General features: G+C 43.0%; 2 protein-coding genes and 1 pseudogene across 4 annotated transcripts; 2 read left to right on the top strand and 1 right to left on the bottom strand.

The window, feature by feature from the left end:
- The first annotated feature begins 28,298 nt into the window (after nucleotides 1-28,298).
- Nucleotides 28,299-81,239, top strand: LOC149436928 (CD209 antigen-like protein C). 3 transcript variants are annotated; one of them, XM_089661247.1, is made up of 9 exons: nucleotides 28,299-28,389; nucleotides 36,762-36,842; nucleotides 39,167-39,277; nucleotides 42,397-42,438; nucleotides 43,816-43,860; nucleotides 48,396-48,449; nucleotides 54,974-55,116; nucleotides 77,630-77,736; nucleotides 79,975-81,239. In XM_089661247.1, the coding sequence occupies exons 1-9, from the start codon at nucleotides 28,356-28,358 to the stop codon at nucleotides 80,102-80,104; spliced, it is 747 nt and encodes a 248-aa protein (XP_089517373.1). In that variant the 5' UTR covers nucleotides 28,299-28,355; the 3' UTR covers nucleotides 80,105-81,239. The 3 variants fall into 3 exon arrangements, with proteins under 3 accessions (XP_089517373.1, XP_089517374.1, XP_089517375.1); XM_089661248.1 differs by lacking the exon at nucleotides 43,816-43,860; XM_089661249.1 differs by lacking the exon at nucleotides 36,762-36,842 and having other exon boundaries at nucleotides 28,337-28,389.
- Nucleotides 81,240-90,016: 8,777 nt separating this feature from the next.
- Nucleotides 90,017-114,063, top strand: LOC149436927 (CD209 antigen-like protein C). Its single transcript, XM_089661246.1, has 9 exons — nucleotides 90,017-90,112; nucleotides 94,888-94,968; nucleotides 96,815-96,916; nucleotides 98,157-98,198; nucleotides 98,944-98,988; nucleotides 104,664-104,720; nucleotides 105,579-105,721; nucleotides 106,538-106,653; nucleotides 112,574-114,063. Exons 1-9 carry the CDS (start codon nucleotides 90,079-90,081, stop codon nucleotides 112,704-112,706), a joined length of 753 nt encoding a protein of 250 aa, XP_089517372.1. The 5' UTR covers nucleotides 90,017-90,078; the 3' UTR covers nucleotides 112,707-114,063.
- Nucleotides 114,064-136,134: 22,071 nt separating this feature from the next.
- On the bottom strand, nucleotides 136,135-140,300 carry LOC149436926 (carbohydrate sulfotransferase 9 pseudogene; annotated as a pseudogene).
- Between the last annotated feature and the right edge of the window lie 3,879 nt (nucleotides 140,301-144,179).

The raw sequence follows: 144,179 nt of genomic DNA, 5'->3' as shown, positions 1-144,179 counted from the left end.
TATATTTCATCTGTCCACCGCCATTGATCACAAAGGATGCCATATTGGACACCTCCCCTTATATATGCTCCAGTCTGGGCACTTCCAGTAGGTGGTGGATGACGTCACTGGACCCGGTCCCATAGTGCTAAACAATGACCCCATTTGGGTAGAATGGTTAACCCATCCAGCCAGAAGGTAGAAAGGAGCCCTCTACAGCGCTAAACCGACATTACAGGTGTCCCCATATAATTAGACAGCATACCCGCTATACAGACACCAACCAGATGCCGTGACTGGGGTCCCAGGATCAAAACAGCCCAAAGCTCTACTGGGAAAACGGGGGTCTCACAAATCCCCCAAAAGTAAAACAATAACAATAATAATAAACAAAGAATACAACATATATCTCATATTACATACATGTATATGCACAAAAGGGATTGGCTAATGCATGACGGCATGCATAAATGAAATTTATCATAAAACAAAACCTCTACATTCTGGAAATGGAGAAGATGAAAAGATTTTTGGCACTACTATGTCATGAAATACACCAGACAAAACTATTTACAAGTATATACAAGAAATGCTCTGTATTTATATGCAAGCAGGTAATCATAGAAAGGACTTATAAGAATTAATCTCGTTGATTCCTGGGGGGCTCATGGCATTCAGTCACTCGATCCACAGTGTTTCACATTGTAAGATCCGCTTATCCCAATCCTCACCCAGTGGGTCTGGTGGAATAACCTGGAGGACAAAGAAAGAGACCGCTGTATTATCATACTTAAGGTAAAAGCCTATATAAGGACTGTTAAATATGTAGCACTACCCCCTTAGGAGCTGCTTTGGGTCCCCCTATAGTCCTGCACAGGCAGACATCACACATCTTCGCCAAGACTTGCATCCAGAGTCAGAAATCAGTCCTCGAGTCTTGGTTTTGTTGTTTTCTTTAGGAGATTTGAACTGGGATAGGGTTAGGGGTGAACTGGATGCTCAAGGATACTGGTGAACTGAGGACAACTATTAACAATCCTTCACTGCAGCACATTCTTTGTTGGAGATCTAGTCAGTGTCTCCTTAATGTACCACCCCAGACCCTAGATGAACTGCTCTTCTTCACCCAGCAATCTGGAGGTATCCCTGATCTGGTGTCTGCTACTTTAAGTGTGGACAGTCACAAACAGGCAGCAAATATCCCACATTGAAGAAAAATATATTTTAAATACATTTTAAAAATATTCTTCCCAAATATATTGACATATATTTGAAATACTACAATGTTGGCCATGTATATACTGTATGGTTTTTAAAACTTTTTTTTATATCTTTTATTAATTTTTTCCAATACAAAAAGAGCATCTAATACACACAACAATAAAAGAACTTCACCAATACATAAATTCCATTTGCATCGTCTTATCCCCTACCCCCCCTCCCCCCTCCAATTTCCCAGTCCATACCAAAATCCTAGTTTTTATCCTTTCTCGTGATTATCTATCTATATCAGTATCCCTTCCCTCCCATCTCCTTCTCTCTGTCGGGTATTCCATTAAAACTCCCTCTGATACTCTTCCACCTATAAAATAAACATGTTCACGGGTCTCTCTGTACAGTAATCCCACATATTTCCTGAATATATTGTAATATTCCCTTCCAGTAATCCTGTATTTTCGGGCAATCCCACCATATGTGTACCATTGTTCCCTTTTCCCCACATCCTCTCCAACATAAAGGTGAAACATCTACTTGTTGTTTATGTGCCTTACTTGGTGTAATATACCATCTAGCCTGACATTTGTAATTAATTTCAACTGTGCTCATATTTATCACTAGAGATGAGCGAAGTATTCAAAAATTCGATTCGACTGATTCGGCGAATTCGTGGAAAAATTTCGATTCGAGTCGAATATATTCGCTGTGAATTTAACTTAAAAAAGGGTGTTTCTAGGCTTCAGAGAGACTTAATATTAGTGCTGAACACTGTACCTTTAATTTAAATGCCCTTGGAGTCTGCTGGGGAAGAGAAATAATACTGTCAGGCAGTATGACATGCAGATGAGTGCCGTCGATCTTAGAATCACCGCACACTTCACTCATTTGGCCAGTCACGGGGCCAAAACCAGAGTGTGGAGCCACAGTGTGGCGGTGGAGGCAGCAGCAATGGGAGGCCATACAGCACCCTATGACAAAAATGGAAACCACCAGCAGTGTGAGGAGACCTGAAAGTGGCACATGGCAGAGTGTGGCGATAGAGACAGCAGCAATGGGAGGCCGTACAGGGACCCATGACACACTCTGGACCTGGCAGCAGCATGAGGAGGCGGTACAGGGGCCCATGGCAGATTACGGGCCTGGCAGCAGCATGAGGAGTCGGTACGGGGGCCCATGGCAGATTACAGGCCTGGCAGCAGCAATGGGAGGCCGTACAGGGACCCATGACACAATCTGGACCTGGCAGCAGCATGGGGAGGCGGTACAGGGGCCCATGACAGATTACGGGCCTGGCAGCAGCATTTGGAGTCGGTACGGGGGCCCATGACACACTCTGGACCTGGCAGCAGCATGAGGAGGCGGTACAGGGGCGCATGACAGATTACGAGCCTGGCAGCAGCAACTTGGACAGGAGGACGTTCAGTTTCTGCACCGTCTGGTGCGTGCTCGCAAACTGTTGTCTCTTGGAAACGGATTCCAAGAAAGACTGCTGACGGAATCCGTGAAGAGGAGTAGCAGGAGAAGGAGCATCTGAACGAGCGGAATATGCCAACAAGCGACAACAGGGGCCCATGACAGATTACGGGCCTGGCAGCAGCATGAGGAGTCGGTACGGGGGCCCATGGCAGATTAGGGGCCTGGCAGCAGCTATGGGAGGCCCGTAATCTGCCAGCACCCTATGACAAAAAATGGAACCCACCAGCAGTGTGAGGAGACCTGAAAGTGGCACATGGCAGAGTGTGGCGATGGAGACAGCAGCAATGGGAGGCCGTACAGGGACCCATGACAGACTCTGGACCTGGCAGCAGCATGAGGAGGCGGTATAGGGGCCCATGGCAGATTAGGGGCCTGGCAGCAGCTATGGGAGGCCCGTAATCTGCCAGCACCCTATGACAAAAAATGGAATACACCAGCAGTGTGAGGAGACCTGAAAGTGGCACATGGCAGAGTGTGGCGATGGAGACAGCAGCAATGGGAGGCCGTACAGGGACCCATGAGAGACTCTGGACTTGGCAGCAGCATGAGGAGGCGGTATAGGGGCCCATGGCAGATTAGGGGCCTGGCAGCAGCTATGGGAGGCCCGTAATCTGCCAGCACCCTATGACAAAAAATGGAACACACCAGCAGTGTGAGGAGACCTGAAAGTGGCACATGTTTGGGGCATGATTCATGGCGGATTTAGTCAGTTGTGTCAGGAACTGGTGGTTTGAAATCCAGACTAATCCACGCCTGATTCATTTTCACAAACGTCAGTCTCTCCACACTTTGGGTGGACAGTCGTGTCCTCCGCGGAGTTGCAATACCTCCTGCCGCACTAAACACGCGCTCCGATGCCACGCTACTGGCCGGGCATGACAGCCTTTCAAGGGCAAATTCAGCTAGTTGGGGCCAAAGGTCAAGTTTCGTTGCCCAGTAGTCAAGGGGATTGTCTACCTCGGTTGGCAGGGTGCTGTCCAAGTAGGCCTAAGCCTGTTGTTTGAGGTCCTGCTCCAGGTCCACCTGATGCTGCTGCTGCTGCTGCTGCTGCGGCTGGTTAGTAGTTTCCTCACTGCGCTGGTGAAGAAAGCTACTCATCATCGACTGCAGACTGAGGCAGCCGCTGCTGGTGGAGCTGCCACTGCTCCTACCACCCCACCCCTCCCCTGCTGCCATGGCAGCGGAACGCGAGCGCACAGGGCCCACAGTGTCTGAGGATGGACGTTGGCGCAGACAGGCAGAGACCAGCTGACTACATAGGTGGTTTTTATAGTACGTTATTTTGGCCTCCCTCTCAGCAGGTGTGAAAAAGGCCACCATTTTTGAACGGTAGCGAGGGTCCAACAAGGTGGACAGCCAAAAGTCATCCCTCTGTCTGATGGTTATTATTCGGCTGTCGCTACGCAAGCAACCGAGCATGCTATGGGCCATTTGTGCCAAGGAATGCGAGGGACTCCCTGCCTCCATCTCCACAGCATACTGCCACGGTGCGTCTGGGTCCTCTGTCTCCTCCTCCTCCTCCTCTACCAGATGCTCCTGCTCCTCCACTCCTGTCCGCTGAGTGGAAAAACCACCCATTTCACTCAATAATTCCTGAGCACCAATGTCCTCCTCTACCTCCTCCTCTTCTTCCTGTCCTGCCCCCACAGGGGTCATGTGGCGTTGAGATCTGTGCGCCACGTCTACCGCATCCTGACCAGCCATTGTTAACAGCATTTGTTCCAGGACGTGCAACAGAGGAATGACGTCGTTCATCCCATAGTCCTGGCGACTCACGAATAGCGTGGCCTCCTCAAAGGGCCTGAGCAAGCGCAGGTGTCACGCATGAGCTGCCAATGGCTGACATCTAAGTTACACAGGGAGTACCTTTATCCGCTTTTAACATCAGGAAATCGGTGATGGCCTTTCGCTGTTCGTAAAGGCGGTCTAACATATGTAGGGTTGAATTCCACCTTGTTGCAACGTCACAGCATGAGGAGTCGGTACGGGGGCCCATGGCAGATTACGTGCCTGGCAGCAGCAATGGGAGGCCCGTAATCTGCCAGCACCCTATGTCAAAAAATTCAACACACCAGCAGTGTGAGGAGACCTGAAAGTGGCACATGGCAGAGTGTGGCTATGGAGACAGCAGCAATGGGAGGCCGTACAGGGACCCATGACACACTCTGGACTTGGCAGCAGCATGAGGAGGCGGTATAGGGGCCCATGGCAGATTAGGGGCCTGGCAGCAGCAATGGGAGGCCCGTAATCTGCCAGCACCCTATGTCAAAAAATTCTACACACCAGCAGTGTGAGGAGACCTGAAAGTGGCACATGGCAGAGTGTGGCGATGGAGACAGCAGCAATGGGAGGCCGTACAGGGACCCATGAGAGACTCTGGACCTGGCAGCAGCATGAGGAGGCGGTATATAGGGGCCTATGGCAGATTAGGGGCCTGGCAGCAGCTATAGGAGGCCCGTAATCTGCCAGCACCCTATGTCAAAAAATTCTACACACCAGCAGTGTGAGGAGACCTGAAAGTGGCACATGGCAGAGTGTGGCGATGGAGACAGCAGCAATGGGAGGCCGTACAGGGACCCATGAGAGACTCTGGACCTGGCAGCAGCATGAGGAGGCGGTATATAGGGGCCTATGGCAGATTAGGGGCCTGGCAGCAGCTATAGGAGGCCCGTAATCTGCCAGCACCCTATGTCAAAAAATTCTACACACCAGCAGTGTGAGGAGACCTGAAAGTGGCACATGGCAGAGTGTGGCGATGGAGACAGCAGCAATGGGAGGCCGTACAGGGACCCATGACAGACTCTGGACCTGGCAGCAGCATGAGGAGGCGGTATATAGGGGCCTATGGCAGATTAGGGGCCTGGCAGCAGCTATGGGAGGCCCGTAATCTGCCAGCACCCTATGTCAAAAAATTCTACACACCAGCAGTGTGAGGAGACCTGAAAGTGGCACATGGCAGAGTGTGGCGATGGAGACAGCAGCAATGGGAGGCCGTACAGGGACCCATGAGAGACTCTGGACCTGGCAGCAGCATGAGGAGGCGGTATATAGGGGCCTATGGCAGATTAGGGGCCTGGCAGCAGCTATAGGAGGCCCGTAATCTGCCAGCACCCTATGTCAAAAAATTCTACACACCAGCAGTGTGAGGAGACCTGAAAGTGGCACATGGCAGAGTGTGGCGATGGAGACAGCAGCAATGGGAGGCCGTACAGGGACCCATGAGAGACTCTGGACCTGGCAGCAGCATGAGGAGGCGGTATATAGGGGCCTATGGCAGATTAGGGGCCTGGCAGCAGCAATGGGAGGCCCGTAATCTGCCAGCACCCTATGTCAAAAAATTCTACACACCAGCAGTGTGTGAGGAGACCTGAAAGTGGCACATGGCAGAGTGTGGCGATGGAGACAGCAGCAATGGGAGGCCGTACAGGGAACCATGAGAGACTCTGGACCTGGCAGCAGCATGAGGAGGCGGTATATAGGGGCCTATGGCAGATTAGGGGCCTGGCAGCAGCTATGGGAGGCCCGTAATCTGCCAGCACCCTATGTCAAAAAATTCTACACACCAGCAGTGTGTGAGGAGACCTGAAAGTGGCACATGGCAGAGTGTGGCGATGGAGACAGCAGCAATGGGAGGCCGTACAGGGACCCATGAGAGACTCTGGACCTGGCAGCAGCATGAGGAGGCGGTATATAGGGGCCTATGGCAGATTAGGGGCCTGGCAGCAGCTATGGGAGGCCCGTAATCTGCCAGCACCCTATGTCAAAAAATTCTACACACCAGCAGTGTGTGAGGAGACCTGAAAGTGGCACATGGCAGAGTGTGGCGATGGAGACAGCAGCAATGGGAGGCCGTACAGGGACCCATGACAGACTCTGGACCTGGCAGCAGCATGAGGAGGCGGTATATAGGGGCCTATGGCAGATTAGGGGCCTGGCAGCAGCAATGGGAGGCCCGTAATCTGCCAGCACCCTATGTCAAAAAATTCAACACACCAGCAGTGTGTGAGGAGACCTGAAAGTGGCACATGGCAGAGTGTGGCGATGGAGACAGCAGCAATGGGAGGCCGTACAGGGACCCATGAGAGACTCTGGACCTGGCAGCAGCATGAGGAGGCGGTATATAGGGGCCTATGGCAGATTAGGGGCCTGGCAGCAGCTATGGGAGGCCCGTAATCTGCCAGCACCCTATGTCAAAAAATTCTACACACCAGCAGTGTGTGAGGAGACCTGAAAGTGGCACATGGCAGAGTGTGGCGATGGAGACAGCAGCAATGGGAGGCCGTACAGGGACCCATGAGAGACTCTGGACCTGGCAGCAGCATGAGGAGGCGGTATATAGGGGCCTATGGCAGATTAGGGGCCTGGCAGCAGCAATGGGAGGCCCGTAATCTGCCAGCACCCTATGTCAAAAAATTCTACACACCAGCAGTGTGTGAGGAGACCTAAAAGTGGCACATGGCAGAGTGTGGCGATGGAGACAGCAGCAATGGGAGGCCGTACAGGGACCCATGAGAGACTCTGGACCTGGCAGCAGCATGAGGAGGCGGTATATAGGGGCCCATGGCAGATTAGGGGCCTGGCAGCAGCAATGGGAGGCCCGTAATCTGCCAACACCCTATGTCAAAAAATTCTACACACCAGCAGTGTGTGAGGAGACCTGAAAGTGGCACATGGCAGAGTGTGGCGATGGAGACAGCAGCAATGGGAGGCCGTACAGGGACCCATGAGAGACTCTGGACCTGGCAGCAGCATGAGGAGGCGGTATATAGGGGCCTATGGCAGATTAGGGGCCTGGCAGCAGCTATGGGAGGCCCGTAATCTGCCAGCACCCTATGTCAAAAAATTCTACACACCAGCAGTGTGTGAGGAGACCTCAAAGTGGCACATGTTTGAGGCATGATTCATGGCGGATTTAGTCAGTTGTGTCAGGAACTGGTGGTTTGAAATCCAGACTAATCCACGCCTGATTCATTTTCACAAACGTGAGTCTCTCCACACTTTGGGTGGACAGTCGTGTCCTCCGCGGAGTTACAATACCTCCTGCCGCACTAAACACGCGCTCCGATGCCACGCTACTGGCCGGGCATGACAGCCTTTCAAGGGCAAATTCAGCTAGTTGGGGCCAAAGGTCAAGTTTCGTTGACCAGTAGTCAAGGGGATTGTCTACCTCGGTTGGCAGGGTGCTGTCCAAGTAGGCCCAAGCCTGTTGTTTGAGGTCCTGCTCCAGGTCCACCTGATGCTGCTGCTGCTGCTGCGGCTGGTTAGTAGTTTCCTCACTGCGCTGGTGAAGAAAGCTACTCATCATCGACTGCAGACTGAGGCAGCCGCTGCTGGTGGAGCTGCCACTGCTCCTACCACCCCACCCCTCCCCTGCTGCCATGGCAGCGGAACGCGAGCGCACAGGGCCCACAGTGTCTGAGGATGGACGTTGGCGCACAAAGGCAGAGACCAACTGACTACATAGGTGGTTTTTATAGTACGTTATTTTGGCCTCCCTCTCAGCAGGTGTGAAAAAGGCCACCATTTTTGAACGGTAGCGAGGGTCCAACAAGGTGGACAGCCAAAAGTCATCCCTCTGTCTGATGGTTATTATTCGGCTGTCGCTACGCAAGCAACCGAGCATGCTATGGGCCATTTGTGCCAAGGAATGCGAGGGACTCCCTGCCTCCATCTCCACAGCATACTGCCACGGTGCGTCTGGGTCCTCTGTCTCCTCCTCCTCCTCCTCTACCAGATGCTCCTGCTCCTCCACTCCTGTCCGCTGAGTGGAAAAACCACCCATTTCACTCAATAATTCCTGAGCACCAATGTCCTCCTCTACCTCCTCCTCTTCTTCCTGTCCTGCCCCCACAGGGGTCATGTGGCGTTGAGATCTGTGCGCCACGTCTACCGCACCCTGACCAGCCATTGTTAACAGCATTTGTTCAAGGACGTGCAACAGAGGAATGACGTCGTTCATCCCATAGTCCTGCCGACTCACGAATAGCGTGGCCTCCTCAAAGGGCCTGAGCAAGCGGCAGGTGTCACGCATGAGCTGCCAATGGCTGACATCGAAGTTACACAGGGGAGTACCTTTATCCGCTTGTAACATCAGGAAATCGGTGATGGCCTTTCGCTGTTCGTAAAGGCGGTCTAACATGTGTAGGGTTGAATTCCACCTTGTTGCAACGTCGCAGATCAGGCGATGCTGTGGAATTCCGTTCTGCCGCTGCAGCTCAAGGAGGGTGTGCTTTGCGGTGTAGGAATGGCTGAAATGCATGCAAAGTTTACGTGACATTTTAAGGATGTCTTGCAGTGGGATGGTGGATTTTAGGAACCGCTTGACAACCAGATTGAACACGTGAGCCATGCATGGCGCATGGCACAACCTTCCTTGACGCAGAGCAGACACCATGTTCTTTCCGTTGTCGGTCAACATGGTTCCGATTTTCAGTTTGCGCGGAGACAGCCATCTGTCGATTTCCCTGTTCATTACACTCAGAAGTTCCTCCCCTGTGTGACTACGTTCGCCAAGGCATACCAGGTGCAGAACAGCGTGACACCGTTGCGCCCTGCACATGTGATATGCCGGTCGGGTAATGGGACTTGGCACGGGGGTGGCGGCTGAGGACACGGCGGAAGAAGAGGTGGTAGAGGCGGACATCTTTGCCGGACCAAGGACGTGCAAACGTGGAGGCAAAAGCGGCGTGACCTGTCCAAGTTGCTGGTGCGGCTGTGACGGCACCACGTTCACCCAGTGGGCCGTAAATGACATGTACTGTCCCTGACCATAGTTACAGCTCCACACGTCGGCGCTGCCGTGCACTTTGGCAGAGACCGACATGCTCAAAGACTGGCCCACCATGTCTTCTACATGTGAATGCAGGGCTGGCACTGCCTTTTTGGCGAAGAAATGACGGCTTGGCACTCTCCACCGCGGCGCGGCAAAAGCCATCATTTCTCTGAAAGGTGCTGAGTCCACCACTTGGAAAGGGAGGGACTGCAGCACCAGCAACTTGGACAGGAGGACGTTCAGCTTTTGCACCGTCGGGTGCGTGCTCGCAAACTGTTGTCTCTTGGAAACGGATTCCAAGAAAGACTGCTGACGGAATCCGTGAAGAGGAGTAGCAGGAGAAGGAGCATCTGAACGAGCGGAAGATGCCAACGAGCGACAACTCCCCTCAGCAGAGGTGTTGGAGCCTTGACTGGCTGATGGAGGGCGATTGACATCGGGTGACAGAGCAAGTAACGGAGCGGGTGATGGAGCGGGGGCTGGGGCGGGCAGAACCGCCGTATCTTTATCACGGTTTTCCCAGGCCACCAAATGGCGACGCTGCATATGCTGCCGCAACGCTGTAGTCCCAACATGGGCCCCCTGGCCACGCTTGACTTTCTGGCCACATAGTCGACATACGGCTACGTTTACTTCCTCGGGCGGCTTGACGAAAAATTGCCACACCGCCGAGTAGGAAACTTTGCCCCCGATACTCCTCACTGGCTGACTGCTGCTTCCTCCGTGCACACCGGCACCACTACTGGCCGTGGTGGTAGGCTGCAGTGGAGCTGGTGCTCTACTCCGTGGCCGTTTGGCTCCACTGACACTGCTTCCACTGACACTGCTGCGACCCTGCTGCTGTCTCCTGGGCAACCCACCGACTGTTTCGCTCACTGCCAAGCTGCCACCCTCTTCTCCTGATGATGCGGAAGAAATTGCCTGATGACGACGAGGCTGCCAAGTGCGATCAACCTCCTCATCATCAAGTAGGGTCTCCGCCTCACTACTAGCCCCCTCGGCTGCGTCTGGGTCAGGAGACAGACCTGTCTCTAGACCGGCTACCGGGCCACTCTCCTCGCCACTACTTCTTCGCCTAGCTGCTGAAAAGGCGGATGTCTCCCCCCGTTCCTGACCGCCCTCTGTTAGCTCTTCCTCACTGTACAGTGGGGCTGAGCCCACAGCATGCGATACTTCGCTTGGTGAGGGAACACCAAAGGACAGGGGCAGGTAGAGGACACGTGATTTCAGTGGGCTTGGTCCCGGGCCATGCCAACTAACGGTTGTGTCTGACGTACCCACCGACCGTTGGCTGTAGGTGTCAGAGGTGACCTGGGAAGAGGAAGACGACCGAGCCAACCAATCGATGACGGCAGGGTTGTCGGTGGAGACACGACCGCTGGATGACACCGGGAGCACTGGCCTCTGGCTGCGAATAGTGCTGCCTCGACCCCTTCCTCTGCTGCCACGTCTGCTCGCTCCTAAAACATTGCCTCCTCTGCCACTCCTCTGCATGTTGTCTGACATACTCTTTAATTAAACGATTATGTGTCCCTGAGTAACAATTCTGTGTCCCTGAGTAACAATTCTGTGTCTGTGCGAGTAACAATTCTGTGGCCCTAAGTAACAGTTCTGTGGCCCTCAGTAACAATTCTGTGTCCCTGATTAACGTTTCTGTGGCCCCAAGTAACAGTTCTGTGGCCCTCAGTAACAATTCTGTGTCTGTGCGAGTAACAATTCTGTGTCTGTGCGAGAAACAATTCTGTGGCCCTAAGTAACAGTTCTGTGGCCCTCAGTAACAGTTCTGTTTCCCTGAGTAACAATTCTGTGTCTGTGCGAGTAAGAATTCTGTGTCTGTGCGAGTAACAATTCTGTGGCCCTAAGTAACAGTTCTGTGGCCCTCAGTAACAGTTCTGTGTCCCTGAGTAACAATTCTGTGTCTGTGCGAGTAACAATTCTGTGTCTGTGCGAGTAACAATTCTGTCTGTGCGAGTAACAATTCTGTGGCCCTAAGTAACGGTTCTGTGGCCCTCAGTAACAGTTCTGTGTCCCTGTGTAACAATTCTGTGTCTGTGCGAGTAACAATTCTGTGGCCCTAAGTAACAGTTCTGTGGCCCTCAGTAACAATTCTGTGTCCCTGATTAACGTTTCTGTGGCCCCAAGTAACAGTTCTGTGGCCCTCAGTAACAATTCTGTGTCTGTGCGAGTAACAATTCTGTGTCTGTGCGAGTAACAATTCTGTGTCTGTGCGAGTAACAATTCTGTGGCCCTAAGTAACGGTTCTGTGGCCCTCAGTAACAGTTCTGTGTCCCTGTGTAACAATTCTGTGTCTGTGCGAGTAACAATTCTGTGGCCCTAAGTAACAGTTCTGTGGTCCTCAGTAACAATTCTGTGTCTGTGCGAGTAACAATTCTGTGGCCCTAAGTAACAGTTCTGTGGCCCTCAGTAACAATTCTGTGTCTGTCCCTGAGTAACAATTCTGTGGCCCTAACTAAAGTTTCTGTGGCCCTAAGTAACAATTCTCTGGCACTCAGTAACAATTCTGTCTGTCCCTGAGTAACAATTCTCTGGCACTCAGTAACAATTCTGTCTGTCCCTGAGTAAAAATTCTGTGGCCCTAAGTAAAGTTTCTGTGGCCGTGAGTAACAATTCTCTGGCACTCCGTAACAATTCTGTCTGTCCCTGAGTAACAATTCTCTGGCACTCAGTAACAATTCTGTCTGTCCCTGAGTAAAAATTCTGTGGCCCTAAGTAAAGTTTCTGTGGCCCTGAGTAACAATTCTCTGGCACTCCGTAACAATTCTGTCTGTCCCTGAGTAACAATTCTCTGGCACTCAGTAACAATTCTGTCTGTCCCTGAGTAAAAATTCTGTGGCCCTAATTAAAGTTTCTGTGGCCCTAAGTAACAATTCTCTGGCACTCAGTAACAATTCTGTCTGTCCCTGAGTAACAATTCTCTGGCACTCCGTAACAATTCTGTCTGTCCCTGAGTAACAATTCTCTGGCACTCAGTAACAATTCTGTCTGTCCCTGAGTAAAAATTCTGTGGCCCTAAGTAAAGTTTCTGTGGCCCTGAGTAACAATTCTCTGGCACTCCGTAACAATTCTGTCTGTCCCTGAGTATGAATTCTGTGGCCCTAACTAGCGTTTCTTTGTCCCTAAGTAACAGTTCTGTGGCCCTGAGTAACAATTCTGTGTCTGTGCGAGTAACAATTCTGTGGCCCTAAGTAACAGTTCTGTGGCCCTCAGTAACAGTTCTGTGTCTGTGCGAGTAACAATTCTGTGTCTGTGCGAGTAACAATTCTGTGGCCCTAAGTAAAGTTTCTGTGGCCCTCAGTAACAGTTCTGTGTCTGTGCGAGTAACAATTCTGTGTCTGTGCGAGCAACAATTCTGTGGCCCTAAGTAAAGTTTCTGTGGCCCTAAGTAACAATTCTCTGGCACTTAGTAACAATTCTGTCTGTCCCTGAGTAACAATTCTCTGGCACTCAGTAACAATTCTGTCTGTCCCTGAGTAAAAATTCTGTGGCCCTAAGTAAAGTTTCTGTGGCCCTGAGTAACAATTCTCTGGCACTCCGTAACAATTCTGTCTGTCCCTGAGTAACAATTCTCTGGCACTCAGTAACAATTCTGTCTGTCCCTGAGCAAAAAATTCTGTGGCCCTAAGTAAAGTTTCTGTGGCCCTGAGTAACAATTCTCTGGCACTCCGTAACAATTCTGTCTGTCCCTGAGTATGAATTCTGTGGCCCTAACTAGCGTTTCTTTGTCCCTAAGTAACAGTTCTGTGGCCCTGAGTAACAATTCTGTGTCTGTGCGAGTAACAATTCTGTGGCCCTAAGTAACAGTTCTGTGGCCCTCAGTAACAGTTCTGTGTCTGTGCGAGTAACAATTCTGTGTCTGTGCGAGTAACAATTCTGTGGCCCTAAGTAACAGTTCTGTGGCCTTCAGTAACAATTCTGTGTCTGTGCGAGTAACAATTCTGTGTCTGTGCGAGTAACAATTCTGTGGCCCTAAGTAAAGTTTCTGTGGCCCTAAGTAACAATTCTCTGGCACTCAGTAACAATTCTGTCTGTCCGAGTAACAATTCTCTGGCACTCCGTAACAATTCTGTCTGTCCCTGAGTAACAATTCTCTGGCACTCAGTAACAATTCTGTCTGTCCCTGAGTAAAAATTCTGTGGCCCTAAGTAAAGTTTCTGTGGCCCTGAGTAACAATTCTCTGGCACTCCGTAACAATTCTGTCTGTCCCTGAGTATGAATTCTGTGGCCCTAACTAGCGTTTCTTTGTCCCTAAGTAACAGTTCTGTGGCCCTGAGTAACAATTCTGTGTCTGTGCGAGTAACAATTCTGTGGCCCTAAGTAACAGTTCTGTGGCCCTCAGTAACAGTTCTGTGTCTGTGCGAGTAACAATTCTGTGTCTGTGCGAGTAACAATTCTGTGGCCCTAAGTAAAGTTTCTGTGGCCCTCAGTAACAGTTCTGTGTCTGTGCGAGTAACAATTCTGTGTCTGTGCGAGTAACAATTCTGTGGCCCTAAGTAAAGTTTCTGTGGCCCTAAGTAACAATTCTCTGGCACTCAGTAACAATTCTGTCTGTCCCTGAGTAACAATTCTCTGGCACTCAGTAACAATTCTGTCTGTCCCTGAGTAAAAATTCTGTGGCCCTAAGTAAAGTTTCTGTGGCCCTGAGTAACAATTCTCTGGCACTCCGTAACAATTCTGTCTGTCCCTGAGTAACAATTCTCTGGCACTCAGTAACAATTCTGTCTGTCCCTGAGCAAAAAATTCTGTGGCCCTAAGTAAAGTTTCTGTGGCCCTGAGTAACAATTCTCTGGCACTCCGTAACAATTCTGTCTGTCCCTGAGTATGAATTCTGTGGCCCTAACTAGCGTTTCTTTGTCCCTAAGTAACAGTTCTGTGGCCCTGAGTAACAATTCTGTGTCTGTGCGAGTAACAATTCTGTGGCCCTAAGTAACAGTTCTGTGGCCCTCAGTAACAGTTCTGTGTCTGTGCGAGTAACAATTCTGTGTCTGTGCGAGTAACAATTCTGTGGCCCTAAGTAACAGTTCTGTGGCCTTCAGTAACAATTCTGTGTCTGTGCGAGTAACAATTCTGTGTCTGTGCGAGTAACAATTCTGTGGCCCTAAGTAAAGTTTCTGTGGCCCTAAGTAACAATTCTCTGGCACTCAGTAACAATTCTGTCTGTCCGAGTAACAATTCTCTGGCACTCAGTAACAATTCTGTCTGTCCCTGAGTAAAAATTCTGTGGCCCTAAGTAAAGTTTCTGGGGCCCTGAGTAACAATTATCTGGCACTCAGTAACAATTCTGTCTGTCCCTGAGTAACAATTCTCTGGCACTCAGTAACAATTCTGTCTGTCCCTGAGTAAAAATTCTGTGGCCCTAAGTAAAGTTTCTGTGGCCTTGAGTAACAATTCTCTGGCACTCCGTAACAATTCTGTCTGTCCCTGAGTAACAATTCTCTGGCACTCAGTAACAATTCTGTCTGTCCCTGAGTAAAAATTCTGTGGCCCTAAGTAAAGTTTCTGTGGCCCTGAGTAACAATTCTCTGGCACTCCGTAACAATTCTGTCTGTCCCTGAGTAACAATTCTCTGGCACTCAGTAACAATTCTGTCTGTCCCTGAGTAAAAATTCTGTGGCCCTAATTAAAGTTTCTGTGGCCCTAAGTAACAATTCTCTGGCACTCAGTAACAATTCTGTCTGTCCCTGAGTAACAATTCTCTGGCACTCCGTAACAATTCTGTCTGTCCCTGAGTAACAATTCTCTGGCACTCAGTAACAATTCTGTCTGTCCCTGAGTAAAAATTCTGTGGCCCTAAGTAAAGTTTCTGTGGCCCTGAGTAACAATTCTCTGGCACTCCGTAACAATTCTGTCTGTCCCTGAGTATGAATTCTGTGGCCCTAACTAGCGTTTCTTTGTCCCTAAGTAACAGTTCTGTGGCCCTGAGTAACAATTCTGTGTCTGTGCGAGTAACAATTCTGTGGCCCTAAGTAACAGTTCTGTGGCCCTCAGTAACAGTTCTGTGTCTGTGCGAGTAACAATTCTGTGTCTGTGCGAGTAACAATTCTGTGGCCCTAAGTAAAGTTTCTGTGGCCCTCAGTAACAGTTCTGTGTCTGTGCGAGTAACAATTCTGTGTCTGTGCGAGTAACAATTCTGTGGCCCTAAGTAAAGTTTCTGTGGCCCTAAGTAACAATTCTCTGGCACTCAGTAACAATTCTGTCTGTCCCTGAGTAACAATTCTCTTGCACTCAGTAACAATTCTGTCTGTCCCTGAGTAAAAATTCTGTGGCCCTAAGTAAAGTTTCTGTGGCCCTGAGTAACAATTCTCTGGCACTCCGTAACAATTCTGTCTGTCCCTGAGTAACAATTCTCTGGCACTCAGTAACAATTCTGTCTGTCCCTGAGTAAAAATTCTGTGGCCCTAAGTAAAGTTTCTGTGGCCCAGAGTAACAATTCTCTGGCACTCCGTAACAATTCTGTCTGTCCCTGAGTATGAATTCTGTGGCCCTAACTAGCGTTTCTTTGTCCCTAAGTAACAGTTCTGTGGCCCTGAGTAACAATTCTGTGTCTGTGCGAGTAACAATTCTGTGGCCCTAAGTAACAGTTCTGTGGCCCTCAGTAACAGGTCTGTGTCTGTGCGAGTAACAATTCTGTGTCTGTGCGAGTAACAATTCTGTGGCCCTAAGTAACAGTTCTGTGGCCTTCAGTAACAATTCTGTGTCTGTGCGAGTAACAATTCTGTGTCTGTGCGAGTAACAATTCTGTGGCCCTAAGTAAAGTTTCTGTGGCCCTAAGTAACAATTCTCTGGCACTCAGTAACAATTCTGTCTGTCCCTGAGTAACAATTCTCTGGCACTCAGTAACAATTCTGTCTGTCCCTGAGTAAAAATTCTGTGGCCCTAAGTAAAGTTTCTGGGGCCCTGAGTAACAATTCTCTGGCACTCAGTAACAATTCTGTCTGTCCCTGAGTAACAATTCTCTGGCACTCAGTAACAATTCTGTCTGTCCTTGAGTAAAAATTCTGTGGCCCTAAGTAAAGTTTCTGTGGCCCTAAGTAACAATTCTCTGGCACTCAGTAACAATTCTGTCTGTCCCTGAGTAACAATTCTCTGGCACTCAGTAACAATTCTGTCTGTCCCTGAGTAAAAATTCTGTGGCCCTAATAACGTTTCTGTGGCCCTAAGTAACAATTCTCTGGCACTGAGTAACAATTCTGTCTGTCCCTGATTATGAATTCTGTGGCCCTAACTAGCGTTTCTTTGTCCCTAAATAACGATTCTGTGGCCCTCATTAACAAGTCTGTGTCCCTGAGTAATGGTTCTCTGTCCCTAAGTAACTTTTCTCTGTCCCCAATTATCGTTTCTGTGGCCCTAACTCTGTCCCTGTCCCTAGTACAGAGCGGTCTGCCTCTGTTCAATAACTGCAGGCAAATGAAGAATTCCAAAATGGCCGCTATTTATAGCTCGACCATTACACAGTGCTGGCTGGCTGGCTGCTGATTGGCTGATGCGATCACATGTAGTTGAGGAATGCATTATGGGTCAGCGCGCCTTGTCTGCGCGCCTTCCCAGACATCCCCGCTCCGTCGCCGCACATGTCAGCCGCCATTTTCTGAAAAATTTCGATTTGCGCGTCCGAATTAGGCTATTTTTCGGATTCGGCACGAATCAAAATTTTTCCGATATTCGACTCGAATTCCACTTCGGATACTTCGATTCGCTCATCTCTATTTATCACCTCATGTGTTAATTTGAATATTTAATTATTTTGTTGCCCATTCAATTTTGTTCCAATCTCCTGTTCCCATTTTTCCAAAAACTCAGGAAGATCAGCAGCCTCAATATCCGAAAGAATCTTATAAATCCTTGAGGTGTCTTGTTTAGAGACTATAGTTACATTCAACAGTTTTTCAAATGGGTACAGATCCTCCGATGTCCGCAGTGGTTGTGGGAGCATTGAAACAGAATGACCTAATTGGCCATACCATAACTTGTCTAATGTGAAAATTAAATATTTTTTTTCTTTAAGTCAGAAAAAGTGTGCAATTTCCCCTTATTCAGTATATCTTTCAAATGTGCATTCTGATCTTTAATCCATTTCCCAGAAATATTATCCTTCCCTGGGGGGGAAATACTCTGTTCCCGCCAAGGGAATCAAAACTGAATTATATTTCCATCCCTTTTGCTTATGCATTCTATCCCAAACACTTGAAACTTTCTTTGTCAGTGGACTAATATTCACATCTGTTGCGTGGAATTTATTTGGTACCCAAACCATGTTCCCTAACTGTGCCTTACTCAGGATCCCTTCCATATTCACCCAACCTTTCCCTTGTGAATTAAAGTCTATTATTCGTGATAATATCACTGCTTGATAATATTTCTTAACATTTGGCATATACTACAATATTACAATCCGCCCGGAGTGCCAAAGCCAGTGGCTCAAGTGCCAGGACAAAGAGCGCCGGAGACAAGGGGCATCCCTGTCTTGTCCCTCACCAAATGGGAAAGGGATCTGAGAAATACCCTGCATACTTATCCAAAGCCGAGGGGGAAGAATACAAGGCCTGGATCCAAGAAAGCATAGAATCCCCAAAGCCCCAATGGGACAGTACAAACCGCAGATATTCCTAGGATAGGGAATCAAAAGCTTTGATTATACATAAAGGCAATAGAAATCCCGGAATTGTGCGCTGTTTTAGAAGGTGTATAAGATGAACAACTTTACAAACATTATCAACCGCCTGCCTCCGAGGAACAAATCCCACTTGGTCCCTGTGGACCAGACTCTGCAAATATTTATTGATACGACGACTGAAAATCTTGCCCAGTATCTTCAGATCCTCATTAAGAAGAGAAATGGGCTGAAAGGCTTGTGGTTCCTAAACGTCTTTCATTCTCTTAGGAATCATTGAGATATGAACTCTAAGCGCATCTGGAGAAGGCAAAGAACCCTGTTGCAATTCATTAAAATGACAAGCCAAAATTGCAAATTTCCTGTAATAGAGACCTGAAAAGCCATCAGGACCCAGAGCCGCGGTGGACCATAAAGATTTGATAGCTTGAAGCAACTCTGATACAGTTACACCTGCATTAAGGGCCACCTGCGCCACTTCGGACAATTCAGGGAGTTGTAGATCTTGAAAGAACGCTTCCACCTGATGTACCGGAAAGGGATCCGGTTTGGTGTATAAACATGAAAGGAAGTCTGTGAAACACGAGATGACCTGCTGGGGATTGGAGGTCTAGCCTCCCGCAGGGAGCAGCAACCGAACCAGTTTATGGGGTTTTCCCACAGAATTGAGTTTCCTAGCCAGCATCGGACCCGGTTTATTAGCACAGGTATATAATGTATGTTTGGTCCAATGCAGGGCCCGTTCAGCCTCTGAAGAAGCAAGTAAGTCCAGGGCGTCCCGTGTTCATTTATGGGCTGTGGACGGGTGCGACTTCCAATGAGCATCCGCAGAGGCTATCAGAGAGTGAAGGTCTGAAAGGCAACGCTCCCGCTCCTGCTTCCACGTCACAGCCAGCTGTATAATGTGACCCCGCTCCGATCCCGAGTTCTCCGTAAAATTCGTTCCTATGGAAGATTCCATTTGCTGGCAAGTGGCCTGGATGATCAATAAGGACTCGTTAATGTGCCAGTGAAAAGGGCGCCGTGTCAACCCCGAAAGTGTAAGAAGTAGAACCGGGGGATCATGGTCTGACCAGGGCGAGGAAGGGATAGCTGTCATGTACCTGATAGAAGACAGAATTTACGAGGTCAACCTATCTTGTATCTCCAACCCAGGCCCCACTGAAGGTGGAACAGATGGTGCCGAGGGACAGGAGAAACACGAGTGCCTGTGGATATTGATTGCAGAACTTGCGGCTGGTGGTGTAACCTCGGTAAATCAAGTAGGGCATCCAATCAGGAACAGAGGAGATGCCGGAACAGCCAGCTGAGGTTTAAGGAAGCACTCCACTGGAACCGCAAGATCTGGGTATGTGGCTTGCCGAAACTTCTGATAAGCATGAGGCAGGAACACACTGAGACAACAGGAGCTGATATAATGGATAGCCAGGACAAGCACTCGGCAAGACTGTAGAGCCAAACTGGAGCCAGAAGAGTAGTTAGAGTAATAGCCAGGGTCAGCAACGAGCAGGGGATGAGGTACCCGAACATCAGCCAGGGACAAGGTCAGGAGGAAGCCAGGATCAGAAACCGATGAGCAAAAGCATAAACAGAATCCAAGAGCAGGTCAATGGCAAGCTGGGTCGGTAACGAATAAACACAGGATACAGCAGGACCAGGGGCGGACTGACCATTTGGAAACTTGGGCACTGCCCGAGAGCCCGGGGTCAGTAGGGGGCCCCATGAGATGCCCCTGGTACCTTTTTCATAGGCTTTTTTGAGTTTGGGCAAGGACACAGGGGCCCAGTGATCCCCTATTGCCCGGGGGCCCCATGAGTTGTCAATCTGCCCCTGAGCAGGACACAGGGAATTAGCTGAAGACCAGTCAGCACTGACAGAGAGTAAGAGCCTCCTTTAAATAGTCCGTCTGGCGCCAGAAACTGCATACGTGCACATGTGTGTGCGAGCCAATGCTCATTTTTATTAGCAATGCGCCCTTGCTCATTTATATGTGCGATGTTGCATGCATACGCATTTCTATGCGCCAGGAATGTACAGGAATTCCCTTACAATAGCTATCCACCTGACTAAAGGGAGCTGTTGAACATGCATAAATACGTGGTTGATTCTGCAAAAACTATTATGAGAATTCAAGTAGAACATGAAGTCGCACTCAGTCGGGTGACGTTCCCTCCAAACATCTGCCAACCCCGCAGACTGCAGGAGAGACTGCATGCGTTCCTCCTACACTAAGTCGTGAGAAGGGGCCGCCCCCAGAGCATAGTGCCTATCTAGAGCAGAATCTAACGTAACATTCGAGTCCCCCAAAAGAAGACGAAGGCCCTTGGAGTGTCGGGAAATCATGGTACAGAGATGTGAGAAGAATTTGTGCTCAAAGCGATTGGACGTGTAATAAGAAACAAAAGTGACCTCCTGATCCCAGAGAGTGCCCTGCAGGAGCAAGTACCTGCCCCTGCGGTCCGCTGCATTCAGAGCACAGGTAAAAGGGAGATTGCTTTTGAAGGCTATCAGAACACCCTGTCATTTCTCAGGAGCCAAGGCCATATAGAAAGTGGGATAATGAGGTGATAGATACCGTGGGGCGGAGGACTAGAAAAACCTGGTTTCCTGCAAGCATATGTCAATTTGGTGCGATTTGAGGTGATGAACTTTAGACCACTTCTGAGGCAAATTAAAGCGCTGGATATTTTGAGAATACACTTTCAAAGAGGGCAAAGCCATGGTGAGATCGCCGTAATCCGCTCAGCAGAAGAGGCATAGGTCAGCCAACAATTTCCACTCCCAAGGATGGTCGGTCCATGGCGTCCTGAAACCCTGCAGAAACCAAGAACAGAAAAGCCAGAAAAAACCGAGAAGACAGGAAAAAAAAAGAGAAAGGAAACACAGAGAGTATGTACAATGGCATAGCTATATCACATCTGTGCTGAAAAGCATCCTACACTCAAAGGATTCCAGTTGGGGGTGGCTCTACGAATACATCAAAAACATAGGCCCCCATGGGGCAAGGAGGTAACAAACATAACATAACATAACAAGGTACCCACATTAGTAAATCTATGAGTCCTCGGGAAATGGGTCCTACCAATGGAGACCCCCTCCTGGAAGCCCAGCTAAGCTAGGGGCTCAGCCCCCTCCAGGGAGATGACTACAGGCTGCTACGGAACCCAACACCACAGCCCAGACAGTCTCCCACCCTAGCTCCCCTGCACGGCCATCACCCTAGCACCGAACAAGGGCCCATTCAAGCTAACCGCCCCCCCCCCCAGAGCCCGTGGGAGTCATCAGCCCGTTCCACCAACATGAACCCAGCAACTCGCCAAGACCCATGGCATTTGACAGTGTCAAAAAGTCACAGACTGCAAATCCAGATGGGATCCCCCACCCACAGACTGAACCCCAAGGGGCCGGTTGGGCAGGGCTCAATCACATAATATCATCAGTATTGCAGAGGCCTAGAAGGCCAAACTCACGGTCCTGGCAAGGATGCAATGGTGAAGCACAACGAAAGAAGTCCCGGATACACCTTCATCCCAGTGAAGAACAGGTTGGACTCGATTGAAGAGGGTTCCGAGGAAGGGCCCTCTTCCAGTTGGATGCCTTCTCTAGAGGCGGCCCAGATGAGAGCACCAGACTCTGTGCAGAGCCTCCCGGTGGGATAAGATGCAAGGATTATAGCAGAGAATGGGCTTCCTCTGGCGTGGCAATGGCGTGGCAACAGAGTGGCGACGGCCTTAGTAGTCGAAGGCAAGGCGGAATGGAAAGCTGCATGCGTACTTGATTCTGCAGTTTACCAGGACCGAGGTGAAGGGCTCGGGGAAAAAGAGGCCCTCGAAATATTCCTTACATATCTTAATAATAATGAAAAAAATATTAGATTATCATGGGTTGTCAGTGAAGTGAATGTCAATTTCTTAAATTTAGAATTGACTTATAATAATGGTGCCATTTCTACTAAAACCTATTTCAAATCAGTAGATAGAAATGATTATATTCCATGGGATATCTGTCACCATACACCATGGTTGATGAATATACTTAAAGGCCAGTTTATTTGTTTACACAGGAATTGTACCAACAAAGAGGATTTTTTTGATCAAGCAGGGATACTTGAAAATAGATTTACCCAAAAAGGTTATGACCCCCATGTGATTAGGAATAGTATTCAGGAAATATTTAATATTGACAGACAACTAATAAGTGATAAAATTCAAGTAGCAGCTAAAAATGAATTATTACCCATAATTATGGACTTTAATATACACCATAGACAAATTGAAACAGTATTCAAAAAACATTGGCTGATTCTTAAATCAGATAAATTGTTGGCAGGTATTTTATCTAATCAGCCCCTATTTGTATACCGAAGAACGCCAAATTTGAGAGTACAAATAGCTAAAAATATAGTAGATCCACCGAGGAGGGATAAAAAGGTTACTTTGTTTGATAATAAAGGCTTTTATCCATGTAGACACTGTTATGCATTGTCAAGCAACAAAAGGTCAGGTCAAAAGGAGGACTGAATTTAGGTCAAATACTGATAATACAGAATTTTCTATTAAAGATGTCATCACCTGCAGGTCTGAGGGGGTTGTTTATCCCTTTGAGGACCATAAGATTACGGAACGCCAAAAGAATCAATTTTTTGTTTTTAAAGTTCGTACGCTTCATTTGCTGTAACTAAGCCATTTCATGAAATAATTGGCAAAAAGCTAGATCCATTTGTTGTTTGTTGATAAGAACTAATATTTTGACTCAAACCAAAAAAAAAAAGAGTTTTAAGTTCTTAATCAGATGATACAGGCAATTAAAAACATGGGACAAATACGTCCCTTGGTCCTCAAAGGGTTAGGGACTTCAATGCCCACGTGGGCTTTAGTATATAGGTAGAACCAAACGCCCCTTGTGGAAAAGATTACATGAGTATGTACAAAATGTATATAAAAGCTTCCCCAAACACAGTGCATCCAAACACTTTGTTACCCATCATAATAGAGATCCATCTTTATTTATGTTTTAAAGGTATAGAAAAATATCACCCCCATTGGAGGGGGAGTAATAAAATTAAATCTTTGAGTCAGGCTGAGTCTCGTTGGATTTACAATATGGATACCTTAGCACCTTTAGGATTAAATATAGAATTTGATATCAATTGTTTCATCAGTGATTAAGTAAGTGTGTGGCCCTTTAAATTCCTCTATATAATCTCTCATTTGAATTATCTCTCTTTAAGCTTACATTATTATTATAGTATAAGTTAAATATGCATCCATGAGGTAATTGTTATATATAGTATGGGGGGGGGGGTGGTACCTGGGGTAAGGGTAATGTTTGGTTGGGATGGCTGTTGTCTCTAGGTACTTGGATGTCACCTATGTGCTGCTGGGTGAGTTTCCTTCGATGTATGTGTATAATCTATGGGAAAATGGCCGCTATAATCTACATATTAATGTGGTTCTTTTCAATCATATGTATTCATATTCATCCATATATATATGTAAATTAAGGGTTATATATGCAGTATGACCATATGGTCAGAGTCTGTCCAAATATTGCAATAATTTGAGATTGATATCATGCAGTTTTAAAAGCTCCTTGTGTATCATGAAAATCCATGGGAAAATGGCCGCTGTGCTCCACCTAATGATCCGACTTCCTATAAAAGGTGTCCGTGGTCAATATATTTATTTATATTGTAAAGCGCTGAGCAAACTGTTGGCGCTATATAAATCCTGTATAATAATAATAATATATATATATTGAAATACATTTTGAAATATATTGAATACGGCCAAATTTGTAGTATTTCAAATATATGCCAATATATTTGGGAAAAATATTTTAAAAATATATTTAAAATATATTTTTCTTCCATGTGGGATGTTTTCCCACCAGACTGCTCCTTCTCCTATCCGCCAAGGGGGTGCAGGTGTACTCACTCAGATCCTCTCCTGTACTGCTGGTGGGTTGGTGGCTGCTACCAGGTCTATCAGCTGGGACGCTCCTTCCCTGCCATACAGGTGGTCCTCGCTCTGGGAGCCAGTGAGCTCTGAGCTTTCCTCCTTTCCAGCTCCAGGCTTGTAGGTAGGCACCATCTCACTGAGTCTTCTCGCAGCCTCCTGCCTTCAGCCTCACATCTTCCTCACTGTCTTCCACCCGAATTCTCTTGCCACTGAGCAGGCTCCAACACTCTTAAAGGTGTCCCAGCCCCTTACCAAGCCTTCTGTTGGAGATTAGCTAGGATCCCTTAAGAGTGCAAGCCAGCCACTCCTCCGATTCACCCTTTGTCTCTAGGCCTTCCTACAAAGCCCTAGAGAAGGGGGAAATTCCAGAGGGGGCTGGCCTTTAGAGCCTTTCAGCTACTGACCACAATTTACCTTCCGGCTATTACACCCAGGCTGCTACTCAGCCCTCCTCGCTATCAATTGAACACTAGCTCCCCCTAGCTAACTAGGAGGGTGCTACAAATGTATGAAGTGTATATAATAACTTAGGTACAGATTCTGTTTACCAATCCCTCATTAATCCCCTTCTGAAGTTAGGCAATGTCTGGCCATGTACACACACCGCAGAACTTATTTTTCTCTTTTATCCCAGGGTGCCCCAGGTCTTTCATAATCCTAGTCATGCTGAGGTTTTATTTGTAAACTCAGGCAGATTACTTGCTATGAGTATTGTTAATGTTTACATATTGTTTATACTGTTTAAACATCAGTTGTCATAGTTTATAGTAGGAGTTTCTGTCAAATCATGGGGGGGGGTTGCCAACCCTGAGAGGCAGCAATACCTCTCTTCTGCCAGTAAAGTAGCGGGCTACAGAGGTTTCACAATTGGCTCTGGCAGTATGCCTGATGTGTGGTTAACATTAAATATAGTCAGTCAGGATCGAAGAGAAAAGAAATAGGAAGTGACAGCTCAACATGTACAGTAGACAAGAGGGCAGAGGGGAGGGAATAACATAGAGGAATGTGAGTACAGTGATATTCACAGAATAATCCAAATTAAAAGGTATGCGCTAATAACAAACTTATACAAAAGTGTATGTCATCATCCAAAAAACATTAGTGTTTTAAATAAATTAGAGTGTCCAAACATAAATTAGTGTCCAAAAAAATATATATATCTTCAGTGACTTGAACCAATTGTGAGAAATCCACCACCAAAGGAGATTAAATGAACTCACCAGAGCTAATGGCTGGTCAGATTATAAACCAGCAACAGCACTTGTGCTCTGGGAGCAATGAACCCGATGTCCAAATAGATATGGTGATGTTTCAGATACTTCCAGATAATAATCACAGCCAAACAACTTTGCAGCCCAAGCTCTTATGATGAACTTCTCCACTCTGTCTCATACCTCCATGAGAGCATGCAGTACACTCAGGGACAAAAAAGAGAACATAATGGTGCAATACGTTTTTTTCATTTATCTCTTTAATAAAAAAGATATAAGGAAACTCACAAACAAGGTGTCCAACAGACACCAGCTTCAATCGCAAAAAAGGGTTGAGATACAGTTAACGCTCACCGCAGATCTCTCCCATACAGCACAGACCAGCAAGGCTCTCTAACATCCACATCAAATAGGCTACGCCCAACCGGTTTCGTCACACCGACGTCACCCGCCCCTTAATGACGTCGGTGTGATGAAACCGGTTGGGCGTAGCCTATTTGATGTGGATGTTAGAGAGCCTTGCTGGTCTGTGCTGTATGGGAGAGATCTGCGGTGAGCGTTAACTGTATCTCAACCCTTTTTTGCGATTGAAGCTGGTGTCTGTTGGACACCTTGTTTGTGAGTTTCCTTATATCTTTTTTATTAAAGAGATAAATGAAAAAAACGTATTGCACCATTATGTTCTCTTTTTTGTCCCTGAGTGTACTGCATGCTCTCATGGAGGTATGAGACAGAGTGGAGAAGTTCATCATAAGAGCTTGGGCTGCAAAGTTGTTTGGCTGTGATTATTATCTGGAAGTATCTGAAACATCACCATATCTATTTGGACATCGGGTTCATTGCTCCCAGAGCACAAGTGCTGTTGCTGGTTTATAATCTGACCAGCCATTAGCTCTGGTGAGTTCATTTAATCTCCTTTGGTGGTGGATTTCTCACAATTGGTTCAAGTCACTGAAGATATATTTTTTTTTTGGACACTAATTTATATTTGGACACTCTAATTTATTTAAAACACTAATGTTTTTTGGATGATGACATACACTTTTGTATAAGTTTGTTATTAGCGCATACCTTTTAATTTGGATTATTGTTGCCAAAATTTATTTTGGGTGGGATATGCTGCTGACACTTTGGTGTTTTTTGTAAGTGGCGCTTTTTTCTTCTTTTTTAATTTGGTATATTCACAGAATAGGCATAAATGCTTTAGAAAAATATGTTGTTGTTGTCACGAACACGGAGTCAGACCCCAGCCCTTCTCACCAAACTCGTGACCGAAGGACTAGCCAATCTAAAACTGCGCTGTCACGTGCGTAACAATGCCACACTCAGCTGCACCCTGCACAACGATTTTCCAGCTAATTGGACCACAATTGATGTACCAGCAGCCTGAGCGATTGTTACTGGGTTCGGTTAATTATGCAATTAACCCTTCACACTGCCACCACCTCCTTTTTGTACAGAGAAAGAGAAAACTCGGCGATATCAGTTATAACACTATAATGGTTGAGGTAATCATCTGTATAACACGGTTATCCAGAGGGTTAAACAAACACAGTAGCGTTCTCTTTAGAGGCAAGAATTCGTAAATTGCAATTAATCGGTATAGAAACAGTTCAACACTTTCAGAAGGAAAGATTTATTACTAAAAGATCAAACGGGTGCAATAAAAATATTTACAGAAAAAGATGTAACTAAGATATATATATAAATATACAGAGATCAACAGCACAGCAAAGAGATATCAGAGAGAGATGAAAGGGTTAAGGTACTTGCCAAAGTCCTGGGTTAGCAGATCCAAGTTTCAGACCGAAAGGGCACGGGTCTCCCCAGGTGGTACTAATGTTAAAATGGAAGACGTCTTCAACTTCTTCTCTTAGGCCTGACAGCCCAATTTGTAGTTCCCCAGCAGGGGGTGCCTTTGAAGTCAAGGACCAATACCCCGTTTTGGGTGTGGAGGTCTGGGCGGATACCTCAACTAAAGCCAAAATCTCCCTTAACTCATATTTTGGCCCATAACTTTCCATCTGCACAAGTGACATTCCACCCGCGGGTAGATTATTATGCAGACACGTCTGAGGATTGATTAGATATGAATTATGAAATTATACACTGAACGGTTCACGAGATCTAATTTTTGGCTTTCCTATGTATTCGAGACAAGGCGAGTGACACATCAAATTGTTCGTCTCCTCTTAGCCAATCTGACGATATGTCTGGTTTTTATGTAAGTCTCTTATATTCTAAGATATGAGACATAGGGGAAAAATGGATTTTGAAAAGTGGTTATCCTGGGAATGTTCTTTGAACTCCTGGGAAAGCTTGCTTTATCTTATACGAGGTGTTACATGGTACACCTCGCCCAGACAGCCAGGCACCTAGCTCAAAAATATTTTATTGCTCTGGGACACACAACCAGCACACACACACTGGCCAAATGTCTCTGTGCCTCTCAGAGAGGGAGGGGGAGAAGTATTAGGGGAGAAAATGGATATTCTCAACAAAATGGAGGCCTGCGTTAGTCTCTGGGTATACGCTGTTACAGTTGTTTATTTTTAAACTTTATAATTTGCAAATCATGCAGAAAACTAGGCACACTTTTCTACTCTGATGTCATGAACTATTTTGTGCAGATCATACAACCCCAGTAAAATATTTTTCAGTTCCAGATTGTAAAATTAAAAAATGCAAAAAAAAAAAAAAAAAAAAAAAAAAAAAATATATATATATATATATATATATATATATATAAAAGTCATACTTATGTAAAGCTTTGTACATATGATCCAGCTAGATTTCTCTTCTGCTTGTTCTTTTTTCAAATGATTTGATAAATGAGGCCCAGACAACTAAAACAAATCACTGAGTAGTCATTGTTAAGGGTATTTCTCTATGTACTGTATTGATTTATTTACTTTACTTGCCTTTCTTAATATGATATTTAAAATAAAAAAAATTAAGCTAAAAAACTGAATATACTTCCCTTTTTTGTTCCTAGTTAAGTTTCCTAATGACTTGCTTAAGTTCCGTAAAATTAAAATCTAGTGCTGTGCAATTTCTTGTTTAGACACAGATTGCTCAGAGTACGGAGTCCTATTTTTCAGCTTGGTGCCATGAGGAAAACTGAAGATCTGAGGATGAACTCAGGTAATCCATACATATATATATATATGATAATTTATTTATACTGAGGGAGGCAGACATCCTGCCAATCAACCTTATTAAAAACCTTAATGTGACAAGTAACCGCATTACTGGTTTATCAATAGTATTCAGGGACATGGATAAGGGGGTACCACCAGTCCTTCTGTACAGGGCCCAGGCCAGAATGGGGGCCCCAGGCAGCTGGCTGATTTGGAATTGGGCAGGGAGGGTGATCAGCACAGCAGGGGTGCAATTATTGGAACCGATCCCCTGTATGGATCTCTCTGCAGCAGCTGAAAGCTGGCTTCTTCCTCTCCAGCCAACTGGATTTCAGCTGCTGCAGAAAGAGCCATGCAGGGGATCTGTTCCAGTAATTGCCCCCCCCACCACACCCATCACCCTTCTTGTGCACCATATGTTTCTCCATGCTGCCCAGGCCCCCCCCCGTGCGCCCCACCCCCGCAGTGCTGCCAGCTTTCCTCCTCTCTTTCCCACAATAGGATCCTTCAGGATGGAAAGTAGGGGAAGGGTCCGGTAAATAGGTTTTCCTTTCCTAAATGAACACAATGAGTGATTGGTACCAATCACTCACTATGTTTATTCATAACTGAAGCATAGTAAACTGGGGTTTTTTTTAGGGGGGCCCTGTCAGGTTGGCTGTATGGGGCCCCATGGTTTCTAACAGCAGTCCTGCTTGTGTTAGGTGGAATTATTTGGGTGAAACTGATATCACTGTGAAGTTACTAATTTCACTATTGGCAACGTTTCCTTGAAAAAGAAACTCATTCATTGAGCTGCTTATGCAATAGTTGCCTGGAAATACAAATCAATCTACTCCCCTTTTTTCCTAATGTTTGGGGTGGTGTGTTAAAGGTAGCTTATTTGATTTCCTTTAGTGTTTCTTGTATCCACTTGAAGACCAGGCTTTTTCTGGCACTTTTTGTTTATATGTAACAATCAATATTTTTTGCTAGAAAATTCCTTAGAAACATTAATTTTTTTTTAAAACAGAAGCCCTAGAGAATAAACTGGTGGTTTTTGCAATTTTTTTATGTGTTTCGGTATTTGCTTAGCAGTTTTTCAAACGCAATTTTGGGGAAAGATATTATTTTTTTAATTTTATTGCAAAAAAACCCACAATTCATAACCCACTTTTTTGTAAAATGTAAAAGATGACGTTATTCCGAATAAGTAGATACCAAACATCTCGCATTTTTAAATTGCGCCTGCAACAAACAACGTAAATGTTACTATCCATAGGCACCGCTTTAAAAGCCTTATTACTTTAGATTTGCAGAGGAGGTCTGGTGCTAAAATTACTTGTGGCAATACTTCACATGTGTGGGACAATCGCTGTTAGCGTGTGTGCGCAACGGCGCACGTGCATCCGCTTTTCACGTAAGCATGTGGGGGTAGGGGGGTGGAAGCAGTTTAATTTTTTTTATCATTTCTTTTATTTTTATTTTTCCACTGTTACTTAAATTTTTTTAAATCACATGTATTGTTGTCACACGCTGTTTAAACATTCCTTGTGACAGTGATAGGCATGTGATAGATACTCTTTATGGAGAGATCTGGGGTCAATAAGACCCCAAATCCCTCCTCTGCCCTTAAAAACATTTAATTACACCAAGAGCGGTGTGATTAAATGCTTTTCTTTTTTAAAAAGGGCGTTGTTTGTTTACGAGTAAACTGTAAACGATGTAAGGGCAACAATTTTGGGTTACTATATCATAGAGCCGAGCAAAGACTGGATCAGCTTTGCAGAAGCGCAGAAGTGCTGGCTGGTCGATTGGGACTCCCAGAGGGACAGGAGAATTTGATAAAGCCGAGGAAGACAGTGAGGAGGGATTCCCCTCCCGCTGCTCCAATTGCTATTACAACAGAGCTAACCGTTGGCTCTAAAATACGATATCGGGATGCAGGTATCATCCCAGTATAGTGGCTCAAACTCCAGTGATGTACGGGTATGATGCTGAAGCTGAAAATAGTATTGGTGTTTTTTCTTTTTTAGTATGCTTGACTATTATCTGTGTAATGTTTTTATATACTGTATACTTTATTCACTGCTTGTTTTTTTCTCCCTACCAAAAACACAAAATAAGGAGGCTTTTGATGGCCTTTTTGGCAAAAGAACAGATTTAGGACAGTTTAAAGAAGGGTTCTATAACCCTCAGCGACAATTTAAAGCCCATGGAATCCCTAAAGAATTACTCCCACTTGTAATTAGTACATCATATAGCACTTTGTCATGTTCTGATCAGTGTCCCTGCTTTGGATTGAAAGCACCTCTTTATTTCTATTAATGCTGGCTGTGGCTCCACCCCATTGTGGTTCCAATTTATGGAAAATACTGTGGGGGCACCTACAGCCAGCACTGAGCCCTCTCTAAGCTGTCTGTTTTTATATTTTTTTGAATGAACACTCATTCATAGGAGTAAAAGATCAGTCCATGCTGGCGGAGCTGTGTGATCTCCGTACAGTTACTTGTAAACATACGCAGTCCCGGCAGATAAATCACATAGCCCTGCAGCCCTGAACAATCTTTTACTATTATGAATGAACAAACAGTGCAGCAGAGCTGTGTGATAGAGCTGCCAGCTGCTAGTAAATATACTGTACAGGGCACTGACAGCTCTATCTCACAGCCCCAACAAATTTTGGTCAGAAAGCGGCATGCAAACTGTCCAACAATTCTGCTTAGCAATGGCAGGATGGATAATAATGGGACCAAGTACTACATGCACTAAGTCTCCTGGGGGTTAAATAAAAGCTTAAAAACTTTGGTGAGATATCTTCCTTAAAAAACACATTCATTTCACCTTCAGAATCAATGGTTTTTGTTTAAGGAAGTTTACAAAAACCATAAAAATGAGTAGAAGAGCGACAATTCCAAAGTAGAAACTCTGATGACATAGCTAGACAAAGCCACATACAAATCGAAAGCATATATAGCACAAAAGTTGTCTGTCAAGTATAAAAAAATTATCACTGTAGTACTGGCTGTAAATTGCTGTCACTCAACTGGGAACTATTAAACAAATAATACAGATAAAGAAAAACCAATAGAGCTAAAGGTGGGTGTGCGCCAATCCCCAAGTAAAATGTTGAGAGGTGTAGGCCCACATCCAATTCATCCAGTAAATGCCAACAAAGACATTATGAAATACGGTTCTGTGACGGGAGTGACTTTGGGTGGGGGGCCCATGGAACACAGCTCACTTTGGAGGGGTGGGTAGGCCCCTGTCTCAGCTCCCCATATCCTTCTTATGTGTAAGTCACCCTGTGCCTGTTAGGGGTGCAGGGTGATATGTCCTAATATTGTGTAGACATGTATAGGAGATAGGTGGGGGTTGTTGATTGTTTGGTGTTATGTGATTGCATCCCATTGTTCTATTGTGTGTCTTGTTTGGGAGCAAACTATTATGGGATGTATGTGTTTGTGTATTGGCTTGGTGGGGGGTGTCTGCTGATGTGTTTCTTGTTGCTAGATTTGGTTTGCCCCGCCTTGTGTCCTTATCTTGTGTCTGTGTTAAAATAAAGCAGTCTATTTCCTGGTTTCCTTCAAGACTGGTGGTCTCTAGTCTTGTTTGAACAGTGGTGGGGTCTGTGGTCGGTGTTCGGACAGGAAAGCGGGAGTCTAACGGAAATACCCTAGTGCAGTCAGGGTCCGGTTCTGTTACAGGTTCCATTTACCAAAAACAGATATATCAATTTTATAACAGCTATATAAACAATCTAAAGAAATGCGATTAAAGTGCCTAGTCCACTCACAGCAGAGGATGACGTAACTGAAAGGAAAAAAGGGAAAAAAAACAGAAGAAGAAAGTAAGTGAGGAGAAAGAAGTAAATACTGGACCCACTTGACTTGACCACCGCCACCCCCCAAGGAAGCCCACCTAAGGATGACAATTGGAGGAAATTAATCCAAGGTGTCCAGACCCAGTAAAACCTGGCCTTATGTATTGCATAGGATGCTTGCTAATTTTTCATGAACCATAATCCAAGACATTTTTTGTTTATTGTGCGCATAGATAATTGTCAACATTTTCCACGCTCTGGCATTAATTTCACCTTCTATATTTTTTTATTAGTAAATTTTATAAACATGGTGACATTTTTTAAAAATCCCCAAATTTTAGCTAAAATTTCAGAGAAATAAAAACTCTCAATTTTACTCATTCTTAACACACTAATATGGATTACTGATCGATAAGACAATATATGTGTCATATCACCAGAACTAATAAGAGCTGCAGAAATAGGAAGAGAAACAACTGGGCTTGGGAAAACATGCCAAAAAGTTTGTCAGAACACAGCTAAAAAGCACTGTAAGTACTTTAAGTGTCTTTCTGGTGAGGCTCCATGCACACTAGTGTTTCATAAGCTTGAAATGCTAGAATACAAATCTGGATGAAAAATGCTGATAATAGTGTTTTTGTGCAAACTTGTAGTACCACTTAAGTAGTGTTTAGGAGTGTTAGCGTTTTATGAGTGTTTTTAAAGTATATGAAGAGAACAAAATGCTTGAAAAAAGCTAATTAGGAGCATTTTAGTAGCATTTAGATTCGTTCAGCGTTTTTTTCTGCTAGGAAAATGCTCCCAAAATCTCTACAAAAACAATTTTTTTTCTGCTCCTAGAGGCTGAAGTTTGAAAAATGCTTCTAGCATAAAATAGTGTGCTTAGACACATAGGATAACACTATTAGCTTCTAGGAGCAGAAAGATAAATGCTCAGAATAGCTTCTAGGAGCTTAAAAAACGTTAGTGTGCATGGAGCTTAAATATTGGCAGATCCTATTTATAAATGTCCCGATTCATCATGATCCCTGAAAATATTGGATCACCAGTTTACACAAGAGGAAAACATTCACGTCTATCTTGAATCCCAATGTACCCAATCTAGTTTGCTCATTCTTCAAATATTTAAGTGACTATGTGGCTTTCCTAAAGTGTGAAAAAAAATTACCCTTAATATTTGCCTTCTGTTGACATCTATGCCTTTTCTTTTGCGTTTGGCACCTTCAGCCATCTTGATTGGCCCAACCCATAATGATCCAATTGCTGTATCTGTACATGGGAATTAATTCATCCCACAATGTGACAGGATTGTACACTGACCTGATAGACGTGTAAATTGGTATCTTAGCGTTAGGTATATGCAAGGTGGTTTTATTTTCTATCTACTCTTTATAAGATTCTGTGGCCCATAAGGTTGAATAACAACATTGCTGGGGAAGTATTCTTTAATAATTAGGAATTTAATCATTGGTGAAAACGGGAAAAGGGGACAAGAAGATTATGTTATCACTCCTAGTTTATAAATTGCCTACAAAAATCAGCCTCCTGCAAAATGGTGGCAAGAAACCTCATTTAACCTCACTGGGGTCCAAAAGCAGAGGCGTCCCTAGGGTAGGTGTCACCTGGTGCTGTAACATGTGGTGTCACCCCTCCAGAGAGGAAGGAGCGGTACCAGTGTAGCGGTAAAATGAGTATCCCGTGAAGATATGTATCCCCTGAAGCAACTGCACATGTGCTGGTTTCAGGTCGAAGAAGCCGATCTCCAACTTTAGCACAGAGCTGCCCAGTTAACCCCTTACAGGCTGCAAACCGCTGAAGCTGATCCTGTGGATTACTATGGGTTGCAAGATCAGTTAACCCTGCATAGGTTGAACCTATACAGGGTTAACTGATCTTGCAACCCATAGTGATCTGCAGGATCAGCTTCAGCGGGTTGCAGCCTGTAAGGGGTTAACTGTGGCAGCTCTGTGCTAAAGTTGGAGATCGACTTCTTCGACCTGAAACCAGCACATGCGCAGTTGCTTCAGGGGATACATATCTTCATGGGTCCGAGATACCCATTTTGCCGCTACACCGGGGGCAGCTGTCACTGTGCTGGGAATCTGGGATCACCCCAATAACTGTCCAGGACTTTCACAGAGCCCAGAAGCTCTGCTGGCATCCGGCTCCTGCACCCCCTGTGATGGTGTCACCCAGTGCGGCCCGCACCCCCCTAGGGACGCCACTGGCCCAAAGCCTTGCTATTTAGATAGTAATGCAGAAAGTGCCCCTAAAAATTGTAAGTGGGCACTGCATTAATTATATATACATATACAGAAAACAAAGTACCGTATTTATTCGAGTATAACGCGCAAAATTTTCTACCAAAAAAAGAAATCAAAGTTTGGGTGCGCGTTATAAACGAGGGCTGGGGTGACGCAGTGGCGGCCGATCCATTGAGGGCGCAGGCGCTCACTGTACGCGAAGAAAAAAAAAACGTCCCCTGTGCCGGCCCCGCCCCTTTAAGGGGCGGCGAAAACAGGGGATCGTTTTTTTTTTCTACGTCCCCTTGTCGCGTACAGTGGGTGGCCCGAACTGGCGAGATGCACTGGTGAGGTGACGCAGTGGCGGCCGGTCCATTGAGGGCGCATGCGCTCACTGTAGAAAGAAAGAAGAAAAAAAAACGTCCCCTGTGCCTCTTCATTTCGTATGGTCGCCTCTTCATTTCCTTTCCTCGCCCACACGTTACGGTAAGCATTGCTGTTTTGCTGTGTTCTTCATATTATATTCATATTCAGTGTTCTTCATATTATTTATTGATATACTGGTACCCGTTAGATGGCAACTCAGGGTATCAAGAGAAAACGTTCTGCATATGACGCTTCATTCAAGCTCAAAGTTGTTGGTCATGCTGAAATTCACGGAAATCAAGCAGCTAGCCGAGAATTCACTGTACCAGAGACGAATGTTAGAGAATGGAGAAAACAGAAAGTCGTCCTGAAAGATATGAATAAAACCAAAAAAGCACAACGAGGGAGACAAGCCATGTACCCAGACATGGAGAAGGAAGTTTATGAATGGATCATTGACCAAAGAAGTAGTGGGTACATCGTCACATCACTCCACATTAGACTTCAAGCCCAAAAGTTTTGCAAAGATTCAACCTTCAAAGCCTCTAATGGATGGACACAAAAGTTTATGAAAAGGCATGGACTTGTAATATGCCAGAAAACAAAGATAGCGCAGAAGCTGCCAAATGATTTAGCAGAGAAGATCACTTCATTCCATACCTTTATAATCAACCAACGCAAGCAGATTAATTTTGAACTTGCACAGATAGGCAATATGGATGAGACCCCCATGTGTTTTGACCTACCAGGCAACAGGACAATTGACAGCAAAGGGAAGCACACAGTCCAGATTAAAACCACAGGCCATGAGAAAACTCATTTTACGGTTGCGTTATCCTGTATGGCAGACGGTTTTAAACTTAAACCAATGGTGATTTTTAAAAGAAAGACTATTCCAAAAGGAGTTAAATTTCCACCAGGTGTCGTGATCCATTGTCATCCTAAAGGATGGATGGATGAGAAGGGCATCATTTTATGGTTAAATAAAGTTTGGAATACTAGACCAGGCGCACTACTGAAGAAATCCATGCTTGTATGGGACCAGTTCCGCTCACACCTGACAGACACTGTGAAAGACAAACTGAAAAGTCTAAAGACATTTCAAGCTGTGATTCCAGGTGGACTAACCTCTATTCTTCAGCCACTCGATGTTGTTTTAAACAAACCCTTCAAAGACAGAGTCAGGGAAAAGTGGATTACCTGGATGAAATCCGACGACAAAGAATTGACTGCAAAAGGAAACCTCAAGAAACCTGGCCTATCTCTCGTGACATCTTGGATTAAAACATCATGGGAAGAAATGCCAAAAGAAATGATCATCAAGAGTTTTTTAAAGACAGGCATCAGCAATAAAATGGACGGCACAGAAGACGACCTGCTGTGGAATTCAGACTCAGAAGAAAGCGAAGAAGCTGGAGAAACAGATGTTCCTGCCAACTGGGACACTGATGATAAATTAACTCTAGAAGAATGAGAACAACTCTTTAGTGTATCTGATGATGATGAATCTGACTTTGAAGCATTTTAAATAAATATTGTTACCGGTAATTTTATTTCGGTATTGTGTTTACCTTGTCAATAAATGATTTTTATCATGGCCGCACGTGTTCAACAACGTTTGTCACTTACAATGCTTGGTCTGAGCCGAGAAAAAGTGAAACAAAATTTTATACCGATTTTTAAACAAAAATTAGGGGTGCGCATTATACACGTGTGCGCGTTATACTCGAATAAATACGGTAGCTGTATCTTATGTACATTCTGTACTAGTGTAGGCTACTGCTTAAGAGTAAGAGGGAGAAAGGCAGCATGAGTGGGCACCAGGCATTTCTGCCAGTCCTTGTAGGACCCCCTTGAGGGCAGACCCAGCGGTGTCTTCTTCCACTGCTACCAGGAGATTTATATTATCTTACTTTCATATGTTCACCCTTGCAAAATCATTTTATGTTCTGTGCTTGTCTCTAGGGAACTCATCTGGTGACAGTACGTATGTTAATCTGCAAGATTTTAAAGCACAGAAAACAGAGAATCATCCAAAAAGTGAAGGTAATTTATTACTACTAAGATGTAACTAATTTTTATCCCTGAGTACTAAAGAAACATGCACTAAATAAGACATTTATCTTCTGCTAACATGTATGGAAGTGCAATATTGGCCCTAAAAATCATATCCAACAACTTAGGGGCCATTTGTATTTGAGAGGAGTAGGTGGCTTGCAAAAAGCAGACACATGAAACACCCGCTTTAATGGCTATAATCAGGATTATGTTCCATGGTGTAAAGCATAAATTCTTCTCATTGTAGAGCCATTCAACAAAATACAGTGTTTTATCTAGTGCGTAGCAGCCATTTAGCAGATAATGTTTTTGGGAGGGAAGGCAGCACATGGGATGACCTGGCAATTGTTTCCTTTCTAAATTCTCACTGTACAGTGTAAGGGCCTTGGGAGTGCAAGTAAGAGTCCCTTTCACGAACACATTTTCCCAAGGCTGATACTTACTTGTATTTTTCTAAAATGTAGGTCCAGTCCTAAGATGCTATAAACAACTGTATTACAACCTGACGCAGAGAGAAGGTGGAATACCCAAGAATGTGACATCTAGGATCCTAAAATTTCTCAGGGCAGGCAGTTGTTGGTTGGGGGTTCAGATCCAAGAGCACAGAGCTACCACTGGAGTAACTCTCCAAAAAACGTAAGGTTCTTGTGTTGCTCAGTTCCAGTTATACTAGCTACTGTAACTGCAGCTTCAGGATACTTCCAGGCACACAGCCTAAAGGCTCATGGCATTTGGAAAACTCTTCTGAACGATGGAAACTCACTGCTGAAAACATAGGTTAAAAAACATCAGTTTAGCTGCGTTTTCATACCATGTTTATGTGCGTTTGCGTTTAGAAGCGTTTTTAAAAGATAACCTCAGGAGACCCTCCCAAATGCCCAGACTGCACTGAAAAATAGTAAAAAATTAACTATTTCAGACATTTTGAGAGTAATAGAGCGAGCAGAAGCAGAGAGAGCAGTATGTGTTGAGATTACCGGTCTTTTCTGGTTGTATTCACTATGGATCCCATCATGAGCATAATACGGCACATTCTACCATTTTTTCCTTCACGCGAAACCTGGAACTGACTGTGCTGGTGTACCGGGTCCATTTGAATACATGGAAAAGGCTTTGCATGCATTTCTGAGGATGAAAAAAGGCTCTGGACAGCATCTGGACATGGAACACTTAAAAAACGCTTCTAAATGCAAATGCTTATAAACGCAGTTAACTGCATTTACACACATTTACAAGCATTTGGCGTTTGAAATGTCGGTAAAATCTACACCCAAACGCAAGTTTGGTGCGTTCAAAAAAATGACTGTAAACTCAATTGCCTGTAAACGACTATGTATACATGGACACATAGGAAAACATTAGGCAGAGTTCAGGGGCTGCTGAAAAAAACGCTGAACAGCTCCTGAACGTCAGTTTAGGAGCTGCAGTGTACATGAGCCCTAATTCTGTACTCCACTAAGCATACAGCTTCTGGGTACCCAACCAACAGGAGACCCTCTAGGCATGAGCTACAGGCCAGGCCAAACCTTCTAAGCTGGGGCTCTAGCCCTGGGGTCTCCGAACAGGCACACAGTCTGCCTACCTAGGATCTTTCCCCCAGTCAAGGACCCTTCCAGAATAGAGCTCAGCTATTTTGTAGAAGAATGGTTCAATCCTCTGATGAGGTCACCAGGGCTAACAGGACAGGCAGAACTCTCTGTATCACACCCCTGTAACAGGACTCTGGAGCCCACTAAAAAAGTCTGTCGGAGAACCCCTCAGCACAGCATTCTAAAAAAGCTCTAGCAAAATATAAAAAAACTAGGGATGAGCCTAGCTTTGGTATGAAACCCTGGTCACCGGAAAGATTTTGGCAGCGACAACCTAATTAGCTGTGGCCTGCACATTCCCTGCCCCACAACTGCACATACACAAAGGGGTGGAAATGATAGTGACACCATTGACTTTCTATAGCCATATGGCCATGTTATGTCAATGACATTGACCTCATATGGTCATGTGGCTATGTTAAGTCAATGACTTTACAAGAATTCTAGTCACTTTGGGTATGTGCATCTGCAAGGCAGAGAATGCCCCTGGGGTGGCACTGAAAGCATCCTTCCGGGTTCAGCTGAACATGGGTTTGGACCAAACTCAAGTTCATTCCTATTCTAAGCAAATAACTAAAGCTGGCCAGTCAGAGAAAAATCCCTGCATAAGTAATGTGTACCCCCTTGAAGCCAATGTGTATGAGTCTTAACTCTCTCAGATACTCCTTGATCCTACACCAGCTGCAGATACATTCACTAACCCTGTGTCTATATTTATTTCAGGGGCTCCAGCTGCCAACAATACCCAATATAAGATTATACTGATACTGGTGGTTTTCTTAATCTTGATGTTCCTTACTTTGGTCATCTTAACAAGTCTTCTGTTTATTAACTGTGAGTATCAGTCATAAAGTCATAATCTCTGTTATAAGAATCAATAAAAGAAAAAATATATTTTCCTAATTTTGGGTTGCATCTTTTGACTTTAGCTCTTTTGTCAGTTTATCATAGTATGGGCTTGGCAGAAATTTTCCACGAATAGTAACTATAGTAAGTCATACTGCTGTATTGTGGTAACTTCCTTCTACTCTGATTAGCCAGTATTAGAATAGTATACACATGAAATGGTTCTATTTCCAAAACTGAGTTCTTTTAATTTATGGACAGAATAGAGATGGGTAAGATCTTCTGCCAAGTTTTTACTGCTGTCTGTGCCTCTACTGGGTGAGATTTGCACTCTCAATTTGTCCTGGTGGCCATTGTCACCAAGACAGAAAGTGATGAGGTATAGACATTTGCAAACTTTTACAAAGTGCTGACATGTTGCAAGAGCCTGTCTGGCATTACAAAACTTTACCCAATGCTGAGTCACATATAAATATCTGTATGTAGCACCCTCCTAGGTACAGTAGCTAGGAAGATCTCTAGCTCTAATTGCTAGTCAGGAGGGCTGAGTTGCACCCTATGTGTGATAGCTATCAGGGTTAAATTTGGGTCAGAGCTGAGAGGTTCTGCAGACCAGCTCTCTGAGACTTCCCCCCTGCACTAGAACATTGCAGAAAGTTCTAGAAGCAGTGGACAGAGGTGAGAAGTGACTAGTCAGTACTCTTAGAGGAACCTGGCCAATCCCCACAGCAGGCTTGGCAAGGGGCCAGGGCAGCCTTTAAGAGTAACTGAGCCTTCCCAGCAGGGAGAGAGTTTGAGTGGAAGATGAAGTGAGGCTAGAAGACAGGAGTCTGGGAGGGGGCCCAGATGGGAGAGGGGCTCACCTCCAGGTAGAAAGCTTGGAAGGAGGAAAGGTTGGAACTTCACTGACCCCCTGAGAGAGGACCACCTGTGTGGCAGGGAAAGAGCAGCCCAGCTAGAAGACCTGGTAGCAGCCACTGACCCACCAGCAACACAGTAGTAGGACTGAGTGAGTAGACCTGCACCCCCTGGGCCAGTTAGGGGAAGGAGCACTCAGATTAGTGACTACCCGGGACTGTCTTACCTTGAAGCGACAGGCACTGGATCCCTTGCTCAGGGATTCACCCAGATTGGCTGGACTAGGAGAATTCAGGGTCTGGGGTGGTACAACCAGAGACGCTGGCAAGCTCTTCAACAATAGGATTTTTTGCTGTATAAACTTGTATATAGTTCCAGTTGTCCTTGGTTTCACAGTTCCATTAGGCATCCCGTTCACCCCTAACCCTTTCCCAGTTCAAGCCCCCTAATAAAACTTCAAAACAAAGCTCAAGGACTGGTTATTGTCTCCTGGATGCAAATTAATGTGACAATTCATGTTGCCTGACTGTGCAGGACTATAGGGACCCAAAACTTCAGCAACTCCTAAGGGGGTATTGCTACATATATATACAATAGCTGTGACGTGTTTAGGTACGCAAATCAGTAATTAACTGCTGCCTAACATTACAAAAACAAATATGTTGTCCATTCCCCTTGCATCTACTGAGGAACTACAATGCAATGCATTGACTGGGTCCACAGGCTGTCATATGCTAAGAGCACTGGGACTTGTAGTTCCACTCAAACATCTACAGGTTGCCTGTGCCTGTGTTGTGTTCTATGAATCATCGTTAGAGCATAAGCTGCATCAGGGAATCTTTTAGCTCATGATTAGATTCCTTTGTGTTAGCAGGTTTGATACTTCTCACAGTCCCAATTCACCTTCTCTAAACTACCCATGTTGTCTGACCATGCTCCAAACAAAACAGCAAGTTCCTTGAGGAATCTGGCATAATGCATATGGTCCTGGCAGGGGCGGACTGACCATTTGGAAACTTGGGCACTGCCTGAGGGCCCAGGGTCAGTAGGGGGTCCCATGAGATGCCCCTGGTACCTTTTTCATAGGCTTTTTTGAGTTTTGGCAAGGACACAGGGGCCCCATGATCCCCTATTGCCCAGGGGCCCCATGAGTTGTCAGTCCACCCCTGGGTCCTGGTTGTAATGGTGATGGTGGTGCTCTAGGATATACTGTGGAGCAGGTAATGTTGCTGAGGGTCCCGGGGAGTTGGATGACTCGGAATAAGGTCAAATCCAAGGCCTTTCTACAGAAATCAGAACGACTAAGGGAATCACACTATTTGTTTTTGTTCTAGCTTTCATATGTAGCACCCCTCCTGCTTAGCGGAGAGAATAGCAGACTTACCTCCAGGTAGGAGAAGGCTAGCATTTATTTTTTTATTACAGGTACTCATATAGCATCGACAATTCACATATACAGTATGTTGTACATTCATATAAGTCACTGCGCTCAAGGAGCTTATAATCTAAGGTCCGTAACTCACATTCATACAACGCATACTAGGGCCAATTCAGACAGGAGCCAATTAACCTACCAGTATGTCTTTGGAGTGTGAGAGGAAACCGGGGCACCCGGAGGAAACCCATGCAGGCACAGGAAGAACATGCAAACTCCAGGCAGGATGTGCCATGGTTGGGATTCCAGTCGAAAGCCCCAGTGCTGCCAGGCAGAAGTGCTAACCACTTAACCACTGTGCCGCATTTCCCTCATGGCGGATCCATGACCACAGTGGAGAGTGTCACACAACAAGTAAGAGCACCAGTCACTTTAGAATTTTGTAGTTTCAGGTGCCAAGATTCTCCAAAAGCAGATATGCCAGTTTCCCTCCAACAGACATCCATCAGGCTAAAGGAGGGCCAGTACTCTCTGAGAGCAGCAACCAATCCCCAACCAGCAGACATCCACCGGGCTCTTGTGTCTCAGGAGCATACCCCCAAGTACTAGTGGGAGCCAGAAGGGACAGAAGAGCTCAATAGCAAAAGATTTGCTTTGTCCCATTCTTATAGTCTTAAGTGTCAGTATCACCTAGTGGTGATAGTAGGATACTATAGCAATTCTGAGACACGGGAGAAGGCAAATAAGAAATCGCCCATTATCCCAGGCAAACTACTATCCAGGAAAGATAAAATTTAGACACCCACTATAATACAGGGTGGCTACACATATATATATGTTCTATCACTTATATTGTTCTGTACTTTCTTCCCAGATAAAACCATCTCAAAGAAATTGTCACAACAGAAAAATAATGGTAAGGGGTTAAGAAACAAACTGATTCTGCAATTTTATTAACATTTTGTCACAGAATATTAATTCAACTGTTTATCAAATCAATATTTTCAGTATAAAGTGCACTCAAATTAATTTTAATGCACACAATCACAACATAATACTAGAGTCAGTAAAAGAGATGAGGTTGTGTTGAGTAAATACTAGATACTAAAGATGTGAGCCTCAAAATTGCGTGCACCTGCGAAATGCTGAAAAATGACAGTACCCAACATTTTCCATAGGCAACTCTTTAAAAGATTTTATGGCTTTTTTTTAATCAGTGGAAAACAGCTCTTTAATTTAGAAATAACAGTGAATGATGGCCACCATGTTAATAAGCCCCCTATGTAATAGTCCAGGGGTCAGGTTTTCTTTAAGGAGACATTGTGGGGTTTATTTACTAAAGCTGGAGAGTCCAAAATCAGACTCCCTTCTGCATAGAAACCAATCAGCTTCTAACCTCAGCTTGTTCAATGAAGCTTTGGCAATGAAACCTGGAAGCTGATTGGTTTCTATGCAGAAGTGAGTCTGATTTTGCACTCTCCAGCTTTAGTAAATAAACCCCTATGGGTCCCCAATGTCATTCTTGCATCCTGTTGAAGCTGATCAAGCACATTACCCTTTTCTGGAGTTTATGTTAGATGTCAAAGAAGGGGGTGACTTGCACAGTGGAGTCTACAGGAAACCCACATGGACCGGTATCTGCTTTTTGACTACCACTGGATCACTATTCAAGCTAGGGTCTAAAAACAGGGTTTTGTGGTTGCCCAGACTGGGCTTTTAATAAAACATCCACAAGGTCAGGCATGAAATAAAAAAAAAACATGATACCATCAAACAGAGAGAAATGGCAGAATACATGTAGTAATAGAGTCATGTCATATGTGGCTGAAGTGTCGGGAAAACTCAGAAACATTTTTTCACATGTCCTGTGTTTATCATGTTCAGCAACACACTGGCAAAGAAACTTGTACTTCCAAAAGATCCAACAACCAAAAAAATAGAGTAACCAGGGATATGCAGTCTTGTATAATGAGGAATGCAAAGACCTGAGTGATGGGTGACAAAACAACTGTCTAACAAATATTTGGTTCAGCGCTGAAAGGCAAATTTTGTGGGCCAAAATTCAGCAGTCTTCATACACCTTCAGGAAAACAGTCAGTCTTTCAAGGTCAGAAAAGTGCACATCTTAGATAGACAAGACAATTGGTTTGCAAAAGTCGAGAAACTGGCTATAAATATGCATGCTAATAGTACATCTCTTTCAGCTACTTGTACTGTGTTTTTTTTCCGTGGTGTATTGTACTGTATGTGTCTCTGAATGCACCTCATGTACTCTTATTGCCTGTCTTTGAAGAAACTGAAATAATGAAGAATCAACTGAATGAACTGGAGAACATAGGTCAGTGACCAAACAACTGATATTTTCATGTATGGCGTTCATAGGATACAAATTTGAAAACATACACTGCTCCAAAAAATTATAGTATAGCGTCAAGGCAATTAAACTACTGGGATATTTATCTCTTCAGTTAAGTAGCAGAGGGGGTTGTTAATCAGTTTCAGCTGCTTTGGTGTTAATGAAATTAACAACAGGTGCACTAGATGGGCAACAACGAGATGACCCCCAAAACAGGAATGGTTATACAGATGGAGGCATTGACATTTTTTTCCCTACTCATCTTTTCTGATGTTTGTTTTTTACTAGTTTCGCATTTGGCTAGGGTCAGTGGCACTACTGGTAGCATGAGGCGATACTTGGACCCTACAGAGATTGCACAGGCAGTCCAACTCCTCCAGGATGGCACATCAATATGTGTTATTGCCAGGTTTGCTGTGTCTCCCACCACAGTCTTAAAAGCGTGGAGGAGATTCCAGGAGACAGGCAGCTACACTAGGATAGCTGCTCAGGGCCGTATAAGGTCCTTAACCCATCAGCAGGACCGGTATCTGCTCATTTTTGCAAGGAGGAACAGGGTGAGCACTGCCAGAGCCCTACAAAATGACCTCCAGCAGGCCACTGGTGTAAATGTCTCTGACCAAACAATCAGAAACAGACTTCATGAGGGTGGCCTGAGGGCCCGACATCCTCTAGTGGGCCCCATGTTCACTGCCCGGCACCATAGAGCTCGATTGGCATTTGCCAATGAACACCAGAATTGGCAGGTCCGCCACTGGCACCCTGTGCTTTTCACAGATGAGAGCAGGTTCACCCTGAGCACATGTGACAGACGTGAAAGGGTCTGGAGAAGCCATGAAGAATGTTATGCTGCCTGTAACATCGTTCAGCATGACCGTTTTGGTGGTGGGTCAGTGATGGTCTGGGGAGGCATGTCCATGGAGGGACGCACAGACCTCTACAGGCTAGACAATGGCACCTTGACTGCCATTAGGTTTTGGGATGAAATCCTTGGACCCATTGTCAGACCCTACGCTGGTTCAGTGGGTCCTGGGTTCCTTCTGGTGCATGACAATGCCCGGCCTCATGTGGTGAGAGTATGCAGGAAGTTCCTAAAGGATGAAGGAATTGATGCCATTGAATGGCCCCCACGCTCACCTGACCTAAATCCAATAGAACACCTCTGGGATATCATATTTCGGTCCAACCGACGACACCAGATTGCACCTCAGACTGTCCAGGAGCTCGTTGATGCCCTGGTCCAGATCTGGGAGGAAATACCCCAGGACACCATCCATTGTCTCATTAGGAGCATGCTCCAATGTTGTCAGGCATGCATACAAGCAAGTGGGGGCCATACAAACTACTGAGTACCATTTTGAGTTGCTGCAATGAAATTTCAGCAAAATAGACTAGCCTGCTGCATCATTTTTTTCACTTTGATTTTCAGGGTGTCTTTGAATTCAGTCCTCTGTAGCTTGATAATTTTCATTTCTATCAAATGATGGGGCATCCCAGTCCATGTATAGATATCCAGCATGTTATTTTTCCCCATTGAGATCTGATGTGTTTTCAAAGTGTTCCTTTAATTATTTTGAGCAGTGTATATTGCAGACTCTCTGAGCTTTCCAGACACATCAAGTACTCTGCCACCCGGTGAATGTTGACTTGCTCAGCAATCTTGGGCTAACCATACACTGATCTGAATTCGATGGGTCAAGCATGGACCAGCTGAATTTTGATCAGTGTGTAGGCTCCTCTCCTTGACAGAACTTGATTGTTTAATTGATGTCTGTGTGTCATGCTACCCCTGGAGGACCCTCTGGGTTTAATGTCTCTGTATACTCAGGGATGACATGCATGTAGCACCCGCTAGTGTGCTACTAGAATAGTGTAGTGTATTGCAGGTAAAATCATTGTGTATGACTCATGGTAACTGTGTGAGTCTATGATTGAGATTGGGTTATTGCAGATCAGCTGGATGGCTTAACATGAAATATAAAAGATGCGGCGCTATATCACAAATATTTATGTGAAAAAACATCCAAGATATCAATATAGTGGTTAAGTGACTAATGTGATCCTGAACAATATGTAACAAGCAGAGTAACATGCAGTGCAAAAACAGTCTTTGTGATAATTTCTCTCCTTCAAAGTGCTGCTTACATGCAGTGAACGTGAGAAGGATAAGGCTGTGCACTCACCAGATCCACAGTGTAACTGCGCATTTAGAGATAAGTTATCTCTACAAGATCCACTGGTAGCTCCTAAAGGTCAGGTCAAGCCAGATATTCCTCCACCCGCTGGATGTTGCTGATAATCCACGGTCTCTCTCTTAGGTGGCTCTATAGGTGATATGTGACTCACCAAGGGCCACAAAGAAAGGAGACCAATAGCGTGATACCGTTTAAAAGATTTTATTTTCTATACAGTATAACATAGGTGAGGAAAACAAACAAACACTGACCATGAGGTGAATTAAAAGATGGCCGCCGGGACCTCCATGGTGCCGGCGGCAGAGAGATAATGACGCTGTAGCTCCAAAACTGACGCGTTTCGTGCTAACCGCACATCATCAAAGGGGATAAGCTTCTCCCCTTTGATGATGTGCGGTTAGCACGAAACGTGGCCATCGCGGCCATCTTTTAATTCACCTCATGGTCAGTGTTTGTTTGTTTTCCTCACCTATGTTATACTGTATAGAAAATAAAATCTTTTAAACAGTATCACGCTATTGGTCTCCTTTCTTTGTGGCCCTTGGTTCATGTATTCAGCAAACACATAAATGATAAAGGTGTTTGTCGGGCTATTCGCCCGCCGCACCCCATAATGCACTGCACCCTGACAGTGCACTGTGGTTGGCCAAAGCAATGCACCTGACCACAATGCACTTGACCAATCACAGCGCATGATGACGTCACAAGGGGACTTGGGTGACCCCCCCTTCAGAGGACATTTGTTTTAATATTTGTTTTTAATGAAGGACTTGTCAAAGACTGTCTTCTTTCATTTTTTACACTACACTTTTTTTTGTGAATGAGTAGCGGTATCATGTACTCCGTACTCATTCACATAGGATGGGGGTCGGGATCTGGGGGCCCTTGTTGGAGGGGGCTTTCAGATTCCAATAAACCCCCCTGCCTGAAGACTTCCACAACCACTGGCCACAGTTGTGGGGAAGAGCCCCTTGTCCCCTTGTCCCCATCAACATGGGGACAAGGTGCTTTGGGGGGCCCCCCTGCCCCAAGGCTCCCCCCCAATGTTGAGGGAATGAAGCCTGGTATACTTCGGGAGGGAGGGCTTGTCCCCTCCCTCTCCTGACCTGCTGGGCTGCATGCTTGGATAAGGGTCTGGTATGGATGGTATTTTTTTAATATTCCATACAAGACCTGAAGGGTCATGCGGTATTTTAGTAGCTGTGCGGTATCTTACCACATACTCCGATGCAGTAAAATACTGCCTAGTGTATTGTCTCCTCTGTTCAAAGTTCGTGGTCAAACTTTCGTTAGGTTCGAATGTTCGATCATGAACTGACAGGGGGTGTTCTGCCCATCACTAGTGTTTACATGCATATGTACAAGTAAGTGGAGGAGGCTTTTAAAATTTGTTTGGGTGTTCTTTTTTTATTTTTTGTGAGTTACTTTTATTTTTTAAGCTTTTTTTTATTATCTCTATGGCTGATAGCACCCTATATAATAGTATATTGCTGGTACAAGATCCTCTTTAGGGAGACAGCAGGGATCTTTTAGACCTCAGATGTCACCTCTGGATTTCACTGAAGCTGATGAAGTACAGATCAGAAGGTAGATCAACTTCATCCCCCACCAGTGCTGCCAGGGAAGGACAGCTTTGAAACGGAAGTGACAAAATGTTCAGCACTTCTGGGTTCATTTACGAAAGGGGAGATCAGTTAATAAATGTTTGTTGATCTCCCTCTGCTCGACCCGCTGATGCCCACCATGCCCGTTCTGCGCTCTCAGAAGAGTATTTTCAGGAGTGCGTGAAAGTGATCGGATGGGTTTGCGGTCATCCAAATCACTTCCAAAAGACAACTGGCAGTCAACTTAACAGATGTAAACACACTCATATCGCAGCCAGGATGTGCAAGTAAGCGAAGGAGGCTGTTAAAATTTGTTTGGGTGTTCTTTTTTTTACTTTTGTGTGTTACTTTTAAACTTTAAAAAAAAATTATTGCTGAAAGCACCCTATATAATAATAGCATAATGCTGGTAACAGGTCCTGTTTAGGGAGACAGCAGGTGTCTATTAGACCCCTGATGTCACCGCAGAACCCCACTGAAGCTGATTAAGCACAAATCAGAAGCTAGATCAACTTCCCCCCAGTGCTGACAGGGAATGACAACTTTAAACTTGTAAGTAACAAATTGCTCAGCGCTTCCGGCTTCATGTTGTACCAGAGAGAAGATACGCATTTGATTACAAATTTGATTTGATTACAAATGCAGTAAACCAACTAAAGAATCTTTATTGAATAAAGTCTTAAACATATCATTTTGTCTTTGTTTTTATCCACTGCAGTCAACAGTCGTACTTTAGAACTTCAGAAAGATGTACAGATCCTAAAAACAAAAAGTAAGTAAACGATTCTGGATCTTGACGTCACTAGATTTCTCACCTTACCTTCTCTTCCAGAAATCACCTTTGCCAGTTTTATATGAATAATGGTAATTTTTTTTCCAAAGGAAGCCTATTGTGGGTGAAACATGAAAGCTGCCCATTGTTGGGACCTTCTTCTGAAATTACTCACACCTCAATACTTTGGGGTGGATGTACTACAGGCAAATAGACTGTGCAGTTTGCAAGTGCAGTTGCACTCTGCAAGTGCGGTTACACTAATTTCCCCAATAGCTTAGTAAATATATCGTAAAGCTCTGTTGATTTCATCATTCAATCATTTGCAAACAAAAATTCAGTTTCTTTCCATTGCACCTAATTGGATATTCTGTATAACGTGAAGCTTTACCACATTTAGATTTACTAAGGGAAATGAGTTCAACTGCACTGTATTTCCCACTGTAGGTGGTGCTCAACCAAAGTGGCAATGCAGAAGGGGAAGGAAGTTGTGAGGAGCTTGGTTCCTTCATGACCTCCTGCAGTCACCAGGAAGACATCTGTCCGTTTGGACGCTGGCACCCCATGTGACCTTGGTGACCATCTTGGGTCTGGGTAGAGTCTATTTAAGACTCTAACTTCCAGGTTTGGTGTGCTTGATGAGAGTGGCTAGTGTAGAGACAGATTTCCCATCTGTGAGGGACAGCATACAGCGACAGGGAAAGGTTCCCGAGGAGTAGGATAAGTGCAGGGACTACACCATCTCCCTGTAGGAAGCCTCCCGTTTGGGTATGGACCAACCAGGCCACATTTTCGCTCCTCGCTGCAGAAACTGTCAGCTTCATTCAAGATTATAATCCTCTTCTACTGTTTGTAAGTGTCTCCAGTCGGCTGTACCTACCTGCTGGGCCTGATTGTATGTTGTTGGGACTGTATCAATATACTGTTCACTCCAACCTCATCTTCTGAGTGTGTTTTTCATACACCGGCGCACCAAGCTGCACCTTCCTCACACACTTGCAGTTTGCACAGTCTATTTGCCTTTAGTAAACCCACCCCTTTATGTCACTAACCTGGAACATGCATGTCGATAAGGACCCCTGACCATCCCATTCTGCATGCTTGTTCTAGATACAGTAAGTAATTTAAGGTATTGAAGTCAGAGGGTCAGCATAAGAGAAAGACAACTGCCATTTTCAAATAGCACAGCAATGGCAGCCCCCATGTTTGTCTTGTGACAGGTTTACTTTTATATTAGTGAAAAAAAGACTCTTAGGACCATGGAGCTAAACTCTTCAGAAGACCAATGTGTAAAAAAAGTAAAAAGTAACCTACTTCACCACTGGGTAGTTCAACACTCCCATATCTATAAAGAAACCACTTTGAGACCACCTGATATGCTAAAATACTTGTTTTATGTTATATTAAAGCTTCCCTACCGCCCTATAGCAGAACTACTGCTACAGGGCGGCAAGGCTGACCCGCCCCTTGAGGAATTTTGTGCTGAGGGACTCCTTGTTGTGGATGACAATATGTGACAAGATGATTGGTCTACTACAATGCCATCAAAGGCTGGGACCTACATGGCCTTCAGGTCAGATTTTCATTTTGCCAGCTTCAGGATGGAGATCACTGATCTGGCTGTGTGTTCTGTTGTTGTACTGCATATAGGACACTGCTGTCCATCAAGAGAAGGAAGACTCAGGGAAAAGGGGTCCCAGAATATTGTCGACTATGACGGCTGCATTGTAGTGCCACCTTACTTGTGCCATGAGGTCTTCCAAATGGGCATCCCACCCTCAGCTGCTGGTATTTGTGATATGAATTGTCCAGTGTATACATAAAAGATGACAATGACAGAGTCAGGGAGTTCAGACACCACCAGAGACTCTTCCACATAGCAGGGGACACCTTGATGAGCTGATAAAGAGAGACAAGGTCCCACTGCACTAGGAACCCTCTCTGGTAAGACCTCAGATGCCAGCAGGTCCACTTCAATATCAGGATGCAGAACAAGAAAGTGTCTAAAAGGAATGAGGATGCTGAGAGGAGACTGAGAAGGCTATCTGAAATGCTGCTGGATGTCAACAGGCCAAAAGAAAGTCAGGTGAATTGCAATTTGAGACTGCCCACCATGAACGAAAGGAAACTGAAAATTTGGAAGGATGAGAATATGATATACATCCTGAAGGTCTATGGATAGCATTAAATTCCCTGGCTGCATAGCAATAATGATGGAGTATAAAGATTTAATTTTGAATTTCTCAAACTTGACTTGTTTTTTAAAAATCCTCAGGACTGTGGGCAACCTCCACCCTCTGAATTTGTTTCTTATGAAATGTAGCGGAGAAGTAACCCACAAACTACAGGTAGAAGGACAGGACAGACTGCATGTTGTAGAAAACGTGCATTGTTGTATAACTGGAGGAAGTTCACTTTTTCCTGGAAGCTGGTTGGTGAAGTAGGGATGAACTGCTATAAATGACATTACCCACCAAAGTAAGGGACATTGAAGGTCTACAGACATTGCCTACTAGATGATTCTAGCTTTTTCTCAGATCTGTAGGTGGATCTCTAACAGGTAGAGGCAGAGCCTAAAGAGGAAGGGGTAGAGTTTACAGATGAAGGAGTGGGTCCTAAACAGGAAGGGGTGGGACAAATTTAGATGGGTGGTGCCCGATTTTAGTCTTGCCTAGAGCAGCACAAAATCAAAATACACCACTGGAAGAGAATATGAGGGTACTCTGTCTGAAGGAAACATTTAGGGCACATTTACACTTTTGTAAACCGGAGGCAACATGGGTTAAAACGCATGCATTATTGCAAATTGTCAAAGCACACGGCAACACACCTCCTGTAAATGCCAACAATTGTAAATTGCACCCCAATGCGCTGTCCAGTAAAGTGTAATGTACCACGCACATCAGTACACCGCAACACACATACTGTAGATTTTGATGTTGTCGCGTCTTCTAAAAAAGGGGCATGTAAATGTCTTCATCCATCTGTGTTAACATACATGCCCCAGGAAAATGGCTTTATGGCTTAATGACTTGATTGGGAGGGTGTGGTGGGAAATGTGATCTCCAGTTGGTATTCAGGGTGATCTTTACAGTGAATAATTATACTTAAAAACGGCTCCAAGGGTGCATGAAATTAGATCACAGATGGCAAGATATTCTCCTTTTAGAGTGTTATGGAAATTTGGTTGTATCAATAAAAATGCAAAGCTGAAGTTATAAAAAAAATGGCATAGGTTCAAAGAAAGATATTCTACACATCTGATTTTTTTATTAGATATTGAGGATACTGTATTTATCAACATATTTAAAATCTTCTTTATTATATAAAAATGGTTAGCCTTTATGCACATGGCTATAATACAATGTCTGATCATAAATGCATGATCTTGCTGACAGACAGATCCTGCATAACAAAACGCAAGTATGGTCTTTAAATTTAAAATGAATAAAACATCCGACAGAGTCTCAGTCCAACACTAAGGTAAATGCCCAAGAGGGCATCAATGAACCATGCAAACTATATACACAACCCTAATAAGAAGATGAAACACTAAACACAAGTGTAAAGCAACGCAAAAGACAAATACAGAAATAAGTACACACCTGGCTGACCAGGCTCTGTTGGGTGTTTATTGATTTTACTATATTGAATCCTGTTTTGCACTTTTATAAACTTATTTTATTTTGATTGATATATGCTTTCTTCCGCAGTAATTTAGAGGATAGTTTCTAGCGCAGCACTACTTACTACTATATATTTATTTATTTGAAGTGGTGGAACATTGTTTTGTGCTTGCTGTAATATTTATTTACCTTTTTGGTAGTGCATATGATCCTTTCCATTGTCACATGCGTATATGTAGTTTTAGGTATGTACATTTGTTAATTGACTTTAGTTCTTTAGTCAGTTTATATCCATTCTGTGTTAGAGAAAAATTAGGATTTTTGTCTTACCTTTAAAATCAATTTCTTGAAAGCTGGACATGCTGAATGTGCGGGGATGAGTCACTGGTTGTTAGGACTCTTACGGGTGTTAGCTCCCTAACAACCAGGAGCCCTGAGCAGAAAGCTGTCACATTTAGCAGCATTAGTAATAATGCTGCTAAATGTTTCACTTCCCACTACAGCTGGAGGATTGTTCGACCAAACAACTATTAGTTTGGCCTTTTGGTCGAACCTCCTCAACAAGAATAAATCTACATATGCTTTGTACACAATGCAGAGGGTTTCCTTGTTATATTTTCCTCTTCTGGTCGAATGTTCTTATCCTAAAATGTTAGGCTATTTTCTCTATTGGCTGAATATTCTCTAAGACTTTAACGCTACTGGTTGAATTATCTTAAGGCTGTTAGGGAATGTTATGTTTGCTCTGCTAAAGGCAATAAATAGAATCAGACATTTCATACATTACAGGTATTATTAAAGACCTTAGTGCGAATGTCCAGACATTCACAAAGCAATTTTTTTATAGAAAAAGAATGGCTTAGGGATAACAAAGGAATATCCCTAGGGGGACAAATGAATATCCCTAATAGGTTCAAAAGACGGTTTGTGAAGAGCCGAGAGAATCAGATTCCAAAGGAACATAGGAGAGCAAATGGGAAGAGATGTGAACTACTCCCTGAGCAAAGGCCTATAAGCGGAACTTCGCCTAAAAGGGGAAGTTCCACGCTTTCCTACTCCTTTCTCTCTCCTCTGCCACAAATTAAAATTTTTTTTTTAGGGGGTGGGGGAGCGGATACCTGTTTTTGACAGATACCCGCTCCCACTTCCAGTTGGATCGCCATATGGCTCCACCGAAAGTTCTCCTCCCTAGCTAATGAGATTGATGTGCAGGGTGGAGGGGCTAATCAGGATTATCAGGTAGGAAGATGGGTTACTGTAACAAGAGGGAGTGATAGGGGCTCACAGAAAAGGAAGGCCGGCCCTGGGTTTGTGCACCCAAGCAGATTTGCCAAGTTGGGTGAAGATGTGGGGGTGGCAAGCTCAGATGTGGCAACCCTGGATGTCACTGCTATCCCTAACAGCTGGAAAGTTCTCCTCCTCCCCACCCGCAACCTCCTGGGACAAGTCCCAGAAGGCTGTGGGACCATTCACAAAGTGCTGCATAGCTCACACACATGCAGGTGTCAGCTGGCTGTAAGGAGTCACAACCAGCTGCCCAAAGGTAACATGCCAATGCCAGGGATCCAAAGACTGATGAAGAACTGGCTTGGGTGAGGATGGCACGGGATCCTTGGACAAGTGAGTGTATGTTTATTAAAAGTCAGCAGCTACAGTTCCAGCTGCCCATTTTGTACAGCACCCCAGCTGCCCATATGAAAGAAACAAAAGATCCCTGTGCTCAAATCCCAACAGCTAGTGCATGCATTTATCCATCAGGTATCCACAGCTAGCTAAAGGGATCTAACCACATATTAATACTAGAAATTCTGAAGGACCCTCTGCACACTGATATATACCCTTTCAAGCAGACTATGCAATAAATAGGACGCCAACTGCGTCAAAGTAATCCCTCTATGGCCAGTCCTACTCTGCTCTGCCTACGCAAATGCTACTGTGGGCACAATGCTAGGGGAAAAGACACAATGGGGAGAGCTACAAGGTTCAGGTCTGGGTACTGACCCAACATTACAACAAACAAAAGATCCCTGTGCTCAAATCCCAACATCTAGTGCATGCATTTATCCATCAGGTGCTAAAGGGGTGTAACCACAGGGTCAGTAGCCAGACCTGAACCTTGTAGCTCTCCCCATTGTGTCTTTTCCCCTATGCTAGCATTGTGTCCACAGTAGCATTTGCGTAGGCAGAGCAGAGTAGGACTGGCCACAGAGGGATTACTTTGACGCAGTTGGCCAGCTTAAGCATGTATTGCAATATGTGTGAACTAAATATCCCTATTTATTGCATAGTCTGCTTGAAAGGGTATATACCAGTGTGCAGAGGGCCCTTCAGAATTGCCCATATGAAAGAGCACTAAGTTGATAAGGATCAAGGCTTCTTCCCCACAACCTTGATTCAGGGGCTGTGTGGGTCTGACTAACCGAAAGAAAAAAACCCACCCACCAATCGACAGACACATTCACTCTTGTTGCTGCACTCATCACAAATGACAACTCAGGTCCCGGCTGCTAAATCTAAACAAAGGGGCAGAGCGTACACAGAGATGTCATGTCATGTGGCCATATTATGGAAATGATGTCAAGCCACTATCCCTGCCCCTTTATTTACATGGCATGTGATTTCCTGCAAGCAAATGGTGAAGCCACTGACTTCTAAAGAATTGGTGGGTGCTGGCATCTGCTGTTTTCTAAATACTTATTGACAGCAGAAGAAGGAAGCTGTCATATATTGTAGCAATAGAATAAAATGCTACTATAGGTGATGTTCTGGCTAGAAGATTCGGCGTACAGACAAATACCTAAAAAAGAAGAGTTTAATCTGAATCTGTGTTTGGACTGGATCTTTAGCTCATTCTTAGTGGTTACATGCCTAACGCTCAAATTTTTATTATTTTGTCAGGGCCCTCCTGTGAGAGCGGTTGGCTGGAATTTGAAGACCATTGTTATTTCTTTTCTGATTTTAAACTAAATTGGACAAATGCTGAGAAGATGTGTCTGAACAGAGAAGCTCATCTTGTTATAGTTAATAATGAAGCAGAGCAGGTAAACAACACTTTATCATTGTTCTTTATCACCTTTCATTCTTGCATGTTACAACAATGGTCTTTAGCCTCAAAAAGTACAAGATCAAGTCTATTGTTTATTTCATGCGAAAAACAAGTGACCAGCTTGCCTCCATTGCACCTGCATTAAAGGCAATGAATGAAAATGTCTTAAATAATGGCTGGTCTTATGACAGCTGCACAAGTTACTGCAATTCTAGGTCCTCCAGTACAGAAAGCATTACAGTCTGCTAATTGCCAATTGCCTACCGAGCACTTATACCCCCTTTCTGCCCAGGACAATTTTCAGCTTTCGCACTTTGAATGACAATTGCACAGTCATGCAACACTGTACCCAAGTCAAGTGGTTAAGGGGAGGGGTTAATTGGTCACAGGTGCTTCAGGTACTATATAATTTGCTGTAGAGCACACATTTGTGTCTGGCACTTTTTGCTGGCTGATCGCTAAAACTTTGAGTGGGAAATTGAAGGGAAAGTGAAAAACAGTTTTACTTTTGACTGCTGATGATTGCTGGTGCTTGTAGTTGTTTTATTTTCTTCTTTGGGTCTTGCCAAAAGGTTTTACTTTGTTAAATCACTTTTTCTGTCACTTTTTAAATAGCATTTTTTTCTTCGTTTCCTTGCCTTCCTTCAGTCTGCTAATTAAGGGGAGGGGTTAATTGGTCACAGGTGCTCCAGGTACTATATAACTTGCTGTAGAGCTCATTCTGAGCTTGCTCATTCTTGATTTTGCCTGTATTTTGCTTGCTGAACCTTTGACTAAGTGGACATTTGATAAGTGGAGTTAAAAAAACAGAGTGGAAAATAGGAGATTATAACAGGAGTCTACTAACCTGTAAGTGACAACTGATATTTCCTATTATTAATATTGTAACTAGGATAAGGAGTACTAGCAGGGTTGAAGGTTTTGTGCAGTGCACAGTGTGCCGTGTGTATGCAACAATGGAGCAACAGCTCCAAGATGGATACCGCTGTGACAGATGTGAGCGGGTTGCCTTTCTGAAGATCTGGAGGAGCAAGTTGCAACACTGGGCAGAACCGACAACCTTGAAAGGGGTCTTCTGCTCCCTGAGCAGGTAGCTAATGAGATTGATGTGGAGGGTGGAGGGGCTAATCAGGATTATCAGGTAGGAAGATGGGTTACTGTAACAAGAGGGAGTGGTAGGGGCTCACAGAAAGGGAATGCCAGCCCTGGGCTTGTTCACCCAAACAGATTTGCCAAGTTGGGTGAAGATGTCGGGGTGGCACACTCAGGGGTGGCAGCCCTGGATGCCTCTGCTATCCCTAACAGCCGAGAGGGCAGACCATCTGGGAGGGGTGGTGAGGGTAGTGCAGGAAGGCCTAGACAACTGGTGGTAGTAGGGGATTCTATAATCAAAAGGACTGATAGAATAATTTGTTGCCAGGATCACCTCAACCGAATGGTTTGCTGTCTCCCTGGTGCCCGGGTTCGGCATGTGGTGGACCGGGTTGATAAATTACTGGGAGGGGCTGGACATGACCCAGCTGTCTTGGTCCATGTTGGATCCAATGACAGAATACATGGAAGGTGGAGGTTCCTTACGAATTAATTTAAAGAACTAGGCTGCAAGTTGAAGGGAAGGACCTCCAAGTGATATTCTCTGAAATATTACTTGTGCCATGCGCAACTCAGGAAAGACAGGGGGGAGATTAGAGAACTCAAAGCATGGCTAAAGACCTGGTGTAAGAGGCAAAGATTTGGGTTTCTAGAGCACTGGGCTGACCTTTCATTGGGTTGCAACCTATAAGCTAGAGATGGTTAGCACCTAAATGGAAGGGGGTCTGCTGTGCTGGGGGAGAGGTTTATGGGTAGGCTGGAGGAGTATTTAAACTAGGATCGAGGTGGGAGAATTAGATTAAAATAGTGTAGACAGATCAGACAGGGGTCAGTTTTTATTGGTAGGTGGAATGGGGAACGATGGGGGGAGGGCTATGGCAGATAAGAAGGTTCCCATGTTACAAACAACCATTGGAATTGGTACCATTTGTATGAAAATAAAAAATATGCAAAATACATGTGCACAAGGTGTCAATGAATTAAAGTGTTTGTTCACCAATGCCAGAAGTCTGCCAAGCAAAAAGTGAGTAGCAAGCTTTGGCGCATGAAGAGAACTATGATTTAATTGGTATTGCTGAACCTTGGCTTCATTCGTCACATGACTAGGCCATTAATATTCCTGGCTATGTTCTCTTTCGGAGAGACAGGGTAAATAGGAAAGGTGGTGGTGTCTGTCTCTATGTGAGAAGTGATCTCAAAGTGAATGTGAAAGAGGACCTAGCTGATGGAGAGTGTGATGAGGCTGAAGCATTATGGGTGGAACTGCACATGGGGGTGCGTACTACACAGGTAATCATTGGAGTTTGTTATAGGCCACCCAGTGTTAATGAGGAAGTGGAGACTCAGCTCCTTGCACAGATCGAAAGGGCCTCAAAGGCTGAGACAGTGATAATAATGGTTGATTTTAACTACTCGGAAATTGACTGGAGTAATGGTACTGCAGGGACAGTTAAAGGGCAAAAAATTTACAAACCTACTACAGGACAATTTTATGGTACTGTTCATAGAGGCCCCAACTAGGAATGATGCTCTGCTGGTCCTGGTAATCTCAAACCATGCAGAGCTTATTACGAATGTCCATATAAAAGAACATCTGGGTAGCAGTGACCATAACATGATTTAATTTATTGTTAGCTCTAAACAGCAAGCACATAAAGGAAAAATAAAAACCCTCAACTTTAAGAGAGCTAATTTTTCCAAGGCTGAGAATGCTCTCCAAGACTTAGCCTGGGAGGGAATATTGGCATCAATGAACACAACACAGAAATGGAAGTTCTTCAAAAAGACTGTATGTGAACACACTGCAAAATATATTCCCAAGGCAACAAGTTTAAAAGGCTAAAAATCAATCCTATGTTGCTTACGGCCAAAGTTAAAAAAGCTATAGATAATAAAAAAAGAGCTTTTATTAAATATAAAAATGAAGGAATGCTATCATCGTTGAAACATTACAAAGAATATAACAGAATATGCAAAAAGGAAATAAAGGCCATAAAAATTGAAAACGAACGACAGATTGCAAAAGATAGCAGGACCAACCCCAAAAAATTCTTCAAATATATTAATAGTAAAAAGGTTCTGTCCAAGCAAGTAGGCCCTTTACAAAATAATCTAGAGTGGGTGACTGGAGACAAAGAGAAGGCAAATGTATTAAATCCCTTCTTCAACTCTGTGTATACAAAGGAGCATGGGGGAGCTATTGTCCATAATGAGCATGGTATTGACACAGCTCCAGATGATCCACATTGTAACAATTGATATGATCCAGAAATATTTAGACCGAATAAAGGTGAATAAAGCACCTAGACCGGATGGCATACACCCACGGGTTATAAAGAATTCAGCTCTGTCATTTCAAAGCCATTGTGTCTAATTTTTAGGGGCTCTTTAATAACTGGCACAGTACCACTGGGTCAAAATCTTTACAAAGGGGTCAAAATCTTTACGAAGTAAGTATAGAACTGTTAGTTTAACTTCTATAGTTGGGAAGATATTGGAGAGTTTAATAAAAGACCACATAGATGAGTTCTTGCTGGAAAAAAATATTATACGCAACAGACAGCATGGATTAATGAAAGTTGTCAAACAAATCTGCTTTCTTTTATGAGGAGGTGAGCAAAACCTTGGACAGAGGGGTGGAGGTGGACGTGGTATACTTGAACTTTCCAAAAGCATTTGACACAGTTCCCCACACACGGCTAATGTGTAAGGTAAAGTCTACGGGCTTGGAAATACTTATATGTAAATGGATAGAAAACTGGCTAAAAGATTGTATTCAGAGAGTAGTGGTTAATGATCCATACTCTGAATGGTCTAGGGTTGTCAGTGGTGTACCCCAGGGTTCAGTGTCGGGACCCTTACGTTTTATATATTTATAAACGATATAGGGTCTGAGATTAAAAATCCCATTTCAGTCTTTGCAGATGACACCAAGCTGTGCAGTGGAATAACATCTTTACAGGATGTCTCAAATTTACAAGCCGACCTCAATGCTCTGTTTAATTGGGCAACTATGTGGCAAATGAGGTTTAATGTTGATAAATGTAAGGTTCTGCACTTGGGGGCTAAGAATATGCATGCATCATACATACTAGGGGGGTACAACTGGGGGAATCAATGGTGGAGAAGGATCTGGAAGTTCTGGTAGTACACAAGCTTAATAATGGCATGCAATGCCAAGCTGCTCTTTCTGTCCAGCAGCTGGTGGTGGAGGGTCGGTGGAGAAGTGTTACACTATGGAGTCTCTGTTTTGTATGGTTCCACATGATGTGCATATATGGGCATATACACTGACACCTGTGGATGGAGGAGTAAGTGAGAGTGAAGGAGAGACCAGTAGGGGCTGTGGAACCTATCCTACCCGGAGATTGCGTGCAGGATCCAGGGTGATCCGAAAGGCGTTTTGGCCCCTGTGGGTCGCAGCGGGAAGGTGAGCGTGCATGCCTGCCATGTAGGGTTCTCATTTCACCACTTGCACCAACACAGGAGCACACATGGAAAGGCATGGCCAATTAATTTGGCCATGTAGCACTTTCTCAGTTTGTTATGGAGATTGTTATCTTATTGTGGTTTAACTAATACGGGTCATTGAACTTATCACCCTTATGTGGTAGTATTTATCCCTGCATAGGGATTCACTGAGTCTGAATTATCACATATACTCTGCTTGAGTCAATCCCTAGATGGGGGAGAATCAATACCACCTGTTTAGGTTCAATTGAACCTCTTACTTGCACCATCAACCACTTGTATATCACTCTATAGATCCGGCCATATTTAACACCATAATATGATTTATTACATTGTACTGATATATATGCTGTTCTTATTCACTGTTGTTTTATTCTTATGCATAGGGTGGTCATATCCACTTAGTAGATTTTCATATAGCGCTGCATCATTATATTGTAAAGTTGTATATATCCATCTTAAGGGGAGGTTTGGATGCTAGCTGCTCTGACATAGACTTTTTATAGCAGCGCAGGAGGACTTTTACTTACAATGCCAAGCTGCGGTTTTTAAAGCGAGCAAAATCCTCTCTTGTATTAAAAGAGGTATAGACTCCAGAGAGAGATATATCATATTACCCCGGTACAAATCATTAGTAACACCTCATCTAGAATTTGCAGTTCAGTTTTTGGCACCAATTCACAAAAAGAACATTGGGGAACTGGAAAGTGCAGAGAAGGGCAACCAAACTGATAAGAGGCATGGAGGAGCTCAGCTATGAGGAAAGATTAGAGGAACTGAATGTATTCTCTCTTGAGAAGAGGAGATTAAGGAGGGATATGATCACCATGTATAAATACATCAGTGGTTCATATAGTGAACTCGGTGTAGAGTTATTCACCCTGAGGTCATCACAGAGGACAAGGGGGCACTCTTTACATCTGGAGGAAAAGAAATTTAATATCCAAACATGGAAAGGTTTCTTCACAGTGAGAGCTGTGAAAATGTGGAATAGACTCCCTCAAGAGTTGGTTCTGGCCAGCTCAGTGGATTGCTTCAAAAAAGTCCTGGATTCTCTCCTAGATACACAGAATATAACTGGATACTAACATTTATAGGTCAAGTTGATCCAGGGAATATCCGATTGCCTCTCGGGGGATCAGGAAAGAATTTGTTCCCCTGCAGGAACAAATTGGATCATGCTTTGCTGGGTTTTTTGCCTTCCTCTGGATCAACTGTGAGTATAGGATTATAACTTTTTTTTTTAATGGTTGAACTTGGTGGACTTTTGTTTTTTTTCAGCCAGGCTAACTATGTAACTATGTAATACATGGTTTTTGCAAGCAAGGTAGGGTTGCGGCTGAACTTGGTGACCCAGAAGCAGAAAGTCCAATATGGCTTCTTTGTAGTGGATAGGGAACACTGTCTTTCCTGACAATAAGGGTTCTTGTCACATGGAACCCCAAAAAGGTTGTAAGGAGAAGAGCAGCTTTACAGTATCTCTGCTGATGACTAGTTTTATAATTAATGTGCATCTAAACACAGTAACAAAATCTTATGTATTGCAGCTTACCTTTTTTATTTTCATGTGTTGATCCTGCCAGTAACATACTTCTGTTCTAGGGTGACAACGCTCACTCGTACTGTATCTATGGAGGAGCAATGTTATCACTAGAGATGAGCGAATTATTCAAAAATTCGGTTCGGCTGATTCGCTGAATTCGCGGAATAAATTCGCTTCGAGCCGAATATATTCGCTGCGAATTTAACTTATAAAAAGGGTGTTTCTAGGCTTCAGAGAGCCTTTATATTAGTGCAGAACACTGTACCTTTAATTTAAATGCCCTTGGAGTCTGCTGGGGAAGAGAAATAATACTGTCAGTCAGTATGACATGCAGATGAGTGCCGTCGATCTTAGAATCACCGCACACTTCACTCATTTGGGCAGTCACGAGGCCAAAACCAGAGTGTGGAGCCACAGTGTGGCGGTGGAGGCAGCAGCAATGGGAGGCCGTACAGGGACCCATGACACACTCTGGACCTGGCAGCAGCATTAGGAGGCGGTACAGGGGCCCATGACAGATTACGGGCCTGGCAGCAGCATGAGGAGTCGGTACGGGGGCCCATGGCAGATTACGGGCCTGGCAGCAGCATGAGGAGGCGGTACAGGGGCCCATGGCAGAGTGGCGGAGCGTAAACAGCTAAAATTGAAGGCCATACAGAGGCCTATGTTAAAAAGTCCCCCCAGCAGCAGCGTGGGGAGACGACTATCAAGAGTCCAATGGCAGAGTGGCGGAGCAGAAGCAGCTTCAATTGAAGGCCATACACAGGCCTAGGTTTAAAAGTCCATCACAGTTAATTCCAATAACGAACTCTACTCCTCCGTGCAATCTACTTACGAGACCCTGGGCAGGTCTGGGTCCAATTTGTGGTAGAGACTGGTTTTGTTCAGCCATGCTTGAGCGAGTAATAACAGGTCTGTGCTGCCCTTTGGTGTCTGGCTTAATGCGCACAACACTGAACGTCCCAGCGTTTGTCAACGATTTGCCGTTAAGTGATGCAAACCCGCTGAACCACGTTCATGAGGAGCCGGTACAGGGGGCCATGAATCAGTATGGACCTGGCAGCAGCGTGAGCAGACGACAGAGGCACATGGCGCAGGGTGGCGGTGTAGGCAGCATTATTCTGAAGCCATACACAGGCCTAGGTTAAAAAGCGGAAGCCGTCAGCAGCGTGAGCAGACGACAGAGACACATGGCGCAGGGTGGCGGTGGATGCAGCAGTATTCGGAAGCCAAACACAGGCCTCGGTTAAAAAGCGGAAGCCGTCAGCAGCGTGAGCAGACGACAGAGGCACATGGCGCAGGGTGGCGGTGGAGGCAGCAGCAATGGAAGGCCATACAGCACCCTATCACAAAATGGAACCCACCAACAGTGTAAGGAGACCTGAAAGTGGCACATGGCGGAGTCTGGCGATGAAGTCAGCAGCAATGGGAGGCCGTACAGGAACCCATGACACACTCTGGACCTGGCAGCAGCAAGAGGAGGCGGTACAGGGGCCCATGGCAGAGTGACGAAGCGTAAGCAGCTTAAATTGAAGGCCATACAGAGGCCTATGTTAAAAAGTCCCCCCAGCAGCAGTGTGGGGAGACGACTATCAAGAGTCCAATGGCAGAGTGGCGGAGCAGAAGCAGCTTCAATTGAAGGCCATACACAGGCCTAGGTTAAAAAGTCCCCCCAGCAGCAGTGTGGGGAGACGACTATCAAGAGTCCAATGGCTGAGTGGCGATCCGGGAAGTCAGCGTTGTGATTGCAGATGCAATGCAGAGATTCTATGAGGTGATGCCGTGGGTGCGAAGAAGATCATATACCGTCGTACTTCCATCCATAAGACGGAACAACCTGCGAACCGGGAGCTTTATTGCCCTGACCCGCTGAGCAGCTTCTGGGATACCCAAGAGGCCCATGGCAGAGTGGCGGAGCGTAAGCAGCTTCAATTAAAGGCCATACAGAGGCCTATGTTAAAAAGTCCCCCCAGCAGCAGCGTGCGGAGACGACTATCAAGAGTCCAATGGCAGAGTGGCGGAGCGGAAGCAGCTTCAATTGAAGGCCATACACAGGCCTAGGTTAAAAAGTCCCCCCAGCAGCAGTGTGGGGAGACGACTATCAAGAGTCCAATGGCTGAGTGGCGATCCGGGAAGTCAGCGTTGTGATTGCAGATGCAATGCAGAAATTTTATGAGGTAATGCCGTGGGTGCGAAGAAGATCATATAGCGTCGTACTTCCATCCATAAGACGGAACAACCTGCGAACCGGGAGCTTTATTGCCCTGATCCGCTGAGCAGCTTCTGGGATACCCAAGAGTTTGGCTTCTGTGGGGAATATGGTTGAAAACTGAAACTTAAAGGCATGTTGACGGAAGGGCACCAGTGTCAGTGCTCCGGAGGGAATATAGCTTCAAAGCTGACACTTAAAGGTATATCGACGGTCAGAGACCACAGGAAGTGGAGCTTGCGTCTTAAATCGACTGAATGTGGCAGACGTGAAACGTCTACGGGCCGTATATGAAACGGGTTGTTCCTCTTTCTGCAATAAGTGTTGGAAATGGCCACTCTTTTTGGTGTGGCGTTTTGTCTATTTAATTCCGATAACGGACTCTACTCCTCCGTGCAATCTAGTTACGAGACCCTGGGCAGGTCTGGGTCCAATTTGTGGTAGAGACTGGTTTTGTTCAGCCATGCTTGAGCGAGTAATAACAGGTCTGTGCTGCCCTTTGGTGTCTGGCTTAATGCGCACAACACTGAACACTGTGTCCCTGAGTAACGATTCTGTGTCCCTGAGTAACGATTCTGTGTCCCTGAGTAACGATTCTGTGGCCCTAAAGTCTCTGTGGCCCTAACTCTGTCCCTTAATACACACAGGTCTGTCTCTCTTGAATGACCGGAGGCTAATGGAGAATTCTAAGATGGCCGCGATTTATAGCTCCACCATTACACAGTGCTGGCTGGCTGCTGATTGGCTAATGCGATCACATGTCATGAATGCATTATGGGTCAGCGCGCCTTGTCTGCGCGCCTTCCCAGAGATCCCCGCCCCATCTTCTCTGTCCATTTTCTCCGTCGCCACACATGTCGCCGCCATTTTTGGGAAAATTCGATTCGTGCATCCGAAGTTTGCTAATGTTCGGATTCGTCGCAAATAGAATTTTTCCAAATCTTCGGAACGAATTCCACTTCGTCATGTTCGATTCGCTCATCTCTAGTTATCACCTTATGACAGAAAATGTGTTAAGACTACAGTCCACCCAGCCCCCCCCTTATTCATTTCCAATATATACGGGGAAAGCATGCTATACTCCACAAAAAAATAGGCTCTGAGGAAGAAGGGACCCCCTTCGAAACGCGTCAGCTGTACTGAACACCCACTCCCCTGATGGGACTCATGTTATCTTCAAGTCCCTGTGAGGACTTACATGCCTGATTTTATTCGCTGTTTGTGAGTATATTTTTTACAATTAATAAATTTTGGTTACTGAGGTAATGCGCAAGGTTGGTGCGCTTCTTGTTTTCATTTCATTCTGCAGTGTTGATTGGGCTTCCCCAGCCTTGTTTTGGAGCCGCACAGCCCTTTATGCATTGGTGGACGATCCCTCCAGGCCTGGTTCCATCTGTTCGCCACCTGTCTGAGCCCTAGAGCGCAGGAGAATTCGTCTTTGATTTACCACAAAAAAATAAACCAGAGAGGGCTGATAACAATGTTTAAAAGCTCATTGCAGCATCATGGCTCATTACAAGCAGAAGATAAACAGATATTTTTTGCACTCATGTAATAGACACATAAATTTCAAATGCATACTTACCACATCAAGCAGGAATAAATAGTAAGAAGTTCATTGTTAGGGTTTACTTACACTTTAAAGCGGAACTTCCAAAAGGGGAAGTTCTGAATGTTTGCCTCATCCGGCGATGTCCTCACTCAAGCCGATTTTTCAATAGATTTTGGGTATAGGAGTCAGCATCTTAAAGCAGAGTTCCAGCTGAAAAAAAAACAAAAAAGTCAGCAGGTACAAAAACTGTAGCTGCTGACTTTTAAAATACAGCCTGTCCCTCGGTTCAGTGGTGTCCTCACCACTGCTGGTTTCACCAGCCGTCTTCTCTTCCTGGTGCCGGCATCTTTAGTGTGGGCACCCGGCTGTGACAGCTTGTGGCTTCACAGCTGGGTGCTCATTGCACATGCACAAGAAGCTTGTTTTTTGTTGTTCAATTTAGGGGATAAACAACTTGGATAGGGTCTAAGGGTGTATGAGATGCCCAACTTGACTTGTAGTAATAACTCTGAGGACAAACTTCCTTATTCTGTACAAAAAGGTAGATCCTGAACTTTCTACTCCAGACGGAGTGGCACAGTCTCTTAATGAATCAATAGCACGGTCTTTGTGAGGAGCACCAGGTCCTCTTTAAGTTAACACTCTTCAGTCCCCAGCTATGAAATGCCTATCCACCTAGCTGTCTTTTGAAGCTGGAGCAAGAGATTCTGGAGAAAGAGATTCCAAGACAGGCAGCACTGTCCCAGGAAGAACTGGTCAAGTATTTCATCCAGCAGCCTTCTCTCCTGTTGGCCCCAGGTGTGTAGAGGTACTCACATTGTATCCTGTAGCTCTGGGTACACTGTGTTCAGGTCTCCCATTGAGCTAGTTTCTGTCCCTATATATATACAGTTGTGGCCAAAATTATTCAACCCCCACTGAAATTGAGTGTTTTGGCCAGTTTGACATTGCTTTTGATCATTCAGTCATCTTGCTTACATTTACATTAAAGAGGCACTTGTAGGTCAGACAAATATAACATAACAGTTATAATGAAATAACCACAAATGTCTTTTCTGTGCTCACAGCATTATCAGTTTTATTCAACCCCCAAGTGACATTCAATCTTAGTACTTAGTACAGCATCCTTTTACAGTTATAACAGCTTTTAAACGTGAAGCATAGCTTGACACAAGTGTCTTGCAGCGATCTACGGGTATCTTCGCCCATTCTTCATGGGCAAAGGCCTCCAGTTCAGTCACATTCTTAGGCTTGCGCACTGCAACTGCTTTCTTTAAGTCCCACCAGAGGTTCTCAATCGGATTTAAGTCTGGTGACTGCGATGGCCACTCCAAAATGTTCCAGCCTTTCCTCTGCAACCATGCTCTAGTGGACTTGGAGGTATGCTTGGGATCATTGTCCTGTTGAAAGGTCCAACGTCTCCCAAGCCTCAGGTGTGTGACGGACTGCATCACGTTTCCATCCAATATCTCCTGGTACTGAAGAGAATTCATGGTACCTTGCACACGCTGAAGCTTCCCTGTACCTGCAGAAGCAAAACAGCCCCAAAGCATGATTGACCCTCCACCATGCTTCACAGTAGGCAAGGTGTTCTTTTCATCATAGGCCTTGTTCTTCCTCCTCCAAACATAGCGTTGATCCATGGGCCCAAACAGTTCTAATTTTGTTTCATCAGTCCACAGAACACTATCCCACAACTTTTGTGGTTTGTCCACATGGCTTTTGGCATACTGCAGTCGACTCTTCTTATTCTTTGGAGACAGCAAGGGGGTACGCCTGGGAGTTCTGGCACGGAGGCCTTCATTACGCAGTGTGCGTCTTATTGTCTGGGCTGAAACTTCTGTACCCACATCTGACAAATCTTTTCTCAGTTCCTCAGCAGTCACACGGGGACTTCTCTCCACTCTACGCTTCAGGTAGCGCACAGCAGTCGAAGTCAGCATCTTCTTTCTGCCACGACCAGGTAGCGTTTCAACAGTGCCCTTTGCCTTGAATTTGCGAATGATGCTTCCTAAGGTGTCTCTTGGTATGTTTAACATCTTTGCAATCTTCTTATAGCCATTGCCCTTCCTGTGAAGAGAAATCACCTCTTCTCTTGTCTTCCTGGACCATTCTCTTGCCTTCACCATGTTTGTAACCACACCAGTAAATGTCTAGAAGGAGCTGAGTATCACAGTCATTTTAAAGCTGCCTAATTGGTGCTTATTATGCTTGATTGCTGCTCGGTGACATCCACAGGTGTTTTCAATACCTGATGGAAAGCACCTGTATGAACCTCTGTTCTTCAGAGTGGTAGTCTTTAAGGGGTTGAATAATTGTGGCAATGAAGAAACCACATAAGAACCATTTACTACTGTATTACATAAACAATTGATGTCATTTTAGTTGCATTTGGGTAGTTACAACGTCCTTGTAGGATTTGATTCTGAATACAATTCCAAATGTACACTATAGTCCCTAAACCCCTTTACAGCATTGGGGGTTGAATAATTTTGGCCACAACTGTATATAAAGTGCAGCTCTAAATAATAATAAAATAATAAAAACAAATATATGTATTAGAATGAAGATTGATCCTTAGTAAAATCTAGATGTATAAATATATAAAAGTTCAAAAACGAAGAAATGGTCCAGGAACTCAATATAAAGATTAAAGTGCTCAGGTGACATAGAAGTCCGGTATCCGTGTAGTAGTGATAAGGCAATGCGCACTCACCGGACGCGCATATTAAATGCGCTTTTGTGTATAAAAAATCCAGATGTCATCTGATAGTGGGTCGTCCTCCCTCTGTTTGGTATGAGGCTGGTGTAGGTGGTCCTCTTCCACTAGGGGTCCCCCTATGTGCTCCTGGTAGGTGTTATCCCTCTGGGTGAGCTGGATTCCACTATGTGGCAGTAATCCATCCAGGGAATGTATCTGTGGACTAAAGTATTCCCCCAGGGGATGAGAAGGATACTTCCATAGTGTAGTAATTTGTAAAAAGCTTTATTGTGATGCATCAAGGTAAAAACACATAATGAATAGTTGCAGACAGTGATCTGTAAGGACTGACCGTCTGGTGTAGTAAGATGGCCGCCAGAGCTCTACATTGCTCCGGTGGCGTGACGTCATGGCGTGGCTCCTACTGACGCGTTTCGTGCTCAAGCACGTCCTCAGAGGGGGGTCGCCAATCACACCGTGTCGTCCGCCGTTCGTATTTATAAATATTTTCGCACATGCGCAGTAAGTAGTGGCCATATTGGAGTAGTGAAAACGAACTGCGCAGGCACGAATATCCGGGCGCCATTTTCCCTTGGTCTCCCTATGTAGAAGAACGGAACAGACTGAGTGTCTGTGTTCACTATAGGAAGGCGCTGATGTGCACATAGATAAGCTTCGGCACCATTTTTCGTTAGGTTCTATTAGATAATAGACAGAGCAGATAAATCTTCTGAATGTCTATGCTGAACTGATGATTATTATAATAAACTTGGAGTTAGCTATAGTAAATAAAAAGGGGGAAGGGTAAAAACCAATAGTAGTAGCACTTTAAAAAATATTAATCTAGTCTTACATAAAACGAGCTAAAATTAATGCGCATGTGCGAATCTAATAACCACATCATACAATAAATAAATAAAATCTCTCATAGGGGATATAAAACAATATAATGTGAGTAATGTTAATCTTCATATTTGTAAGAAACTTAATGGTATACAGTTGTGGCCAAAATTATTCAACCCCCACTGAAATTGAGTGTTTTGGCCAGTTTGACATTGCTTTTGATCATTCAGTCATCTTGCTTACATTTACATTAAAGAGGCACTTGTAGGTCAGACAAATATAACATAACAGTTATAATGAAATAACCACAAATGTCTTTTCTGTGCTCACAGCATTATCAGTTTTATTCAACCCCCAAGTGACATTCAATCTTAGTACTTAGTACAGCATCCTTTTACAGTTATAACAGCTTTTAAACGTGAAGCATAGCTTGACACAAGTGTCTTGCAGCGATCTACGGGTATCTTCGCCCATTCTTCATGGGCAAAGGCCTCCAGTTCAGTCACATTCTTAGGCTTGCGCACTGCAACTGCTTTCTTTAAGTCCCACCAGAGGTTCTCAATCGGATTTAAGTCTGGTGACTGCGATGGCCACTCCAAAATGTTCCAGCCTTTCCTCTGCAACCATGCTCTAGTGGACTTGGAGGTATGCTTGGGATCATTGTCCTGTTGAAAGGTCCAACGTCTCCCAAGCCTCAGGTGTGTGACGGACTGCATCACGTTTCCATCCAATATCTCCTGGTACTGAAGAGAATTCATGGTACCTTGCACACGCTGAAGCTTCCCTGTACCTGCAGAAGCAAAACAGCCCCAAAGCATGATTGACCCTCCACCATGCTTCACAGTAGGCAAGGTGTTCTTTTCATCATAGGCCTTGTTCTTCCTCCTCCAAACATAGCGTTGATCCATGGGCCCAAACAGTTCTAATTTTGTTTCATCAGTCCACAGAACACTATCCCACAACTTTTGTGGTTTGTCCACATGGCTTTTGGCATACTGCAGTCGACTCTTCTTATTCTTTGGAGACAGCAAGGGGGTACGCCTGGGAGTTCTGGCACGGAGGCCTTCATTACGCAGTGTGCGTCTTATTGTCTGGGCTGAAACTTCTGTACCCACATCTGACAAATCTTTTCTCAGTTCCTCAGCAGTCACACGGGGACTTCTCTCCACTCTACGCTTCAGGTAGCGCACAGCAGTCGAAGTCAGCATCTTCTTTCTGCCACGACCAGGTAGCGTTTCAACAGTGCCCTTTGCCTTGAATTTGCGAATGATGCTTCCTAAGGTGTCTCTTGGTATGTTTAACATCTTTGCAATCTTCTTATAGCCATTGCCCTTCCTGTGAAGAGAAATCACCTCTTCTCTTGTCTTCCTGGACCATTCTCTTGCCTTCACCATGTTTGTAACCACACCAGTAAATGTCTAGAAGGAGCTGAGTATCACAGTCATTTTAAAGCTGCCTAATTGGTGCTTATTATGCTTGATTGCTGCTCGGTGACATCCACAGGTGTTTTCAATACCTGATGGAAAGCACCTGTATGAACCTCTGTTCTTCAGAGTGGTAGTCTTTAAGGGGTTGAATAATTGTGGCAATGAAGAAACCACATAAGAACCATTTACTACTGTATTACATAAACAATTGATGTCATTTTAGTTGCATTTGGGTAGTTACAACGTCCTTGTAGGATTTGATTCTGAATACAATTCCAAATGTACACTATAGTCCCTAAACCCCTTTACAGCATTGGGGGTTGAATAATTTTGGCCACAACTGTATATAAAGTTATAAAATATATTATATAGTCTATATGTGCCTAAATGAAGTATGGATAGGTGTTAAAGAATCATCACACTGTGCCTAGATAGTAACAAATATTCCCAGATATGTACAAGAAATCTCGTTATACCTCTATTGGGATAGTACTAGTAAAATATACACCAATGTGATCAGATATAATATATAAAAAAAATATATATAAAGACCACTATTTTAAAATAATGGTTAGGATGATAAAAGAACTAAAATTGGAAAAAAACAAATAAGGGGCAGAGCAGGGGAGGGGGGGAAGAAAAGAAGGCGGATGTCAAATATATCTGATTTAGTCCTAATCTTATTAGAAATGGATGGTAACTTAACTGTTCTCTATGAAACAATTAATATACACCTCAATGTTGAGGCCGTTAGGTTGTAAGGAACGAAGTTCATATATCCATTTCATTTCGAGCTGAGAAACCGCCCTTCTCTTGTGTATTCCTCTCCAGTGTGGTTTAATTAAGTTGATGCCTGTAAATTTTAAAGAGGTTGGATCCTTGTTGTGAAACCTCCTATAGTGATTAGAGACTGAGTGTTCTCTGTATCCACGTTTAATGTTATTGACATGTTCTCGTAACCTGTCCCTGAGTCTCCTGGTGGTACGCCCTATGTATTGCAACTTGCACGGACATTCTAGAAGGTAAACTACAAATTTACTATTACAGGTGATGAATTTGTCAATATTATACATTTTTCCAGTTGTTTGTGACATAAATGTAGTTTGTTTACGCTTCCTATTATTGTCACATGTGCAAATTATACATTTGTTGCAAGGGTAGTATCCCTTTAAATCTTTAAACAGGGACATTTTCATGGGTGAGTCAATCACATTTGGTGCGAGGTAATGTCGTAAACTGGTAGCCTTGCGAAACACTATTTCAGGCTTCTCTGGTAATATATTAGTCAACACTGGGTCCGCTTTTAGTACCTTCCAGTTTTTGTTGATGATGTGATTAATCTCACTATCGGATGACATCTGGATTTTTTATGCACAAAAGGGCAGTTAATATGCGCGTCTGGTGAGTGCGCATTGCCTTATCACTACTACACGGATACCGGACTTCTGTGTCACCTGAGCACTTTAATCTTTATATTGAGTTCCTGGACCATTTCTTCGTTTTTGAACTTTTATATATTTATACATCTAGATTTTACTAAGGATTAATCTTCATTCTAATACATATATTTGTTTTTATTATTTTATTATTATTTAGCGCTGCACTATATATCTATATATCTATCTATCTATCTATCTATCTATCTATCTATCTATCTATATATATATATATATAGTTGTTTTTAGGGTGATATTGGTACCTTTTTTGTGCATAGCAGCTTGTTACTTATATACTAAGGCTCTTTTACTACTTTCGCATAGTTTCTGTCCCTGCTTAGAGGCTGCCCTTCCCTGGTGGACTGTAAGGTAGTGGAGCTCCCTCTGTCAGCTTCCTTATGTTTCCTGCAGTCTCCCAGCCTGGAGGCAGAACCACTTCTCGCCTGGGTCCCTTCTAAGGCCACACAGCAGCAGCTTCAGTAATCCATATTCCACTCTACCCCTGCTGAGGTGACTCCCTATATCTAGGGGCAGTCTGCCACACTTCCAGAGGTCAGACTCCCATGAATACGCAGATCCATGTCTCCACTCCTCCACCCACTAGCTTCTGGAAGGTTCCATGGACCTACAGAACCAGGTGGAGGTGATAGAGGCCCAAACTGCTTAGTCATCCAGCCTAACCTGGACTGACCTGGGCTTGAACTCTACTCAGACATGCTCACTCCAACTACTGAGTGAGCCATTAAATTTACCTAATTCTCTAGCGCCACTAGAGTGCTTCTCATAGATATAATTATGGATGAAGGGGCAATAGAGGCAACTTTGGACAACAACATTGTCAATCTGTGTCAGATGCACCAGCAGATTTAGATGGACCACTAGATCGACAAATTAAAGCAGACATTTTACAGCAACAGCTTTTTTTTCCCTTTTGGGATAAAGGTTTTACATAAACAAATAAAAGCTGATCATTATAAGTACCTCTGTCAGGGTTAAATGGTTTGTCCCAACCCTCTAATTGTCACTTTTACTGGACAGCTTGGTCTTGTTAAGGAAGCTGAAAAATATCTGACCTAAAGGGCTAGTTCGCCTTTACAAAAATTTGCCTATGTAGGTGTGATGCCCTCCTGACCCCCTAAAGGCAGTATAACACCTCCAGAGATAGGGAGCTAGCCATCATTTACCTCAGACTTGGGTCCATGGCTATAATTGGAAATCTTGAAAAGAAAATTGGCTGCCAGTCACTTTCGGTCTTTTCAATGTTTTAATGTTGAACTTGGAAAGGAGGTAGGAGCAGTGAGGGTTAGCGGTCCAAGATACCAGCAACAGATTCTTTATGGACTCTCTGAACCCAGAACAAAGTCCAGCTTCACAGTATCAGAACCTTTAATCCGACCTGGCAATACTGCAATGGTGTTTTCAGATCCACTACATCTCCCAAGTGAGTCACCAGGCCCTTCTGAAACACCAGCCTTCCTTCTGGCTCTCTCCAGCAAAGGGGCCTCCCCTGAATCTCTTCACATTGGCTTGGCTTCCTCCACTCCGAGCTGGACAGCCTCAAGACCACCTCAGCGTAGATAGGCCTCAGGGCCTAGTCACAGAGCTCTCTCCAGCAGCATCTCTCCAGGCCTCAGCCTTACCAGAGATGTACCAGTGGCCATGAACCTCCTACTGGGCTGGCTGGAAGAAATATAAATATTCATAACTTAAGCAGGACATAGATGGGTCTAAAATTGGCTGATTTTTTGGCCAAAAAAAAAATCGGCCGATTTTCAGGCCGTTAGTGGGTTAAATGGTCGGCCGTTTTTTTTGGGATTTTGGCACATTTTTTTTTACTGGTAATGCAGGTCATAGACGGGTCGAAAACCGTCCGTTTTTTTTTTAAAAAAAAAAAAGAAAAATCGGTCGTTCAATAAGCCGACGTTACCACCAACGGTAAAAATAAATCGGCCGATTTTTGTCCCATCTACGGCCGGCATTTAATTACTTCTGTCCCTGCAGAGAGCTCCGCTATTATATTTGGCATGAAAAAATATTGCGGTTGCAGCAATGTATCCATTTTGTATCCATTTAGGATACAGATGGTTTTATTCGGATACAAATAGATACATTGTTGCAACCGCAATACTTTTTCATGTCAAATATAATAGCGGACTGGAATTCCTATTCTTCGTTTCTTCTTTTTTCTTCTTCTTTTTTGTCTTTTTCTTCTTTTTTCTTCTGCTTCTTCTTTTTCATCTTCTTGCAGGCCACGGCTCATGCGCAGATTTTTTATCGGTAAAAAATGCCCATCATTGCCAGGAAAATCGGCCGATTTTTTTCTAACTTCACTTATTAAAAAAAAATGTGCCAAAACCCCAAAAAGCGGCTGACCAATTAACCCATTAACGGTGCGAAATTCGGCCTTTTTTTTTTTTTTTTTTTTCAGCCGAAAAATCAGACGATTTTTGACCCATCTATGGCCTGCATTAGTCTGTGAAGTCTCATACTATGACCTGTGGTATCAGTGACACCTACTGGCGGCAGTGAGAAATACACAACCCAACTTAGCTTAGGGAAAGCCTAAATACAAAGTATGCAATCAGTCTGAGCAGCCTACAGCCCAGCCAAAAACTAGATTTACTACCCTGATGCAGTAGATCTGAGCTCAGCATTTGAGAGCTCACTCCTGTGATGGGGAGAGGTGAGTGGTAATGACTAGGCCTCACTTAGCAACGTCCTAGCAATGTTCTGGTTCTACAGCAAGTCCATTATTGCAAGTCAATTATTCAATTTTAGGCAAATCTGCACAGTTTGTTTATATCTACAGATGCCTCTTATCTGCATAGGCAGTTTTTTTTTTATTTTTTTATAAAGGTGTACTAACCCTTTGAGTTGGCCATAGATGACTGTTTTTTTTTTTTTTTTGATCAGCTAGTGGGCTGGCCACTAGAGGGTGCTGAGAGTATGACATAAGGATGCTAAAACATACCTGTTTTTATAACTGATTTTATCTTTCATATTATCTGGAATTGGAAAATAAAATGGTTATTGCAGCCGTGGATTTGTCTATTGCTTCTTGAGAGGCAACACCTTAAACGCTGCTTTTTACCTGTATTATTTCTGTATATTGCAAATTGGCTTGACAGATTGTTGGGTGGGACTGAAATGCCACCTGTTATGGTACACATTGGTACATCTGGCAAAGTTAGAGCAAGATGGGGCGTCCTAAAGCATTATTTCAGTGACTTGCTGAGTGAACTAGCTTAAAGTGTTACTAAACCCAGGACCCTGCATTCACTATATCTGGTCTCCCAGGACCCTGCATTCACTATATCTGGTCTCCCCGGACCCTGCATTCACTATATCTGGTCTCCCAGGACCCTGCATTCACTATATCTGGTCTCCCCGGACCCTGCATTCACTATATCTGCTCTCCCAGGACCCTGCATTCACTATATCTGGTCTCCCCGGACCCCGCATTCACTATATCTGGTCTCCCCGGACCCCGCATTCACTATATCTGGTCTCCCCGGACCCCACATTCACTATATCTGCTCTCCCCGGACCCCGCATTCACTATATCTGCTCTCCCCGGACCCCGCATTCACTATATCTGCTCTCCCCGGACCCCGCATTCACTATATCTGCTCTCCCCGGACCCCGCATTCACTATATCTGCTCTCCCCGGACCCCGCATTCACTATATCTGCTCTCCCCGGACCCCGCATTCACTATATCTGCTCTCCCCGGACCCTGCATTCACTATATCTGGTCTCCCACAGTACACACAACATAGAAATGCAATTATTTTAGTAAATATAAACTGCTAAATACCTCTTTTCATCAGCAGTAAGAGCAGTCTTGTGACTTCTATCAGTGTCCAGCCCACCACTAGCTAAAGCTTGTAGGAGGAGTTTTCTTTCTGCTCTAGGAGGATGCAAAACCCCCGACTGCTGTCTGACCAGTGCTGATTGGCCCTGTGCTGATCACATGCACTCTCCCAAAAAAAAAAAAAACTCTCTAAAAATACACACTAAACTGAGCATGTGCAGAATGGCTAATGTTCAGTCTGTCTTATCAGGAGATAAGACGTGGACATTTGAACAAGAGGAGTAGCAGAGAAGTCGGGATCAAACGGCCTTTTTACACAATGCAGAGGATTAACCCCTTAGGTTCCTCAGTGAGTATAACAAGCATGCTTTACTGCATATACAGACTTATTTTACTGTTGTGGGTTTAGTAACACTTTAACCACCTGCCATCCAGTCATGGTAGATGAATGGCTGGACAGGGCCTTCCGCTCTCTCCGTTAAATGCGCGCCCTGTGATTGCTGTGCCCTTCAGGTACAGCAGATCATAAATCACAGTGCAAGGCCAATAAAATTTGTCCTGTGCAATGTGATCACTGTGACCAATCACAGCAATCACATTTATAAACAAATATTACAGACTGCAGCCTGTGTGCCATTTTTTTTGGTTGTGTTTCTCTGTTTTAAACAGTGCTACTACAGCAGCTAGCCATGTCTCTGTTCACTAGTCACCCTAGTACATTGTCATTATGGTTAATTGCTCATTGTTGTCTAGGGGAACACAAAAAAAAAGTTTACTTACCCAATCCTCTGCTTCTCCCCACAGCTAGACCGGTCCCCACAGAGCCTGCACCCCTGCACTTCACCGGTCTAGTGTCTTGACATATTCAAGACCAAAGCAGGATCCATAGCCCATCTCTAGATGTGAGACACCGAGGGACAGTCCACCACCAGACCATGGGGGAGAGCCGTCTGACGTCTGCTGGGGAAGAGGAGGATCAGGTAAGTAAAATGGTTTCTCCTTTCTCCCAGACAAAATGAGCAATTAACCCTTGCAGTGCAGGATCATTTTTTTTTTCCCCCCGCTTTCAGGACATTTTCAGGACAACTATATTTATCAAAGCATTCCAATGGGCAACAATTATAAAAACTAAAATTAAAATATTTGAGGCTCAATTCTACAGTAATAAAGAAAATTAATGAGAAAGGGATGGCTTTAAAAAAAAATGAAGTGGGAGGGACACTATTGGCATTTAAGAGGAGTGCATCCAAAGATGCAAAACAGCAATCAGGAGCTAAGGCAGAATATGAAAAACATTTTATACTAAGGAATAATAGTTTCTTGAGTCTGTATAGCTTGTTCAAAATTTTCTCTATGTGCTTTGCAGAAATTAAACCTGTTTCTACAGAAGATCGGGCACTATAACTCTGTAACATTGAACAAGAGTCAATTCATGTGTTGCAATCATACATCACTCTGTTGTTAATAGGACCTTTGGCTTTACATTGAGTGTATTACACTTAGGCCCCTTTCACACCTCAGGGATTTGTAGCTTGAAGCTCCAAAATGTTTGAGGAGAAAAAAAAAATCAATTCTCAGTGGAGATGGGTCACATCTCCACTCTTGCCTGAAGCCAAACACCTGAAGCTCAAACAAGTTCTGGAGCTTGTTTGTCACTCAAATCAGACATATTTGTGCATTTTTGAGCATTTTTAATTCCATAAAAATGAATGGAAAAGTGCGAACCATAAATTTTTGTACGTTTTTGGAGCGTTTTCCTCCTCAAATCAAAAATGTAAAAAGAAGAATAAATAAATGTTAAATAAAATAAATTCACAACTAAATAAAAGCAATCATAAATAAAAAAAAATAAAATAAATAATATGTAATATTACATAAATAAATAAATAACAACTCCTAACCATACAAAAAACTAAATAAATTAATTAATATTATTAATAAAATAATTATAACAAATTAGCAACCTAACAAAAAATAAGTGAACTAAATAATGATAGTAATTTAACAATCTAACAACAATAAATAAATAATAGGAAGTCAACAAATAAAATATTAACCCCCTAATCCAAACCCTACCTTCTAACCCTAACTCTAGTCCCAAACCCTAATCCTAACCTAACACCTAACCTTAACTCTAAACCTTTACCCTAACAAAATAAATAAATACATGAATAATAACAAATTAAATAAAAGCTGATGGAAAGCTAAAATAGCTGAAAAATAAATGATATAACGGATGATATTTTTCTCTATTGCCTATAAAAAAAACAGTCAAAGTGAAAAAAAATCTTTAAAAATGCTGTACAAAAACACAAAATTGCTCCAAAACGCACATACAAACTTACAACAAGACTCCCGAAAAAAATGCGATGCTCAGGTGTGAACACAGCCTTACTCTTATTTCTTACTCTACTTTTATAGAACTTCTTACTGGATAAATATGCTAAACAATTTACTTGGATTGGTCTGACAGATGTGGACACAGATGGTACATTTAAGTGGATTGATGGGACGGGGTTGCCATACAAGTAAGTCATGTGGATATTCTATAATTTTAGTAAAATGCAATAAATGCAGATCTGCCAGGTAAAATATAGTAATTTTAAATAAAGATAGAAATCTGTGCACTAAAGGGGGGCTCTGTATTTGACCCGGTTGCTATAAGATTTCTGTGAACAGCTTTTAAGACATTAACACATATTTGAAGAGAGCATACAATATATTTCCATTAGGCTGAAACAAGAGTAGAATTTAGAGGTCTGACCATCATAACATGCTGTCCCTGAAGAGGACTGTCATAGAATATTATTTTTTTTTCTCTCTGGTGGCATTTTGTTTTGGTGCACACATGAAAAACAGATTTGTGATCCTTTCTTTTGAAAAATAAAAGTATCTTTTCTTTACAACATTATCCTTCAGATTACTCAATGCATTAACCTCATTCACATGTTGGGGTGTTCAAGGGAAGGGGGGGTATATGCAATTTTAAAGGATTATTATGAAATTTTTTTTACAGAGCTCTGTTTGGTTAATAATGTAATGTTAGAGTTCAGTATATGAATTCATATTTTTACTCCCTCGTTTATATTTTTTCAGATTTAATAGCAAACTAAGGTCCTATTCACATGGGGCAATGACATGCTCAGGTGTTCCAAGCATCCCTACGCCGATGTCCAATTGTTGTCTATTGGGACATGCAGCCACTGTGTCCCAATATGGCATGCGGGTGTGGGTCCCCAAATGCAGACAGCTACATGCACCCCCATGTCATTGGAAGTATACAATCCAAACACACAAATTCCAGCATTAAAAATGGCTGTGTGTATAAGTGGGTGCTGCAGTGACTGTTGGCTGGAACTGAACAGAATCAGCAAGAGAGCATGTCACCAGCACACCGAGGATCACCAATATCCAAAAGTTTTAATGAATGATCACAGCAATGAAACGTTTCGGAGTCTCGCAGGACTCCCTCATCAGGCATGTGATGATGGAGTCCTGCGAGACTCCCAAACTTTGCCTTTCTGTAACTATGTGATCAATCATTAAAACTTTTGGACCCATGTTGGTGATCCTCAGTGTGCTGGTGACATTCTCCCTTCCCATGTCATATTGGGACACAATGTCTGACTCTGTGCAGCAGTGTGTCCCAATAGACAACCATGGGACATCGGCACATGTGCATCCCCTTGCTGGCAGAACACAACCTGGCATGGGTCATGCATGGTATTACCCCATGTGAATGGGGCCTAAGCTTTCCAGAAAAAGTGACAATGAGAAGGGTTGGGCCAAACATTAACACTACCAGAGGTGTTTCCTAAGCCAGGTGTTTTCTTCAAGAAATATTTTTTGTGAGTCTATTGCAAGGCTTCTTATCTGGAGATCCTGCCAGTTAGAGCACTTCCTGTTGCAGACTGAATAAACCCCAAGCCAATGCCTTGTAATTGGTAGCAGCATTGTCAATATGCCCTATGAACAAGGACATTGCACAGAGTGGCCTCTCACCTCCTCTTCTGGGGTCCCCAATGGCATTCTCCGCTTCTCCTTCCCTGAGTGTGCCCCCATAGCAAGCTGCTTGCAAGGGGGCATGCATGCAGGCATGCTCCCAAACTGGGCTGTGCTTGTCCATAGATACACACAGAGCACTTGTCCCTGCCCCCCGTTTACAGCATTTGTGAGAATACAGCACTGTTGCAGATGGGCATAGTGCTGGATCAAGGGGGGGGGGGGGGGCGGACAAACAGCTAGTGAAAGGTTTTTTGTTTTTATTTTTTTTACTTTAATGCAGGTAATGCATTAAGGTAAAAACTTTTTTTACCTTTTAAAACTACTTTAATTCTTCTTTAAAAAAAAAAAAAAGATTACTCCTGGTAATGGTTTAGTTTGTCCCAGTCTGCATTTAAATCCAGAGGAAAACATAAATAAGTATCTGTATAGTAAGGGAACATATACTGAATACTATCATTAAACGAAATCATGAATTAGGCAAAAAGAGTGTATAGAATACTTTATTTTTCACCATAGTTGTCCTTTTATACAGTGGGTCACAACCAGGGGCTCAAGAACTACATGTGACTCTCTGTCTACCAGATTACTTTTTATAAATGTCCCTTCTGTATGAAGCCAATCAAAGGTTGTCTTCTTTGTAATATTCATTAAAATCATTTACATACTTTGAATGGCTAACTTCTGCCATTGTCGTTGAATAAGAATGCAGGTTAGAAAAGTTGGGGATCTGTGCTGTAATTTCTTTCGTTCTTCCCTTGCAGTTATTGGGGAAATGGAGAACCAAATGGTGGAACCAAGGAGAACTGTGTTTGTCTGTTTAGAGAAGGAAAATGGAATGATTATGGCTGTCATATAAATAGTAATGCCATCTGTGAGAAGAGACTGCTATGATTATAATTTCCGCTCTGTGGAATACGAACACCTCTGGGGACTTTGGAAATATATCCTGCATCATTTGTTGGTCCTTTCCAATGTTAGCAATGGCTCGATATGCAGCTTGAAGAATTTTGACTTAACCATAATCATGTATGGTCGTTCAATGTTCCCAAAGCATGGAGTTATCAAATATGTTATCAAATATATAATTTCATTTAACTATGAAAAAATGCCCTACCTGAAATTCTTCTGTAAATCACAGTTTCTCAGTTTGTAAGGTTAGGTTTTAAATATGTTGAACAGTAGCAGTCATACTTTACTCTATTCACCGTGTGGCTTGATTAGGCCAGTACAACAAATTAGTGTCATCCATTAAACTGTGCAGTTGTCACAAATTTCACACAATTTACCCCACTCTAAGTTTTGTGTAATCCCCTGCATTAAGAATTCAAAGATTATCCCACACGGTCGTGGGAGTGTACTTCCTAAAGTTTGTTCCATGTGACTTCTCACCTTTCAGTTTCTGGTACCATTAATCCCAATAAGTGCCAGTGTCACAGATACCCTTTAGTGACCCCCTTTTCCTCCAGGGGGCCAGGATTGGATTGGAAAATGAAAACATGACGCTGCAGCCAACATATAGTATAAGTGTGTAGAAACCCGTAAAGTTCTTCCCTGCAGTTTCCAATAACCTCTTGAAACATTGAGGCGGTTGTACATACTTTCACATCATCTGTAGAGGAAAATCAGTATTTTTTATGCTGCCTTAAAATGAGCCCTTGCTGTTTAACCATGCCCACTCACAATAAGTTATGCCCACTTTTCATAATATAATTTGCAAAATGTTCCTACAATTTAATTTCCTCTGGCAGGCCCAGGGTACCCCAGTCTAACACTGCTGTCCACTGCTCAATGCAATTTGGTATCAGCCCTCTGAAGAAGTGCGTGCGCCCGAAACGCGTTAGAGGAGGCAAAAGACGCCGTGACATCACGCCACCGGAGCCATGTGGAGGCCCGGTGGCCATCTTACTTTCTGGATGGTTAGTCCATGTGCCTGTCACATCAGATGTCACATCTCTTAATGCTGTTTTTACCTGGAATTTGCAAATTCTTTTATACTATTTCAATAAATTGAGTATTACTTACCTTACTACACTATGGGCATTCTTTATGGTCTCCTGTGTGGAGCCTTTTATTTCTAGAGCCCATCCTGATCCAGCCATCCATCAGCATCCTGAGAGGGAGTTCCTTAAAGCTGACACCCACCCATCCATCCCTTAAAGGGATCTCTGGGCAGCTGGATCCAGTATTCCTGAGTATTCCTGACAATACCACCACACCTAGAGGGAGGACCATTCCTGGAGTAGGATCGTTTCCAGTACCTGAAAGGTACCTCTACATATTTTTATACAATGCGTATTTACTTAACGCATATGGGTGAGTGCGTAATTCTACTACACCTTTGGAGCACCATCAGTTGGATTCTACTTGTCACCTTTACATAGATCTGCATTTGCTGATACTTTGCACATTTTTACGGACATTTAATAGTGATTTATTTGTTTTAGCGCTGCACTTATTTATCTGTTATGCAGAGCTACCAGAACAGGAGGAAACAACGTGGGCCTGAAACCCTGCCCACCTCTCCATCTTCTGACATTAGCCACATCTACACATGGTACACAGGCCATCCTATATCTTCAAAGAGACACATTTACTTTGCTCATGCAAGGAACGTCAACCCACCTCTACAGTTAGTTAAGGCTGCCCAGGTTGGGAAAGGGTTAACTGTGCTTAGACTCTTTCCTGAGCTTTTGAAGTCCTGTTCCCTACTGTAAGCTACATAAATACAAGGAGAGGGCTCAAAGCTCTGGCTCTCTTCCACATGGGATTTCAGAGGAAGCACTGCTGCAATATGTAAGCCTCCCTGGAGCACATGGCAGCTTTCTGTGTCAATTGGCTGGGATTCTGCCTGGACCAGGAATCTACCATCACTGGACATTTGCTGCTTGGACTTTGCATCCCTGGAAGGTATGAACCTGGTAACCTGCATTAGTTAGGACTGGATTCTGTTTCATGTGTGCTGTGCTGTTGAACTGTGTTGCTGAATCTTCAGTAAAACTGTTAAATGTTTCAAGCCTGGTCTGAAGTTACTATAAAGGGGTGCATGAAGATTTCTGGCATATGAAAGAACAGGACCTGTAAAACACATATGGGGTATGAAGGCAAGGGGTCCACTCAGCAGAAGGTGTGGAGAAAGAGTAGTTGCCACGGGTAACCAAGGACTGGTGTAAAGGTTCAGCAGTCTATCATGAAGCATAGTACCTAGTGTAGGTGACAGGTCCTCTGGTAGTGAGGGGGTCGTTGCTCTAACTCTCACTCCAGTAGCCAGTTCCCCAAAAGTTTAGGACCAAACTCTCATTACAAAGACCCATGGCTTAGTCGCATGGTACAGGAGAGCAACAGAAGTTAATTAAGTGCATGCATGAGGTCTACGCTAGGAGCACCGCCCTAATGTTGATTTCACATGAGCATGGTCTCGCCTGGTCCTGGGCATTGACAAGCATGTACATTGGCTAAAGGTACCCCTACGTGTATGGGCGAAGGTGGCTCCATGCACACATGCATTCAAAAATACTTTATCACACAGGAGGTGTGTAGTACGTTCTGTCCTTCTCCCTTGCTGCCACATCCCCTTGCACCTCCTGCTTAACACCAGCTGTCAAAATGAAAGCAGGGATTTGATGGGTAAATACAGCAGCTGTAGAAGCTGCTGTAAATAAAATGGACCATCTGATACACTGTCTATAAGCACTGTTCATGTTGGTTATGTGTTAGAGAAGACACTGGTAGTGATAGCAGAATTCAGGCTTTACTTGTGTGGCTTAAGTTACAAACATACAGAGCACATTTCAGCAGACTGTATAACAGACACATTACTTCCTGAAGAGATGATAGAGAAGAAGAAAGAAGCAGCAAGTTTTACACATACACAACTAGTGACCTTTAGCGTACAGTGCCATCTACTGGTCAAGTGATATTACCACAGAATACTGTATGTAGTACATTATAGTACATGCTGTTGTATTCCCAACACCCCTTCTCATAATTATATGACATTTAGTCTCTTTTGTAGAAAACAATGACGTTCCCTTGGCAAAGGTTTGGTGAGTGCGTCTGCAGTCATCTCCTCTGATGGGCAGTACTGGATGTCGATAACCCCTTGTTCTTGCATGTCTCTGAGCAGATGATATCTTACATCAATGTGATTGGTTCTTGGGTTAATCTTCTCAGAGTGTGTAAGCTTTATGCATCCCTGATTGTCTTCAAAGATGGGTGTGGGTTGTGACCTATTCAGTCCCATGTCTAGTAGAAGTTGACGAATCCAAATGGCTTCTTGACATGCATGTGCTGCTGCTATGTATTCCGCTTCAGTTGAAGAGAGTGCAACAGTCACTTGTTTCCGATGGTTTTGCGACCGGGAGGGAGTTCTGTTAGTGACCAAGTTTTATTTTATTGAAGTGATTTTATTTCTTCTTCAACTGCTTTTCTCCACTGATCGGCTTCCCTTCTCGGCAAAGTTTCTATGTCTTCCCAGGATGTTGGCTCCTGTGTTTGATGTGTTTTAGCAGCGTATGATAACCTGCGGGGTGGTATCCCTTTTGTCATTCGAGAGGATCTTCTGATTTCTTGTTGTTCAGTGGATTCTATTGGATCGTTGATTGTAAGTTCCACTTCTTGTTCTGGCTCTTGTCCTGCTTCGCATGGGTCAGTGTCTCTTGCCGATTCAGCGCGTAAATCCTCTCCACATTTTTCAAAAATTGTATTATCTGGTTCTTCACTTTCATTAAAATAAACACTGCGGCTTACTGTGACCTTGTTGGTCTTTGGACAAAGGATTCTATATCCCTTACTCTGCTCACTGTAGCCAACCAGAATGCCTTCTATGGCTTTGTTCTCCAACTCGGAGCGTTTCTGACTTGGAATGTGGGCATATGCTTTACAGCCAAATACTCTGATGTGTCCTACGTTAGGTTTTGATCCATTCCACCCCCAACAGTTCATGTTTTCAGGATTTCCATTATTTTGCACAGGTGATTTGATCAGTTTCACTGCCTTAGTAATTACCACAGCTGTTTCATCTGAGGGAAATCCTGAAAACATGACCTGTTGGGGGTCCATGAGGACTGGAGTTGAGAAACACTGCTATGGTGGAAGTTTTGAAGAAGCTGCCAATAATCATGAACTGGCATTCTGCTTAGTTATCATAGAAACATTATGGGTTCATTGGATTGTGTGCAGCTTTATCCCAGGCTATAAGTCACAAATTTGGAAAAGCTGCAAGGCTTCCATTTAAAAAATGCACCTTTGTTTCAGGGGGTGGCACTTTAGGGTTTTCAGTTACTTTGGGGGGTATATTTATTTTATGTTGAAAGGTCTTTTTTTCAGTTTCAGTGTTTTGCATGGTTTTGCAAATCAACATAAGAAAACAAAAGCAAGCATGTAAATCACCCACACACGGGCTAATCAATGATCAGGTATTACAGAATAATCTTGTGTATTAAATATACTCATTAACCCATAAATTTTGAATAAATGTGCAAAACACAAATAAAATTCTATTTGCAAAGCCCCAAACCCTACACAGTCCATAAACTCAAAACCAATTATAATAACATAAAGTCCATGAATAGTGAGAAACATTTCATAATCCACCATTCCCACTGCCAAGTGTTCCACCACCAATAGTCAAGGTGCTTTGCTCACTCACCAGATGCCAATGACCCACAAGTAAAGTCATATAGCGCTCTGTGGTCACCCCAGCCATACAGGCAGGGGCCGGAATATGCTGGGTAACGTCCCATGCTTTGATTGTAGCCTGCATGGTATCGGTAAGAGGAAAGTCAGCTCCTGAGCCTCAATATAACAGAAGTTACAGGCTTTTATAGGAGCCTAAGACTGCTGCCTCTAGCACTGTGGTTGACTAGCCATCGTCCCCAAGAAGCCATCTGCGGGCAAAAATACCCTGCCCCGCTAAATAGTATTTGTAGAGGTCCATAAGTGCAAGGCCTCCCTAACCTCAGGGCTCCTATAACACCTTCAGGCCAACCCTAGAAGGTGAGGCCCCCCAAACAAAGGAGTTGAATAATCCATTGACGCACAGAAAAAATAACAAGGGATCCCAGTGAGGGAATTCCTTAAAAAATAGAGGAAGGATCCTCATTTTGAAAAGATTAATACACCCCAGCAGGGACAGCGGAAGATCACGCCACAACGCTATCTTGGATTTTAGAAGGTCAATCAGGGGTAGTAGGTTCACTGTATAGAGTCCTTAACATTAACAGATATTGGAAAGCGTAGTATGCCACACAATGTTAATGCAACGGTTTATGAAACACATTTCAGTAAAAAATACACAACCATTAATTTTAGGGCACATATATGTATATACTGTATATTACATTATGTATTACATTTTGGTAAAATATTAAATATGAGGTTTCACCAAGTAAATAGATACCCAACATGTCAAGACTTAAAACTGCTTGCACCTGGGAAACAGCAACAAACTTTAGTACTCTACATTTTCCTTAGGTAACCTTTTAAAGGCCCCTGCAGGTCATTAGAAACCATGTATAATAGGCCTAGAATTATTGCTTTGACTTCAGCATGCATGTTGATATGTAACATATGTAGCGCAATTGACGTTTTCATGTGTAGACTCCATTCCCACCTGATGGCAAACAGTCAACTTGTCAGAAATACACACACAAGTGTGTGTACAACTCTCCCCAAAGCCACCAATATACTTCAGTAAAAGGGACACTAAACAATATCCTTATTCACTAAAAAAAATCCATACACATTCACTATACACTATATTGCCAAAAGTATTGAGACACCCTTCCAAATCATTGGATTCAGGTATTCCAATCGCCTCCATGGCTACAGGTGTATACAATCAAGCACCTAGGCATGCAGACTGCTTCTACAAACATTTGTGAAAGAATGGGTGGCTCTCAGGAGCTCAGTGAATTGAAGCAAGATAGGTTGCCACCTGTGCAATAAGTCCATCCGTGACATTTGCTTGTTACTAAATATTCCACGGTCACCTGTTAGTGGTGTTACAACAAAGTGGAAGCAACTGGGAACAAAAGCAACTCAGCCACCAAGTGGTAGGCCACGTAAAATGGCAGAGCAGGGTCAGTGCATGCTGAAGTGCACAGTGCACAGAAGTCGCCAGCTGTCTGCAGAGTCAATAGCTAAAGACCCCAAACTTCATGTGGCCTTCAGATTAGCACAACAACAGTGCATAGAGAGTTTCATGGAGTTGGTTTCCATGGCCGAGCAGCTGCATCCAAGCCTTACATCACCAAGTGCAATGCAAAGCATCAGATGCAGTGGTGTAAAGCACGCCACCACTGGACTCTAGAGCAGTAGAGACGTGTTCTCTGGATTGACTAATCACGTTTCTCTGTCTGGCAATCCGATGGACATGTCTGGGTTTGGCGGTTGCCAGCAGAACAGTACTTGCCTGACTGCATTGTGCCAAGTGTAAAGTTTGGTGAAGGGGGGATTATGGTGTGGGGTTGTTTTTCAGGGGTTGGGCTTGTCCCCTTAGTTCCAGTGAAGGGAACTCTTAAGGCATCAGCATACCAGGACATTTTGCACAATTTCATGCTCTCAACTTTGTGGGAACAATTTGGGGATGGCCCCTTCCTGTTCCAACATGACTGTGCACCAGTGCACAAAGCAAGGTCCATAAGAACATGGATGAGGGAGTCTGGGGTGGAGGAACTTGACTGGCCTGCACAGAGTCCTAACCTCAACCTGATTAGAACACCTTTGGTATGAATTAGAGTGGAGACTTCTAGCCAGGCCTTCTTGTCCGACATCAGGGCCTGACCTCACAAATGCGCTTCTGGAAGAATGGTCAAACCTTCCCATAGACACCCTCCTAAACCTTGTGGACGGCCTTCCCAAAAGAGTTGAAGCTGTTATAGCTGTAAAGGGTAGAACAACTCAATACTGAACCCTACGGACTAAGACTGGGATGCCATTAAAGTTCCTGTGCGTGTAAAGGCAGGCGTCCCAATACTTTTAGTAATATAGTGTATGTAATGGAACTGGACCCCAACTGCACTAGGGTATTTCCGTTAGACTCCTGCTTCCCTGTCTGAACACCATCCAAAGACCTTACCGCTGATCATACAGGAAATAGACAGCACCAGACTCTCCTTAAGACAGGAAGTGGACTGCTTTATTTTAACACAACCAGGAACAGGAAACACATCAGCAGGCCGCCCCATCAGGGGGAAGGGCTGCAGGAAACACCCCCCACCAAACCAAGACACAGAACAATGGGATGCAGCACATGGCAGTGACCAATGACCAACCCCCACAGCAATACACAAACATTACATCCCATAATAGTTTGCTAGAACAATGGGATGCAGCTGCATGGCAGAGAACAATGAACAAGGGAACAACCACCTGGCAGTGAACAATGGACAACCCCCCACCCCACCTATACATGTCTACACTATATCAGGACAGACCACCCTGTACCCCTAACAGGCACAGGGTGGATTACACATAAGAGGAATTTGGGGGGATGATACAGGGATCCCCCCACCATGGCCCTGTGATATGTTTTTCATGAAATTGTTTCTTGCTGTGTTTTTCTGCTCTCAAACCTCTTCTTTTCCCTTCACTTCCAATTAGTTTGGAATGAGCAGTACACAACAGCTGTGGTCATGTGAACTGCTCTGTGCACACTACAAATCACATATTCCATCTCGAGAGCAAGAAACAGATGGTAGCTATGTATGTACGTACAATAGGTCCATGAAAAAAAAATAGCCACCTCTAGCAGGAACTCGGTTTACACAGAAAAAAAAAAATTGGAAAATTAAAGGAGGCTGAGAGCAATAAAGGGGATTTTTTTTTAGTTAAGAATATTAACTTAAATCAGATATATTTTTTTAAAACCAGAGTTCAGTGTCACTTTAATCCTAGGTAGGTACAATTTGTTTTACCTAAACCACAGTTAGTGTAGGTTAGTTAATTAGGTAGGATAATTCATACTTATTATTGTTAAAATCTGCTGTCAATATTTCAGGTTTTAATTAGGGGAGAAATTTTAGAATCTAGGTGAAACCCGTCCATTTGACTGAAGAACATTTACTGATACTCGTGCAGATGCTTAGTATTTGCATCGATAACGATACCAGTATCGGTATCTGTGCAGCCCTAGCTAAAGTGGAACTTCACTCTCTCACTCAAAATCGACTATTTTTAATCATTATGCTGCTAGCATTAGTAAACAGATAGGAAGGTAGATTATATTTACTTGTTTTAAACTTTTTTTTAAATTTCTTTAGTTACTTCCTTGTTTTCAGACTTAAGCAAACATTGTCATATATCACAGGAGTCTTCAAGAGGGGTTTTCTCAGGTAAGCACAAACTCCTGCCTGTATGCCTAGGCTAAGGGCAGATGGATTTCAGGAAGTAAAGGCTACATGAATAATCTGCCCTTACTCAAGATGGCCACTGCCAGAAATGCTAGGGGGGTGATTTTCAAAGAGATTTCTCAGCAAAATAAAGCACGGAGACATGGATGGATTGGGGGGGGGGGGGTTGGTTTACATATTAAAAATGAATTAAGTAGGATTTTTTGTTTGTGGTGCTTAGATGCAGTGTAGTTCTGCTTTAAGTTTACATTTTAAGGGTTGTAATAAAGCCTAGTTCCAGTCAAATATATTTTGTGTTTTTTTTTTTTTTTTTTTTTCGGATAGGGTGGAAAAAAGTTTCAGGATTGTATTTCTACCTATGACACCAGTGGGGAGATTTTTTCTTTTTTCCTGTTCCTGCTCCCTCTTCCTGTGCCTATTGCCTTATAGCCTGTCCCTGTCCCAGAAGCAAATATAGGTTTCCTTTTCTCCTAATCTAAAGCATATCCTAATAAATCACCTTTATATGTGAAGCCACAGTAGCCACCGTTGGTGGAACCTTGTCTTGAAGAGTCCTGTGATTATATATACGCCCGTTCTTAACCTCGGAAACCACTAAGCAACTTTTTCACTCCCTTGTTCTATCTCGCCTTGACTATTGTAACTCCCTCCTCATTGGCCTACCTCATCACAGGCTATCCCCTCTTCAGTCTATCATGAATACTGCTGCCAGACTCATCCACCTTACTAACCGTTCTGTATCTGCCACCCCTCTCTGCCAATCCCTCCACTGGTTTCCCATTGCCCAACGGATAAAATTCAAAACATTAACAATAACATATAAGGCCATTTATAACTCTGCCCCAAATTACATCAACGATCTTGTCTCCAAATATCACCCAAACTGTCCTCTCCGCTCCTCGCATGACCTCCTACTCTCTAGCTCCCTTGTCTCCTCCTCCAATGCTCATCTCCAGGACTTCTCCAGAGCTTCCACCATCCTCTGGAACTCTCTACCCCAATGTATCAGACTATCGCCTACTCTGCTCACTTTTAGGTGATCTATGAAAACCTATCTCTTCAGGGAAGCCTATCCTGCTCTCAGCTAATAATGGAATCTTCTACTCTTCCTACCAGTCCATCCCCCCCAGTTATTACCTTTTGTACCACTAACTCCTCCCTCCTAGATTGTAAGCTCCAAGGAGCAGGGCTCTCCTAACCCTCTTATATTGAACTGTATTGTTGCTGTATTGTCTCCCTTTATATTGTAAAGCGCTGAGCAAACTGTTGGCGCTATATAAATCCTGTATAATAATAATATTATATATGAATAGTTGTTAGTCAATAATCCCTGTGTTCTAGACATTTTACCGCATAAACCTTCTACTTGCGATTACTTAAAGTTCCTGAAAATCTTTCGTAAGTTCCTAAAATCTAAAGTTCAGTTCTGAAAACTAATTGTGAATGCAGAACAGAAAAGAGCAAAGAAGACACATGCTGCACAGTGCACAGGATTAGGTTTTTCAACTGTGTACAATGAGGAAAGCTGAAGATTTCAAGATGAAATCAGGTAATCAAGAGATAAGGTCACCTCTCCTTTCATTAGAGAGCTGCCAATTATTCTTTATTAATTGTATTATTATAACAAGGACACACACTACCACAGTATGTTGTTTAATATTTTGTTTAGTCATCATTTCAAATGTACCTTAGAATTTAATACTGTTGCAGATAATGTTATACTATTCAATCCGATTCCCAGTCAAAATATTCCAGATTCTGCTGATATGGGTTGAGTTTGGATCTGGGGTGAGTCCAGATCCATCAATTTCCAATCTGTTCTGCTTAAATGGAATATATGGGTGGGAGCAACAGGAATTTATGAAGATCTGACCCATATCAAAATTGTGCAAATCATTTGCATCTTATAGCCTTTCTTTTTAGTTAAACTGGCCATACACTAGCAGAATTCCATTAGAAATATTTTTTATTAAGAACGTTCATTCACTTTTCTAATCATTAGGGGTGTTAAATTGACATTCATTTTAGACCATAGTGATGAGAAAATATGAAGGAGCAAGATGGAAATTTCTAACAGTGAATGTGATTTTTGTTAGGGAAATCATTTTCATTCCAAAATCAAATGTTAAAGCAATTAAAAATGTAAAGTTTTTTTGAATGACATTTGTAAAGTCCTTGAATGTACTGAAATTTTTCATATAAATGTTCGGACAAATATTTTTACGAATGTCTGTTCGAAAATCTACTAGTTTATACCCAGCCTTAGCCAGTAGATAGCATAACTTTGAAATCCTCTTTTGTCTACTTTACCAGTTTTTTTTAATGGTATCACCTTATTTTGCTTGCTACGAGTTGAATCCCAATTTATCCAATCTAGTTTTGCTCCATCCTCTATAATAAAATGTCAAAAACCAGACAATAAAAGGTTTGATGGTATTTCCAAAAATGTAAAAGTTTTGATACATTTATTCAATTGTAAAAAGCTAAATATTTATCACCATAGCATTCAGTGATACTGTTCTGTTTGGACTTACAATGCGCATGTCAGGACTAGGGATGAGCTGCCGAATTTCAAATGTTCAGAAGCCTGGGTAATGGCCAAGTTAAATGGGTGTTTTATTGTGCCAATCTTACGGCTGCAGTCAGAAGTGAAACATTTAGCAGCAGTTTTACTATTGATGCTAAATGTGACAGCTTTCAGCTCAGGACTCCTATTTCTTAGGAAGGTGGTGGCTGCCAGCACCCTGACAACCATTGCCGTATCTGTGCTCGGCCATTCAGCTGTCAACTGAGGATTCCAGCTGACGATTGAATGTAAACAAAGCGGTTGGGATAGTGCATACTATGCAGTCCATATCACACAAGGGGCAGAAAAAAATCAGCACAAGGGACAATACTTACATTTGATGTGAAGTGTCCCTTGTGCTCAGGATTATGCAGCATATAGCCCTATCTACAAAGTGTAGTATCAGAAATATGTAACATAGTTCCCAGTACACAGAGTGCAGTGGTAAAGAGTATGTAATGTGCAGTAGAGCATACAGAGTGCAGGGCTCAGGAGTATGTAACAAAAAACCCATTGTACAGATTGCAGCATTCAGGAGTACTGTCGTGAGCCATTAACCTCCCTAGCGGTCTGATTATGTCAGTATTTCTGTGCTCAAAGTGGTACATTTTTTTGCATGGAAATATGTTGTTTTTTCATTATAGGCCTGTAATTCTTAGGAATAACTCACTGAAATCTGTCCGAACAAGAGTCTAGTAAACATCCGAGGTATGAAAAAATTTGAAACACAAAATCATAAATTATAATATAATAAATAATCATAAAAAATAATAATATAATAATAATAAAAATTTAAATTCAATAATATCATCAAACCAAAAACACTGAAATTTGAAATAGAGCGCCAAGTTTGCACATCACTGAGCTTAGTTGCAAAATCGTTTTCAGTGTCTGCTGACGAATTTCCCCCACGAATCATTATCACTCAATTCTGCAAGTGGTTCTGATTTACTATCGCTGTTCTCTAGCTGATCTAAACCCGCTTTTGACATAAAGGGACGCTTTTTGGACGCCATGGACGCTTCTCATTTTCCAGGCAGAAAGAACAGTAAAAATGCAGGCAGGGCACAGGACAAAGCACTCGGGACAAAATGTATGTGAAATGGTTTGATACAGTAATGTTATACTATCAGATTTTAGTGTATTCAGTGAATGTCACTTTTAAATTTTTTTAATTTCCTGCCGGTTCCGTCCCCCGTATGTCCCGTATGTACTGACGGTCACAGGGAAAGGTAAGTGCAGAAGAGATCCCTGAGCAACGCTGCAGTGTATTCCCGAGTGTGGCTCGGGGTTACCGCTTTTGGTACTGAGAGTTAACCCCAAGCTACACTCGAGAATTCCTGCCAGGTAGGTTAATATGTAAAATATGAGTGTAAGAGGTATGTAACATATAGCACAGCATACAGAGTATAGTAGTTCTGAATATGTACCGTAGAATGTATGTTACAAAACCTTACTGCTGCACCCTGCATGCTTTGCCATATGTTACATACTCTTGGTAGCTGAACTCTGTATGCTTTACTGTCCCTTAGCAAATGTCCCTTGTTCTCCCCAAGCATAAATCCCCCGTCACTCAAGTCATCCCCCTCTAAAGTATCCATCGAATACTCACCTCTGCACAGTTCTTTGCTCACCTTTGCGCACCCCCATTCACAGCACACCTCTGCAACCCTCATCTACAGCTCACCTGTGCACACCCCCATCCATAGCTCACCTCTTCTTTCCCTGTCCAAAACTCACCTCTTCTCCCCCTATCCACAGCTCGCCTCTTCTCCCCTTATTCGCAGTTCACCTCTACTTCTCCCCCCTTAGCACCACCCCATACACAACTCAGCTTTGCATCCCCTGTCAACATCTCACCTCTGCACCCCTGTCCACAGCTTATCTGTGTCCCCTTCCACATTTCACTTCTGCACCCCCATCCTCAGCTCACCCCAATTCACAGCTCTCACCTCTACAACCTTCAATCTTTCACCTCTGCACCCTCAGCTGCCCCCACAGCTCTCACATCTGCACAACCTACTCCCCCCCAACCTGCCCACCCCTCCACAGCTTTCACTTTGTACAACCTGCCCCCTATCCTCCGCAGCTCTCTCCTCTGCACAAATCCCCACCCCCCCTCCCCTCCCCAGCTCTCCTTCCTGCTACTTTCACCACTCAAGTCAAGTATATTACTGCTGGAAAAAGATTAGATGTCGCAACAAAGACTAACTAAAATTTATTTTTTTATCAAACTGCTTTTAATGCAAGCAATAAAATGAAAGTATAAATAAAACTCTATTATACTTGTAAAATATAAAAATATGTGGCTGACACTGTATTTGAGAATCGTACTACTGTGCAAAACCCTATAACAGCTTAAAGGCATCCCCCAAATACGTAAAGGATTGGTGTTTCACCATGTCGTCCTCAAAGTTGTATAAAAGAAGGCCCCCCTCACTGTTACACAGTAGTTTTTTACTTTTATTGCACCAATAAATGTCCTCCATGGCAGTGCCCAGCTCTCCATTCTTTTTTGTTTACAAATCTCTTGCCAATTAGCCTTAAAAATTGCCAGAATTGATTTTCAAGATTTGTCAGCATAGACATCAACAGGGCTCACTGCAATTTTCAGACTTTATGAATGCCCCACAAACCAAACCCAGACACATTTGCTCATCCTTAAACAGCCATTTTACTGGATTTACTGCAGATTTCCAGGAAAGGTAATGGTCAACATTATACCAATAACGCTGGTCACCTAGTAAGATTACCTACTTTCTCCAAAAAAAACCTACTCTATGCAGATCTACATAGCTCTGGCTCAGTCTTTCAACTGTGAAACACTGATCACCTTTTTAAGATACTACTTTAATCTTAGGAATATTAAGGTATGGTAGAAATGTAGTAGGTTTCTGAAACATATGAGCTATAATCCACTGTGGTAAGTTTAATTATTTTGAAATTTGAGGTAACTGTTAGTTAAATAGTCAAAATCTAATAACAAATTTGAAGCTGTGTAACAATATCTCTTTCTATTGTTGAAATGTGTCAGCTATGTAGTGCATGAGGGTTGCTATGAGCGATGTCTAAGGGCACTAAAATGCACACATTATGCTATCAAAATCCTACTGCCGCTCTGCATGCCTGCAACAGCCCCAAAACAAGAACGCAGTGGGGGCAGGGGTGGACTGACAACTCATGAAGCCCCCGGGCAATAGGGGATCATGGAGCCCCGGTGTCCTTGCCCAAACTCAAAAAAGCCTATGAAAAGGTACCAGGGGCATCTCATGGGGCCCCCTACTGACCCTGGGCCCTCAAGCACTGCCCAAGTTTCCAAAAGGTCAGTCCGCCCCTGGGTGGATGTTATTTACTAAACCTAGAGATTGCAAAATCTGGTGCAACTCAGGATAGAAACCAATCAGCTTCCAGGTTTTATTGCCAAAGCTTAATTAAACAAGCTGAATTTAGAAGCTGATTGGTTACCATGCACATCTGCATCAGATTCTGGGTGCACCCGTTTTAGTAAATCTACCCTACTATGTCCTAAATAACACATCTTTTAAATACATTTAGTGACACCCATTTTGGAACATGGCCAATTCCCCTAATGGAGACGTGATGAGAAACATAGACTTCTGAAGAACAGAGATGAGCACCAACTTCAATTTAAACTATAAATTCATTAAACAATGAAGAACATGTCTGTAATGTAACATATGTTGATTGGAGGGTGGATTTTAGTTGGAAGTTCATAGTATGTCTTCACTTGTCATCAGGGTATTCTTGTTCAGAAAATATGTATGCGAATATGAAAGATCTCAACGAGCAGAAGCTGGAGAATGATCCAAAGGCCAAAGGTGATTTTGTACAACAAGTATAACTGCATTTTTCATCATAGAACCCTAAAGACATGTCTTGGTTTATTGGACTTTTGTCTTCTACTGTTTCTTGATAGTTTGCTATACTTTCGTGTGGGGGGACCCTAGGATCCCATTCACAGTAACCTTCCCTGTAACTCCCACCCTCATACTAACCTTCCTTGTAAAGCTAACACTCACATTAACCCTTTCTTAACCACTTTCCAGTCTATTGTAAAATTACGGCCAGGCGGGACTTTTGTCGTTCCTAGTGGACGTCATATAATGTCCTGCCGGAACATGCTGTGCGGCCACACTGTGGCACGATCTGTCACTGTCCCGGGCCGCTGCCAGCAGCATGTGATTGCTGTGACCAATCACAACAGATCACATGGCAATTGTAAACAATTGATGGCTTCAATTCATGCCATTCATTGTGTACAACTGTGTTGCTAGCTGTGATTGTTCACAGTGATCACACAGTACAGACAGGGCCAATCACAGCCCATCTGTACAATGTGAATAGCTGTGGCCAGTTAAAGCTAACAACAATACACAATGAATGAATCAATTTCGTTCAATAAAAATGGTTGCTTATACCAGTGAAATTCACTGGTATAAGCAATCATAATGTGTAAAAAAATCCTGATAATTTCCCCAGAGTAGTGCAATGTTACTATGGCAGCATTATATTGCTCTGGTCACAGTGTCTTTAAAAAAAAAAAAAAACTGTTAAAAAGAGAAAAACATTTTTTAAAAAAATATTTTTTTTTACATACTGTCAACAGTTCCTGATCATGCGACACCAGTTATATGATGATGCTGTACTGCACTGGTGATAGTAGGTACAAAAAAAAATTTTGAACTTTTAAAAACATTTCTCCAATTTCCAAATGTTATGACAAAAAATTACAACTTTAAAAACCTTGCCATGCCTGTTACTAAGTACCTTGGACTCTACTTTCCAAAAAGGAGGTAATTTGGGAGATATTTGTACTGTCCTAAAATTTTTGGGCCTCAAGAAATTATACAGGCCATCAGGACTGATCAATTTCCTGTTTATGTATCATAGTCTGTGGTCTTTCTTACAGACTAATTAATAAATACCGACTTGGATTATTTTCACCAAAGAATGAAGAAGAATGCATTTTGGCCTAAATTTATGAAGAAAGTTTATTTATTTGCAAAATATTATGACAGAATCAAAGAAAAACTAGAAAAATACAAATTAATTGAATACTTGTGAGCCACTAGAAGTTGTCTTACTTTTAGAGCAATTGATTCCGTGTGTAAAAATAATATTGAAGAAAAACTAGCTTTTTTTCAACATTTTTGGTCTTTTTTCATTTATTTTGCAAAAAATAAAAACCCAGTGGTGATTAAATAGCACCAAAAAACCTCATTTTGTGTGAAAAAACTTTCATGGGTACAATGTTGTGTGACCACGCAATTGTTATTCAAAGTGCAACAATGCTGAAAGCTGAAAATTGGCCCAAGCAGAAAGAAGGGAAAAGTGCAGGTGAAGTGGTCAACACTAGCGCTCAAATTAACCATCCCTGTAACCCCAAACCTAACACTAGCCCTCCCTATAACCCTAGCACTATCCTCCCTTTGCATACTCGCCTTTTCTGTACCAGGATCCCTTTAGCCAAAGGAATTCCTTTCTGTACTGAAAGACACAGAAGTCCCTGTACCTGTGTAGCTCAGTGCAATAAGCTAGAGCAAAGAGCTGTATTTGTTGTGAATGGCCCTATAGAATCTTTTGGAACTGGAGGGAAATAGAAATGCAAAACATCTAGACTAAATCTGTAGTCTCAGTCACAACTCCATCTCTCTATATTTCCAGCTACCAAGAATATACAAGATTGGTTTACACTGGTTCTGGTCATTTGCTTACTCTTGGTGTTCCTTATTCTGGTTATCTTCACAAGTCTTCTGTTTGTTTACTGTAAGTATCAGCAATGCAGATGAAATACTTGTTCTCTTTCTTTTTGGGATGAAGAAAAGAGAGAACCTTTAATTATGTTTGAGGGTTTGTGGCATTCACTTTTGCTTTTAAAAACTGATTATAATAGCATGGACCTATCAAGAAGTTAGAAGTGTTCCAAAACTTCTCACTTTGTGTTAGAGTTTTGGTAACTATAACTCTAATGTATGTTCTCTCTACCTTGAAACACCCTATATCAACAGTTGGTTCCAGGGCTTCTTATAGGCCAGTCAATGTCTGTACTCCTGTAGAAAACTGGGCACTTCCAACCTTGTGGCAACAGTTTGGTTAGACTATTTTTTGTTCCAGCATGACTGTGCCTCTCCTGACCTCAAAATTATTGAAGACCAATTGCAAGTCAAATCTTATCATCCAAAATCCTCGCAAATGTTCTTTTGGATGTATGGGCACAAATTCCCATAAGCCTAGTACACACAGTAAGTTTTTCTCGTTCAACCAAGCGGGCTGAACATCTGATGTTGGTGCAGTGATCTCCCCATTGAGTTTTTGTGTTATGAAAGGGGAACTGCCCCCTTCCAGACCACAGCGATCAGTTTTGCAATAGGATAACTGTCATACTCATTTAAGTTTAGTGGCACTGGAAGGGTGTCCACAAACATTTGGCCATTTAGTGCAGGTTTATGTACACAGAGAAAACTTTGTGTAGATGAGGTGATCCTAGCAGTGTTTGGGGCTCCATATGTCAAAGGTTGTGAGCCTACAGACTCCAGTGGTGGAAATCTGGTCCAGGCAATAATATACACGTACATCATGAACTTTCTAAAGAATGGTTGTTTATCAAGTAGCATTAGTTTGACTTGTGGCAATGTAAGAAATACCATTCATATCTGAAAACCAATGTAAGAGCATTCTTCTCTCAAATGTACTGAGGCAAAAAATGTGTCCAAATTAAAAGAATAAATACCAATCAGAGTGTGATTATAAGGGAACCAATAGTGCTCTGTCTAGGAAGTGCCTACCTTGGCTTCACTGCTGGGAGAATAAAGATGCTCACACAAAGTTACCATGGGACATACCCAAAGGCTTAACACTTTCATTGCCAACTCTAATCTTTGGATAAAGCCTCATAAACCTTTAGTAAGGATCAGCACAGTTTGGTCTACACTGCTGTAATATTGTATGTCTAAAACCTTTTGTAATAAATGTACACACGTTATATTGCTTTGTGTGCCCTACCCAGATAATAGGATTACAAAAGAAGTTTCAGACCTGATGAATAGTGGTAAGTGATTATGAAGCCTGTATTTTTGACATTTAGATACTTCTGCAATTTTCTTTTTCTCACTATATGCTACAATGATGTTTTGGTGAAAAGTAACTTCTAGTCAATCTGTGGTTTGTGATTTAAAGTGAACCTGTCATTCTTCAATAACTACAGTACATTGAAGTAGTAAGGCTAGGACTTAGACACTGCTTGGTTCTTTCAGTGAGTAGGCTAGTAGTGCATTTTAGTGTGTTTTGGATAGAATTGTGAAAGGTCAGAGACTCTGTCGGGTGTTGATTAAAGCAGTCTGTTCCCCTCTATAGCAATGCATACATTGAAGGCAGACATACCTGGACACAGCCCCTTCCCTCTTAAAGGTACAGCAACACCCTGAAGCTCAATATTGCCCAAGACAGCTGAAGACCCTTCAGTGTGTGTTTGCACCAAATCCAACAACACAACAATGGCAGCCACTTTGATCAATTTCAAACTAGGAAAAAATGCAAGGTGCACTTTTTTGACTGGATGATATGGCTGTGTAGTACATGTACAACTCATTTAACACTAGTTTACATCTTTATGATGGGGTTGCAGAGGTTTATTCCTTGCACATGCCACCTCTGGACCATAGCTAGAAGATTCACATAAGAAGCTGCAAGATGCCAGTAGGTCTGCCTCAGCTGGCCACAGTCTGTCTTTATTTTATGACCTATTTTTTCATGCATGATTTTAATTTGTTTTTGTTTCCTTTTCGTCTTTAAAGACACAATAATGCTGAAGAAAGAGGTGAATGATCTCAAAAACATAGGTCAGTGGTCAAGTGACTCTTCAGGCTTATTGGTAATAATGTAAACTTACATCTTCTCCCAGTAGTTTGTGGTCAGCTCCCTCACTGCCTCATATTCCACCAGCTTCATAGCCGATAGTCGAATAGCTGAACTTAAATGTAGTTGTGGGTTTTCTTCTACTATACCATACTTGCCAACTGTCCTGAATCTGCCAGGACAATTATACTTTCTAGTAAGCTGCCCCGCTACAGCTCAGTCATAGACTTTGTCCCAGAATCAGGGGTGTGCAGACAGCAGCAGTGTCATTGCTTCTAAATGTAGCACTATTCCCTGTTGCTGAGTATCAGGTCCTCCTATAGTCCTGCACAGCCAGGCAACACACATTTTCCATTCAGACTTGCATCCAGGTGACAATAACCAGTTCTTGAGCTAGTTTTTTGGATTTTATTAGGGGAATTACAACTTGGAAGGGGTAAGGTGAGTATGGGATGCCCAAGGCTAATGGTAACAGAGAACAATCTTCCTGAACTATGTACAAGTCTTTACAACAAAAATCCTCTTCTGGAGAGCTAGCCAGCATCTCCTGTAGTACCACCCCAGACCCCAGATACTCCTTATCCAGCTGTTCTGGGTGAATCCCTGGGCAGGGGATCCAGCGCCTGTAACTTTAAGAGAAGACAGTCCTGGGTAGTAAGCTAATCCAGTTTCCCACCAGAGTGCTACTTGCCCTTACTGGCCCAGGGGGTGCAGGTTTACATACTCAGTCCTTCACCTATGCTGCTGCTGGGTCAGTGGCTGCTCTCAGGCCTTGTGCTGAACCGCTCCTTCACTGCTGCATAGATAGTCTTGCTCTGGGGGCCAGTGGAGTCCCAACCTTTCCTCCTTTCAAGCTTCCCTGCCTGTAGGTAAGCCCCCTCCCATCTGGGTTCCCTCCCAGGCGCACGCTCTCTAGCTTCACGTCTCCATCTTCCACCCAAACTATCTCTCTCTTTCTGCTAAGCAGGTTATGTCACCTTTAAGGGCTGCCCTGACCTCATGCCAAGCCTCCTGTTGGGGATTGGTTGGGTCCCCTAAAAGTGCATTCTAGCCACTCCTTACCTCCACCCACTGCTTCTAGAACCTTCTCCAAAGTTCTACTGCAGGGGGAAGTCTCAGAGAGGTAATCTGCAGAGCATCTCAGCTTTGACCACAATTTGACCCTGCTGTGACTGTTACACCTGGGCTGCTACTCAGCCCCTATCTAAAGAATCAACACTAAGTCCCCATAGCTATCTAGGAGGGTGCTACATAAATATATACACCTCCTGGTGCATACTTGCCAACTGTCCCAGATTTGCCAGGACAGTCTCGCTTTCTAGTAAGCTGTCCCGCTACAGCTCAGTCAAAGGCTTTGTCCTGGGATCAGGGCTGTGGGGAAAGCAGCAGTGTCATTGCTTCTAAATACATACAGTGCCAGGCCTGGCCATGACAGCACCCACTGAATCCTTAGTACCAGCAAAGTGATTCAGCACCTGAACGTTAGTAATGTTTTCAAACCCACCTCAAACCAAACCCAGCTATGTGTGGCTCACCCCTAATAGTGAGTTCTGGTGGGATGGCACATTTGTCCATAGTGTCCAGCTAAATATTGTTTGCTTGAGCAGAGTATCAAGGCATTAGCAGGCACAACATAAAATAAATACATAATAAATATTTTGAATTACAAATACATATGTATAGCAAAAACATATGCAGTGATAAAAATATATATCACAAAATCCCTGAATATAGAATATTGCAATCTAGAGCAGCCATTCTCAACCATATTACTTCAGAGGAAACCTTGAAATAATTTTCAGGTCTTTGGGAACCCTGATAAAACCAGTTCATTGAGGTCAGTAGTAAAATGTCCCTTACATTGGTGTGCAGTGGGAAAATGCCCCTGTATAGCAGTGGTCAGAGTGGCACCCTTACAGACAGCTAAAAAGAGCATTGGTGTTATGCAGCTGGCTCTGCCAGGTGGTGTTGGAGCTGCAGCTATACAAGCACCATGAATGGAAAGTCAGTTAGACAAAGCTCAGGTTTATCCAGAGAGAAATAAATAAACATAACTCAGAAATATTCTTTCCTCTTGCTCTATACTCCAGGGACACTCCTTAAGAACAAGCATAAGAAGGGAATAGTCTGATCCCAAAAAATACAGAAAAGATGAAGATTAAAGCTCAGGCTGACTACAGCATAGCTTCTCACTAAACTTTGACTAGGGAGTCTCCAACTTAAGGTAAGGTCCCTATAGAAGATATGAGTAAACTTTTTGAAGCATGAAATTAAGTATGTTTCCACTGTCTCTGTAGAAACAAGTCTGCAGTAGGAAGTAAATTGAGTGTTCATTGGGAAACAGAAGTTGGGCAATAAGTGAAGTGTGTGAAAGACATACAAACAGTATGCGTCTCTGGTCTGGTGCCAAAAAAGAAGTCAGAGAGGAATTAACTCCTGAAAAGGGATGTATAAGGTTCCTCAAGATTAGCAGTGAGTCCAATACAGATGTGCTCAACAGTTTGCATACCCTTGGAGAATTTGTAATACTATGCATTATTTTTAAGGGACACATTGAGGCAGGCAAAACACATTTCTTTCATTTCTTACGATATTCACATTCAACTGTAGGTCACAACAGAATGGTACAATCAAAAAACAAAACATGGCAACAAGTAATTTTGAACCCCTGTTCAAAAGTCTGCATACTATTATTTCTTAATACTGTGAATTGCCCCCTTTAGCATCAATGACAGTGTGCAGTCTTTTGTAATAGTTGCCTATGAGACCCCAAATTCTTGCAGGTGATATAGCTGCCCATTCATCTTGGCAAAATGCTTCCAGGTCATGCAAAGTCTTTGGTTGTCTTGCATGAACCGCACGTTTGAGATCTCCCCAGAGTGGCTCAATGAAATTAAGGTCAGGAGACTGTGATGGCCATTCAAGAACTGTCACCTTTTTCTGCTGTAACTACTGGAGGGCCAACTTGGCCTTGTGCTTAGGGGCATTGTTGTGCTGGAAAGTCCAGGAATGTCCCATGCACAGCTTTATTGAAGAAGAATGAAATGTTTCTGCCAGTATTTTCTGATAAGATGCCATCAAATTTCACACGATTCCCCATGCCTTTAGAGCTCACACACACCCAAAATATCAGTGAGCCACCACCATGCTTCACAGTGGGGATGATATTTTTGTTGCTATAGGTATTGTTGACCCCTCTCCAAGCTCAGCGCTTTTGGTTTTAGTCTCATCACTCCAGATTACAGTGTGCTAGAAACTGTGAGGAGTGTCAAGGTGTTGTCAGACATATTGTAAACAGGCTTTTTTGTGGCTTTGGGGCAGTAAAGGCTTCTTTCTGGCACCTCAACCATGCAGCTCATGATCAAGTAACGTCGTATTGCGCTCCTTAAAACAATAACACCATCTTTTTTCCAGAGCAGTCTACATTTCTCCTGAGGTTACCTGTGGGTTTTTCTTGGTATCCTGAACAATTCTTCTGGCAGCTGTGGCTGCATTCCTTCTTGGTCTACCTGACCTTGGCTTGGTATCAAGAGATCCCTGAATTTTCCACTTCTTAACAAGTGATTGAACAGCACTGACTGGCATATTCAAGGCTTTAGATATCTTTTTGCATCCTTTTCCATCTTTATAAAGTTCCATTACCTTGTTACTCAGGTCTTTTGACAGTTCTTTTATTGTCTCCATGGGTCATTATCCAGCCTGTTCAGTGCATCCATGTGAGAGCTAACAAACTAATTGACTATTTAGACACAGACATAAATTGCAATTTAAAAAGCCACAGATTTGGGAAATTAACTTTTAATTGCCATTTTAACCTGTGTGTGTCACCTTGTGTATCTGTACCAAGGGCAAACATTCCAGGGGATGAAAACTTTTGATCAGGGTCATTTGGGCAATTTCTATTATCATTATGATTTAAAAAGGAGCCAAAAAAGTTTGTGATAATAAATGGCTTCATATGATCACTATCCTTAAATAAATGACAGTTTTGATCAGTCATATTTTCAATATCAGTGCCAAAATTTCACGATTTCTGCCAGGGTATGCAAATTTTTTAGCACAACTATAGTTGAAAATCCTTCCATCTCTGCAGGCGATGGGGTTGAGTCTCAGGCCCTATGGGTCTAAGACCATTACTCACACTCACTGAGAACTGCTGGGTCAGATACTTAGCCAGTGCTGCTAAGCTACATCCTGCAACAATCTATGGTCTAGACCAGGAGTCTCCAAACTTTCTAAACAAAGAGCCAGTTTACTGTCCTTCAGACTTTAGGATGGCAGAACTGTGGCTATTGGAAGAATAAAATGCCCTGACATCAGTGGGAGTAAGCAATGCAGAATTGAGCCCCCTCATTGGTGTCATTGGGTGGGAAGAAACATGCTCCATCATTGATGTAATTGGGAGAAATTGTGCCCCATCATTGGTGTCATTCGGAGGAACTGTTCCCCATTGTTAATGTCATAGAGAGGAATTGTGCCCCTTTGTTGATTTTAGTGGAGGGAATTATGCCCCATTGTTGGTGTCTGAGGATGAAATATTGCCCCAAGGGCCAGATAAAAGCAAGTAAAGGGCCGCTTCTGGCCCCTGGGCCACAGTTTGCAGACCCCTGGTCTAGACCAGTGGTTTTCAACCTTTTTTTCAGTCAAGGCACTGTTTAAAATTCTGCACAATCTCGAGGCACCTCATTCTAAAAAGTGAAAAAGGAAACAAATAGTTTTACACAATGCAGAAACATCCATTCAAGTTGGTCACCCAACAACAGAAATGATTTATTCTTTCAAAGCATACACACCCTAGTTTGAACACTGGTTCTGACTAGTAATTGCAATGTTTCTCTTTTTCCTCAGTTTCTCTCTCTCCCTGATCTAATGTGACCCCAATGATGATGGAGAAGGGCAGGGAAGGGGCAAACAAGAATGTTGTGCAGGCATCCAACGTCTTCCTTATCAGCCAATTACATAATTGATTGTTATGAATCTGCCGACTAGAAGTTCTAATGGTGCACAATAAAAACCTGAGGCTTTGTGCACCTAAAAGGTAGACTTCATCCACCTACTGGCTTGTACACAATTTTGGGGCAATTTTTAGGCATTTGCCAAGGCACCCCTGAAGAAACCTGAAGGCACCTCGGGGTGCCTGGGCACCCTGGTTGAAAAAGACTGGTCTAGCACTACAGGCTCATACTCTCCAGGAATGAGATTAAAATTAGTGGAAAGCCTGGCAGAGCCCCAAAGCACTGCAGAGGTTAATATGATCAAGATCTTCCTTCTTACCTGTCATTAGACAAGAATGGCCTTCACTGATCTCCTTTTAATAATGCTACTTGCCTTGCTGTCAGGCTGATGCTTTGACTTTAATAGCTTGCAAGCCAATGGCTTAAGACAAGAACACAACACAGATGTTCTGATTGGCTACAGAACACCAGCAATGGCAACATACACATATCTCTCAAGGTAGGTTTACATTAAAAGTAAAGGAGGCATAGCAATTAACATAGCAAGTATGTATAAAAAAGAATGCATCGTTATGTAAGCCTTTCACTCTGATTGGCTGTGAAGAGTTTTATTGGGGGGAAATTATTGCTGTTTGCTTTAGAACAAGATGTCTTTATCTTGTCTTATATCAGAAGATTTTTATATGATCTTTATTTCTCTGCAGTAAAAGAATGCACTTCACAGTTTGAAAACAAAATAGAACAGCATAAAAATGAAACAAGTAAGTCAGTAACTGTGTATTCGTGTGTAAAGAAGGGATTGCATAATGGTTTTCTAAATTAATGTCTTTTTCTATGTATTCATTTTTGGACATACACTTTTCTTTCTTTTCTTTTTTTACATACTCATACTTACATGAAACGTAATATTTTGTATTCTCATCTGCAGCCAGCAGGTGGAACTCTCAGCTCCTTTTTATATATTTTCCAAGCTCTGCTTAGCTTCTCTTTGGAAAAGTCTATTGTATACAGAATTCAAAAGATCAAGCTGTAATTTACACACAACTGAATGTGATAGGGCAGTGACTCCTCCCTCCCTCCATTTTTCTCTTTATGAGGTTTCCCTTCAGAGAAGGATGCTATGGGAAACCATGTATTCTGAATATAAGTAGTAAATCAAGGAACATAAATGCAGCACTCTTTAGGAGCATTATTTTGTTCCATGCATATGCAATTGGCCACTCTTTAGGAGCATTATTTTGTTCCATGCATATGCAATTGGCCACAGATTTTTGTCAGGCCAGTAGCACATCTATTAGGTGCCTGACAAAGTCTATGTGTCACGAAACCTCCATATTCTAAGGCACTTTGATCCATCTTTTTATACGTTAAATTAAGAAGTATACACCACACTGGAATTGTGGTTTATTGTGAGATGTGGTGACTGCAACATTTTTAAAGGTCTCTTCCATTAATGTTAATGGAATATGGAAACCTCCATATTCTAAGGCACTTTGATCCATCTTTTTATACGTTAAATTAAGAAGTATACACCACACTGGAATTGTGGTTTATTGTGAGATGTGGTGACTGCAACATTTTTAAAGGTCTCTTCCATTAATGTTATTTTTTTTTGCCAGAACCTTCCTGTGAGAGTGGTTGGCTAGAATTTGATGCTAATTGTTACTTCTTCTCGAATTTTGAACTGAACTGGATGAATGCTGAGAAGATGTGCCTTAACAGAGAAAGTCATCTGGTTATAATTACAAGTGTAGCGGAGCAGGTAAATGGTTCAGAGCATTATCATTATTTTTAATCAGGTTTTAGGCTTGAGAGCATCACGTGCCAAAGTGAAAGTGAATCTGCCCTGGCAGGGGAGGACTTGGCCTTGACCTTTGGTCTGGGCTGCCAAACACTAGCCCCTTCATGGCAGGGACATACACTATATTGCCAAAAGTATTGGAACACATATCTTTAAATGCACATGAACTTTAATGGTATCCCAGTTTTAATCCATAGGGTTCAATATTGAGTTGGCCCACCCTTTGCAGCTATGACAGCTTCAACTCTTCTGGGAAGGCTGTCCACACTGTCAACACCCCTTCCCCAAGTTCAGTCCAATCAAAATTTGAGCCTTGCAGCAGGCTCTGCATCGTAGATGTTCTCATTCCTTAGTGATTCCACGAGCGTTGCAGCTGTTGGGGAGGAGGGATCTCTGTCCCTGGCATGTATCCCACAATGTGAAACACACTGTCTGTCTTCTGTTGGCACTCGCACTGTCACTGTCCACGATTGGCCTTGATTTCTGAGACACAGCCTGGGACAAGGTTGGTTGGACAGCTTTTGAAAACCCGTGACTGTCCCAGCCAAATCGGGACAGTTGGCAACTATGCAGCACATGCTTGGTGAGGATGTTATGGGGAGCAATACAAGCTGTTCCTTACTACATGAAAAAGGTGAAAGAATACAATAATGCCAGGAGAGGTATATCTTTGGGTAATGTCTGAACAGTACACTGTAAAACTTTGTGGACTTAGAGTAGTAGTGTGTGTGGGTGTGTGTAATCATACCTTCAATTATTTATGGGCATCTCTCTTAGACATTCCTGAACCAACACCTTAATGGGAAGATATATTGGATTGGTATGACAGATATGGAGACTGAAGGCAAATTTCAATGGGTTGATGGTACTTTGTTCAACTCATCATTATACACGTAAGTTATGTATGCTATAATTTCAGTATAATGCAGTAAGTGCATACCACAGTTAAAGCTATACGCTCATCAATGTGGTACATATTTAGCATTACATTTTTAAAGAGTGCTGAAAATACTAAGAATCACACTGATGTCAGATCAGAGTTCTGCCAATCATAAGCACCACTGTCTCACCACTGCATGGGATCTTATAAAGTGTCTATGCATGCCTCCTGATTGGCAGCTCAACAGGCAACTGGAGGTTTGCACACAACATTGCTGTTAATCGCAAGAGTGATTTCATCATGCTTCCTGTGTGCACAAGATTGCTGTTAATCATAAGGATGAATACATCATCCTTCCTGCTGATGCCGGGAAATGTTGGGTACTCGAAATCTTATGAGAAGATGATCCTGCGCTGTGCTGCACCATCTTATCCAGAGATTTGGAGTGCTCTGAATTTCTCAAAATCACATAGGTAGAATGATGACATACAGTACATACCTTTCATCCAACTTCCTTCTATTAGCGCTTAGGCAAGGGTGATGTCATCATTCTTCCAGCAAGCTTGACAGGAAATGTTGAGCAGTCCATATCTTATGAGAATATGATCATGCACTACTTTTTTTTATTCGTTATGTGTTTTTATGGGGGGGGGCTTGGTCTGGGCAGATTAAAAAACGCAAAGAGCATCAAAAACCCGTTAGAAATGTGTCAAAAACCCACAAAATGCATTTCTGCAGCAGCTTCATTTAAGTCTATAGAACCAAAACTCACCTAAAAAAGTCCCTGACCCTTTACAAAAATCTCACCAGTTGAAAATGCGTGAACTTCACCCATAGGAAATCATGCTAAATGGACTGTAGATAGATAGATCTAGATAGACAGATAGATAAACAGACAGAGAGAGAGACAGACATGTTTTTTTGGTAAATGATTGGTGAATTGAGGTGAACACCATTTTCTATTCACTAAACTGTATTAGCATTCACTAGTGTGCTACTAGAAAAGTGTAGTGAATGATAGGTAAAATCATTGTGTGACTCGTGGTAGTTGTGTGGGTCATGTGATTATGGTTGGGTTATTGCAGGTCAGCTAGATGGCCCTATTGCCTCCTCCTGACTCTGAAGGACCATAGAACCTTCCAGAGGTCATGCATATTCAAGGGGGCCAATCCCATTTTTGAAGGCCCTGGTAGAGTGGTGGACTGGCCTATAAGTATGGGAGAGTCAGGCTTACAGGGGAGTGCTGAGGAGATTGTCAGAGTTTAGGAGGGGTCCCCTCAGTCTGGAAGGGGGGGGGGCGGCCTTTAGGCTGGGCTCTGGCTCACTCAGGAGGATACATTCTGTGGAGAGGTGATGAAATCAGGCCTGGAGCAGCAGGGAGCAAATGGACAGTGTGAGTACAGCAGCACACTTTGGGATCTGAAAGGGGAAAGACTGCCACACGTAGCAAGCTTTCCAAGGATGATATTAAACTAAATTATTTTATCCTTGATACGGGAGATCTTCTGAGAAGTCAGGAGGGCTGGTGGTGTCTGCAGGCCAGGGATCTGGGAATAGCTTCATAGTAGGAGAGAACTCACGTCTCTATATGTAGCTACAGAAAGCAAAGTGATTTCTGAGGGGCTGCTAGTTCCTCGCCCATAAGGGGAAGCTGCTACTGATCCGCAACAACTGTCAGCTTTCAAGAAAAGAACAGTCAAGTCAAGTTGGGCATCCCATAATCCCTATTTCCCTATCCAAGTTGAATTCCCCCAAATAAAACAACAAAAGTCCATGGACTGGTCATTGTCTCTGGGTGCAAGTATGTGTGAAAATACCAGTTGTCTGGCTGTGTGGAGGTGAAACTGACGACATAGCAGCCCTCATGAGGGTAGCACTACATGAACATTGTCTATTATGTTAGTAAATTACCAGCATTCTGGCAATTCTCACAAGATTTAAATGATTGGTGGGTGATATGACTTATAAACATTGACCAAATATGAAATTATTGTATATTCTGTAAAGCAGCAGCAGCAGCCAAACAGTAGCTTGAGAGTTACTTATGACTCTTTACTTTGGGGTGGCTGCCTACTTTGGCAGACATTTAGCATCTATTACTGGCAAGACTATAAGCTTCCCATACACATGAAGCCATGCTAAGATTGCCTATCTTATTTTATTCACTACAATAATTTAAAGTGTTTCTAAAGCCAAAAGTTTTTTCAAAATTGAAAGCAAAAAATGTTTTATGGCTTTCTGTCCTCCTCCTTCCCTGTGTGAAGGGGAAGAGAGGGGAGAAGAGTTTCAGCACTGTGCACGGCTGCATTTCTTCTCCCAGAGTCCCATCTCTTCCTCTTCACACAGAGATTTGGAGAGCAGCAAGAGCCAACGTCAATCAAATGCAGTAAGGAGGAAGCGGGGGGCAGGGCTAAACTCCGCTATGTGTGTCTATGGAGTGTGGCTCCATAGACACACACAGCTCAGGAGGGAGCACACACTGTGTGCCCCCATAGCAAGTGGCTTGCTATGATGGCAGACGAAAAAGAGGTGGAGCCAAGAACACTGGCGATGGGCTTCAGAAAAGGAGATTTGGTGCTGGTCTGTGCATTACCATTGTATAGAGCAGCGGTTCTCAACCTGGGGGTCGCGACCCCTTTGGGGGTCGAACGACGCTTCCACAGGGGTCGCCTAAGACCATCGGAAAACACATATTTCCGATGGTCTTAGGAACCGAGACACCGCTCCTCGCCGCCGCCGCCGTCTCCAGGTGTGGGCGGGATGACATGCCGCCCCTGTCATCTGGACACACCTCGAGATCAATCCTCGCCTGTGATTGGCCGCCGGCACTGTAGCTCAGGAGAGGCACACAGGCGGCCAATCACCGGCAAGGAGGTGGAGCTTGGAGAGGAGGAGCCGAGCGGCACCGCGAAGATCGAGCGAGTGAAGAGGAGGAGAGCGGCCGGAGAAGGAAGACATCTGACAGGTAAGTGTCGGTACCATGGGAGAGGGAGGGAGCAAGCGAGCCCAGGCTGGAGCAGGGGTCTGCAAGGTAAGTATCATTGGTGTCAGTGGGAATAGTGCCCCATCATTGGTGTCACTAATACCAATGATGGGGCACTATTCCTCCCACTGACACCAACGATGGGACACTATTCCTCCCACTGACACCAATGATGGGGCACTATTCCTCCCACTGACACCAACGATGGGGCACTATTCCTCCCCCAAATGACACCAACGATGGGGCACTATTCCTCCCCCACTGACACCAAGGATGGGGCACGATTCCTCCCCCCACTGACACCAACGATGGGGCACAATTCCTCCCCCCACTGACACCAAGGATGGGGCACTATTCCTCCCCCCACTGACACCAAGGATGGGGCACTATTCCTCCCCCCACTGACACCAAAGATGGGGCACTATTCCTCCTCCCACTGATACCTATGATGGGGCACTATTCCCCCCACTGACACTAATGATGGGGCACTATTCCCCCCACTGACACCTATGATGGGGCACTATTCCTCCCCCCACTGACACCAATGATGGGGCACTATTCCTCCTCCCACTGACACCAATGATGGGGCACTATTCCTCCCACTGACAGCAATGATGGGGCACTATTCCTCCCACTGATACCAATGATGGGGCACTATTCCTCCCACTGATACCAATGATGAGGCACTATTCCTCCCACTGACACCGATGATGGGGCACTATTCCTCCCACTGACACCGATGATGGGGCACTATTCCTCCCACTGATACCGATGATGGGGCACTATTCCTCCCACTGATACCAATGATGGGGCACTATTCCTCCCACTGACACCGATGATGGGGCACTATTCCTCCCACTGACACCGATGACGGGGCACTATTCTTCACACTGATACCGATGACGAGGCACTATTCCTCCCACTGACACCGATGACGAGGCACTATTCCTCCCACTGACACCAATGACGGGGCACTATTCCTCCCACTGATACCAATGACGGGGCACTATTCCTCCCACTGATACCAATGACGGGGCACTATTCCTCCCACTGACACCAATGATCGGGCACTATTCCTCCCACTGATACCAATGATGGGACACTATTCCTCCCACTGATACCAATGATGGGGCACTATTCCCCCCCACTGACACCAATGATGGGGCACTATTCCTCCCACTGATACCAATGATGAGGCACTATTCCTCCCACTGATACCAATGATGGGGCACTATTCCTGCCACTGACACCAATGATGGGACACTATTCCTCACACTGACACCAATGATGGGGCACTATTCCTCCCACTGATACCAATGACGGGGCACTATTCCTCCCACTGACACCAATGACGAGGCACTATTCCTCCCACTGACACCAATGACGGGGCACTATTCCTACCACTGATACCAATGACGGGGCACTATTCCTCCCACTGACACCAATGACGGGGCACTATTCCTCCCACTGACACCAATGACGGGGCACTATTCCTCCCACTGACACCAATGACGGGGCACTATTCCTCCCACTGACACCAATGACGGGGCACTGTTCCTCCCACTGACACCAATGACGGGGCACTATTCCTCCCACTGACACCAATGAAGGGGGCACAATTCCTCCCACTGACACCAATGATGGGGCACTATTCCTCCCACTGATACCAATGATGGGGCACTATTCCTCCCAATGACACCAATGACGTGGCACTATTCCTCCTACTGCAAAATTACAGTTATGAAGTAGCAACGAAAATAATTTTATGGTTGGGGGTCACCACAACATGAGGAACTGTATTAAGGGGTCGCGGCGCTAGAAAGGTTGAGAACCACTGGTATAGAGCAATACCATTTTATAGAGCAGCAATGGGCAAACTACGGCCCGCGGGCCGTATACGGCCCTGCGGACCTTTTAATCCGGCCCGCGGAGTGTGATACTGTCAGGATGGCTGTCAGGATGTGTGTAGGCGGGGCAGCGTGACGAACGTGAGGGGAGCTAGGCTCCTCTCACAGTCCGCCCTGAAGACCGGAACGGCGCGGGAACACGGCGAGAGGAACGCGCGAAGCAAAGGTAAGTAAATTGACACAGGGGAGACTTGGGGACTTAATATGGGGGATGAATTAATATGGGGAATGAATTACTATAGGGGGATGAATTACTATAGGGGGGATGAATTACTATATGGGGGATGTATTACTATGGTGGATGAATTACTATGGGGGATGAATTACTATATGGGGGATGAATTACTATGGGGGATGAATTACTATGGGGGATGAATTACTATATGGGGGATTAATTACTATGGGGGATGAATTACTATATGGGGGATGAATTACTATATGGGGGATGAATTACTATGGGGGATGAATTACTATGGGGGAAGAATTACTATATGGGGGATTGATTACTATGGGGGATGAATTACTATGGGGGATGAATTACTATGGGGGATGAATTACTATATGGGGGATTAATTACTATGGGGGATGAATTACTATATGGGGGATTAATTACTATGGGGGATGAATTACTATGGGGGATAAATTACTATATGGGGGATGAATTACTATGTGGGATGAATTACTATGGGGGATGAATTACTATATGGGGGATTAATTACTATGCTTACTATGGGGGAATATTACTATACTTACTATGGATGACACATACACATCATTCATCTACTCTTGGTCCGGCCCCCGGGTCCAATATATGAACCCATTGCAGCCCTCAAGTCAAAAAGTTTGCCCACCCCTGGTATAGAGTATAACATGTTTATTAAAATAATTTTTAAAAATGTACTTTTAATAATGGTGACTTTCTCAAACATGTATCTTCCCTTATGCAGCTAATCATGACTTGTCAGCAATCAGAATGTGGCTAGCTAGCTGATAAACGAAGGGAAATGGTAATTTCATCCATTGTCTTTTTTAACCTGTGGCAGGTTTTGGAGCAGTGGAGAGCCAAATGACTTTGGGAGAAAGGAAGACTGCGCTACCTTGTCCATTCCAGAAAAATGGAATGATTATGAGTGTGATAAAACCCGACATGCTATCTGTGAGAAGAGACTGATATGAGATTGGCTTCATGCAAACATAAAGAAATTACAGCCCAAATCAACACAATTTTTGTTTTTAGTAGAGTAGGGAACACTAAGATCCTCTGCAATATCTTCCTGTGTCTCTTTTGCTGTGAATTCAGTTTTCTAACTGTTCTTTCTGATTTTCCCAACAGGTACAGAGACAGTATTTAAAAACTTGACAGAGGTTATAACTCTTCCTCACTCTATGCATAGCTTAACCCCTTCAAACCTGCCATCTGTATGTACAGTGGGTATAGAAAAGAATCACCCTCCTTTAAAATAATCACATTTTGTTGCTTTGCAGCCTGAAATGACAGTTTTTGTTTTATCCAGCTGTATTTACGCTGTGCAACTTGTAACATCCAAGTTAAAGATATAAAACCAACATGTCAACAAAACCAATGTGTACATTTGTCAGCATAAAATATAATTCTGAGCTGGGTATTTATCAGAATTGAGTTATTGTGATGTTATCTAGTGCTAATTGAAATCACTAAATGTGACATGGGCACCAAGAGTTGAATGATCCCTGGTCATAAAAGGGTTACAAAACAGTTTTGCATGCATTGGGTTCTACTGTGTATCTAAAGTCCAAACATTTTTTTCATTTTGTGTAGAGAAGTGTTATGAGCCCCAGTTGAGTTTTTATTTTTGTCTGTTGTTTGTCCTGGTAACCATTGCCACTGAACTGAAAAGTCTATAGTTGTGAGTTGTCACTACACCAGGACTCGAAAAAGATATCTTCCAATGGGAACAACTTGTTCCAGGGATGACTGTTTAAGAGGGGATTTCACCCACTTTGACGAGATTCCTTCTCACTTCATGTTGTGTCTTCAGGACCTTAACTGGGACAAATCTCCCTAATGGAGCGCTTACGGTAAAAAACAAACCATTATGGGTTTTAACCATTTCTCTCTCCATACAACACAATGTTTAGTCTTTAGGAATGCTTTATGGAATACTTACATCTTTCTACAGTGGGACTTTTCCAAACATCTCCATTTGTTGGTACTTACCAATGCAGAATCAGGAGCACAACGTTTAGTCTTTAGGAATGCTTTATGGAATACTTACATCTTTCTCCAGTGGGACTTTTCCAAACATCTTCATTTGTTGGTACTTACCAATGCAGAATCAGGAAGACTAACTGTTTAGTCAGAACCATGTGCCACAAAGAACACGAGTGTCCATATTAAGATTGGCTGTAAAGAATTACAAACCCTAATATGTACTGTAAACATCTACTATATATATTTCAGCTATGTACTGTACTTAGTTATTTGTAAAGAGTTTTGTTTTGATCATGTTCTTTCATGGTTTGTAATAAAATTAAAAAGGTTTGGTGCACTCTAGATGTCTTTATACTGAGAACTGATATATAGATAGTGTGGTAGTCTTACTTACCATTATTATGCTCTCAGCAGTGGTGTAACTAGAACCTTCAGGGCCCCGATGACCCTTGGCCGCTGCCCTTCCCTTTCGAGGCTGGTGGTTCAGTTGCAAGTGTGACCTTTGTGACTCTAGTAGTTCCAACATGGGTATCAATAGTTTTTTTTTTATTTACCATTTTTTTGTTGTTTTTACAAAATTTTTTAAAATTATTTTTAACATTTTTATAGGAGCCCTGTTGGGGAGTTTTAGTGAGATATCAGGGGTCTAAACAGACCTCTGATGTTCCACCTTTGAGACAGAAAATAGGACACAGCCCTCAATCTCCATCTCTGCAGCCTCAATTGCATTGAATGAATGGATAGGAAAAGCTCTGCACAGAGCTTCCCCTCCATTCATAAACTAAAACATAGTAAACACAGTTTACTTCAGCTCAGTTATGAATGTACAGAGTCAGTGACTCTGTTTATTCTGAAAAAGAAGGGGCTAATAAATAACACATTTACTAGCCCCTTCCCCGCTCTCCATCCTGAGAGATCCCCCGCAGAAGCCGGCGGGAGAGGAGGGGAACCCTACAGAGCTTCCTGTAATGCAAGAAACTACGAAAGACCTCCTGATGCTCACTTGCAGCCCTTCCCTCCAAGCCCAGTGGTGGAAGGCCAGGGCCTAGTTGCAAGTGTGACCTTTGTGACCCTGGTAGTTCTGCCACTGGTGTCAGTAGTTATTTTTTTTTGTTTTGCTTGTGTTTTTTTACCATTTTTTAAAATTGTTTTTACAATATTTCTTAAAATTATTTTTCACATTGGGGAGCTTCGGTGAGATATCAGGGGTCTAGACAGAAAACAGAGATTTGAGACAGAAAAGTAGAGATTGAGGGGGCGGGGGCGGCTGCATATAGAGGAAACAATCTCTCCATGTTCTTCCAGAAGCTCTTCCTCCTCTCCCTCCCGCAAGCATTCAGAGGCTGCAGCAGGAACATGGAGAGATGGGTTCCTCTATATGCAGCTGCCCCCACCCCTCCTCCTATCCAGACATACAGGGCTGCACAGGCCACCCTGTAGCATGGGACTGGGTCGCATTTGCGACCCCTGTAGTTACACCCTTGGCTCTCTATTTCTGAGGGTCACTAGATAGAATGATCAGGCATGTAATTGTACTGGGAGATATGGACAGGGGTGACTACACACCACTATTGGGAAGTCATATGCATATTCAATCCCAGAGCCTTTTCCTCCCTTCGTCTCCATTGAGTCCTGGAGAATTCTTTTTCTTTTCATAGGTCTCTTGGTTCAATACTTTATAACATTATTTACAGCCCCACCATAATGAAATAGGCATTTAATTTGGTAGCAAATTTGGCAGATTTGGATTTTGGCTTTGACAGTGGGACTGGTAAGTACTGATTGCTTCCTTATAGGGAAGATCTTATTATTACTATTTGTTTAAGTGAAAGCCACTTTAAGAAAGACATACCTTTTACCCCCCTCAAAAAACCCCCCAAATGTGAGCTTCCGCTATGCAGAGATATGAACGGGGCTTGGCAGCTGAGTGTCTCCATCCACTCCCTCCTATGTACTTGTATAAAGATGGCTATACACAATGCAATCTGTTTGTACAATCTCTGTACAACTTCCTTTAGATTTTCCAGAACTATGGAATTGGAGGACCCACCTATCTACCCAATCAGCCTGCCCATACATGCCTTGAATCTCGCCCGGTTTCTGCTGAACTGGCCAGCATTTGAACTGTCTATGTCCGGCTTTATTCATCTTATCTTATTCCTAACAATACATGGAGCAGGGGGCGGGAGGGTGTGACCTTGGGAAAAAATGGGCCTAAACCTGCACCTAGGGAGTTTATGCTGCCTTGCTGAAGGGTACATCCAAAAAGAGAGGAGCAGGAATACAACTGCCTGTGTTGAGCATCTCGGGAAAAGGCTTCTCTGTTGAATACTGTCATGGAGAGCTAAAACTAATCTGCTGCCAGTGGATATTGCTGGAAGTGTTGGCTGCTCATCCTAGAAGGTACTTATACTTACAGTGGAACTAAACAATATCTGAGCACCACAAAATGAAAACACTATTTCATTCATTTTTGATATTCAAAGCAAACTCACCAATCCATCCATGTCTTTATGTGTTATTTTGTTGAGAAATCACTTTGAAAAATGTCTCCCTTGTATTTCTAGTGGTAGCCAACTTAAGTAAGGACAAATGATTTGTGTAGCATTTACTTCCTGGAATCCATCTGCCTGTAGCTCAGGCAAGAAGGTTAGAAGGTGTGCTTAGCTGAGACAACCCCCTCCTACAGATGCAAAAATAAATGCTCATGAAGACTCCAGGGATGTATGACATTTTTTTGATCTAGGCCAGAAACCATGAAGCAATAGGAGAAATAAAAAAAGGCTTAAAACAAGTAAATATAATATGCCTTCTTATCCATTTAGCAATGCTAACAGCATAAGGATTAAAAATAGTTAATATTGATAGAGAGAGTTGAGTTCTCCAAAGACCCATAAACTGTAGTGTGTGTTACTAGAGGAGAAGTCTGGCGCCATTTTGTTTATTTTTGGGTATCCTATGCCCTAACCCTCCTTCGATGAGTTTTTTGTGCGCCAATAAACTCTTTAAAGAAACCAAGTGACTGGCACCAAATTCCTTTCACCTTGCAGAAAACAAGAATTCCACCCTGAGGTTTGAAATGCCAGCCCATAGAGCCACCTTGGGGTCCTCCTTATCTGCCCAGGGGTAGGAGGGTGCTACGCCATAAAAAATAAATATGCAAAAAAAAAATTAGGTAAGTTCTTTTCTTCACTACTACTTTTCCTTTAGAGGAGAAACTGAGGAGGAAAGAGAGACCAAGGGAATAGGTTTCAAAAGTGGGACAGTTCCTTGAAATACACAGAAACCTGATTCCAATAGGGGAAAAGTCCCTCCAAATAAATGGATATTCATTCACATAGGTATAGGAACACATGTCAGTGCTAGCAGCAATAAATTAGGTAATCCATTTACTTACTGAGGTATTATATATTATCCATTGCAGTGTTTTTTTATATTATTTTTTGTTTTTTGGTAGCCTCTAAATAAATGGCCGTCAGGAACTATACATTAGAAGCAACCTTTCAAAAGCAAGGCTAAGCTAGAATCAATTTGACATTACAATTCTTGGGGTTTTCCCAGTCCTACCTGTTCTGCATGGATACCATATGATTGTTATTTTAGCCAAGAGAGACAGTGAGTTATGTATATTTTTGACCTTTACCAAATGCTTTACATGACAGATTCAGTCAACCGAACCAATATGCTTCTTCACTTGTACACAGATATATTTTGCCATTGTTGATAAAGAAGCAAAGAAAATCTCTTCCTATATACACACATGACATATGACTACCATAATGTGATCATTTGGTAAATAGAAACCTTTTGAGCAGAGATCAAAGATGGGGTGTATGCCAGTAAAAAAAATGTCATGTGCGTGGATCTAAAGGTTTAATCAACAAAGAAATTTTGATCCTGTTATTTATTTTTAAGTTTTAAGGTAGAAGTGTCATCCAAGAGCAAACATTATTATATGATACCTCTTTTCTTTATTTATTCATCGTTGCTAGGCACGTGCATTTCGTTTTTCGTCCGAAAATATGATTTTCAGAGATTGGGATGTATACAAATCTCTGAATGGACATAATAATGGATGTAAACGAATCCGAAAAAGTTATAACAAAATGAGCAAATGCATTTGTTTCATTCGGATGACGTCACATGATTCGATAGTAGTCCGGACCCATGGGTAAATCAATTAAATTTTCAAATTTGTTCAATAATTTTAATTCAAGTACATTTGTGATTTAAATTTAATTTGTAATTGTCGTCAGTCTGTTCAGGTCCAAAGTCTAATGCAGTTCTTAGGTTCAAAAATTTGTGACAGATTGTGCATGATTTATTCAATTAGTTAAAAAATTTTGAATACTTCCAAATAGTTGTTGATATATAAATATCGAATCCACTAAAAATGTATATCAGTCGTTCAAAAAAACTGAAAAAGTTTTCGAATCCACCCAGACCAACGAATACACAAAACCAACTGGATATAATGAAATTAATGCCAAAAACAAATCGGTTCAACATAAGGAATATGACGAGATTTCAATGAAGTCATACATCTGAAATGAAACAAAACAACAATTTCCAACATGCCCATATCTAATCATTGCATAGGTCCCCTTTCACTGCAAAGTTTCAGCCTAATATAACCTTTATATGCAGCGATGATTAATATTGTAACAAAAAAACAAAGAAAATCAGTTTAAAGTCCTCCACCATCAACTGAATATCAGTGTCCTGTGTCTTTAAATGTATGCTACCACTTGTGTTTCTGTAAGCCGTGTACCGGGGTGGGCTCCCCAGGATACAGTGAAGTCACGAACAAGGAAAGCAACCCCAACAACAGCTTTTTGCCACAACAGAATTTTACTTAGATGTGGCAAATAAACACAACCACAAATGCTGAGAACATACAATAAATTTACATACACCCAACCCAAAGGCTGAGACCCTTGTGCTGCACAGCACGACGCCTCCTGATGGATGAAGGTAGAAGGTGTAGTAATTTACCTACTGGCAGGCACAACTAAGCTGCCACACCTTACCTGTTATTACCCTAAAAGAGCAGGAATCAGTGTATGGGTGTATGGTATGGGCTAGCCTGCGGTGCAGCACAACAGCTTACAATCTTACACAAATCTACAGTATTCCCCCTCCCATAACTGGTCCTGTAGCACGTGCCTGAGTATTCCTTCTGAGCATAACGCCAGTCTGGCTTGAGTTTGTGGGATGTTATCAGCTCTCCAATGTGAAATGTCACTTTAAGTTATGGAGTCCTTCCAACGATCAGTAATAACACTTGTGGCCTGACACAAACAGAGACCCTAGCTAACTAACTATAGGCCTGGACTCAGTCTCTAGGCGTCAACACTGAAATGAGGTGAGTGCACGTTCTTACCGACCCGGGTCTGCTTTGCATACGCTGGTGACTCTGAACAGAACAAATGTCTCTCCAACAAGCATGCGGTATCGCAGTGTATGTTGCTTTGTTCCTCTGCTCTCATCAGCATTCCTGGCAGCAATCTTCCTTTCTCTGAACTGGATCAGGGTCTTGGACATGATCAGCTTCACTTAGCTGCAGCTCTGGTTACCAAGGGATGTTCTCACACCTGGATGCCATCAGATTCTCTGCTCACACGGCTCCTGCATTCACCATCCTCCAAAACATGGCTGCTGTCTCTCTCCTTAATGTTCTCTAAACTCTGTGTGAAAAACCCCACATCTTCATGAATCTAGAAATATCTATGCAGTCTGAGGCTGTGTTAGGTAAACAGTGGCATCTTGTAGCTAAACCGCAGAATGTCACTCCAGAACATTTAATTTACTCCACACAATAATTTATTGCACACAAACAGTGTTCAAACAATGAGAGCTGTTTCCCCATCTCACACTTCATCCAACAATATTGAGTGACTGCACCACCACTAGATGTCCACTTACCTCCACTATTTGACCTCACAAAAACAATTACTCGATCAAGGTAATTTTGTCCTTTTATTGGAGCAATGAAGAACTCCTTGGTATTTCCGATGCCAATATTCACAGCTCTCCGCTCACCTCCTCCTTAATCTCCACTCCAACACATGTAAATAAAACTCTACATAGTGCTTTATCCTTTTAAAAGTTTAATCACCTCATAAAATAGATATGTATGCACTCACTTTAAACAGGTGCTAGATCGCATCAGATATATACAGTGTAGGTATCAGGGATTCGGCAGTCCTGTGCAATATCACCTCCAAATGCTATGAGTGTTGTGACGTCAAGGTCCCTCCCCTACGCGTTTCGTCACCACACGTGAATTCTTCAGAGAGTGAAGATGAAGTGGTGACACACATTTAAATGCACAGGTCACTGATATTGTTGTGATTGTCACAATTTGGATGGAGTGATTTTTTTTTTAAATTTTTATTTATAGCAGCTCGCAAGATTTATACACTTAAAGTTTCAGCCAATTCCTTCATTAGGACAAAAAAAAGTGATGGACGAATCTGCCTGGGTTTAATTCTATAAGGGTTCACAAATCTTTTTCTAAATTTGGAGAACCTGATCTTAGAGGTGAATCCCACTGAAATCAATGGGGCGGGGGGTTAATCTTGTTGTTTAATTCTTGTCCTTTTTTAGGTCAAGTATGCAGACTACTGTCAAACAATGCATAAGAAACGTAGTGGGGGGGACATGTGCAAAGGTTTGCTGATTCCTGTTCGGAAAGTGGGGAACCCAAACAGAAGAGTGAATCCCATTGTTAGATTCTTAGATCCTGGACATTTTTAGGGCTAAGAGGTATGGAAAGCTCAGCACTGCCACGGGGGAACATGCACCAATTAAAAAAAAAAACTCTACATTGGGAAGAAGGTCTTTTCATGGAGCTTTGAGGAAAACACTGAAAATACACAAATCTTTTAAATAACATGCTTGATGCTTTAAAGCTGTTAGTCAGCAACAGCATACACTGGCAATGCATCTTTGGCTCCGAAATTGATTGTTTTTTTTACATTTAGTTTGGTTTACAGCAGCAGCATCCCAATCTGGTTCATTTCAGCCACTTCCAAACCAGGCCATAGTAAAAAGATGTCTTTGGTTTGAAGTGGAACACTGGGGTTAAGGCTGCAGTAATATGGCATAACTCCAGTATCGTTCTTTTTCAGCCAGCAATTTTCTAACTGCTAAAAGTGATCCGAGCAGCTGATTAGCTGCTGGATCACTTTTTCACTTTTAGAAGTGGCACCCGGACTTCTAACCTTCCCCCCCGCTGCTTTCTTGCCTGATCGGTGAGTCTGGGAACCAATCCGGCAATCGAGATGGCCCGTCATAGAGATTAGCTGAGGTGTTGCAAGTGTTGAATAGTCTCATCCATGTAAACTGATACATTCTGCTGGAGAGCTTGAGATTCTGAAAAATCATCAGCTGAAAATAGAAGAAAGAAAGCCTAAGGCTCCGTGCACACTAGCTTAAAGAAAATGAATGCAGCCACCACATCTAAGAATTGAAAGCATTTCCATGTAGAAGGTGCATGCGAGCCCTATTCGCATGCCATTTACGGCCTGGGCTGTTAATCACCATGCCCCGGCTGGTGATTACTTGCCGGCACCAGGTGATTGATGATCAACTCTGATGGGGGAGGGGAGAACTCTTCGTAAACAATACAGTTCTCTCCTGTCAGCTCCGGCACGCTGCTTTGCATGGCTGTGCATAGCCACAGTATCTATACCGCCATTTGTAAACGTTATAACTTTCACGTAAACCAATTAATTTACACGTATTGGGATTTTTTTAGCAAAGACATGGAGCAGAATACATTTTGGCCTAAATTTAGGACAAAATTAGATTTTTAAATATTTTTTACTGGACATGTTTAATAGCAAAAAGTAAAAAAAAGGTTTTTTTTCAAAATTGTCGGTCTTTTTTTTTTTATAGAGCAAAAAATAAAAACCGCACAGGCGATCAAATACCACTAAAAGAAAACTCTATTTGTGGGGAAAAAAGGACGTAAATTTTATTTGGGTGCAGCGTAGCATGATCACGCAATTGTAAGTTAAAGTAACGCAGCACTGTAATGCAAAAAATGGCCAGGTCAGGAAGGGGGGTAAATCCTCAGGAGGGCAAGTGGTTAACAAGGTCTATTTTCAGATAGCCTTAGACGCGTCACTTGCTTCTTCATCAAATGTTAATAGACTTGCTCTTACTGCTGAAAAACCTTTTTAGGACAATTTTAGAGTAGTAAGGCTAGCCCCAAAGTTTCTAGATACAAAGAGCATGGTATGGGCTACACTACTGTTCTACTCCTAGGTGTAACTAGACCCTTCAGTGCCCCAGTGCAAGAAACCGTGAATGGCCCTTCTGACCCCTAGCTGGGGCCCTTCCCTCCAAGCCCAGGGCCCTTCCCACTGATCTCAGAACCCTTTACTCCCGTCACCTTATTAGTGTGCAGCAAATGCAGCAGCGCACTGGTATATGTTATCTCTGTCCATACTAAAGATGGCCACCAAAGGTCAATCAGTGTTGCAGGGTCCAATCAAACCATTGCTTCCCTGGTGACCTCTATGGAGTCTGCAGAGGAACAATGTTTCTCCCAGCCTCTGCACCATCTGCACAGTGGCACAGTAACACAGCACCATCTACAGGATGGAGGACAAACTGCAGCTGCCTACATTATAGTGGAAACTTAAAACGGAGTTCCACCCAAATGGGGAAGCTCCGCTTTAAAGATTGGTCCCCCGCTCCCCATTAAGAATTGGCACCTTTGGGGAGCGGGGGGGAACGGGTACCTGAATTTGACAGGTACCAGCTCCCACTTCCGCTGCGATTGCCTAGGTGATCGGAAACTAAAGCTGTCCTCCTACACTCCCAGCCCGAGGTCTTGTGGGACACGTGACAGGTCCCAGAAGATGACGGGGCCATTCAGGAAGCACAGCGCTACTCGGCATTCGCAGTGGGCACCAGGCTGTGAAGCTGCAAGCTTTTACAGACGGATGCCCACACTGAAGATGCTGGTACCTGGAATACAGGACAGCTGGTGAAACAGGCTGCGACGGGGACAACAGCTTTTGTAGCTGCAGACTTTTATTTTTTTTTACAGAGTGAGTGGAACTCCGCTTTAACCAGCAGCAGGACAATTTTAATGAGTTAGGCTAAGCCCAAATTTACTACAGACAAAAAGCACAGTCTGTGTTTTTACTACAGAAATTAAGATACTTCAAGACATTTTTAGATAGGAATAATAGGCCTACCTGATGTATGCCTTTCATTTATTTTATCAGTTGGGATAGGGTGGTGTAGTGAATGTGAGTGATATAATGTGGGGTAGTTTAAGTGCACGCTGTTTTTCACTTATTTGCTTTTCTTTAGACAATCAATTTTTATTGTCCATGTCAAATAAAACCTTACAGGAAACAGTGTATATTGTAGATTGCATGGCAACATGTAAACAGTTTCATTACAATACACAGGTTGCATAGGTATTATGTAGTTATATCAGAAACAAACATTGGCTTGGTAGCTTATTGCCCGCAGGCAAACAATCTGACAAAAGGCTACATATAACCAATGTATGCACAACAGAATGTAAACAATAAAAACATATTAACACAAAGCAATAGAAGGACAGATAAAATACAATAAACGTTTTTTCATGGTGGTGTACAAGGTGAAATGTTTCACTTATTTTTCTATTTCAAATACTGCAACGGCGTGCTGCAAAAAAAACTTATCTCCAAGTAGAGATGGCCAGTAACAAGTGCATGCTCAACTTTGAGTCCCCTAAACTAAAAAAGCTTTATCAACATAAACTAAAAACAAAACAAAAAAAAACCAAACCCCACTTTTTTATAAAAGAAGCGTTGCAAAAAAAAAGAAAAAGCTTAACCTAAAATGAAGGCCTTATCAACCTAAAATAAATGAAAACCCCGAAATACCATCCCCTACAATAGCCCCTTTTTATTTTAATGGAAACAAAATGAAAAAAAGAATTGCTATGGATGAACAGCAGTTAAAAGAGACCACTGACCTCAAATCTGCTAAAAAATTAAATAAAGGACAAAAAAAAATGTCCCCCGTAAAAAGAACAACAAAAAGGCAGCAAACGTGTTGTCTGCCCAAACAACTAGCAATCAGAATTAAAGTCCAGTTTCCTAACTGATCCCAAATTCCCTCTATGCAGTTTGTCAGCTTTCCCTACAGCTTTTAATTCTCAGACAATATGGCTACTTTGTGCCCCCCCCCCCAAACTTCCCCTTATAGTGAGTGGGCTGGCTTAACCAAAAGTCATGGATTATTGTTTTAAAAAATCTCTTAGGTGACTGCACATAAATTTTCTAAGACTGTGAGTCTTGAACCCACAGGTTCTCAAACCCATGGTGAACTCAAACCACATCCATAAAGGTGACATGTTGCCATTGGCTGCTACAGCACCCAACATAAATGGTCTGGTTTGGTGTGTGATAAAGATATCTGATGGCCCATCGGCCCACCCTAGATTTAGCAGATCATATAATCCCGGATATGACCTCCAGGGCAGTCCCAGGTCCAGAGGAGGGAGTGCACACCTGATCCACTTTAAAGGGGGCTTCTGGCAGATCTTACAACCATCATATAATTCTACTAATTGCGCATTTATTATGCGCATCTGGTGAGTACGCATTTTTACCCTATCTCCTGCACAAACTTAATGGAGTATAATCACATGAAATCCTTTTGATATCACATGGGCAACAGGATCTTCACGTAGCACCATTTTCTGACTGGTGTCAGATTTTCACCATTCTATGAACTTTTTTCTGTTTATTGCCTTTTTTAGTTGCACGTAATATATTGTACTTCTTATCACAACGAAGGACTCATACTTTGTATTCATTTATTTATTTTATAATGATTATCACTCATTTAGAATAATTTTTTTAGTGCTGCACTTATTGATTTGATAAAGATATCTCAGTGGTCAAAAAAATTTCTGATGCCAAACTGATGCTGTTGACACAAGCCCAACACCCATAAAGACAGGGCCTTACACCAACTTCATAGCTATGCACTGCTATGACTCCACTGTACATCAAGATTGCCTTAGTGGCCAATGGCAATTAGGGTGATGGCAACTGGTTTAACTAGCTATCCAGTCAGGGGAAGTCAGGCAATAGTAACAAAATATAGTAAATTAGACATTGTCAAAAAAGAGCCTTTTCTGATTAATAAAAATAATAGTGGGAAAATTGGTTTGGGTTGGTTTTAGGCCTCAATCACAGTAGCACTAGACGTTATCTGGGAAGTATAAACATCTTTTAGGCCACATTGGGCATTTAACCCCTTTGTGTCCCATCCCAGCATTTTTCAAACATCCAGAAAGCAGAGATGCAGCACCCAGCCCTGCTGTCTGTCGCCTGTAAAAGTCTATGGTGGACTGAAATACCCTGTGGATGAAGTACAGTAGCTTTTGTAGGCATTCCTATGTTATACAATTCTCCATTTTTTTATTTTGCAGTTGTAAAAAAAAGTGTATCAGTGGTTGTGGGAGGATTTTTTTTTAAAAAACCTTGCTGAAGGAAAAGCAATGTGGACCATACCACTACAGTGCAGGGGCAAATTCTTGGTGCATTACTTATGAGTTACATGGATGGGGCAGATACAAGATTACATAGATGGGGCAATACAGATTTGAGATTGAGGGTCCCAGCAAATATATGTGGACATTGGCCCTGGAGAATTATCTTTAATTAACTTGCACTGCCTTTGAACTATGCCTGGGTCAGCTAAGAAATTGTACTTTAATTCTTTTAAAACTCTTTTAGCTGCTGTTTGTTTTTATTTTTTTTTGTAAATTTTATTTATTGATTTTTCAATTGAGAAGGTAACAAAACAGCCTTTGGACATTCCCTAGCTGAGCACATACATCAGAAAAAAAGGTACATTGCAACCGGCTACAACCTAAAGCAGGTGTCTCCAAACTTTTGAAACAAAGAGCCAGTATTCAGTCCTTCAGACTTTATGAGGGCCATTGAGGATAGAATATGTCCTGGCCCCAGCATCAGGGAATAAACATGGCCTCAGGGTTGATGGTCAGTAGGAGTAGTGCCCCATCATTGGTATTAGTGGGAAGAATAGTACACCATAATTGCTTTCAAAGGAAGAAGTGCTGCCCCATTGTTGGTCTCAGTGGGAGGAATAGTGGTCCACGGGCCGGATAAAAGCTAGCAAAGGGCCATATCTGGCCCACGGGCCGCAGTTTGGAGACCCCTTACCCAAAGGCACAAAAGATGCTAAACTGCTCTGGTCCATTAATTAGAGGATTTCAAATAGATTTGACACTGCGAGTAGGTTCACTCAACCCATTATTAAAGTAGGAGAAGTTGCAAAGCCATGATTGGATGACCATGTGTGCCCCCTCCCCCCCATCCCCTCTCTGTACATCTGGACACTGACATTCCCGCCAGTCCTCCCTCCTCTTTCCCTCTCATCATCACTGACTGAGGATGATATCTTTAGCGGGGCAGCAGAGGAGACATGGGAATGGCTGCATAGTGGGAGGTGAGCTGTGACCACGATCTGTCCGGACTGCAGCTGCAGCTTACCTCCCACTGTACGGCCCGGTCATCATTAGGCCCTTTTGTTAGGACATGTGGCCCCGGCCCACCAGTTAAATGCCCAATGTGCCCTATGGCCAGTCCCTGATCAAAACTGTCCTGCTGCTGTATCCCCCTGCTGTAAGTTTATTCTTGTGGCAAAGCCTCATCCTATGATCTATGGCTCTAGTCAATTTGGGCCTATACTTCCAATTTAAAATTGTTCTGGTGCTGGCCAATTTTACATTGCTGTGTTGTCTGAAGTTACTCATTTCTTTCAGTGAAATACCTGCCTGTACTCTTTTTCTCTAACACATTTTGATCAGTTCTCAAATTTTACACTGCTGTATTATTAGAGGTCTCCTAATTCCTAATGAGAGTTTGATAGAAATTGGCCGGAGGCAGGACAGATTTGCGTCAATGAAAACAAGGACAGTCACAGTGTGTCATTGCAGCTCTATTACCGATTGAAGTGTTTTTATGTTACGGACACTTTCCTATTCTTTTAATAGAATTTGAAAATGTTTTCATGGGACATTCATTAGATAAATGATGACAGTGGGCAAGGTTTGTGTACCTCTTAAAAGGGGCAAGTTTAAATTTCAAGAGTCCCCTTTTTTCATTAAAGCAGAGTTCCACCCATTTTTTCATGTTCCTTGCAACACAATGCTCACCCACAGAACAGTCAGAACTGTCTGTAATGGCAATTATTTTTTTTTTTTTTCTAAATACCTCAATTTACTATATGTAGTCTGCACTCCGGTCCTGGCCACCTAGGCCATTTCGTCATTAAGCGATTCCCTACGGCTCCTGGGATGTCGCTGTCATCTATCTCAGGTACCTTCAGACTGCATTTGCCTTCCTTCCAGGTTCTGTGTTGGTTGACAGGTTGCCATAACAACAGGGTGGGAACTTCTGCTGACGCCGCCATTGTTATGGCAACCTGTAAACAACACAGTGCGCCACGCTGTGTCCTGACTGCACAGGCGCAAAATCAGGAGATACATTCTGGGTAGCCAGCTGCACAAAATCCCAGAAGCAAGTAGGAGCGGGCTTCAGATGCCCACACTAGTAATGGATGCTGCCTGTCTGCTGGGATCCTGTGATGAATGTCATATTTACAAGTAAGAAGAAGAAATACACTTATAACAGTATCCTATTTATATTGTGCAACAATGCCACCCGTGTCTGTCCACCATTTTTTCTATTTTGTTCCCTACAGACTTGCAGCATGAAGTCAAGGTGACTGCTCTGGAACTCCTCCCTAGCACTGTGTTGCAAGTCTGGCAGGTGGCAATGGGGGTTGACAACTTTGTGTGGGCCTGACCTCCTCTAGACATGCAGTGATTTCATGCAGATGTATGGTAGGAGGAATAGGGGGGTTGGGAGGGTGACAAATTTAAAATGACTGCTTACTGCCAGACTCTGGTGGGGGCTGTGTGGACACTGGGCACCAATGGGTGATTCAAAATTCAGACTGTTACTGTTAAATTGTCTCAGGTGATAGATGACCATGGGGGACACCAAGCTTAGCAATTGAACCTGGGCCTTGGAGGAGTAGTCCATAATTAGTGAACGAGCTGTAAACACATTCCGCACTCTGAACTCTCCCTCGCCCTCTCTACAGGTATTGCATCATGTCACCCAAATTAAACAATTGAATACGGATTAATTTGTTCTTTTGTTATCATTTATTTAAGATTCGTTAAAATTTGTTACTAGTGTGACTTGGAGATTAAGATACATCTGAATCGCTGAGTAATGCAAATCGATTCATAACTACAACAAACCTTGCATGTTTAGTATGTCACAATTCGTAATTCTATTGATGTAATCGTGTTTTAATATTAGAGGTAAAGGTAGAGATATGTAGGTAAAGTTACATAGTTACATAGTTAGCCTGGCTGAAAAAAGAGAAAAGTCCATCCAGTTCAACCATATAAAACAAAAAAAGTAATAGCGATCAAAGGTTAGGTGAATAATGTTATTCAAAAGTTACTCCCAGAAAGGAAAGTGGGAGGGTGTCAATAAAAAGAAATAGGGAGAGAGCTATTGCAGGTTTGTTTGGGTGGGGGGGTTTTGGGGCACGTGCCAAATAGGGGATGTCCACAATCCACTATGTCATTATTCCTTAGTTTTAAGGGCAACTTACTGACTGAAATGTTACCAAATAATAGGCGTAAAGCAAAGGGTGGTACCAAGCTACTGGCTAGGCAGTCTGATATCAATAGCATGTATTTGAGTAAGGGACTATATTCAAGAGGTTTTTTTTACAGCAATGGTATCATGAGTAGCAACCTGCATAGTTTTATGAAACAGAATGCCAAGCTTCAGCTAACAAAGCTAGAGAGAAGTCAAAAACTTTACCCCTTTACAAAAAACCCAGGTTCAACCTTGCTAATATGTGAACAGGGCCTAAGTGAAGCTCTTTTAAACTACAGGGGACCTGTTTTTTTGCCAAGAAATGTCCTCTTTTTAGTCTCATTATGTTATTTTTTTAAAGAGAGGTAAAAAAAGACAATGAAAAAATTAAACAAAACATTAAAACGACAGTTACAAATTCACAAAAAGGGAAAAAAACACAAATACAAGAAAAAATAAATAAATATACAAAAATACCTCCAAAATACCCTAAACAGTTCATTGATAGTCTCATCGTTGACTACATTTCATTGGCTGTGAAAGTGCTAATTCTGGAGCAAAATCAATTTTGCCACAATCGCTTTGCTCATTCCTACTCATCAAACATTTTATCCCGTTACGAAAAACTCTGCTTCAACCTTATCTTCAGTTTTGGTCACCAATCCACAGGAAGGATATCCTGATGTCAAGGTCCTACCTTTTCCCAGATGTTGTGCTGCTCCATGTGCTGGCATCCACCTTGGGTTTCTGCAAAGAGCATGGTGGGAGTCTTTTATGCTTTCAGGCCTCTGAGGTCCATCCCCTAGAGGGGTGTGGTTGATTACATATAAGTCTGTTGTCCGCACATGCTCGTTGCATTCGTGTCTTGTGTGTTAGTGTTGCAACAGCTCTGTGTATACTCTCGTGACTCTCCTGGAATCTGACTCGGCTTGTGACTAGACCATTCTCTGCGTTTTCCTTTGATCTGACCTCTCATTGCTGAACCCGGCCTGTGACCTGTGATTCTTGTCTACTGTTCTGTACCGTTTGTCCCGTTGTTGTCGACCCGGCCTGCCCGACTACGCTATTGTCTGATCTGATTCCTACCAGCTACACGCCATTGGCAGTGGCCATTACCGCAGCCGGGGTGTCTCGGGGGCCGCGACCTGGTTCCTGGCTGCGTCAAGTCCATCCCCACCATCTGGGGCCCTGGTGAAAGGCAGCCTGGGACTTAGACTCCGTGCCCTGAGGGACTCCGGTCTGTGGGTGGTGGTTGTCGTCAGTCAGTGCGTGACCCTGCCTCTAGGCCTGCCTGTCCGTTCCACAGCTCCTGCCCTGACACCTGAGAAAGAGGTCAGAGAAGGGTAAAAATATTAATAAGGGAGCTGGAGGACTTCAGCTATGTTGAATGATTTTAAAAAATTATGCTTATTCACCTTGGAGAATGGGAGCTTAGGAGAGGATATGATAACAAAATAAAATATGCACATACACATAGGCTGAACTGGATTGACCTGCGTCATTTTATGATCTTATCAACCAGCAGTGCAAACAGACATATCTGTCTTTTTACGTATGACACACACATTCCTATTTACTGTATGAGTAGAATTAGGACAGAACATTTTTCACAGATCATACACAAATGATGAGGCAAGGGTAAGGTTAGTGTACATTTGGAAAGGGCAAGCTTTTGAATATAATTTCAAAACTGTCAACAATTTTGGTGAAGGTCCATTAAAGCTTTTGTTGATTACCACCATATTGCAATAACCTATGTGCATGATAAAAACTGTCACTGTTGAAATTACTTTAATAATCCCAGCTGGCTGAAAATGTTACTGTAAAAGAAACGGAGGCTTTAACTCTGAATTCAAGGACACAAAGGCATGTCAGTGTGATTAAGAAGTGTCATACCTGTGACCTGAGTGCTTTGCTTTACAATAACAATAAAAGGAAAACATTTCGGTTTTGAAAAAAATACTTTGCTGTAATAATCGCTAAACTGGTAGCTACTGAAGAGCGATTAAATCTCTGTACTACTGGGAGATTTAACTGCTGGTTGACAGTTATGTCATTTGTAGTAATTAGTAAAATTTACTATGTCCGCCAAATGTAATAACCTAGAACAGTGGTGGTGAACCTATGGCATGTGGCACACAGTGGGCACGCATAGCCGTCTCTGTTAGCATGCGAGCCAAGTTGCCCCAGCAGCCGAGCATCAGGGGCCAATGTGCATGCTCGGAAAGGAGTAAAGGCGTCAGGCGGTGATGTCATTAGCCACGACTCGTCTGAACTTTCGCATGGCCGGTCAGTGCGCTGCCAAGGATATATATATTGGACTGGCTGTGAGTTTTAATACATTTGTTTTTAATAACACAAGATATTAGCTTGTGCCGGTGGTCACTGGAACGTTGCCTCCTTGTGCTGGTGGTCAGAGGAACTTTGCCTCCTTGTGCTAGTGGTCAGTGGAACTTCACCCCCTTGTGCTGGAGGTCACTGGAACGTTGCCTCTTTGTGCTGGTGGTCAGAGGAACTTTGCTTCCTTGTGCTGGTGGTCAGTGGAACTTCACCCCCTTGTGCTGGTGGTCAGTGGAACCTTGCCCCCTTGTGCTGGTGGTCAGTGGAACTTTGCCTCCTTGCGCTAGTGGTCAGTGGAACTTCACCCCCTTGTGCTGGTGGTCAGTGGAACCTTGCCCCCTTGTGCTGGTGGTCAGTGTAACTTTGCCCCCTTGTGCTGGTGGTCAGTGGAACTTCAACCCTTGTGCTGGTGGTCAGTGGAACCTTGCCCCCTTGTGCTGGTGGCAAAATCACACCGCATTTGGGGTGCCATTAAGAATGAAGGGCACCTTGCACATTTTGCCATGATTTCAGAGCAATTTGGAAACACGGGCAGAATTGCGTCCATTCTGCCCACGATTCCAAATTGCTAAAGTGTGAACAGAGCCTTAGGGAAGCTCTTTCATCTATCCCAGACCTTTTCTTTTGCCAAGAAATGGCATATCTCATAGTCTCATTAATTTACAAAGGAGGAAAAAAAACAATGAAAAAAGTAAATCAAAACATTAAAATGACAGTTGAAAATACATAAAAGGTGAAAAACACAAATACAAAGAAAAAAACAAAAAATAAAAGTACCCAAAAAATACCTTAAACATTTCATGGATATCTTCTTCTTTGACTACACTTCACTGACTGTGAAATTGTTAATTTTGAAGCAAAATCAATTTTGCTGTGATCAGTCTTCACATTTTTACTCATTTGTATTAGATTGATTTTTAGTATGCTGCAAATTAGATGACAGCCAACAAGTAGTTAATAGCCCATGTAGCCCTATCCTAAATATATAGGGATATAGGGAATATATATGATATAGGGAAGCCAGGGATTGAGTTTTCCGTTTTTAGTTTTTTTGCATTGTATATGCAAGGAACCACATTAAAGTGTTATTTGGTTGTGTGCGCTAATTTCTACAACTCTTTATTATAAAATACTCTGCTTTAATTGTATCAGAACTCTATTTAGGTTTAGATAACTGATGCCCATGCTTTTTGGAAAGTAACAGGCACACTTAAAGAGGAACTTCACCCCCCCCCCCACTTTTTTTCTTTTTTTTTTTTACCACGCTCACCTCTTTCACTGGGTTATGCACAAAAACATACTCGCACACCCAGTGAATCAGTGTTCTGTAGAGATGTGCCTCTCCAACACTGTACACCCAGACCTGCACTGCCATCTTCTTTGCTGATGTCATCAGGGAGCCGCCTATCTCTTTCAAGTTTTTGCAGATGCCCCCCTGATGATGTACATGCATCATGGCATGTCAATTCAGAAGCCAGTAGCGAAAACTAGAAAGAGGCAGCTTGCCCACTGATGACACTTTGCAGCATAAAGTGCATCGTAGAGTGGAGACCTGGGATGGAGATGAAGGCCTCCTGGGATGCTTGAAATGGATATCCCCAGGAGTCTGTGGCAATGCATGGGTGGTTTGGCATGTCTGTGCCAAATCCCAGTGTGCCTAGCTCCAATGCCAGTGGCCTGTGCAATTTTTTGATAGACTAACATATGCGGTGGCTGGACTCTGTACCGAGCATTCTCTTATTTAGGGCTGAAACACCTGAGTTTGATGCACATGAAACCTTACTGATCCTTTACAGAGGTGTATGGTGTTCTCCATTGACTTGTGTTAAATTCCTACTATAGGTATAAGGTGAACTTGTTGACAGTAACAAATTTCTAATGCTTATTGGATAGCATAGGTAGCTCCAAGAATGCTTTTATTTGTTGCCTGAAATTGTTCATTAGGCTGGAGTAAACCAATAATTCTTAGAACTCCTTTCTGAAAAAGGAAAGAAGCTGTTGACCTTCTATTTAGCAGTATGTAACTAGTAAAAACAATGACCTGACTTGGGAAGTCACATTTTTACTGCAGTCATTGGAGGCTTTAAGTAAACCTGTCACACCCCTGAGGATATGATGTAACATGGGCAGAGCAGCACAGTGGCTAAATGGTTAGCACTTCTGCCTGGCAGCACAGTGGCTAAATGGTTAGCACTTCTGCCTGGCAGCACTAGGGTTGCTGGTTCAAATCCCAACCAAGGCAACACCCTGTTCTCCCTGTGCCTGCGTGGGTTTTCTCCGGGTACTCCTGTTTCCTCCTACACTCCAAAGACATGCTGGTAGGTTAATTGGATCCTGTCTAAATCATCCCTATTATGTGTATGTATAAATGTTAGATAGGGACCTTAGATTGTATGCCCCTTGAGGATTAGGGTCTGATGTGAATGTACAATATATATGTAAAGTGCTGTGTAAATTGACGGAGCTATACAAGTACCTGTAATAAATAAAAAATATTAAATGCATACATAATTCCTGTCTTTGTGAAAATCCATGATGTGTGGGGAAGGTTCCTTAGAAAAGTTTCCATTAGGAATAAAAAAATATTTGATTGTCAGAGAGGGGGGTAGGAGAGGATTGACAGAAAGTGGATGAGGAGGTGGGGATAGCGAACGTCCACTTAAATTATAACTTCAGCCAATGGAATTGAGTGGGGAAGGGTTAGAACTTCAGGTGTGTTTATTTGCTGTCTAAGGCCTCAATGTGGGGGAATTCACCACATTTCAAGTTCTGATGGCAATGTAATCACCAGGCAGGAAATGAGAGACAATCTGCAACAGGCTTCCCCTACTTTACTAAAAAGGAAAGTTTTTCTTACTGTCTTCTGTATCACTGGTGCAAATTTATGCTCACTTGCAGTCCCTTAGACATGTGGTCACAGGGATGGGATATAACAGGAAATGTCACTGGAGTCTCAGAGAGCAGTAAAAGCATAAAATATGTTCCAACCTTTTGAAACCCCATCCAAACAACAGAAAAAGTTCTAGCTGGAGCCACGCATTAATACATGTCTTTAAACACTTTTATTTTCCTTCATTTAGTTTGGCACAGTTTAAAAGGTTTACAACAGTGCTGACTTTATGGAGGAAAAAGTCTAAGATTGAACACTGAATGGTTAGTCAAATGGATCACCTACTTTAGGGAACGCCTTTTTTTGTGATTATAGAGAAAACCTCAGCAAACATTGTCGAACCCTTAAGATTAATAGATCACTCAGTTAAAAAAAAGAATACACAATGATGTACCATGGTCAGTAAATACGTAAGTCATACAGTGTGGGAAAACACAGAAAACCAAATAATATTTATGACTCCTTTCAAAAACACAATGATGGTCAAAGAATTCCAGCGTTAGGCCTAGCATTGTGTAGTAAATAAAACAAAGCCTCTCCAAATAGTAACCAGACCATACAAATGAAAAGAATAGTGAGTAAACACTTGATTTTGGCCATTGATGGTAGCAAAGGCTAATACAATGTATTCTAAAAAATGTTCCCTCCCCCTCCTCATACCTATCCAGCATATCCTGTATAAAAAAGATTTACAGGGGTTAGACAAAAAAAAATGGAAACACTACATGATTTGCACGTGTGAAAGTAACAATGTTTCGCGTTAAAAGCGGAAGTGATGTAACATTAGTTTGCTTTTGCTGTGTGATGAGACACCTAGCTAACAGGTGGGAAGCCTCACTTTTGTCATTCACTGCATATGCTGCTAGTAATACGGAGTCATGTCAGAGCTTACTGAGCTTCAAAGAGGGCAAATTGTTTGCCGCTTAGCTGGTGCCTCTGTGACTGAAGTTGCCAATTTATTTGCAGTGTACTGTAGGTACAGTATCAAAGGTTATGACGGTACATACAGTTTCTTGGAAGCAAAAAAAATGTTGCATCACTTCCGCTTTCAATGCAAAACATGTCGTCCTTTCACACCTGCAAATCATGTATTATTTCCATTTTTTTGTCCAACCCTTGTATGTTCTTTCCTAATTTCAATCTGCTCAAGTCTGGTCACATGATCTTGCGGCTCTGGCTCCCATGTAAGGTAGCGCTTAACAACGGCTGTGAATTTCAGGAGCCATGTTGTCACCCATAGGCTCCCATTGCCCAGACATTGTCAGTATTCCCTCCATTCCCCTGTAGAAGCTTACTGACACAGGAGTCGAAACTGCTAGATCACATGACCAGAATGGAGCAGAGTAAGAATAGGTGAGTACTCACAGGATAGGTAGGAGGAAGAGGGAGGTAGCATTTTAAAGAATAGTTGGTATTAGCCTTAGGTTCCATTTTAAAGCAAACCTGAAATCTTAAAAAAATTAGACAGCTGCTGTACTGGATTTATTGCCTTTGTATTGTCACAATTGCCTCTTTGTTGCTTGCATATAGGCACACCCATGGCCCTGCAGTAAAATGAGTCACCCAGGAACTGAACAGTGACGCAGTTCCTAGTCCTGGTGCTCAACGCAGATCTCTATTTCTGCCACACAGATGCATTATGGAAATTCCTAAACCCTCTTCACTCCATCCCCTGATCCACATCCATGTCAACTCCCTGCATACTTTGAGCACACACTTCCATTGGGAACTGCAAAGTATCATGGTTCCATGTTAAGGCTCTCTAGATTTAGTCAAACGACAAGCCGCATGAGATAGGGGACCCAAGCCATCTGATGCATTAAACTCATTCTACTTTAAAGTGGCTGTAAACCTCAGATATGAAATATGTACAAAACATATCCTTCTATAGTGTGTACTTGTCTCAATCCAGAGCACTAATCGTCATTTCTGTCTCCTGCATCAGTCCTCTGCTATAAGGATGAGTCACTTTTGATGAGTTTTCTAGACACCAAGAGAAAAATGGTGTCAGGGGAGGGCACATCCTGTGATTGATAGCCTCAGCTCTGTTCCTGTGTGCCAGGTAGAGGGGGGGGGGTTGTGTCCCTTCCTCCAATTAACTTTCAGAGCTTTCTTCACTGATGAAACTTCAGCTCCCTGCTTTTCACAGCTGAGAGATCCTACGTAAATTCTGCATTTTGAATGGATGTAGGGGAAATATGGCTGTAGATAATAGATAGGAAATAGATAATAGAGGAGGATTTGTTTCATCTCTGTGTATCATCTGAGACCAGACACTTCATTTGGTACAAGTAAGAGCCACTTTAAGGGGGAGATCTTCTTCCATGGTCTTCCACTTTCCCTAAACACCACCAGCATCTAGGCTGACCAGATTTGCACTTTACACATTGAAATATTTCTTCAGCTCTGCACTCAACTCACCTTTCCCAAGGCTGTGCATACCAATTCCTTTAAACACATTATGAATATTATTTTACATATGTAGTCAATAATGAGGCAATGTAGTAGCTTTTCAAAAACTTTACTGTATACAGTGAAATGAACTATAGACGTTCATTACATAAGTGGGATATTGAGATAACAATGAATTTGTCATTATAGTCCCAATGCGCCAGTCCCACATAGTGTTAGTACTGGTAGTAAAAAGTCCAGATGGTAACACTTAGTACAAAGTCCAGATGGTATAAAATTCAAAATACTAACCACAGCATACAAAGTCAGCCCCTAGCTACATCACCAACCTCATCCGCAGATATCGTCCAAATCGCCCTCTCCGCTCCTCCCAAGACAACTTGCTCTCTAGCTCCCTCCTCCCATGCTTGCCTCCAGGACTTCTCCAGAGCCTCTCCCATCCTCTGGAACTAGCTACCGCAGTATGTCCATTCCTTGAAGGCTCACTTATTCAGGGAAGCCTACCCCACCTCCACCTAAGAACTGTACTTGAGCCACCTCCATCAGAACATCACCTACAGCTATCACTTTTTGTCCCACCTCCCCCTTCCTTTGATTGTAAGCTCCACGAGCAGGGCCCTTCTATTCCTTCTGTACTGAAATGTATTGCAGTTGTATTATCTCCCTTATATTGTAAAGCGCTGCGAAAACTGTTGGCACTATATAAATCCTATACAATAATAATAAAAATAATAATAAAAGTAACACTTCCCAAAATATGTCTAGGATAATTCACCAAAGTCCCACTAATACTATTCCTCCTCCACCTTATAAAGTAACATGGCCAGGGCACAGAATACACAACCTTTAGGGGGAAATGGGAAGCAGGGAATTGGTTAAAATTCACATTCATGACAGCTTCCCAGCATAGCCATGTCTACTCTGAGCACTAATAATAATCTATTTCCATTACATAACTCTGTGAAAGCTGTACCATACTGTTGTGGCATTATCTACATACAGTAAGTGGTGCAGCAGTACATGCAACTTCCCACCTGCTGCCGAAATTAAAAAAAGCCTGGCTATCTTATTACACATTCATTTTGTGTTTGTTTGCCTTTAATAATTGTACACCTACCTCACCGCGTAGCTAAGAGATGCTCTGTATAATTAGTCCCAACCTCCTTCCTTATGCTTTAGCTTCTAATCACCACATGCTGTATACTACTAGAGCTGCACATATTATGATTTCTTGACCTATCTGTTATGATCTGCACAAGTTTGAATGAAGGCTTTCTATGATCTGCAAAATATCATTTGGATGAAGTCACTGTCTGCCATTTCTACTGTAATTTACAGCTATCTCACTAAAACTGGATCAGTTACAGAAATCACAAGAACTTGGGGTGAGTTCTTCTCAGCCTGTAAGGTAAACTGTATTTTTAGGATCAGAAAATCATTTTGGACATTTCTTAGCAAAGGGTCATACCAGACATACTGTGACAACTCGCTGCATGTTTGTGTGCATGTTTGCATACCAATTTTAGTGCACATTTGGCACTCAGCAGCCTATTTAAACTGATGTGTCACTGAGAGAAGTTAAATGAATGGTCTTTAGTTTATTCCTGAGACCCAATCTGTTGCATTTGTTTACCTGTGAATGAATCCCCCCAGACTTTGCCTCTGCTTTCTGCCTCAACTCTGCTCATCTGGTTACCTTTGAGCCTGAATATTGGACTTGTCTTTCCTGCTGATTCTGTACTGCTTTGCCCTGCTGTTACCGACATTGGCCTGCTTTGTGGATGACAGCCAGGAATCCAGCACATGCAGAGAGGGTGGGAACAAGGGTCTCAAAGGAAAACAGTCCATCACAAATTCCAACTGTAAAATCACATACACAGTAAAATTTTACAAATTATCTAAAAGTACAGCAAACATTTATGTCACCCGGTACTCAAATGTCAGATGCTGTTTATTCATAGCACCCTGGTATTATGTCGAAACAAAAAAAGCATATCACATAGTGCAAATACTTTGCAGCAGTTCTTCACATACAGCTCTAGAACAACACAACTTCACAATGATATCACATAACATTGGTACTGAATGGTACATTTGTATGCAAAGGCAAAAGCAATTGTAAACTCAATATAGAAGCCCATTCCTGGCTATGCTACCGCCTAGTGCTAAAATGCCATATGTCAAAAGTTCATTAAAGTGCAGAGATAGTTCTTACTTGTAGCTTGTCTGTCTCCTGTAATAAAACTGAAAGGACACATCCTAACTATTTACAATACATCATACCAGGGCCCGCTGCTCCCAGTCCATGTGTTCCTGCATTTGCCTCCCACAGGCTCTCTTCTTGGAATACACACCTCCAACACAACTTGCTTTTTACTTTCCCTTCCAGTGCAGAGGCACACAGATGGGAAAATATGCATCAACTGGGCCCACAACCAAAATGTTTTAGCAGCAAATCTTCAGGTATCAGAAGGGATCTCCTCTGTCTCACTCTAATAGTATCTTGGATCTGGGACTTCAATCACCTTTCCATCTTGGTCCAGAATAGACACACCATACTCTATACCTGGGCATTCAGATCTCTTGATGACAGCACAGCATTTCCCAAACCAGACATCAAATAGCATTCATGTAAATATTTTACAAAGGAATTGGAGAACATGGGCAAGCAGTACATGGTTGTGAACCATCAGGTCTTGGTTCTCAATACACATTTTTTTGTATGTCCTTCAGTTCCTCCTTTTCACCCGGATAGGATACAGGATCACAGGGTCTTAGTACAAAATGGAGTACAAAGTAGCAGACTCAGACAACACAGAGGCAGAGATTGAACATAGAAACAGTTGCTATCTCAGACAAAACCTCCTCTGGGCACCCCAACTCTCATCAACACAGTCTTTCTCCCCTCACTCCTGCTCAGACTCAGAACTATGGTATAGTTTAGCCTCAACAGTAACACCAGGATCAGGTTGCAGGCCCCTTCCACTAGTAACAACCTCAGTTGTCCACTGCTGAGAAGTTACCTTTCTCAGTAGACAATCCTCCAGGAGAACTGCTAAGACTTGACTCCAGGGATTGCTTGAGCATAGGTTTTAGCTGCAGGCTCTGATTGCTGGCTAACAGCAGGCACTGGTGTCCTTGCTTCCTTACTAGTGAATACCATGTTCCAATCCACTCTGATAATACAAAGTGGATGGTTGCTTGGAAGTCAGTTCAGCAGGAAATCTCTGCAGTTCCCATGATTACTTCATAGACAAATGGTGGCTGAAATCCTTCTGCAGGTACCACAAGATAGGCCTAAGATCTCAAAGCCCATAATGATGCATCAACAAAACCCTAGTAGTATTAGGCCCTTTTTTATTCTATAGGTTGATTACTTTGCTATCCCACAAGTCTATATATAAAATACAGTTAATTTACTCAATTAATAGGAGTTGTCTCATTCTCAAAGATTTTATAGTAACTGTAGTCAAACATGGAGAAGTCAACTCTGTAAACTTCCAAAAGTTGTCTGTACAATTCAGGAGGCAGGGTTTCCAAGAATTGTTTAGTGATTTCCCCATTAGTACGACTATCATTTGCATGATGCTTCATAGTGGGGTATTTCAGATCCTTTGGTGCGCCAATAGTCTTTAAAACAAAATCAGCATCCCGATTAATGTTTTCAAACTTCCCAATAATGTCATAGCGAATCTTGCATGGATTGCAGAGCTGAAACATTGGCTTCCAGTGAGTGTCTCTGTAGGATGGCTTTTCTTTAACTATAAAGTGGACAAATTCTTCAAAGGTAATATTGTTTGTAGAATTGACTTTAATACCAAGGCTTTTCCTTATTATATTAGCATATTTTGTACTGTAGTAAACATCATCATCATGTAGAAACTTGTCCCTGTATGCTGAAACCACCCTCTCCAAAGGATTTCTAACAAACATGACTTTGGTGTAATTGGTAAGAATATATTTTTGCTTGCCTGGGGAATAGGAGCTTAATTTATGCAGTAAAGGTGAACTATGAACCTCATAATGTTTAAGATCACTTAGTGAAAGCTGCAAAGAGTGATTTAGTAGAAGAATGATTCTCTTCCAGTTGGAACATCCCACCTTTGGCACCTCACAATAGACGAATTTATGGTTGTGTTCAACATACAACTGTGCCATAACTTTTTTGTCCAGTGGAAGGGAACGTTTAGTGAAATTATTCCTTTTGCAAACAATATTTACTAAAGATGTTCTTTGTCTGTAAATAACGTCAAGGGGTGTCGGGTCTACAAAAGAAAGACATACGTTATCAGCAATTTCAATAGTGAAACACTTATATTTGATTTGTAAAAACATAGACAAATATTTGGCACACAAGAAAGAGAACCCTATGCATCACATAGAGCAGTCCTTTAAGAAAGTCCATAATACACATGTAAAATGTCCATAAATGGGTAAAAGGTATCTAGGTTAAAATAGCCAACACTGTAGAGCAGCCAGTTTCAAACAAGTTGGAAGGGACTCTGTGGAAATGGGAAAACAAAGGAACAGAGCATCTAAGTGTACCAAATAAAGGTACTTTAATAGTGCAAAAGAAATCCACTCACAAGAGTTAGTGGAAATCACACTTGTCTATGTGTAAAAATCTTGCAATGCAGTCCCAGGTGGATCAGCCAGATAGCGTGCCAGCGGTGGTATGGTTGATTCCAGCGCTTCCTATGGTGCTCTCCTATAGTATAGCCTCCTCTGCATGCTAACCTGGAGGTTACATCAACGAATGACCCATTGCATTTCTGAGCCCCAGAGAGTACTATAGGAAGTGCTGGAATCCACCAATGCCACCACTGGCACACTACCTGGTTGAAAGGACACCCAGCAGGTCCACCCGAGACTGCGTTGCACGATTTTACACATAGACAAGCCAATCTCTACTAACTCTTGTGAGTGGCTTTCTTTTGCTCTATTAAAGCACCTTTACTTACTACACTTAGATGTTCTGCTGCCTTGTGTTCCCATTTATATTCGATATGTAGACTCTTTTTACTGAAAGGAATTAAACACATCTCTGGTAGATAAACCATGTAAGAGTTATCATTTGCATCAGTTGTTTACTCTCTGCTTGCTGTTTTTAGGAAAGTGAAATAATATCAAACTACATGGATGTAGCCAGGTGCCAGCTATATTATTATGCCATTCAGTGACATTCACAGATGAGACTATGGTTAATCCTTTTCCCCCCGGTACCCAGTATTGGGACAGCTACATCACTTCCTATTAGCGGAGTGAATTCAGTTTTTCTAAAAGTAGAGGATCTTGGTAGCTGTAGTCCTATAACTAATACATTCTGTATTCCAGAGTGCTGATTGAACTTCAACTACCAGAGAGCTGGTGAACAAGTAGGATGCTGGGAAAGCAGATATATTCTACAGCAAGGAACTGGTTCTCTCATTTAGCATGGGATTCAGAGCACAGAGGGACTGTTCTCCAGAGACAGAATGCTGGCCTACTGCTGTGGGACTCTGCACATCAGTTCAGCACAGCAGTGACACTGATCATCACACCAGGACAGCACCAGCGTCTCTGCATCAGGACTGTCATTGTTGGTCCTTCACCCAGACATCTCTGCTTGTCGAGCTGACAGGTTGTCAGGTGGTAACTCTGCACATCCCTGCAACCAGCCAAGAACTTTGCTCCTAGGAGGCCGTGCTGTGCATAGGATTGGTGAGCGGGGGCGGATGCCCAACCTCTGTCATCACTCTACAGTAGAGACACTGCATGAAGATACCTCTACACCTCAGTACCAGGAGATCTTTGCTTTGAGCAGTACCACAGTCTAGCTGTTAATTTCATTGAATTACCAGTTTTCACCAAAATATCATGAAGTTTAAACATCACAGGACTCAAGTTGCAAACTCTAGTTAAAGGGACCTCTTCTCTTGTAAGGCCATTGCTATTCAAATTGGGTTACTTATATCTATTCATAGCGGAGTATACATTACATAATTCTCTGCATTCCCCATTGCAGCGCTGGTGGTCCAGAGGGAGCTGATACGTCAACAAGGCCTTTCTTCCCCCTCTTACTGCTGGTGTTGCAATTAAATAGTTGAAACTTACTACTCATGACTAATAAAACAGTGCAGCGCTAAAAAATATATGTATCACTTAAGGTGCCTCGACGTTAAATTAGATAAAGTTCATGGATAAATGATTATAAAATATATATAAAGAAATGTTCCAAAAGTGATAATAGTGCTCTGAAGGTGCCTGCTTCAAAGGTATTCCAGTGCTTGTGCAAACGAATATATATATATATGTTGCGCATCTGGTGAGTGCGCAATTTTACCAGATGGTACTTAATCCTCCCTCTTGAAGGGTAAGTGGAACACCAGGTAATTCTGGTGAGTGCGCAATTTTACTATATTCATTTGCACAAGCACCGAAATACCTTTGAAGCAAGCACCTTCAGAGCACTATATTTTTTTAGCGCTGCACTGTGTTTTATTATTTTGTTTCAAGATTTTATCTGGTTACCTATTGTGCATAGCTGCTGATTTATTTAGTGCGCTCACATACCTTATACCTTTTTACTACTCATGACTGTATAACCTGTTAAACTGATTATTTCTATTTAACCAGTGTTCTGCTTTTATGTGTCAGCTGGAGTTGTATATCCTAAATCCATCATTTCTGTGGTCTACTCCTTTGAACAAGTTTAATATAGAGGTGATGCTAATGAATTGTGATTTGCATCATTATTCCATACTGCTGGAATATATCTGAACCCAAACTGTCACAGATGTTGGGAGACTTGCAAGGTTAGGGCAACCACTGGGGACAAGCATTACCAAGCAGCCCCTGCAGGGGTAGGGCTACAGTATATGTACATTTAGTCTAGGTTCACACCTATGTGTTTTCCATTGTGTTTTGCAGAAACGCACAGCAGTCCATTTGCCATGATTTCCTATGGGACAGGTTCACATCTCTGCGTTTTCATCCATTGCGGTTTTTGGAAAGGTCAGGGACTTTTGTACAATGTTGCATTTTTGGTTCTATAAACTTCAATGGAAATGCTGCAGAAAGGCATGTAGTGCGTTTTTGACTCGTTTGTGATACATTTTGCGGTTAAATCTGCCCAGCAACAAGTTGAAAAAAAGAAAAGCAAAACACATAAAAAAAACCTGCATGTGCAAAAACGCAAAAAGCACTGCAGATACAGATCATATGCAAACTGCATAGGTGTGAACCTAACCTTAATGATGAGATGCAGCCAGATATAAAAGACATAAATGGATGTACTCAATAACACTTTTACTGCCACCAACATATGTTGATGCAGGGGTGTGGAAATTTTTGAAAAAACTACTTGTCCAGGGACTAACTCTGTCCCAATCTACTTGTCCATCATGACAATATGTTTGTCCTGATAAAAAAACATAAATTTTAACCAAAACTGTATTTAAATCTGCTTTAAGTAATGGCTTTCAAAAACAAAAAGGGGCATTATAGCAACTTAAACGTTTAATATTTTTAACATTGCTCTGTTTATCTCCTCCGCCCCTCCCTGCCTGTCTCCAGCACCGCACCCGGGGACTAGCAGGGAAGAGAGAGACCTTGCAGTGTAATGAGCACCAATTGGCTGCTCATCAGGAAAGGGGAGTGTCCAGCTTATACTTTAACCCTTTCGCTGCCAGAGCTGTTTTTGCATTATTTGCATACATTTAAAAAATCGTTTTAGGCCTGAAGATGACACACACCCCCCAAACATGATATATTTTGTGAAAGCAGAGATCCTAGAGAATAAAAAAGTGGTAGTTCCAATTTTTTATGTCACACGATATTATCAAAAAGGTCTAGGAAACACAACATTTCAGGAAAAAATACACTTAAGTTAATATATCATATCAAGCATGGAGATACTACACTGTCCAGCATATGTCCAATCTATAATACGCACCTATGTAGCTTCCATGCATGCAATAATGTGAGTTATGATCTATACCTGTACTTCCATATTAATGAAAGAAAGAAGCTCTAATAACAGCCAAACAAACTTCCCTTCATATACATATACGATCAGTAAGCAAAACTGGATGTTTCTGATTGGCTGACAAAACACTTTTGATTTTAACATGAAAAGACTTCACTTGCCATTACTGTAA

This window comes from Staurois parvus, unplaced genomic scaffold (genome assembly GCF_062004578.1).
Source record: "Staurois parvus isolate SC_StPar_1 unplaced genomic scaffold, SC_StPar_1.0 ptg001328l, whole genome shotgun sequence".
Taxonomy (NCBI): domain Eukaryota; kingdom Metazoa; phylum Chordata; class Amphibia; order Anura; family Ranidae; genus Staurois; species Staurois parvus.
Note: the sequence above shows the minus strand (reverse complement) of the source record. Positions and strands in the feature narration are given on the sequence as shown.

Coding starts and splice junctions, on each gene's coding strand:
- LOC149436928 (XM_089661247.1), top strand. CDS start 28,356: ATGAGGAAAACTGAAGATCTGAGGATGAACTCAG. Junction 43,861..48,395: donor GAATGAACTGGAGAACATAG/GTCAGTGACCAA, acceptor TATCCACTGCAG/TCAACAGTCGTACTTTAGAA. Junction 77,737..79,974: donor GGGACGGGGTTGCCATACAA/GTAAGTCATGTG, acceptor CTTCCCTTGCAG/TTATTGGGGAAATGGAGAAC.
- LOC149436927 (XM_089661246.1), top strand. CDS start 90,079: ATGAGGAAAGCTGAAGATTTCAAGATGAAATCAG. Junction 104,721..105,578: donor ACAGCATAAAAATGAAACAA/GTAAGTCAGTAA, acceptor TTTTTTTGCCAG/AACCTTCCTGTGAGAGTGGT. Junction 105,722..106,537: donor TTACAAGTGTAGCGGAGCAG/GTAAATGGTTCA, acceptor CATCTCTCTTAG/ACATTCCTGAACCAACACCT.